This window comes from Scomber scombrus, chromosome 14 (assembly GCF_963691925.1).
Source record: "Scomber scombrus chromosome 14, fScoSco1.1, whole genome shotgun sequence".
NCBI classification, from domain to species: domain Eukaryota; kingdom Metazoa; phylum Chordata; class Actinopteri; order Scombriformes; family Scombridae; genus Scomber; species Scomber scombrus.
The window spans coordinates 25,577,438-25,719,330 of record NC_084983.1 but is presented as its reverse complement, the minus strand read 5'-3'; the positions used below and the strand labels follow the sequence as shown (position 1 = coordinate 25,719,330).

General features: G+C 41.0%; 10 protein-coding genes and 1 non-coding gene across 13 annotated transcripts; 4 read left to right on the top strand and 7 right to left on the bottom strand.

The window, feature by feature from the left end:
* The first annotated feature begins 6,638 nt into the window (after positions 1-6,638).
* Positions 6,639-16,853, top strand: LOC133994284 (LIM domain kinase 1-like). Its single transcript, XM_062433533.1, has 15 exons — positions 6,639-6,983; positions 9,782-9,920; positions 10,731-10,840; positions 11,033-11,206; positions 11,345-11,450; positions 11,547-11,818; positions 11,904-12,093; positions 12,951-13,037; positions 13,278-13,409; positions 13,491-13,550; positions 13,652-13,717; positions 14,181-14,367; positions 14,535-14,590; positions 14,785-14,942; positions 15,475-16,853. The coding sequence occupies exons 1-15, from the start codon at positions 6,940-6,942 to the stop codon at positions 16,070-16,072; spliced, it is 2,379 nt and encodes a 792-aa protein (XP_062289517.1). The 5' UTR covers positions 6,639-6,939; the 3' UTR covers positions 16,073-16,853.
* Positions 16,854-22,656: 5,803 nt separating this feature from the next.
* On the top strand, positions 22,657-28,073 carry septin4a (septin 4a). Of its 2 annotated transcripts, none has more exons than XM_062433853.1 (12): positions 22,657-22,787; positions 23,908-24,297; positions 24,633-24,729; positions 25,542-25,628; positions 25,829-25,952; positions 26,050-26,184; positions 26,286-26,403; positions 26,581-26,682; positions 26,782-26,878; positions 27,113-27,275; positions 27,442-27,544; positions 27,635-28,073. In XM_062433853.1, the coding sequence occupies exons 2-12, from the start codon at positions 23,959-23,961 to the stop codon at positions 27,704-27,706; spliced, it is 1,437 nt and encodes a 478-aa protein (XP_062289837.1). In that variant the 5' UTR covers positions 22,657-22,787; positions 23,908-23,958; the 3' UTR covers positions 27,707-28,073. The 2 variants fall into 2 exon arrangements, with proteins under 2 accessions (XP_062289837.1, XP_062289838.1); XM_062433854.1 differs by having other exon boundaries at positions 22,667-22,787; positions 23,929-24,297.
* Positions 28,074-28,126: 53 nt separating this feature from the next.
* mntb (MAX network transcriptional repressor b) lies at positions 28,127-43,384 on the bottom strand. The gene is made up of 6 exons (XM_062433852.1): positions 43,093-43,384; positions 39,290-39,920; positions 39,154-39,195; positions 38,707-38,818; positions 32,800-32,992; positions 28,127-32,649 (listed from the first exon to the last, which is right to left on the bottom strand). Exons 1-6 carry the CDS (start codon positions 43,163-43,165, stop codon positions 31,832-31,834), a joined length of 1,869 nt encoding a protein of 622 aa, XP_062289836.1. The 5' UTR covers positions 43,166-43,384; the 3' UTR covers positions 28,127-31,831.
* A 5,670-nt stretch (positions 43,385-49,054) lies between these two features.
* LOC133994548 (lissencephaly-1 homolog B) lies at positions 49,055-64,926 on the bottom strand. 2 transcript variants are annotated; one of them, XM_062433850.1, is made up of 11 exons: positions 64,751-64,926; positions 56,499-56,809; positions 55,131-55,215; positions 54,967-55,041; positions 54,559-54,765; positions 53,107-53,275; positions 52,685-52,787; positions 51,514-51,742; positions 50,854-50,955; positions 50,601-50,757; positions 49,055-50,401 (listed from the first exon to the last, which is right to left on the bottom strand). In XM_062433850.1, the coding sequence occupies exons 2-11, from the start codon at positions 56,528-56,530 to the stop codon at positions 50,328-50,330; spliced, it is 1,233 nt and encodes a 410-aa protein (XP_062289834.1). In that variant the 5' UTR covers positions 56,531-56,809; positions 64,751-64,926; the 3' UTR covers positions 49,055-50,327. The 2 variants fall into 2 exon arrangements, with proteins under 2 accessions (XP_062289834.1, XP_062289835.1); XM_062433851.1 differs by lacking the exon at positions 64,751-64,926 and adding an exon at positions 58,132-58,583.
* A 2,384-nt stretch (positions 64,927-67,310) lies between these two features.
* Positions 67,311-79,748, bottom strand: LOC133993553 (clustered mitochondria protein homolog). Its single transcript, XM_062432544.1, has 28 exons — positions 78,458-79,748; positions 78,151-78,314; positions 77,887-78,058; positions 77,169-77,309; positions 76,943-77,073; positions 76,688-76,842; positions 76,368-76,493; positions 76,033-76,180; positions 75,797-75,889; positions 75,327-75,545; positions 74,953-75,128; positions 74,522-74,833; positions 74,281-74,429; positions 73,241-73,342; positions 73,057-73,157; positions 72,816-72,968; positions 72,082-72,144; positions 71,735-71,982; positions 71,553-71,637; positions 70,757-70,910; positions 69,889-70,028; positions 69,611-69,691; positions 69,397-69,522; positions 68,721-68,842; positions 68,489-68,582; positions 68,271-68,405; positions 67,575-67,648; positions 67,311-67,458 (listed from the first exon to the last, which is right to left on the bottom strand). The coding sequence occupies exons 1-28, from the start codon at positions 79,746-79,748 to the stop codon at positions 67,311-67,313; spliced, it is 5,103 nt and encodes a 1,700-aa protein (XP_062288528.1).
* A 3,231-nt stretch (positions 79,749-82,979) lies between these two features.
* On the bottom strand, positions 82,980-85,717 carry LOC133994606 (coiled-coil domain-containing 92B-like). Its single transcript, XM_062433938.1, has 3 exons — positions 85,588-85,717; positions 85,417-85,464; positions 82,980-83,710 (listed from the first exon to the last, which is right to left on the bottom strand). Exons 1-3 carry the CDS (start codon positions 85,715-85,717, stop codon positions 82,980-82,982), a joined length of 909 nt encoding a protein of 302 aa, XP_062289922.1.
* Positions 85,718-89,405: 3,688 nt separating this feature from the next.
* Positions 89,406-94,946, bottom strand: LOC133994283 (F-box only protein 40-like). The gene is made up of 9 exons (XM_062433532.1): positions 94,926-94,946; positions 93,953-93,989; positions 93,238-93,805; positions 92,442-92,938; positions 91,583-91,771; positions 90,812-91,053; positions 90,503-90,634; positions 89,877-90,204; positions 89,406-89,758 (listed from the first exon to the last, which is right to left on the bottom strand). The coding sequence occupies exons 2-9, from the start codon at positions 93,953-93,955 to the stop codon at positions 89,549-89,551; spliced, it is 2,169 nt and encodes a 722-aa protein (XP_062289516.1). The 5' UTR covers positions 93,956-93,989; positions 94,926-94,946; the 3' UTR covers positions 89,406-89,548.
* On the top strand, positions 94,263-102,129 carry LOC133993552 (F-box only protein 40-like). Its single transcript, XM_062432543.1, has 6 exons — positions 94,263-94,268; positions 95,935-97,149; positions 97,660-97,946; positions 98,371-98,502; positions 100,641-100,974; positions 101,844-102,129. The coding sequence occupies exons 1-6, from the start codon at positions 94,263-94,265 to the stop codon at positions 102,060-102,062; spliced, it is 2,193 nt and encodes a 730-aa protein (XP_062288527.1). The 3' UTR covers positions 102,063-102,129.
* A 1,137-nt stretch (positions 102,130-103,266) lies between these two features.
* Positions 103,267-108,096, bottom strand: LOC133993551 (TLC domain-containing protein 2-like). The gene is made up of 5 exons (XM_062432542.1): positions 107,918-108,096; positions 107,740-107,822; positions 107,193-107,275; positions 104,070-104,275; positions 103,267-103,468 (listed from the first exon to the last, which is right to left on the bottom strand). Exons 1-5 carry the CDS (start codon positions 108,094-108,096, stop codon positions 103,267-103,269), a joined length of 753 nt encoding a protein of 250 aa, XP_062288526.1.
* A 3,780-nt stretch (positions 108,097-111,876) lies between these two features.
* On the top strand, positions 111,877-121,076 carry LOC133994207 (apoptosis-inducing factor 3-like). The gene is made up of 17 exons (XM_062433429.1): positions 111,877-112,008; positions 112,287-112,374; positions 112,453-112,497; positions 113,841-113,922; positions 114,164-114,276; positions 114,389-114,475; positions 114,619-114,710; positions 116,243-116,373; positions 116,951-117,066; positions 117,236-117,307; positions 117,387-117,450; positions 117,707-117,783; positions 117,927-118,044; positions 118,315-118,413; positions 119,417-119,492; positions 119,609-119,713; positions 121,043-121,076. Exons 1-17 carry the CDS (start codon positions 111,878-111,880, stop codon positions 121,074-121,076), a joined length of 1,530 nt encoding a protein of 509 aa, XP_062289413.1. The 5' UTR covers position 111,877.
* Positions 121,077-127,731: 6,655 nt separating this feature from the next.
* Positions 127,732-127,803, bottom strand: trnaw-cca (transfer RNA tryptophan (anticodon CCA)). The gene has a single exon. It is a non-coding gene; the product is annotated as a tRNA-Trp (tRNA).
* Between the last annotated feature and the right edge of the window lie 14,090 nt (positions 127,804-141,893).

The window sequence follows — 141,893 nt, the reverse complement described above, 5'->3', positions numbered from 1 at the left end:
ATATGGGCCTGGTACAGGAACCGGAGGCTTCGGACCAGGTGGGGCTGGGACAGGTACAGGAGGCTTTGGACCAGGTGGTGCTGGAACAGGAACAGGAGGCTTCGGACCAGGTGGTGTTGGCACCGGAACAGGAGGCTTCGGACCAGGTGGGGCTGGGACAGGAACAGGAGGCTTTGGACCAGGTGGTGCTGGAACAGGTACTGGACCTGGCAGATATGGGCCTGGTGGTGCTGGTACAGGAACCGGAGGCTTCGGACCAGGTGGTGCTGGAACAGGAACAGGAGGCTTCGGACCAGGTGGTGCTGGAACAGGAACAGGCGGCTTTGGACCAGGTGGCGCCGGGACAGGAACAGGCAGTTTTGGACCAGGGGGCCAAGGATTAGGAAAAAGAAAACCTAAATCTGGTAAGTAATGATAATGTGTGACATGATGAAGACACCGGTTTGATTTCATTATATTTTGTGATATATGACTTACTTGTGACCTTAGACTTAACTGTGTATCTTCTTCCCAGGTTATGGAGGCACTGGATACGGATCAGGTGAGGTTACAGTTAGGACTGGTGATGGACAGTGTTTATACATTTATGTGATGTATAGCTGTGGTTAAATATTTAAATCTATTTTCCAGCAGGGAGATTAGGAGGAGGTGCAGGAGCTGGTCCTGGTGGAGTTGGAGCTGGACCTGGTGGTTTTGGCCCAGGAGGTGCTGGACCCGGTGGTTATGGCCCAGGAGGTGCTGGACCTGGTGGTTATGGCCCAGGTGGTGCTGGACCCGGTGGTTATGGCCCAGGTGGTGCTGGACCCGGTGGTTATGGCCCAGGAGGTGCTGGAACTGGACCCGGTGGTTATGGCCCAGGAGGTGCTGGAACTGGACCCGGTGGTTATGGCCCAGGAGGTGCTGGAACTGGACCCGGTGGTTATGGCCCAGGAGGTGCTGGAACTGGACCAGGGGGATTTAGACCAGGTGGGGCTGGTGGATATGGACCTGGTGGTCAAGCAAGGAAACCTCCTAAATCTGGTTATGGCTCTTCGCTGGGTGGAACTGGCTATGGCCCAGGTAAAAGTCTCTAATGATGTAATATTTCAATTAAAGGTTCTGATAATTACTGATACAGGTCAATCTTCACCGGATACAGTACTACCCATACAGAAGAATGTTTAAGAAAATGTGGCTGTTAACATGCTATTGCTTGCATAGCAGATCACCAAATTAGTGTGGTGATATTGGGTGATATTGGGTGATATTGGGGTCGGGTGATATTGAGAAAAAAAAATCTAGTACACAATCATCTATTTTTTGTGGCATTCTTGCCTTTATTAGACAGTGAAGAGATGGACAGGAAACAAAGGGGAAATATGGGTATGACATGCAACAAAGTTTTAAAATGGGCAACACTAAATGTCCGAGTTGCTGACTAGATCCATGATAGATTATATCACTCACAGCAGCAGGCTACACTTCAAAGGAACAAGAAGTGAGTCACAAGGTTTGGAAAGTAAAGTTTTGGCCCATGACAGCAACTCCTTTTATATGTTTGTTGTGTGGTCATATAGTCTTTGTGTAAAACTGTATATGCAGATAAATCTCCCTTTATACACTGAATTTAATCCATTAAAAAAAATTAACAGTGTGGAATAGTTACTAAGAATTGTATGTTTTGTAGATAATGTTATTATTTAGCCAATAGAGGGCAACAAGTCATTATCTATCCCAGGAATTCTGTTGGCCTCTAGAAGGATTTGACATTTCATATTTTTATTAACAACACAATAAAAGTAGATTAACATTTCAATACTATACCTTTATGACAAACAAGATTATAAGACCAAGTAAAATAAACTGTAGACCAGTCCAATGTTGTTTGTTTTTCTGTTTACTCTGCAATAATATTATTAACATACTGGGAAACGTATCTATTATGTTACTAATGTTCTAGATGGGTGTATGCATAATACACACCCTGTGGAAACAAATTGTCCCTTTGAGAACAATAAAGTATATTTCTTAATGCATAGACTAATCTAATATACCTAAACCCCACCTATTGTATATCCATCAGGCGGTGGAGCAGGAGGGCTTCCTGGTGCAGGAACAGGAGGAGTAATTGGAGGTGGCCAAGGTGAGTTATTTGTTTGTAAAAGAAAATATTAACTACAAAACATATGAATACAGATACATAAAAATATGAAGAAACATCAAATGAGTGTAATGAGATTTTAACTTGATAGCAGCTGAACTAGCAACACATGTTTTACTGTATAATAGATGTGATGGTTATTTTCTATGGTTTCTAAATTTCTTAAATCATTTCTAAACACCTGTTCAGGTAGTGCAGCAGGAAGAGCAGGAGGGGCAGGAGGTCCTGCAGGAACAGGCCAGGGAGTAGGAGGAGGATTTGGAGGCTTACCAGGTCAGTTTAACTTGATTGCTGAAAAGAGTATACAGAACACAGAAGTTACGCACTGTGAAGTTACAATAATTAATTAATTGTAATGTGTCCATTGTTCCAGCAGGGGGTGCTGGCCCTGGGTATGGCGGTGTAGCTGGAGGAGGCTATCCAGGTATTAGAGAAACTCTGTCACACTACATTAGCTCTGTTTCTGACATTCAGCATGCTCTTTGTAATAATAAGATACATTGAAAATAAAGACAGACCTTGTGGACTCCCTAAAAGGGATCAACACATGCACAAAAGAGGGAAACTGCTCCTTTTTTCTTGTTTCTGAGTATTAGGCCTTGGATGGTGAATATTTGTTTTGGCATGTTTTCATTCATTTCATTGCTGAGATAAAACCAAGGATACATGAGACCATTGTAAAGATTACCAATGTTTATTATGACTTTGTGTTTCCTGTTTTTGTTCTGTAGGCTACGCTGGAGCTGGGCAAAAATGTAAGAAAACTCACTGTGTCCTCTGGGATATACATGCTCCAATTAGTTTTGGTCTCTTAACACGCATATGTCCAGCATTTACACAGATTTGCTATATACACACAGTACATGCTGACACATAATGATCACAATTCTCTCTTTGTTTCTTTGAAAGTAAATAAAACGTTTAAATAACCTTAAATATATCCTGTTATAATCTTGTCAATTAAGAGTATGACTTTTTTTTAAATTTGTTTTTAGAAATCAAAGTCATAAACTGTATGTATTTTAATCTTTGGCTCTGGGTATTATTATAGACCTTGAACATATCTGCAGAATAACAATCGTTTCTTGTCTTACAGCCAAGGCACAGAAGGCAGCCAAATATGCAGCCATGCAGGCCTTACTGGGAGCTGGAGGCTACAGAGGTAAAATCATACACATACACACAATGTTACTTTACACTAAGTCGTATCTACCATGTGTGTATACGCTATAAAACATCATTCTGACATTTAGGGAAATATTGTCATGTCTGGTAAAAAAATAAATAAAAATCTTCAGAATTAATAATCATTTGACTGTTGAAAGAGTTGCAAAAAAAAACTACGTGTTGACTTAAATTAAGACACCCAGTTAGCACATTACACTTCCCCGTTTGCACTGCATGATGATTATAAAACTCCACAGAGTTCTGTAGGGGAAAAAAGGTTTCCACAGAACTGGTATACGTACATAGTTTTACAGCCACAATACAGGAACTATGTGACAAATGAAAAACTGACCATTTAAAACTGAGATAATGTTTCCAGGAAAGCATCATCATTTCTTAGAAGTGTTGAGTATGCCTTAATGACTATGGAGTTTTTGACTCAGTTTGATGTTTTAAGTTTTGCAACCTCTTCTAAAGTCAATGAACTTTACTCAACTCAACAGTCCCGTCTGTTAACTCAGATTTCAACGGCAGTGAGGAACCATGTTTTAGAGTTGAACTATTAAACAGGTTTTATTATGCATTTCTTTACCCACACAAATGTATGTCATATGTCACGTGAAGACTAATTTAATCTTTTGTGGTATTTAGGCGCAGGCTGTCAGGGTAAATACTGTGGCCGCAGGAGGAAGTGAAAGACGACTGACAGGAAGTGACCTCATTAAAACAACAGTGGTGCTATTGCATGATCCCAGATTGTACATGTCCTAAATGTCTTCCCTGCCATAGAAGCTAAAGCTTCAACACATCCCTCATGTTTCACTTTCATTTGATGACATTTTGTGTAAGGGTCTCTATCAACAATTCTGATGGTTCTCAACCTGTTAGGTGGTCATGATTCCTTAAAACAAAGCAGCACCTTTGATGCTAGCCGAGCAGTGAAGTTTGTCCTCATGATGTTTATTTGATTAATCTAGCTGTTATACGTGGACCAAAGAATGAAACTATTGTTTTTCTCATGAGGATCCTGACTACCAGGCTGAGGACCACTGAAATGAAGGATTGAGATTATTTTTAAATTGTGAGGCCAAGCAGTAATAAAATACAGTTTTTGTTTGTTGTTGTTGTTGCGTTGAACATAATGTATGTTCCTGTGCGTGTATCACCACGAATCCTCTGGGTGAAGACTAATACCAAGGACTCCCTCAGGGCAGCTCCTTCAGACCTGTCTGCATGCTGACACGCATTAATCCGGGTAGACTGGATTTTTCATCGGTCTACAGAGTGTAATATTTGCACCAGGTTGTTTTATTAATTCACTGTTTTTAGCTTTAACTTCAAAAGTGCAAACGCTTGGATCATTTGTCCAGCAATGTGTACAGACAAAGAAACAGACAACTGATATTTTGGGGAACTGTGAAAAAAGGGACTTTAAAGGTTGTTTTTTTTAATGGTGTGGTTGTCTTACTCATCATTATTTAATCCCTTAAAAGCAGTCTGTGTTCATTTTTACTGTACTCAGGCCTCAGCAAAATATCTGTGGAGGCTGAAGCTTCTCAGCTGTCAACACTTCGATATTAAACGCACCAACTTATAATTTCATAACACTAATTGGTGTCAGTGTAAAATGTTGGTTAAAATACATATTTCTTATTATTAGAATAATGTATTTGTTATGATAATATACTGCGGTTTAGATTTGGCTTTTAATTATCTGCTGAGGAACACATTCACACTACTGGTGATGATTATAGTGCGTACAAACGCAACTGAGGAGCCTTGATTACTGTGTTTCTGTTTTTTGATGTACCTCCTTTAACACTGGTGGAAAATTGTTCACGTTTACTAGTCTTTTTAAATTATGCTGACAAAAGGCAGAAAAAGCAAAATGTGTTATTTAGTCTCATTTTATGAATGCAAGTGCGTTAATACAGTATGAAATATTTGAGAACATTTGTGTGCGTGTTTTACCAGTTTTTAAACTTCTGTACTACTAGGATAAATATAAGTGCTTTGTTTTCTACATTGTCCTTGAATGTGTGTTGAATCACAATGTAGTATGTGATATTATTTGGATAAAAAAAAAGTGTAACTGAATCTCATCTTGCATTTGAGCTTGCATCTGTGTCCTATCATGTAGCTCATCGTGTTTTTAACATCTGTGTTTTGTGTATGTGGCCTATGAAGAAAATGATGCACTTTTGTACACTTTCTGACAATACTTTCTAATAAAAGAAATGACCAGTGACACATCTTTCTGGGACAATTATTGTTATTTTAAAGCAGCTACACTATTGTACAAGCACAAAATGTAAAACTTGATGACGGGGTTTTAGCCCAAATTGAGGAAGCTGCACATTCTGAGGCAAATGTGTGAAGTTCAATGTTGTTGGCTCAACCACAAGCCTCAGCCTTCAAAAAGGAAACAGCAAACTACTGCCTGGGCAGACCAAAAAAGTGCAGCAGTCAAACGTAATGCTCAAGATGACTCATATTCAAACTAAAAAAATACCAATCAAGTACACCGCACATTTCTTTCTCAACAATATACTATAGATAAATATAGATAGATAGTTAATAACAAAGAAAAGGAAAAAGAAAAGTCAAAGAAGTAAACTAAACCAAAGATATATAACAAGTAAAAAACTGATCTTCACTGCGATACACAGCAGACAAATTATTTAGTTTTATAATTTTGGCCGTTTGGTGATACAGACGCACCTGTTTCTGTCTCTCAGTTTGCACGACCTGCACAATCTAAAAATGTATCTGCTGACACGGCATACCGGTACTATAAATTATAGCTTGATGAATTTAGTTGGTGGACTAGTCGTAGAAAATGTACCCTGACAGAAAAAATAACATATACTTTTACAGAAATCTACAATGGTATCAGCTGCTATGAAGTCTTAAACAAACAGAAACAGAGCCACTCTCGTATGGATAATCCGAGTGCATCTAAACTTCATACTAAACAGTATCAAAGGTTTTCTTTTTTCTAATGCTGAGATGTTTCCCACCCAATCTCTCTCTCTGTTTGTTGTGTGTGATGAATAGAGCGCTTTACTGCAGGATCAGGACAGTGCGGTAATTGGGGCATTCATAAAGAGATTATGACTGTGCTGATGAGAACAGAGCTTATTTCAAAACACTCAGACTCGTTGATTCGCTCTCTAACACTCAATAAAAACAACAACACAGATGTCTTAACGTATGGATAACACCCCAAACAAACCCACTTCCTGAACTTTGCGGCATTGGGTGTCAACCTCTCAGGTCTTGGTGCAGAGAAGTGTAACTGTATCTTCTAGAGGTCTACATACTAGAAGTAACAGGAGCGGGAGGGTGGAGCAGAACTTCTATACTGGGATAGGTCTGTTTCTCAGCAGCCAGCAGAGGGACTTGCCAGCTGGTGTCATTGGGTCAGTGTTTTTTCTCACACAGCAACTCTGCACAGGAAGCGTCTGGGCGCATGAAGAGAAAGAGAGGGAGATAAAGAGAAAAGAAAATACAACTTCTGCTACCGGTCACTGCAGAATACGTGATGTACACATGAGGCCAGTCGGCTCCTTTCTTAACTGGGTGGATTGTTTCAGAGTGACAGTTGTCTATCAGTGAACTGAGAAAGAAAAATGTCACGACGGGACCAGAGGTTTCGGAGAGGAATGAAAGGACGGTAAGAGCTAATGTGTTTTTTATGTTTGATTGCTGGGATGTGTGGGTGCAAGTGAGAGCGAGGGAAATGAGAGAAAAGAGGGGAAAGGAGGGACAGATGTATGAAAGAGTGATTGGAAAGTGAGGGAAACGGAATTTAAACACCATAGCACAGCATTTGCAATACTTCCTCATCTGCCATAACAAACAGAATTCCGATCAAGTCATGCTTGAACAGTCTCTCTACTTTCACATCATCTTTTTATGGATGAGTAGTTATTGAAACAACAATAACAAAGTAATGGCCTGGCCAGTTATCAGTCTACAGTACGATCATTACTATTATTTTAGTTTTATTTAAATTACATTTGTCTAAATCCATCCTCAGGTCTGCATTAAAACACACATACAGAATAATCTACAGACTTAAACAACATATATATCACACCATTAGGAAACTAATCTCTTTTACACCGACACAATGATAAAGTTACATCAGAAACAAATGTCTTCTGTCCAGCAGGAAGACACAGACACAACAAGGAGGAAACCGTGGCCACATAAAACATCAGATTCTTCACATTTGACCTAAAGGATGTCCCGACGTCATAACGTGTTTGTTTAATGTACATCAGGTGATAGTGTGTCTGTCCGCAGATCTTCAGACAGAGAGGTTTATGAATGACTCAAGCTAAGATGCAGCTTAAGTCAGATGAGGTGGATACTTTCAGGTGGAGAAATAGAAAGAAAATGAAAAGTAGAGAGGATAAATTGTCTGGATGTAGGGAAGGTCTGGGGCTGATTCCAGGGTTATTTCACCAGATGTTTAACGGGGATCACAGCTGTGAAGCTCAAAGGTTCCACATCCGTCGCCAGCAGCACAATAACAAAGAGAGGAGGTCAGAAATAAACCTGCAGCTGTCTGACGGTTTTATTCCTTTATTATTTCCTCAGCAATGAATGAGAGGCAGCTCTATTAGATTTGTTACAGTGCACTGGGGACTACACTACATCCCCAGCAGACCATAGCAGTATCTGTTAGGACTGTTTCTGACTTTATTTACTTCATTCAAATCCTACTGAATATGAGCTGCATTGAACTTGAAATTCATTATCACAGCTATGGTATCTGTTAGCCCTCAATTTTGTCAATTTTATTCAATTTTGACCTGAGGACAACAGGCATTAACTCAAAAATGAGGTTGGCTAAAATGGTCTAATGCAAAATTGAGTGATAAAATGTATATCTTACGCTTTATAATCAGTCAAACCAGACTGGGTCAATTCTGACCTGGGAGGACAAAAGTTGCACGGTCGATGGGAAGACAACAAGAGGGTTAAGTAATAATCTATTTCATAGCTGTATATGATCACATTGTTCTTCTTTCAACATATTTTAAAAGTGGAGAGAAAAATGATCCTATTCCCATTTCATAAAAGTATTCACATTCTCAACCAAATATTAGGTATCTGTTCCCCATTATAAAATTCCACAGGAAATGGTGTGTTATTCATTACGAATGGCAGCAACAACAGTTTCTACAAAATTAAAAGAAGAAAGAGAGGAACAACTGTGTATACCAGACACTGAACCAATCTTTGGCAAACTCAACACAAACCACCACAGCACCACATGACCACTTAGTGAGATCATAAAAAACAAGGATCTTGCTTATCACCACTTTTAAGTTGCTAAACATGATCAAAACTACAAATAATGCAATAATGATCAAGAATAACTTCAATAAGGTAATAAAATAATGATTCATATCACAGTGAATTACTAGCTGACATTAAGTGGAGGGTTGGGTCTTAAGTCTCCTTTTCCCCTAAATGACTTCATTCTCAATAATGACTCTGTTCATTCCCTATTGTAAGAGCAGCGTGGCATTTACAACTCAGGCTGGGAGAGAGGAAACATGGAGCTGTACTCTGTCCAGGAAGTGACCGCCCACTCCAATTGTAGTGTTGGGGGGAGATAAGGAAGCAGGTTTTTACTGTACAGAGGTATTCTTTTTTTATATCCAGATTAAGCATTGATGGCACTGAAAGTTTCTGTTTGCAGGACTGAAAGTGAACATGCACTGCATTTAAGGAACAAAGTTTGGTTTGGTTTTTTAAGTGGAAACTGTCGAAATATTTGCACTTTTAGATCTGTTTTGCAATCTTGGAGTGGGTGTGCCTGTGGCAAAAAAACATTAAGTTAGAGTGTTTTTAGGAGGACATATGACTGACCAGTGACCCTCCATGAGTAGTCCTTTTGTAAGAGGCAATACTAATTTGTCCCCCGGCTGACAAAGACTGAGTGTAGCATGGACAGTGAGGACAATGTGCTCTCTTCCACAGTGACATCAGTAATTCAGGATCTAATGAATCATCTCAACAGCGGCTATGACGATAACTAAGTTTCCTCCAGGCGTGTGCTGGAGAAAACACCAGAAACCTCGATTTGTGTGGCTAATGAAAGCATCGAATTGTCATCATTTAACGTGAGCAGGTTCAACAGATCAAGAGAGGAAAGGAGCAGGGTATCACTGACACTGAATGTTTAAAAATAGGCTAAACTGAAGACAATAATTTATGGTCCCACTGACCTGGACGTGTTCTACCTGATCCTCTGTGTGACGATCTAGCAGGTCAACTTTCCACTAAAGTCTCATATGTTCCATCACTGATGAGGCTCATGTTACTTGCTGCTCAAACACGCATGTGAAGTATCTACTGTCGTACAGCTGAATCTGCATTTTCTCTTGTTTCTTGAGTTGTCTCATTGTTTCAACATCCTACATCTCTCTGTCCCCTGTCTCCCCTTGTCTTTAGGTGTTGTGAATGTAGCTGCACCCTTACTCACTGGTACTATGAAAAAGAGGAACAGTTCTACTGTAAGAAGCACTACTGGGCTCGGTATGGAGAGCAGTGCCACGGCTGCAAGGAGACCATCACAAATGGACTCATAATGGTAACACAATAATCACTGAAAATAAGAAAACAAATACTATACTAAAAAAATTATGACTAGCAATGAAAGAGATTCATTGTGTGTCATTTCTGCCTCCTCTAAGGAAATACTGCAACTTAATAAAACAATTAAACTGTTCTTCACTATCTGTGCAGGCTGTAAACTTCATTGTAGATGCACTGTACACACAGGTTACAAAAGATGAAAAGTCTCATTTCCTGATCAGTTTTTCCCTCCCTGGTCTTATTTTGTAATGTTGACTAATATTATTTTGATTAGTCACAGGAGCAGAGTTAAAGACCCAACAAACAGTCCTGAGCTCAGTAGATAATCCTCTTTTCTGTATTTCTGCTCACTCACTCCAAAACCAGTAACAAATGGATTCATAGTAGGTGGGTAAGTGCAAAAACAGCTTATTGAATAATTTCACAAGCCCTATACAAAGTTCCCATACAAATATCAAATATGTACATTATATAGTGCAGCCATAATCTCTATCGGATCAAACACTGTGACAAGAAATACCAACTCTCACCATTCATACATTCAAAGCCTTCCTGTCTCTTGCTTTCCCCCCCAATATGAAAGTAAACGCTTTTTGTCCTTCCAGCTCTCAAATCAGAGGATATCCTCTGAAAACATCCTGACACTACAGGATCTTGGTGCCGGAATGAACAGAAAAAACTCTTTTAATTCACAACTGCTTTTGACCTTCAAGTCAAACCCCACCAAATGTCATCTTATAAAAAACAATATTATTCCTGCAGCCTCTGCATTGTGTTATATCACACTGTCTCCCTGTATAAACAGGTTGCTGGAGAGCAAAGGTACCACCCTGAATGCTTCAGTTGTATGCAGTGTAAAAGGCTCATTGGAGATGGAGACACCTACATGCTCATCGAACGCTCCAAACTGTATTGGTGAGTTTAACGCTGACAGCGGAGGAACAAATGAAACATCCACACACACAGAACTGCAAATGAGATGATATAAAATAGAAGCTGAAAAAACCCCACAGAAAACAGAAAGTTATTGTTGGTATATACACATTTTGATTTTGACGTGTGTTCTGTGTCTGATGCTTGTGTCTTTGGATTTTGTTTTTCCTGCAGTGGTTCCTGTTTCCCTAAGGGTCTGGTATCAGCTGTGAGGTCGACTACTCGGCTCACTAAAACACCCCACATGGTGGCGCTGGTGTCTTTCCCTCCTCTAGAAGGCAGCCAACGAGGCCTGACTGTAACCACTGACCTTAGCCAAGAGAAAGGCTCTCTCGTCACTGTGACAGAGTGAGTTCAACTAACTGTAAATCTTACATTTAATTAGTTGCTGAACTTCAACTAAAAACAAAAGCAGCTTCCCCACCCTCCTTTTCTGTCTTACCCCACGCTTCCCCCACCTATTCATTGATTGTCACTCTCCCTCAGGTTAGACTCAGCGGTCCTCAGCCCTGACCTGCTGTCCTATATGCATATTGGGGACCACGTACTGGAGGTCAACGGCATCCCAGTCCGCAACATTTCCCCAGACGAGGTAGATCTCAACCCCACCACTGATTCAACAACAATATCATCATTGAATGAGAAGTAGTCACGATCCCAAAACATGATTTAACATCCTTTTTTCTAGATAAACTGTGTGATCATGGACACAAACAGACCACTGCACCTGACAATTGAACACATCCCACTTTCTTCTGACAACCATCCTCACTCTGCCAGTGTCCAGGATGACATCAGCTGTCCTGACCCTTGCGTCCGCGACAAACTTACTTCAACACACAAACTGCCAAGTCTGGAGGAAGAACCAAGTCCAGGAGAGGAGACAGATGAACCAATCAGGATGAGTATCTCACCATCTCGTAACCAAGGAGCCATGGGAATGCGATCCAGAATCATCCTGTAAGTGCAGACTCTTGGCTTACTTTGATATATTACTCCACAGTCTCTCTCTGTCTAAGTCTAAGTTTCCTTTCTTTTGTCTCAGGCGCAGTTGTAGTATAGATAAGTGTCCCTTATCCCCCCGAGCACTGTCAGTTTTATCTCAGAAGAGAGACATGATTCGCTCAGAGTCTCTACGTGTGGACCCTGGAGAACGGACCCATCGCATCTTCAGACCCTCAGACCTTATCCATGGAGAAGTGCTTGGCAGGGGCTGCTTTGGACAGGCTGTAAAGGTACCACAATTACTTGTTTTCCATCAGTTTGTCCCTGGGCAATTTCCTGAAAGCATTTGAAATGAATGTAAACTTAAGTCAGGCTCAGACTAAAATTTTAAAATCCTATTATTAAACAGGGTTGATGCAACCCTGTTTAATAATAGGATGCACCTAAAAAGAAACTTCACAGATGTTCTTCTCTGATCTCAAACATGTACACAAGATCTAAAAATAATGGCTCATCACACGCTACAGAATATTATTAAGATCATCATGCCATATTGAGTAAAGCACCACCTCTTGCGATCTGGGGGCGATGCAGATGTAAACAAAATGGAGACATGGTGCGAAACAATTTACTTTAGTAAAGCTCTTCTTTTTGTCCATACGGTTATATTACATCATGGAAGACATGTTATATATTCTTGTTCTGGCCATCTATTGACAAGCCATCTTAGCTGTCCAATGCACCCGTAGTATGCCTGTTGTTGTTTCTTCTCAGTCGTCATTTCAAAATTTTTCTTTTCTCTCTCATTGGCTGTTGTGGTCACATTCAGAAAGTATTGACGTAATTATCCAGATTTTAAATCCTAAATATCACACATTTGTGTGGCCCTGATGAGTCTGCGAGAAGCTCTGGAGGTTGAAGATTGGATTTGTAAACCTCTAAAATTACCAGATTATCTGTGCCAAACATCAGTACCAACCAAGGTCCCAGACCAGATCTCTCTCACGATTGTCAGGAATGGTGAATCGGGAAAAACTGGACTGAAACTCCTTTAGTCTGGCTCACACTAAAGGAGTTTTGGTCAATATTTGTCAATATTTGTAAGGTTGATTTTGACCAGCATTGTGATCATCCTGTTGCTGTCAAGGTAACACATCAGGAGACTGGGGAGGTGATGGTGATGAAGGAGTTGATAAGTTTTGATGAAGAGACACAGCAGACTTTCTTAAAGGAGGTAAGTGGTCATCAGAGCACAAAAAGCCACATGATTGAAGAAACTTCAAAGTTCAACGAGTCAGCTTGACACAACATACCCATATTTACCAACTCCGCTGGTGTAAAATTGATGGAGTTCCCATTTAAAGCAGATGGGTTTTCTTCACTATTAAAACCCACTTTAGGTTATACACTGAAAGAAGAAGGGGGGACTTTATGATGATGTGATTATAACCATATTTCCACTAACTTTACACAGGTAAAGGTGATGCGCTGTCTGGATCATCCCAATGTTCTCAAGTTCATTGGGCTATTTTATAAGGACAAACGAATAAACTTCGTCTCTGAATACATCCAGGGGGGAACTCTCCGAGAGACCATCGTGAAAATGGTAAGATAGGTTTATACTATTACAGCTGGTACTGTCTAAATACTGAGACACAGCATGTTGGTCACAATCTTGTTGTTGCAGGACAAGGATGTCCCCTGGAGCATAAGAGTGAGTTATGCCAAAGACATTGCGTCTGGAATGGTGAGTCTTCCCTGTCAATATTATAAAAATAAAAGATTACGTCCACAATACTTAATCTGGTACTAACTTTCCCTAATGTACATAACATCTCTTGTTCTAAGGCATATCTGCACTCCATGAATGTTATCCACCGAGATTTAAACTCATACAACTGCCTGGTCAAAGAGGTAAGTAAGTGGTTCATACACAAGTCAGGAAACATTAGATCTCTTCATGGCACATCAAAAATGATAAAAATGACAATGTTACGTTTTAAATATCTTAGTTTCTAAATTTAATCTCTTAACAAATCTTTTATCTATTTCTTTTTTCCTTTTAACTCGCAACGACCCATGTAGAACACATTAAGCCAGTTATCTAGACTAAAAATTCAATCATCATATCGACTGTTCAAACAGTATAATTTCAACTTAATGTTAGCATTGCCTTATTGAATACATAATTTCTTTCAATTGATTAGGTTTATGGGAAATGTGATGTGTAGTTTTGAGAAAAACAAATGCAACACAGAGCACATATAAAACCTCATGGTGTGTTAGTTCCTCATATCAAGTACTAAAAAATAGAGCAGTGTTACTCCTTATTTGACGTTTTTAGTATATCTTTGTCTCTCTGTCTCACTTTGTTTAGAACCAGTCTGTGGTTGTGGCAGATTTTGGGCTTGCCCGGTTGGTGGTGGAGGAGAGGAATAAGAGCAAAACAACCTCTTTAGAACGGCCAGCAAAGGGGACACTGTCAGAGCTCCGGAGGCCTGACCGGAGGAAGCGGTACACCGTCGTAGGAAACCCCTACTGGATGGCCCCTGAGATGATCCATGGTGAGTGCAAGGGTCCACTCCAGGCTAATAGTTATAAGTAACTAATCCTAGTCACTTGTGTAAAAGAACTGCTGTGACTCTTAGGCCTAACAGGAAACCATATATGACTACACACGACACATTATCTGTGTTGTTTAATCTACTAATCTTTCCTGTACACCTCTCAGGGAAAAGCTATGATGAACGGGTGGACGTCTTTTCGTTTGGTATCATGATATGTGAGGTAAGAACGTCTTGGCAGAGCAAAATACTCCTAAAAAAAAAATTAAGCAGTTGATTTCAAAAGAATTCACAATATGTGACGATGACTGAACAGTCTTAGTTAAAATGTTAAATCTCAAAGAAATTTATATTCATATTTTTGTCATTAATGAAACATCTTTTCAATGTTAAAGCTGAATGCATCAATCTCCTCAGATCATAGGTCAAGTGAGTGCCGACCCTGACTACCTCCCCCGGACAAATGACTTTGGTCTAAATGTACCTGAGTTCCTGCAGCAGTACCACCCTCCACAGTGCCCTCAGGCCTTCCTGCCACTGGCTGTGCGCTGCTGTGACATGGACTCTGAAAAACGGTATGAATGCATAAATCCAAGATTACTGTAAATTAAAATTTCTATAAGGCAAAATATGAGATATATGTAAATATTGCTCAGGTCCTTCTGTTTTCAATATGTTTCAAACAAAAGCCCACCACTACTTAATAAAATATGATTCATTAAAGGCAAAGGGTCAGTGGTGTGTATAACTTGGGGCAAGTTAGTCCATTGTGACTCCAGTGTTGTCAGCTCCACCCAATGATGACAAAGCAATATGGCACAATAATAATGTTGTAATAAAGGAAATTTCTAAACAAAATATTAGGTCATATGGTCATTTTCTGCTTTATACACAGTGCAGAAAGTAAACTGCTGGTATGAGCGCACACACTCTTCCAGCGCTCTTAGGCTGCATCCTCCCAAAACAGTCAATTGTGTACTAAGCAAAACAAACTGAAACTATACAGTGCAGAATAGCCAACTAAATATATTGTTTTACACCGATGCATTTCAGCATGTAGAGTCTACAAACCTCTAATCACTACTCTTTGTCTTTAACTCTTTACAGTCCATCCTTTTCAAAGCTTGAGGAGTGGCTGGAGAACCTGCTGATGCACCTTGACATTGGCCTGCATATGCTCTCCGAGTTAGAGCAGCTCCACAGGGATTTCTGGCAGAACCACAACCACCAAAACCACTCTCACAATCAGGACGAGACCCTTAAGTCCCATGAACAAACCCACTCTTCAAAGCTACCCAGACAGAGCCCGGACACCACACAATCTTCAGACAATGGAAATAACCACAAAGAGCCTAATCAGCTTACTCAGAGTGAAGACCAAAATAGCACACCTAGCAGTCATTATGACGGAGAGCAACACATGCATAACCATCATGACACGAGGACTGAGAATGGTAACTCCTGCTTGAGCAAAGACTGTAAGGACCACTCACAAGAAGAGAGCCAGAGGTGCTGCAGGTCTACAAGCAGAGACTTGGGCAAGGAAAGGTCTGAAACATATGAACACAACCTCTCAGGACAGCCAAACGTTCAACATGAGCCCTCACAACCACTGCAGGTCAACAACTCACTGCTAGACTTGTGTAACACACCCAGAAAGACAGTAATGTGGGACAACTCTACAGAGGACAGCTCCTTTCTCTGACTGATGAATCTAGTGGCCAACACCAGAAAAGTCTACAAAGTCCAGTTTTGAGGGATATGCCTTTTCAAACATATGGGAGAAAGCTGGAATAATCATGAAGATGTAGTCTATGTAGAGGACTAATGTATGGAAAACATGTAGAATCATAAACCTACCAAAAGAAATTGAAATGGTATAATTTACATGAGAAACATTACATTGTCTAGCATATGACATTTGCCTCACATTGCTCTGCCAGCCAGTAGACTATTTATGTTTTTAACTAGACCCCAACCAATACTGAATTTTAGATGTATCAATATTTGAGAGTTTAAAGATGCAGTAATGGTATATTGGTCAGCATTAATTTTACAAAAGCACTTAATAAACATTTTTGATGAGGATTTCTTAAATTCTTCAAAACTCCTGTGCCCTCTGGTGGACGTTCTATGTAATGACAGCACTGTTTCTCAATAACCCCAAACATATCTTTGACTTTTTAAATTACTTCAGTTTTTTATTAAATTATCAGCTAATGTGTGTGGATATTGGTATAGCTGTGATAAGTTAAAATTGGCTGGCCAATGTACAGGTTGGGTTCTAGTTTCAACTTTCCCCAGAAGCTGTGAAACACAATATGGCACTTTATAGGTCTACTTTAAGCTACACTGTATGGGTCAATTATTTATTAAAATGCCAAATGCATTTTCTGTTAAACATTTTCAGGATAATATCCAACAGACTGAGCTGTGAATATAAAACTGCAACTGTAGTTAACTTAATAAAGAGAAACATAATTTCATGTGAATGCATTTAACAACAAATGACTCAATATTTGCCTGACTAATCACAGAAACTATGAACCAGGTACTGCACACTCACCTCATGTAGGCTACTGTGATCAAGTGGTGGATCCCGGTCAAGCCAGCCGCCGCTTAGATATCGATGTGCGTTTTTTCCTGTTGTTACGGTAAAGGCGCTATGGGTACTTGGAGCAGAAAAAAAGTCGCAAATCAGCACTACATCTGTAGCCTACTTCTACTATTATCAAATACTACTAATTAGCACTTAAACAAAACATATTTTTTAATGATACAAGTGATTAATTCAGAGTGCAGTAAGTGTTTTCAGAGCGCTTTACCAGTGATTCACAATCAGATCCACCCTGGTTGCTTATTGAGAGTGGCCCCAATTAAACTCCATTCCACATTTTCACTGCTACCTTACACCCGTAGACTGTATATAAAATGGACGTAACATCCGTGACGTCAGCAAATAGTTTCGGATCTGGGAGGCGCCATCTTGAAAATTTCCGGTGCATGCCAGGTAAAAAGAAAACACGGATTCTACTTATATGGGCATCAGGAGGAGCATGAGGCACCCTCCTGAACCTGTGAGCCAATCAACCTGTCAATCACGACGTAGCCACGCCCTAATGCATACCCTGCTTTATCGTCAAATATAAAATCAGGGAGGCCAACATTTCACAAATGAACATCAAACTGCATTGAAGAAGGCTTTAAACTAGCGATTGACACCATAAACACATTTTGAAATCGTTTACTGAGGTTAGAAATCAAGTAAGAAGTTGGTGAATTCTCCATTGACTTGTATAGAGAAGAAGTCCTTTTGACACCAAAACGGTCGCCCCCTGGTGGCCTTTTGATATAATGCAGTTTTAAATTACTTCCGCGTTGGCATCATTTCAGAGGACTGGAACTCCCCGCCTGCTTACACCCAGGCAGCTCCTCACATAAAGCATGCACACACCATGTAAGAGCAGGATATCAGACACAAACTGACGCCCATTCAGTGCTATAAGACGCCAAAAACAGTTTATAGCGCCAACTGACTATGCAATAGTGTTAAAGAGTGTTTCCCCTGCTGGCCCAGGCCGCGACTTCCCGGTCGGCCCATATACTTTACATTGTGATGGCGTCACGGATTTTTAACTCGGTTTTCCTGGTTCGAGCAGCATTTTACGCACAACACCTCCATGGATCAAAACGTTTAACAGAAAGAATCACAATAGACTTTGTCCTGCTGTTCGAGGTGTCCTGTCCAACACATACACAGGAGCTTGTTGATGCTCAGACGCCAGGTAGCTGAGTTAAGGTGGGTCACACACTGTCACAACAAATGCTTAGGACATTTTCACTGAAGTTAGAGCTTGGTATTTAACAAAATGTTCCTATTTTGTTCACCTGTTGCTCATAGTTCCGACGCTGACTGAGCAGCCTCGCTGTTCTCCTAGCTCAGTGTTGGTTGCCATGGAGCTTTCTGATAGCGGACTAGTAACTGCACATTCTAGAATCATAATGTGCTTGTTCATTCTAGAATAATAATGTAGCTTGTTCATTCTAGAATAATAATGTAGCTTGTTCATTCTAGAATCATAATGTATTGTTCATTCTAGAATCATAATGTAGCTTGTTCTTTCTAGAATCATAATGTAGCTTGTTCGTTCTATATTCTAGAACAAACAGTGATTCTAGTGTATTCGTTCTAGAATCACAAGGCGGTAGGTCTTTTGTTAGACATCACCAAATTCCTGCCCAAACAGTCCAGATTTTGACTTTGAACCGTGTGAAGTGTCACAATGACTGTTGTGCTAACATAATTTGTGGTATAAAAGTACAATTATTATTATTTAGACCACAACCAGAGAGTCTGGGAAGGATCGACCTCTCTGTTGGACTGACAGTAGCTGTAGCCGCTGTCTGTGCTGGACTTCTTGGAGGCATTACAGGTAAATAGCTGAACTTTGGAGACCTCAGCACCTCTCCACACTTAGGGCTGTATCTTCAACTGTTTTTTCGGGACAGTAACAGGTGATAAGTTACTGTACAGGAACAATAAAGTTGTTGAATTTTGGCAAAAACTAACATTTGATTCCAATATGTCAACAACCTGCAGCAAAGAAAAACAGTAACTTTAGACCAGAGTCTGTCCTTAAATGTTTGTTTAGACCCTGGCAGACATTTTGAAGATGAAACCCGCTACTGGAAAATGGCTGCATTTAAATGTTTCTAACAATCTCCCATTAAATGACATGTGACATTGATAAGCACCAGCATATAGCTTACATATCACAATATTTTTGACCAAATACCTCAATGTCGATATTGTGTCAGGGATATGGGATGATTAAGCGTGTAAAGGCAAGTAATATAAAAGCTTCCAGTGTTTCCCACAGAATTTTGAGAGACTATGGTGGTTGGACCAAAATGCTAAATTTATATAACAGGCTATAATATCTACGTTGCAAAATTAATTTATGCTTATATCTATAGCCTCTCATTCGTGCAGGGATAGCTTACATGTCATTTTATCTGTACTTCCCCCATTTAAATTGCATAGCCAGATCCAAAGATTTTAGAGCGTATAGTGCTCTAGAATATTTGCTCTCGGGCGTATTGATACATTTTGATTCACAATGAATTGTGTGTTGTTTGTGACGCGAGCAGTCACCAGGCTATGGCAAACATAGAACAATCGTTGCTTAGCTTTATAGTCTTTTTCTTCAACGCTGTTTTATTTAGTGACATTTAAAGACCAGTTTCTTTGGTAACTTAAGATTTATCTAATACGCTACTGCAACATCCAGCCTTGGACCATTTTATCCACTTTTTAAATTTTTTGGAAGATTTATATATATTATATATGTTATATTTTTGGTACACTATCATTACTAATAAAACCAGTATACTACTGTTACTTCTAGCTACTAAGCCATTAAGACCACTTCTGTGGCTACTATGACGGGTCTTGTAGTTGCTTACCGACAGCTCACAGATTCAATTCAGTTGCTATTTTTATGAATTTACACATTCCACAGAGAATAAAAGCATGGAATTATTCAGCAGCAGCTGGAGAGCAAAAGCAGCCCTAAACAGCCTGCCGAAGAACCTCTTCATCCTTTTCACTGGCTTCCTCTGACTTTTTCTAGGGCTGGTAGCTGACTCCATCAGAGTCCATGACTGTGCTTTCATCAGGACCAGCTTCATGTATGTCGGTCTCTGTGGAAGTGTCTGAGACTCCGTTGTTTGAGGATACAGCAACTGGACCTTCATCAGCTGAATCAGCTTCATACGGGTCAGTCTCAGGAGGTACTGTGGGTGCTACATCATTAAAGGCAGAGCAGGCTGGAGCGTCACCAACTGCAGCAGCATTGGATTCATCTGTCTGATGTTGTGACTGGACCTTGGTCAACTGAAACGGCATCATTCAGATCCATCAGTAGAGATGCAGTGGATGTTTCCTCAGTGGAGGCAGATGTGACTGCTGCTTCATCATCTGTACCAGCTGCAGCATCACAGTCATCTGTGTAGTGAAGTGTACTTGAAACTTCATCAGCTGCAGATGTGGGGAATGGACCTTGGTCAGCTGAATCAGTGTCACGCAGGTCAGTCAGTACAGGTGCAGTAGATAGTTTCTCTGTGGAGGCAGATGTGCCGGCTGCTTCATCAAGTGCGTCAGAGTCTCCATCTCTTGCAGTAAGGACGGCAACTGTGTCCACTGTTGCTGGCTCTTGACAACTCATCATAGCAGGTGAAGTCGTTTCAGTGGAAGAAGCATGACAACAAAGAAATTAATGAATGGATCCTTCAACCAAATTAACAATCAATCATCTAGTAAAGTTTGTAACTGATGTCACATTTCATCTACAAACTGTATTAACTCTACCACACGCTCACTCACTCAGAGCTGGTGTCATCATCGTTAGCCCCTTGGCTCATGTTTATGAAGTGGTGACTGAGAGCCTCACTTGGGGCTATTCTCTTTTCAGGATGCACACATGTCATCTGCTTCAGCAGATCAACAAATGCTGTCTTTTCCTTCATATTTTTGGCCAAAGTCAATGGTCATTCAGATTAATCCGATTCTTTACTTCCAGAGTGTTGCTCTTAATTCAATGTCACAGTAAAGTGAGGAGCACTTACCATCATGAGGTCATCCAGGGTGCTGAACCTGGGGCTCCCTCTGTGGTTTTGGGTCGGGAAACCAGTAATAGCTTTGTGCTCATCAGCAGTCTAAATCAACAGAGAATATACAGTATGTGAAGTACTTTTTCGTAGTTTCTTCTAAATCAGGGGAACAATATCCAACATGCTTTAAGTGCAGCAAGTTTTCATACCTTTAGCCTCCATGCTGCCTTTGTGGAGTCTTGCTTCTGGCTGAAATAGAGAAGTGTGTGCTGTAATCCAGGATCTGGTCCTCTGGCTGACCCAGCATCTCCACCATAGTTTTCTTCTGGTGAAATAAACATCAGCTAACAAGATGCACCATATTTCTGTTTATGTTTGGACATGGATCTGCATACATAAGGTGTATTATATTACACACCAGATAATAGTGGCAGCGCTGAGAGAATAGCTGGCAAGGTACAGGGTGGCCAGAACTACACCCACAGACCACATGTCTGCAGCCTCTGTGATCGGAAGACCCAGAATAACTTCTGGTGACCTGAGGGAGGAAGGATAGAAGCACATTTTAGATGCTACAAACAATTCCTGCATAGCTTGACATGTTGTGGTGTTACAACTCAATGAGAAAATATTAAAATAATGCAAAGTATGTAAAGTGTTGTAGTTCAGTTACATTCAATTACAGACAACTTCAACATGGATCTGTAACTTACCTGTATGCAATAGGCTGCAGGATGACGCCATGCTTGACTTCAGCAGCTGTGATGGCTGAACTGAAGTCTAAGCTTCAAGCTTTGTCTCTTTGTGGTTCACCATCAGGATATTCTGTGGTGTGATCTTTGTGTTAATCACGCCAACAGTTCCCAATGCTCCAAGTGCAGAGGCCATCTGCAGGGACAGAAGAAGAAATAAAGATGCCACAGTTGAAAATCTGCGTGTTGTTGTCGTAATGCTGGCATGCTGCTTCCATCACTTTAATCACAAAGCCCTTTCCTATGAGTTTTCCAAGTTTGAATTTTACTGTATGTTTTCTAGATTCTAGATTTCTAAACACTCCCAGAGAAGAGACACAATTTGTGATTATGGGCATAACAGACATCATGAATTTTTAATTGCAAATATAAATACATTTGGTCATAATAATTAGCAAATAATTAAATTTAAACTATGAGCAGAGATTCATGTCATATTTAGTGAATATAAACAATACATTTTTCTAAAGTGAGGGTAGATATTATCGGCAATAAATCGTGATAATTTATTCCACTGTTGTGTGTATGTGTGCAAAAGCGAAATTAATGTACCAGCGTTACTTTGAGCTCCTTACAAAAAGTATAACTTACATCTTTCTGGAGTTTCTACATATAATAATTAGCTGGTTAAAACCTGTGAAGCATTTTAAAGGATATCTCTTTGACTTTCTTTGTCAAAATAAAAAACCTTGTGCGACAATAGCTAAACTCTTTCCAAACAATTATCAACAAGTATGGACCAATAAACTTGCAACACTCTCCTCCTCTCTCTTCCACGTCAGAGCAGCAAGTCTGAGTTCACTGCATCCAGAGCTCAGTCGAATGCACTGATCCACACACACACACACACACATACACACACACACACACATACATGCGCACGCACATACACTGTATGCCTCATCACGTTTTATTAGTTCTCATATCATTTGGTGTTTCTGCATCACTAACATTGTAGTTAATCCTTTTTCTGCCTCTGATCTGGGGTTTAAGAAGCCTGCTGCCGCTTCATGGAGCACATGTCCTCTCCGGTCAGGTTCCACGGCAATAGAAAAGGTATGTTTACACACGGAGAAACCTGCATTTTTACACAACTCTGTTACTTGACTGATTTATTGATATTTTAGATAGTCTCTACAGCATAGATTGCTCAGCCATTGGAGCAACTACCATAACAGGTTATAATATTCCTACAGAAGTTAATATTTGTGAAAGGTGCTTGTATTCGTTACATCCTCTGTGGCGTATTTTACTGTATTTTCTATCACCTCACTACTGTTAGACCCATTCTAGTGTGTGAGTTGTGTGTGACCTATACATGTTGAAGTTTATGTAATACTGCGGTAGTACACCGTACCCTTTTTTTTCAAGAAATTGAATTTATAGTGTTGCTTTTATCAATTTTTTAAACTAATTCTACTATATGCTATCATCTCTGCCCAAAAAAGCTGCAACTTTGTCAGAAAAGGAGGTAGGACAAGTTTGTAGAATAGTCTTAAATGATTGTGTTTGTAGCTTGTGTGTTAATGTATGTGTGTGTGTGTGTATGTTTGAGTTAAATCTCTAACCCCCACTCTGTCAGAGCATTAGAAGCTGGGTTAAGCCCGCTGCAAAGCTCTGTGGGTAATGAGAGCTGACAGGTAGAGGGACGCCAGATGAATCTTGATCAGGCCAGCCGCAGTGTGGGTTGTGTTTTCATCTGCTGTTGACCAGGTCAACAGGAGGATGTGAGCACAGTGTGAGACCAGAGAAATGTACATCTATTGTTAGAGACATGTGGAGGCTTGTATGTCCTAGCTGCTCAGGCTGTAGCCAGTAGCGTCACTTCAGGGGGAAATTACTCAAAAGTAGCACTAGCCAAATGCTGGTAAAATATCCAAGTGGCTTATAAATATGCTTCACTCACTAGCCAAAAAAAACAATGGTAATCTATTGGCTGGTAAAATTTGAACATTCAGCAGCCATTTGACTGGTGTTCAAAAAAGTTCATCTTGAAATCTGTCTGTGAGGTGACCAAGGTAGGCGGGGACAAAAGAAAGACTCATATAACCCTGGCAAATATTTTCATTTACTAGCTTTGTGTACATGAGCTTCAAGCACTTTAATCTAATTACATTTTGGAGACTATTAATAGTCCATATAAAGCCATGTATAGCTCTACTTCCTCCTGTTCCAGTTGTCCACTCTGTCCATTCAGGATGAGGAGGACACACAGTTTCCCTATGCCATGAGAGACCTGCCTCCCACCTCACAGCCTGGCGAACATCAACACACAACAGGCCACCAGGTGCCAGACTATGGTGAGGCAGAGCGGACTGGGTCAGCAACCAACGGGAGACTCCCCAGCCTTCCTGGGACTCCCAGGCTGCCCCGTCCCATACCCTGCAACCCCACAGGCTCTATGACGGCCCCCCACAGACCATTTCACATGGGACCGGACTCAGTGTTTCAGCCGTTGCCTGTGAGGAGGCAGCTTATGTCTCAGAGCTCTGTGGACTGTCCGCTCAGCCCGGCCTCCCGTCCACGCAGCCCATGGGGACGCTTTGACCCCTACGACTCTCCAGAGGTGTGTTTTTTTTTGCCACCTGTGTGTGTGTGTGTACATCTATGTGTTATTGTCTGTTTTTGTAATGTAGTTCATTAAGAGTGTTTTGAGATTGAAAAGACGGTTGTAGATATTCTATAAGGAGAATAAAAATATAATTTCAAGAAGGAAAACAATTAAAAAAGATATCCATGAGCTTAATTGAACGACCAGTGTAAATCAACCGATCAGTCATAATAATATTATTTCATAGCTTTGTATTGAAATCTCCCAGTATTTACTGATATTTGAACAAATCATTTGATTCTCAACATGCTAGCATACTTAAATGTTATGCTTGTGTATTCTTTCTGCAGGATCAGGACAAGGAATATGTGGGTTTTGCTACATTACCCAATCAGGTTCACAGAAAAACAGTGAAGAAAGGTTTCACATTTACACTTATGGTGGCAGGTGAGTTGTTCTTTATGTGTGCTAACTGTAATATCTTCTCAGGCTTGAATGAAGCTGTCATAATGGTTGGATATATAAAAACTTCCCTCCTAAAAGGGAGATGTTACACAACAATCACGTCATATACAAACATTGAGAAAAGTTTCAGCGAACCTAATTTGGTCAATATATTCATCAATGCCTATAAGACTAAAGACAACATACAGCTTGTATCACAAGGTGTTCTCCACTGTTCAAGTCGACCAGAAATAGGAGAGCGAGTCGGGGCCTGGAGATATCTGAGGATGACTGAAACGATATGTGGGACAGCCAGGCTCGAACAACCAACTCAAGATCCTATCGACAGTTCTGCTGAAGAGTATTTTGTGACTCATTTATACAGCAGGGCTTTCAAGGATTATTGTAGGAGGCAGTGTGGTTGAATAAATGGAATACCATTTTCATATATTTTGAGCTTGCCCTTTAATTCATTCATATTGGCAACACATTGCTAAAGAAATAAGGATAGAATAGTTGATAGCTCTTTTGTCACATTATACCTGAGCAAAACCCTGGACACACCCATGGCCCCAATGAATATCTCAATAAAGTACTTTTGGATGTGAGCACGAAAGTCCCACAGATGAAAATCAATAAAAAAAGAAAGTTTCAACCAATAACATCAGAGTGGATTTCGATAGACTGACACAGAAATGTCGTCATCTGTGCAGATTAATGCCATTACTGCTCTATGACTGAATAGGATTGAATGGGATATTTGACCCATGCTGTTTCAGGTATCAGGGTTATAGCATCTCTCTTTCTCTGTGCAGGAGAGTCTGGCCTTGGTAAATCCACACTGATCAACAGTCTGTTTCTCACAGACCTATATAAAGACCGAAAGGTTCCTAATGCAGAAGGTGAGATCACTTCTGTTCTATTTGTACTGTTGTAGCTGGAAGCAGACTATGGAGAGGTCTGGTCTCTCTGTAGAAATCAGTTACATGAGCTTTCATTTCAATCCTCGATGCCGCTGCTACTTTCTGACCTTAAAGTGTGTGAATGTGTTTTCTTGTACGTATCTATTCTGTGCACACTGTTCATTTGTATGTGTCTGCAGAACGGATCAACCAGACGATAGACATCATCAAACACGACATTGGCATTGAAGAGAAAGGAATCAAATTGAGGCTCACCATCATAGACACGCCAGGGTTCGGAGATGCTGTCAACAACACAGAAAGGTGAGGTCATCAACATGCGACTGCAGTGTAGTTTTACTCCACACACATGTTCAAAGCATCATGATCACACTCCTGTGTTTTTATGTGTATGCATCAGCTGGAAGCCAATAGAAGACTACGTCGACCAGCAGTTTGAACAGTACTTCAGAGATGAGAGTGGGTTGAACAGAAGAAACATTCAGGATAACAGAGTCCACTGCTGCCTGTACTTCATCTCTCCATACGGCCACGGGTACGATGAAGCTAAACTAATAAAACAGTGCGGCAATGGTCACACCTAAAGTGGTTCAAGTATCATATTTTTGTACATGCATGTGCGTTTTCTCCCGTCAGTCTTCGACCTCTGGATGTGGAGTGTATGAAGGCCTTGCATGAAAAAGTCAACATAGTTCCTGTTTTGGCAAAAGCTGATAGTCTGACACACGCAGAGGTCTGCAGGAAGAAGATGAAGGTATGAGATGGTAGTTTTGGACTTTGAATGGCACCTCAGACTCTCCATCTATGGATTCTTCAGAGTTAGTTTAAGGACCTATGGATCTCTGTAAAGAAAGTTTCATGTTTTCACTTAATCTCTCTTTGTGACTTTCTCTCAAACATATTATCGTGTCAATATGTTCATGTTCTTCAGATCCAAGAGGATATCAAGGAGTTCGGGATCAACATCTACCAGTTTCCTGACTGTGATTCCGATGAGGACGAAGACTATAAGAAACAGGACCAGATACTAAAGGTTCTTCAGTTGACTCGCCAGTTTCATCTGTCATGGCTGAAATGTGTCATCTCATCCAATTTAGGACTGACAGTTTATTGTTGTTGCTTTTCTCTGCAGGACAGCATCCCGTTCGCAGTAATTGGGAGTAACGTTCAGGTGGAGAGAGAAGGTCGCAAGTTCAGGGGTCGTGTCTACCCCTGGGGAGTGGTAGAAGGTATTACACACAAACACACTCTCAGTCCAAGTTTTAGGTAGCTAATACTTTGAATTCAGCAATTTTGGCAGATATTTGTGGTACATTTATTTATAAATAATCCAAATAAGTTTACGACTATACTCTATACATTTTGTCTCAGTTTCACACATCGCTGTTGCTCTTTTCCATAACAACCAAAAACAAAAAAAAATCCACGTGTGACCCAGTAGCTTGTTGTCGTTACATGTCCAGTGGAGAACCCCGCTCACTCCGACTTCCTGCTGCTGAGGAACATGCTGGTGAGGACCCACATGCAGGATCTGAAGGACGTGACGCGGGAGACACACTACGAAAACTACAGAGCCCATTGCATCCAGAACATGACACGCATGGTGGTGCAGGAGCGGAAACGCAGGTGAGTCAGGATGCAAACAAGGAATGATTGATTAGTTGGTTGAAGTCATTCTTTTTTGTCATTTAGTTCCTTATTTGTTAGCACAGTTGCAGCATGTACACACTGATGTCACATGTTCAGTTTGTTTTCTTGTTCGTGTGCCTGTATTTATGATTCTGGGTTTTAGTTTGCGTGAGAAGCACCGCGAGGAGAGCGAGACCGATATTCCTTTACCGCTGGCCGTCGTCGACACCGAGAAGGAACGACTCATCTTCGAGAAAGACGAACAGGTGCGTCTCTGCTTCTCCGAGGTCATCCATTCATTCATTGAATCAGTTACAGAGGTATTTTTGCTTTACTTCATTTCTTCCTCTCTGCAGCTGAAGAGGATGCAGGAGGTGCTGGAGAGGATTCAGGAGCAGATGCAGAACAGCCAGAGAGAAGGCTGCTGATTGTCCCCTAATTCCCTGAGAGAGGAGATAAAACAGGAACACCTGATGCTCAGAGGAGATGGAGGATCGCTCACTGCCTCTGAACACTGAACCACAACCGCTTAACTGTTTGATTGATTATTGTGCTGCAGGAGGGATCCTAGATGAGAATCCATGTTTAATGGTGTTTGCCATCTAGAGGCAGTAGTAGTGACGTCGACCGTTGGGGTTTTAAATCTGTAAAATACATTTTTCATTACTTGTGAGTCAAGTTTTGTGTTTTTGTCCTTTTTTTTGTATTTTTCATCTTTTGTTCTGACATTAATTTGTTGTTTTGTAAGAATGATAAAGTCTAAAAACATCAATAAAAAAAAGCTTTCAAACTGCATCCAAACATACGTCAATCCATTAAACACAGGAGGAGTAAGATGTGTTGTAAATGTAATAAGATTTATTATTTCATCAGCATAATTCTTCATCATTAATATTTTTATCTATTATCATTGTTATCTTAAACAGTGGACAGTTAGATCTAAAAGGCAGCCCAAAGTGTACAGGCGATATATAACTTAAAACTTTCTCCATAGGGAAAACATGTTTTATATATTCATATATAATATCAATGTAGCATGAGGTCCAAGAGCCTGCCCACGTTATACAGTATTGTACATGGTCCCAAAAAGAAACATAAAAACAAAAACCTTGAAACAAAAGAACCTAAACAGCAATCTACATGCAAAACAACCAAAAAGAAACAAGCATTTAAAATTTGTAGATACATACACTCATATGCCAAAACGTGCATACGATCACAGATTTACAAAACTTTCATACGTACATACAAATATTACAAAAACTCAATTTGAATATTAGACATTATTATGTTATCGAGAAAAGAGCAAAATCTTTTTTTTTCTTGTTTTTTTTTTCACTTTTTCCACCCCATGTCTCAGTCCGTCTGGGAAAATGGAAAAAACTTAACATAAAAGAAAAAGAAAAACAAACAATGACAGTAAATCTTTTGTCTCTTCCATTCGCTCCATGCGTACGTGTTCTGCCAAAGTTGTCACAGTGTTCAGGAAAACTGAGTGTAGGCACACACGATAGCACCCAAACAGACTCATACCATAAATCACCTCTGTGTAAAAAAGTAGCTTGCATACACACACACACACACACACACAAACACACGGGCGCGCACACACTCGATCATGCACAGGGCAAACTGCATAACCAAAAAACAGAGCCATGCTACGGGTACAGTAGGATTAACTATAGTACAGAATATAAAACATATTGAATACAGTCACATATACAGACATGACGTACAGAAAACAGCAGAGGACGCGGGGAGCAGATTCACACAACACTGAGTACATACACTGATGGGAGTCCACAGACTTTATAGTCGTGTGACATGTATAGGCTGGCAAGAAGGCTGTGGAGCCATGATAAACACACAATAACATACACACACACACACACAGACATACAGAGAAAAAAAGACGCACACACACACACAAAGAGAAGTGGGTGTCACAACACATTTTCCATTTTTGAAATGTAAATATAAATTCATTTTGTGGTCTGGAAGAGAGGATTTTTGCTTCATTGTCACAACGAACAAATCAACAATCAAATGCTAAGAGATGGTAGGTTTAAACTAATGATTGACCAGGCTATTAAACCATTGTTGTGCTGGATCCAAACTTTTTTAAAGATCTTTAACTGAGAAAACAATAGTTTGACAAATACAAATCTTAAGTCACGGTCAACTTGCTGGCTTTTAAATAAGAGTTTTCAAACACTTCTTATGAGATTCTTCAGAGGTTAGAGTTTCTCAAATCACTTAAGTTCCACATTTCTTAAATTAGGACTTTTTTTTTTTTTTTGTCAAACTACTATTTCAGGTCAAGAATGAACTTTTACACTCAATTTCCGAATGTTAAAAAGCACAGGAAGTTTGTGTTGTGCCCCCAAGTGTTGTGTGTGAGTAACATCAGTATGAGGTCTGGGATGAGGCAGCAGAGGGAGCTGTTGCATTAGAGTGAAGAGGATGAAAACTTGTATTGCCCCTACGGTGAGTTAGTAAAGGTAACGTCACATATAGAGGAAACCTGCCACTGAATGTTTTGAGAGAACTTACTAATGGGTATAAAAGCCAATGAAATGCACAAGAAAACAGCGGTTTAGGAATGACCCAACAATTAACCGCAAAGTCTTGTGAGGAATTCGCTGAAGTCAAATTACAAATCTGTAGGTGTGTGAATAATTTAGGAGTTTTCACAGTGAAACCAGCTTGTGGGATCTCGCCCATAACTCAGTGCTGTGAGTGCAGAGCAAGAATCAAATTAATCCTAGACAGTAAAAGAAGAGCCTTAAACAGAGCTGACACTACTGCTGAGCCAACATTGCACTGTGGGACAGATTATAATTTTAAAACTGGAGTCCAACCCTTAACTTTTATGGAACTGTTTTCAGGCTTTTCTTACTGCTGTACTTGAACTTGTTGCTCTTCTCTTAAATTAATAATCTGTGGTTCCTCTACGAGGAAATCCAATGTGTGTCAAATGACCGACAGGCAAAGTCCAAGTTGTCTGTATAGATGTGACATCAGATGCTGCAGTATGTTCGGAAAATCAAGTAATCATTAAACCACCAAAGTGATTACGTGTTTAGGGCTGCAAGTAGGTTTCGTCCCAATTCTTCCTCTTAAACCCTGCCGCTCATTTCCAGAGTCGCTCTGTGTTTGAAACAGAAACAGAAAACCACAAGAGGCAGAGGATAAATGACTCCAGTAACTCCAGTATTGAACGGGACACCTGAGACTTGCACACATCATCAGGAGCTGACGGCACATATAAAAGACGACACGTCTGTAATTTGGTCTCGTTTAACTGTAGATCGGACCCTGTTTTAATCTTGTGCTGCCATCTACTGTTCATTCATTTTCTTAATCTACTTGCAAGGTGTACTGGGTAAGCTGTTGGTGAGTGCAGTGGTGAGTAATTGTTTGGAGAAAGATGGAAAGAGGGCTAAACAGTCACTTAAAGGACCAGTGTGTAGAGTTCAGGGGCATCTACAGGTAATATACCCCTCCCCTATCCCTTCCCTTCACTTACAAGCGTGTTGGGGAACCTACAGTGGCCACAAAAAACATGAAAAGCCCTCTCTAGTTTGGTTAGTCCATTCTGGGCTATTGTAGAAACATGGCGGAGCAACATGGCGGCCTCTGTGGAAGAGGACCCGCTTCCTGTGTAGCTATGAAAGACTCATTCTAAAGGTAACGAAAGCACAACGATTCTTAGCTTACTTTACACTAATGAAAACATACTTGAATATCATTTTCCATTTTCTGTCAATACATCTTTCAAAATCTTACACACTGGTCCTTTAATGGAGCAACGTGGGAAAAATGGGAAAAGCAGTTTTGTGGATCTTAAAATGTTCCCGACAACAAGAAGTGCAGAACTGTGTCGGGAAGCCATGATGGTATTTTTCTGACTATGATGTCATCAAAGTGTAACTGATATGAGAGACTAAATCGCATCTGTGACATTATTCCACCACATGACATCATGATTATGTGAATACAAAACGGGCATCACCACGGCAACAGCCTAATGACAAACAATACTCTCTCCCTCTCTCTCTGTCTCGTGCGCTTTCCCTCAATGAGTGAGTGAATAGTTAAGGTAAATCCTTGATGCCTGAGTGTGAACTGAGCTTATTATGTTAGTGCTTCTGGTTGTACGGGTACAGGAAGGAAGGAAGAAAGAGAGGAAGGAAGGAAGGAAGGAAGGAAGGAAGGAAGGAAGGAAGGAAGGAAGGAAGGAAGAGAGGAAGGAAAAACAGAGTTCCTGTTTTTGCAGCGGGGGACGAATGTCACAGTCTTATTTTCACAAACAATGGCCTGATCCTCTGACTCTGCTAAAGTGTTATTGTTCAGAAACAGGTTAACGAACAGAGCTGCGACCTACATATCCCTGGAGATATTGATCACACGTATCTTTCAGAGCTTTTGATTATTGATAGGAGTGTGAAAACTGATCCAGACGTTTTCCTGGGCGGGCGCTGGATATTTTTCTTCTTCTCCTGTCTGCCATTTGTCAGTCCATCCCACCTACGTTTCTGTTTTTCATTCTTTCAGGCCAGTTTGAGTGTGCTGACGGGGAAGGTTGGGACTGTAACCATGGTGACGGGGTTAAGGACGGCAGCCTGCCCAACCAGTTGGGGATGGGGGGCCAGGACTGCTGTGGGCTTCCCTAGCGAAGAGCTCCCCTGGCTCACCATGCCTGCGCCGTTCATCTGGGCTCCATTAGTGTTAGCTTGAGGATTGGCCTGGACGTGGGGGTGGTGGGGGAAGGTGTGGGTGATGTGGCCCATCATGGTCGGCTGGGAGACTGAGACAGACACTCCCTGGGGGTAGAGGGGGAGGTGGGATGGCAGGGGCGTTGCCAGGTGAGCCACCGGGTGGACGGTTATGTGTCCGATGGGCTGGGCGGTAATCGACTGGTGATTGACGGTGGCAGCCGAAGCCACCGCGATTTGTTGAGGGGTGGAGGAGATGGGGCCCGGTGACGGGGCGATGTGTGTTAGGTGCTTGTGGTTGGCTGCTGGCAGGGCGTGGTTGACAGCCTGGATGACTGAAGGGTGGGAGACAGTGGCATGAGCGATGACGGTGGGCTGCACCTGCACAGTCGGGGTCTGAATGGCATGAGCTGGCGGCCCCGGGGGCAGACCTGGGGCTAGTGCTGGGGCGATGGGTTGAGGGAGAGGAAGAGCACAGGGGGAGGGCGTGGCCAGGACTCCAGCGAGAGGCATGGTGGCGTGTTGTATCGACAGAGGAGAGGTGATTAGCTGCTGGGTTTGTAAGATGGTGGTTGCTGGTTTGGGGAGGGACGTGGGAGCAGGAGGAGCGGGGACGTCCTCGTCAATGTCCTGCTCAAAGTTGTCTTCACCCTCTGTAGGTCAAAAAGGAAACAGTCATCATGATAAGATCCAAGAAACAATACCATCTGTAAGTTAAAATGGATCAACCACTATTTTCTCCCCCACATTGTATTTCTTATAATTAGTTAAGTATGCGAGTAAGAGGTTAAAGTGCTGTGTACCTGAGGCAGTTGACGTGGAGGCCTGGTCATCCTCTGGCTGGATGGTCTGTCGGAGGACTCTGTCGATCTCCATGACGTCCATGCACTGGCTGAGCTCGTTCTTCAGCTCGGCCAGCCGCTGCTGCGTGGCGATCTTCTCTCTGGCCAAACGCTCCATCTCGTGCTCAAACTCCTTCTCCTTACGCTTTAGAGTCTTTAGGGTGACAAACACAACACAGCAGATAAGAATAGACAATCATGGTAGAATTTAGAGCTGACACAATTCATTGATTAGTCGATTGTCTAAGTACTTTTTTCACTGATTTCAGCTTCTCAGACTTAACCATTTGATGCTTTTGTGTGTCATATATGATAATTAACTGAATATTGTGGAGCTTTTGGACATGAGGTTGAATAAAACAACATTCTTCATTATGTTAAGTTAGGTTTTGGGAAAATGTGAAGGCCATTTTTCACTTCTTCTGATATTTTTACTAACAGAATTAACGACAGTATGAGGTTAACACGTATACTGTTAATTCTCAAACATACAAATACAATATAAGTGGGTTTCAACACTAACAGCCATGTCATACATAACCACTGTGTTGCTCTGAGTTTCTCTGTTGAACACAAAAACAGCCACTTGATTAATTCTGGCTGATTGGATTTGTTAAGCTGCCGTTAAATAAGCTCAACACTTCCTGCAGCAGTTTTCAGTAAAAGCCTTTGAGGAAGGTGAAGAGGTGGCGCCTCCTGAAATCCTGGAAATGTTTTGATATAAAACAGATGGAGGAAGTGTTGGAGGTTGTGTTAAGAGCAGTGACGGCTAATTAACATGGCAAACAGGGTCAGATCATAAAAACACAGAAACTTATAAAAACAGAGGAAACGGACGTAAAGGCCGTGCTCTGTCTGGTGAATAAAGACTCCACCTTAGAGTTTATAATACACACTGACCGGCTAAAGAATAATCTTTACAGTTTTCTACAGTTTTAAGAACTGGCACGGCAACAGAAAAAGGAAATGTGATCAACTGCTTCCTCTGTGCAGTTTTGGCCACAATTCTCCCGGGTTGCATAATCTTGGAAATTCTCCTCACTATCCCAGTTTCATACACCAGCATGGATGCATGCATGCCAATGAAAGCATGTTCAAGTGCTTTGCTCTGCATTATCTACTTAGGCTCCTCCTGTTTCCTGAGTATCACGCTTGTTTTTCAAAAAGAACGAGGTCAGAGCGGGAGTAAATGTCCTGCCGTCTCCTGTTTCCACCAATCACACGAGTTCAACATCATCCAAACAACTGTGACGTCACTGGATTACCACAGACTGAACATGACAGTCAGGTCTGACTGAATGGAAGTATAAAGGCCCATCGCAGCACTGTCATGCCGCTGTCTGCAGATTTACAAATGAAATGGAGGAAATAAAAAAAAACAGCAGGAGACACAAAATGAAATAAAACTTGAATGAAAGATTTAGAAAGACAGAGCAAAGCTTTCCCGGCCCCACCACTCCGTCTCTGTGACCCAGTTTCTGTGTGGGTCAGCTGACGCATGAACACCAAACAGTACGACAGGCTAAGGACATTAACGCAGATTACTAAGGGAGGAATAGGGGAGGTGGACGGAGGGGGAGCAAGGGGGAGGGGGGTGCACAGGGGGAAAATGTGTTAGTTAAAGAACAGAGGCTGGAGAGGCTGGAGAGGCTGGAGAGGCGGGGGAGGAGGGAGCAAAGGGATTGTGCTGGTAAGAAGCAGAAGCAGCGTTTGCTCTGTGCAGCTAGTTAATGTCATAAAATTACTATAAACTAAACATCCAGCTGACTTGTTGAATAGTTGATATAAATTCTGGCAGAAAACAGAGTCTCCTGACCTACTGGTGCAACAAACAGAGGGAGAAAAGGAGGATGGGCGAAAAAAAGTAGAGAAAATGAAAGCTGTTTACTCTATGCGGGCATGTGACGGCTGCACACGCAAGCCCACTTTCCTCACCGCACCCGGCCAAACTCACAGCTGTCTTTGCAACTACCAGCTAGACCAAAACCAGACCCGGTGACCAGCTCAGCATCTCTCATCCGACACATGAATCGTTTCATGCAGCCTTTTTCCACTTTTAAGAAGTGATGAGTGAATAAGAGCAGTTTTACAGACTTTACAGCTCAAGACGTTGTGTTATTTCCAAAAATGAGGTCTTAATGGTCTGAACATTTGACACCAGAGTGAAAGTATAATGCTGGTTTTGTGTTAACAGACAAAACACTTCTGACACACTAAAGACTTTTAAATTGTGGTTGTCTGCAGAGGGACAACGACAGCTTCTATGCACATGTGCATCCATGAACATCATTTCAAGGTCCTCCCATACAAACCTAGACACCATTAGTCCTGCAGCGAATCACCAAGGAAACAGCTGCCACCCATAGCCGTTTCCCTGGCAACCTCATCCGCCAGGATTTGGCTGCTTGAACAGCAGTTTGTAAAAGAACATAAGGAGCTCTCTAATTGGGTGAAGTGTTGGGGCAATTACATATAAGGAGTGATGTGACTGGACGTTTTCCAGTCAGGTGCTTTAGCTCACTCACAGCCCCCTCCTCCCGCTCCTCCCGCTCCTCCCCCTCCCTCCTCTACACTTGCATCCCACACTCCCCCATCCATCACTCCCTTAACACCCCTCTCCCCGTTTACACCCCCTTGTCTCTTTTATCCTTCCTCTTTCAACACGTTCTCCCAAATTAAAAAAAAGGTGAAAATGACTCAAGTGTGATGATATTTGGCTGAACAGGTGTCTTTGCCTTAATCACAGACGTGTCTGTGTGGACGTGTGGTCTTAAGATAGTTGATACGAAGACGAGGCCAAAAAAAATTTCAACAGGAGCAAATGGAAGCGCCTGAAGTCACATCACTGCTCCATCATTCACAACCATTGACAGATAGACCAATACAGGCTGAATTTGATTAGTTTACATCACACACATGCATGCACACACACACACAGAATAACATGGACGATGGACTGGCTACAGCGCCCTGGCCACCTGCTGCCTGTTGCCATGGTTACCAAGTGTTCTAAAGGCTTTAGACAGCGGGGCGACACGGGGCGAGACAGACAGAGACGAAGAGAAGAAAAGATTGAGGCAGACAGAGGTTGTAAGACAAAGACAATCTGAGATACAGCTGTTACAGATCTGCACAAATGTGTTTGTTATAAAGCTGCTGCACATGCTCAGAGAGCACGCTCCGTTAGTGCACCCTGTACCTGTCACTGTCTCTCTCTGCAACCTAGATGTGCAGAGCGGACGAGCAGCGGTGACGTCACCAGGCTTGCGCTAGCCATGTGCTCAAATCTCACATGGCTCAGAGAGAGAGAGAGCGGGAGAGAGCGGGAGAGAGGCAGATTTACAGGTTTACATGAGGAGAGGTGGCGAGAGAGAGGGGGGAAAAAACAGGGGGTGAGACACTCACTCGTCTACAATAAAACCTACGATTTTATTATAGATTAGAGGAGAATGTTCTCTCTCTCTCTCTCTCTCTCTCTCTCTCTCTCTCTCTCTCTCTCTCTCCCTCTCTCTCTCCCTCTCCTTCTCCCTCTCCCCTCTCTCTCTCCCTCTCTCTCTCCCTCTCTCTCTCTCTCTCCCTCTCTCTCCCTCTCTCTCTCCCTCTCTCTCTCTCCCTCTCTCTCCCTCCCTCTCTCTCTCTCTCTCTCTCCCTCTCTCTCTCCCTCTCTCTCTCCCCCTCTCTCTCTCTCTCTCTCTCTCTATCTCTCTCTCTGCTGCAGCCGGACCAGAATACAGCTGCACGTGTGCTGACAAAAAATAGAAAAAGAGATCATATTTCTCCCATTTTAGCTTTGCTGCATTGGCTCCCTGTAAAAACCAGAATTGACACTAAAATCCTAAAATCCTTCACCTCACTCACAAAGCCCTAAATGGTCAGACAGCATCATATCTTAAAGAGCTCATAGTATTACCCCACTAGAACACTGCGCTCCCAGAACAAACGGTTACTTGTGGTTCGCAGAGTCTCCAAAACTAGAACAGGAGGCGTTCAGCTATCAGACTCAGCCTGCGGAACCATCTCCCAGTTTGGGTCCGGGGGGGCAGACACCCTCTCTGTGTTTAAGAATAGGGGGAAAACTTTCCTTTTTGACAAAGCTTTTAGTTAGAGTCGGCCCAGGCTTGCCTTGGACCAGCTCCTAGTTGTGCTGCTCTAGGCCGAGAGTGCTGGGCACTTCCCATGATGCACTGAGCTCCTCTCTCCTCCTCTACCTCCCCATCTGTACCATTAAGGCATGTTCCTTGTGCTTTCTTGTGTCTCAGGTGTCTGTGGAGCTGTGTCTGTGGACCACCTGCTGCCTGCCTCGTCCTGCTTGACTCCCACTGTTACTACTTATTATAAGTCATATTTCTGTTATTCTCTCTCTCTCTCTCTCTCTCTCTCTCTCTCTCTCTCTCTCTCTCTCTCTCTCTCTCTCTCTCTCTCTCTCTCTCTCTCTCTCTCTCTCTCTCTCTCTCTCTCTCGCTCTCTCGCTCTCTCTCTCTCTCTCTCTCTCTCTCTCTCTCTCTCATGTAGCTGTTCTATCAGTTTATGGTGGGACAGAGCTTGATTGTAGTGTAACTGCAGTAACTGGGGGGAGACATTAATTATATTGCTCATAGGAGGCTTTATCAATTAATGTTTAGTGTGTAGGCCTATAAGAATGAATTACATATGTAACTACATAAATGGAGAGGAATATTGATGAGAATGTGAGAATACAAGTCACCCCCCCTCCTTTCCGAGTCAATGCATCAGTCTGAAGTGCTGACTGTGAAAATCCTGAGTGGGGAACAGACAGAAGTGTGTACTGCAGGCTGTGTGACGACCAGGGCGGCATTTGTTTTGTCTCAGAAGATGAGAAAAATAGTGAAAATGCCTGTAATTAAGAGTCCAAAATCCCCAAAATATTCAATTTAAAATCATATACAACACTAACATTTGACATTTTTGATTAATAAATGATCGATCAGTACAGTGCATTACTTGTATTAAAAACTGGGCTGTGCGGTCTGCCTTTCCTCAAAAGCAGCTTGGCTCAGCCTCTTATTAAAACTATCATCTCCTGTCAAAGACCTCAAAGGCCTCAAATCCCTCTGTGCTGCACTCCCTGAAGAATGGCCCGAGACCTTGCAGCAAGTCTTGTTTTGAATAAGTTCTCCTATCTCACGGCTTGATTTATCTCCCAATTGCTTATTTCACTGAACTCAAACTCATGGAGTCGTTACTCTGCAAAAAAAAAAAAAAAAAGGAACTAGTGAATCTAACTCCAGGCTGTATTTCATCTCTGCTACAGTGCAGAAATCTTCCCTCGTCTACTTCTGTAGACTGAAAACTTCATGCTATGCTGTCCCCTCCCCCACAACCCTCAGCTCCATGGTTCCATATGCAATATCAGTTTCCTACTCTGCTTTAATATGCTACAAGTCTTCCTAAACTAAAGTGTTTTAGTTCTTGGGATAACCAGTTATTTTTCCTTTTCATACTGCATGACGCTAAATGACTAGAGGACGGTGTTACACAACATCACTTCCACAGGATAAGAATCTGAAATGCTTCAAATATAAACTAACACTGAAGAAAAGTAGCCTTTTGCCACTCTCCGCTTTCTTATGAGCTGATTTGGTGAATACTGTATCATTGTCACAAGACACATCCAACACAAAACAGTTTAATGCCCAACAAAACCAGCATTGTGTATCTGCTACACCGGGCCAAAGCCTGCACTGTTCCCAGAGCAGAACCAATCAGTTCAAAACCAGAGAAACAACAATAAGATGAAGAACAAGAAGCAGCCAGTCGACCTTAAATGTAGAGTTAGACCTCACAGATTTCTACAGACTGACAGTGTCACTGTGGTGGGAAAGCTGAGGAACTGTATTGCAACTCTACCTGTATGTAACGCAAGGCGCTGCGGAGAACGCTGAGGTTGGAGGTTTTCTTCTCGTCAACATTTGGAACGTTCTTCTTCAGCGTCTCAAAACACTCTTTGAGGTGCGCTCGCCTGAAGAGTCAGAAACGAGAAAGTCACACTTTGTTGTATGGTTGTCATTACCTAACCGCCTTGGAAAACATTCCTCATTTATTAGTAGAAGTAAACCATGCTGTTGTTATTTAAAGAAACCTCATAACTATGATTTTGCACGCTTGTGAAGGATTTCATGGTTCTCTATAGGCTGAGGAAATGCCATGACCTTTGAGCTTATAAAACTCTTTCATAAAAACACAAAAATGTGTGTGTGGCTGGTCAAGCTAAAGAAACAACAAGCCTGTTTTCTTTAATTCCTGCCCGTTAGCACCAACTGCAAAAATGGAGAAGTTTATATGATAATGACTGACCTGTTCTTCTCCAGTTTGTTATGCACCTCTCTGGTCCCCGCTCTGCAAACACACAACATTAATGATAAACACAAAGAATAAAACACATTTGAACTCTAAAATCAAATTTAACACACACACATAAACATAAACTCACCCTCCAGGTCTTCTCTTTCCCTCCAACCCCCTCAGGTCCTCCATCGTCACTCCGTTAGGCCGCTGCTGAGATGTGGGTGGAGCTTGAGAAATCAGTGCATGTTGAGAGCCAGAGCCATTAGTGCTGATGGAGGTCGGGTACTGAATCTGAACCTGAGGCTGTGGTTGGTTAGGCTTTACACCAACCAGCTGCGGAGTTGTCTCTAACTTCATCTGGGGGGCGCACAACAGGTGGCGCGAGGCTGGCTGCTGCTGCTGCTGCTGAGGCTGCTGCTGCTGAGGCTGTTGCTGTTGCTGTTGCTGTTGCTGCGGAGGGGAGGAGGCGTTTTTGACTGGCGGGGAGCCACAGTGTGTTGTCGCTGCCGCCGCGATCGGCGTTGGGAGCGGAAGGGCTGGGACCGAGGGTGTGGCAGTAACAACTGGGACCATTGGAATGACGGCAATGGGGACCTGAGGGGGCGGGAGAGAGGGCAGCGGAGGGGCAGGAGGGTGGTGCGGCTGTTGACGGTGAGCATCATCACCCCAAGCGACATGGTTGGCTCTGACTGTCAGGGACGAAGAGGCAACAAGCTCCACACGTCTGGACTCTGCCTCCCTGTTGATGAGCTCCTTCTCTTTGCGCTGCTCTTCCTCTGCAGAGAACAAGATGCACAAAAGAAGTTAGAAGTACAGAAGAGAAGGGCGGATGTAACCCGGAGGTGTGATGGGTAAACAGTAGACAACCTGAACCTCAGTTCACATGTAAGAAAACGTCATGATTGAGTATTTCCAGTGGTTAAATTTGCTATTCATGTCCTTAAATGCACGATATGACAACAGTAATACATGACTATGAAGGGTTACTTTCAGAATGCCCATACAGTTTATAAAACATTAATTACTTATAATTTATAATCCAACATCCAAAAAATGATGCAGGTCTTGTTCATCTTTTGTCACTTTGTGTAGTTTATATCTCTGAACACGACAAGGAATGATGTCATCAGGGAATCGGACAGTAGGGAGGGGGGAAATAACCACAGAAATTGTGTCTGTATCTGCTTCCTGACTGGAGAGACCCCCCCTCCGTCTGCACTGTGATTGGACCGTTCCAGCACTGAGCGTGCTTCTACCCCTGGGCTATATCAGCACCGTCTGACCAACAGGAGCTGCCGATTGTCAAGGAGCTACTCACACTGGATGAACCAGAGCTGGCGCCATGACAACATATAAAATAAGTGTTGCAAGTACACTGCAAATGAAAACTAAATGTAAAAATAAATGTAAATTTTTTTTTTTAAATTCACACTGTAAGAGGAGCGTTCCCACGCTGTGCTTGTGATGAGTATGCAGAGGCGCACACACACACACACACACACAACCACATATACACACACTTACATACACATGACACAAGTGAGTAGTTACTGCACAGGCAGACTTAAAGCAATGCGGAAAGCCCTCCGTTACCATAGAAACAGCAACATTAGAAACAGAAGATCCCAGGGATTCCTCAAAGCTGCATGACGCCAACACACATCGCAGCCATCATGACCATTATAGAACAAAACAGAAACACACTACTTGCCAACATGCCCGGCTACGTGTGAAGTAACACTTTGGTCTCCTCTCCAGATGAGACAGCATCGGCCTGGTGACGCAATTTCCTTTCAGCTAGGGCAATAGTTCACCTCTGAGAAGGTCTGCGTGGTTACATACTTTCATCATCACACACATACAAAACTACTGTATGTATCTGAGATCTGACACTGTTAGTTGTGCTGCATTGGAGTTACGATGTTATTGCTCCATTATTGATGCACTCACATCTCTTTTAAGTCCCGCTCTGCAGTGAAAGACAGACAAGTGCATTGTGCTTGGTGTTAAAGGACAGGTTCACCTTTTTTTCAAGTCTGATTTAAAACAAGAGTCAGGTATCCAAATTAACACCCAAACAGGTTTTTCTTGACATAATAGCACCTCCTATTCATACTGGCCATCAGACAATTCCTTCATAAACTTATAAATGACTGTGTGGACACGCTGTGGATTTTGGCCAACATCACAGGAGGAATAATTACAGAGAGGAAAACATCTTTCATGGTGCTCATATGGACACCTGATGCTTGTTTTAAGACAGAGAAAATTGTGAATGTGTCCTTTAAATTGACCTGGATGATCAAGATCTTAGGTCATAGTGCTGTGTATAACATTTCCTTTTTACAATTATAAGCAGTTAGTTGTCCTGTTAACAAGGTTAGTGAAACACAGCTCATTGCTTCAGATGTCTGTTGGATTATTTCATACAAACATTTAATGAATTACCATTAAGGCCTGACTGATAATGGAGTTTAGGGGCCGATACCAATGTATCTGTGGGTGTCCAAAAGTGTCCTTTTAAGAAGCATTACAATGTTTTTTTGTTGCCATTTTAGTCAGGAATTTCTTCTTTTTCCATTTCTTTTTTAAAAGGAAAATTTCAGACTAATAACAACAGTGAAAATAAATATGTGACAAATAGAGACGATACAAACTGGAGTCCACTGAGAGTATTTTTGGCCCTCTGGTGCATCCCTGACTGGTTTTCCAGCTTTGGGACTACAATCCAAACACTCACCATGCTCCAGATTGCCAACTGCACGCAAACGTAAATTACATAACTTTTGCATTGAGTCTGGATTTGGGGGGGGTGGGGACGAGCAAGGCGAGGTTGCCCTACTTCCCCCCCTCTACTCCCTCCTTTCTCCCTCTCTGACCCGCCACTGTCAGTAGGCTGAAGGGGAGGGGCGGGGTGTGTGTGTGCGTGCGTGCGTGTGTGTGTGTCTGAGAGAGAGAAAGAGAGAGAGAGAGAGAGCGAGCAAGGGTGTGCACGTGGTCGTTGTGGGCGGATCCTGGCACGCGGTAGGGCGAGTATGCGGGGGAGGAAGAGGGGGGGTAAGGGGGTTGATTTGTCTGACACGTCATCAGAGGGGAAAAACACAAAAAGCAGCCCCCCCCCTCCAATTGTCTTTCATATTGTTTAGAGATCATTACATTTGATTGACAACTAATCGGTTTCCAATAAATAAGACATGTTATAATGTCGCGCGTGCTGGTATACACACCGAGATCGAGGCGAGCGCGTGAGGTCCCGCCCCGGTGTGTGTCATGAGATAGCTGAGCGATGTCAGGGTATTATGTAAAGAGCAGCCGCTGCTCGCCACCGCCCTGCCGGTGCTCGACGGCTAAAAACTGGGGCAAATCGATCCTGGAGGAGGAGGAGGATGAAAGGAAGGTCTTTTATAACCCAGAGTAAAATAACATTATTAAAATAAGAGTTTTTAAAACATGCATTTGAGCTTTTAGATGCATCTGCTGCAACAACAGAGTGAACTCTCGACTTCATGACAAAAGACACAGAGCATAAATGGACAGGGGCTCCTCTGCTATCTCTTTGACACACACACACACATATTCAGAAACACGCACACACACATGCACGCGCGCCTACGGTGAGTCACTTGAGTGTTGAAATTGTCACACACACACACAGACAAACACCGAGAGCGCGCAAAGTAGTTCAACTTTGCCCGTTTCCGCATTAAAGAGAAGACAAATATGTGCACTAATCAGCCACTCGGAGTCAGTGGATGGTTTGCAGAGTTTAATCTGTTTTTTGGCATCAATCCAGGATGACAAACCTGAAAACTACACATGCTTCCGTCCACTATAGGCGGGTCGGTTGTAAACGCGAGCCAAAGCCAAGTAAGATAGTGACGGGATACGGTTCAATAAAAGCAGCGCCGTGGTCCGGATCAGGCTGCAGCGGTCTGATGTTGAACTCACCACGTGTGATCTGTTGTTGCTGGGCTTGCCATTCCAGATATCTGGCCGCCTCCAAAAGTGTATCGATGCTCATTGCGTGAAAACCCTCACGGCAGGCGACCCGGTGGCCCGGGACGGAAGGAGGAAAAAAAGACCGAGCTGGGGGTAGGTAGAGTCCCGGTAGGAAGCGCGCCGTGTGCAAGAGCCCGCACGCCAGAGCTTTTCTTCCCCTTGCGTTTCTCCTGTAAGAAGAGGGGTGATTTTTAATCCGAGCGATCGGAAAGTAGATCCTCGCATACGTAAAAAAAAAATAAAAAAATAAAAAAAATAGGATTGCAACAAGATGGCGATGAGAGCACGGGAATACACACACAACAAGGCGAGTCGTGTTCTCGTTAAGTCCCGCCCCTCCCGGAGTTCTGCCCCGCCCTGTTACTACGGCCTCTCACAAGCACCGGAGACCGCATCACAGCATGCTACTCCGCGCTGTCACCCCTCGCAACACAACATTTAACTTCCTTTCACGTTACATATATCGTTATCATCGTCACATGAGTTTATAAGCTCCTGGGGGAACACGAGCTGCCGGGGTACCCGCGTTATCTCCGTGCGAGTCGACACGGCGGAGTCCCGTCCGCGCGTGCCGTCGTCCGTGTTTTCCTTCCCGCAGCGCATGAACACCGAGCTGGCGCCCGGTGAGCCAATCAGCGCTCAGAACAACAAGGCATGGTGCTGGTCCACATGGGCACCCGCCCGGCCCGAGCCAGCCTCATTAGCATGGTGAGAGCGTGACTGGCCACCCTGCTGTCTCCGGATCACAGCTGTCAATCACGCGGAGAGGGGCGGGACTTACTGCTGCATGTGGGTGAGAAGAGGCAGCTGAAATGTGCACTATTATTATTATTATTTATTTTTTTAAATTAATATTGTTGTTATTGTTCAGCAGGCTGAGATAAAGGCACGAATCGTAAACATTCATACTAAATGATTAGTTTTAATAATTTAATTTTAATAGGAATTTGTCACACAGGGTTGGGAAAGTTACTCTGGAAATGTAATAGTTTAAAGATTACTAGTTACCCTATTTAAAATATACTTAAGTAATGTAACTGTTTCAATTACTTTATCAACGTAATGTAACTTATTACATTTGATTACTTTTTTTTATTACTATTCTAATTTTATAAGGAATGTTTTCAACTGTTGGGGTAAGTGAACCCATTAACCTCTCAGGTGTTTTTCATGGATATTGACGATGATGATTTATAAGGGAGATCATTTCTTATAAAGCAAGATTTATCTCTCGAAAGTATTAATTAGTTTATGTAGATTTTGGAGTATAAAATAAATATATTGTATAAACCACCATTTAAGCCCATGTGTGCTCCAAATAAGCCCACATCATGATTTATTTACAAAATATAAAAAAAATATAGATTTCAAAGAATTAAAAACAGCAACATATGTATTCAGTATCATGTTAAATATTTTTTTTTAAATGATGAAAAAACCATTACAATTTTCTTTATGAAATTATGCAGAAAAAATGTGTTTTGGTAACTATCTACTACTACTATCATATACTATAACTATCATGTAATATAGGATTCAGTCATTTAAGGTGTACATATCCTAAATGTTTTTTTTAATAAAGCTTGACTGGATTTCTGTTTAATAGAAATAAACCAGCAAGAAGAGAAATTGATTTATCACATTTTATTTGCTAATCAAAGAATATTTATACTATTAAGCGGCAGCCAACAGGTTCTTAAGAATATGGCTCATTAATTTATTTACTTAAAAATCTACTATAGGACCCCCTAGCCTCTGTAGTATCTCAAGGGTCTTGGGGGTCCTATATACACAGAAATACATAATTATAAAAAAACAAAACAAGCATTACATTACAAACGCACACCTCAAATACACAGATATAGTCACCTCGCCCAACCTCTCCCAACCACACCCCCAGCCCTCAGCTGTTGCACAAGAAAAACTGGAAACAATGACTTAAATCATAAATCAATGACATCAGCATACAGAGCAATTAAACCGTCTGTCAAACATTTAAAACAGGTTGTTTAAAGATGAGGAAATAAAGATGTCCTGAAGCAATGGAAGAAGTAAAAGATCTCGGATGAAACTTTTTGTTGACCTGTGTCCGACTTCTCAAAAAAAATGTTGTTTGAATGTCTTCAAGATGGTAAAAAATATATGTATAACAAGTTTTCTTGTATTATTTTATACCAGCATCCCTTTAATTTAAATGCATTTCCCTTTTTTCTTTTTAATTTCTACCAGACCAGTTACCTGCAGCTCTTTCCTCATCTTTCCGTATATAGTAGTGTGCATTCATGTTGTGGTCTACTTCTGATGTTGGAGGTAAGCTGTGACTCTGCTGGCTGTGTAACATCAGTGGGGTTTTATGCACTAGCCTATATCTCCCTCAGGGGGCAAAAAAAATCTTATTTTCATGTTATGATTCATGGTTTATGTTACAGATGTGTGTTTTCCTATATACCGCACACAGATGCATGTATGTAGTGTGCGTGTGGCAGCATGGTAACAGTCATTGATTGGATACTTCTCAGTCGTATATCCTCAACCCCATCATCGGGGTCTAAATGTTTCAGCCAATCAAAACAGCAGCTCAGAGGTACATAAGAGCTGCCTTTGCCACACCATGCACCCTGCCAGCACATACAAACCTACTAACACCATTACTAGCTAGACTGTAGAGCCTCAAATTGGTTTTCCAGGTTTGCCCAAAACAACCCAAGAGGATAAGGAATGCACACGAGTGAGGGTGTTATGTGCGTGCACGTGTGCGTGACGGGGTAAGAGTCATTTTGCAACAGGCTGAAGCAACATGACAGCATGTATGAGAGAAAATGAATCGGGCAGAAAGGGAGGAGGAGGGGAACTGGGAGGAGAGAGCTGCTGCACATTTTAAGCACATGAGCAGCATGAAAAAAAAAACTATAAGGATGCATATACAGAGGAAAGAGAGGAGGAGGAGGAGGAAGAAGAAGAGGGGGTGGCTTGGAAAGACAGAGAGGGTGGGAGGGATGTAAGGCAGGGACGGCCTGACCCAGTTAGAAGTGCTGCATCACTCGTGGATCTACAGAGCAGTGACAAAGAGGAAGCGATGGGATACGAGACACTTAAAACAGAGAAAGTGTTTAGATAAATAAATGTATGGAGCAGAGTGTTTGCCATCACAGACATAAGGGGGGAAACAAAGCTTAATTGTTTAGCTTTGATTCAACTTCAGGACTTGTTGCCTGAATTAAGAAACACATGCTACATGTATGTGATGGAGAAGGACGGCCTCCCAATAAAACAAGTGTTCATTCTAATATTTTTTCCACAAGAAATACGGAAGATCAAACATGTATTTTTACACTTAAAACATATTTCCATAACCCCAACCTAACGCTTGGATAAAACCTCCCAAACATCCATATTTAATCTGAATATGAGGAAAAATTCAGACATTTAAAAGACTGATTAAATGCAGTAAATTATCACTACTGTCCTTTTTTCTTTAGGTGTGTGCAGAGAATGAAAAGAAGCCTTTGGATATTTAGACATTATCAGATCTAAAGACATCACTAAACTTCAATTCTGAACATTAAGTAAGACAGAATAGTTATTTTTTACATTGCCCACTATTCCTGTTACAACCTGTTACCATCTACTCCTGTTGTCTTTATCTTGCGACCTTTGTGAAGAATAAAAACAAAAACAAATTCAAGTTTCCTCTCAGCTTCCTCTTCTTGAGTTTGGTGTATTTCAGGTTTATTATCTTTTCCATAGCATCCATGCGACCACTCACTCACACACACACACATGTTCACAGTGCAATAAAGTGGCTGTTTGCCTCCTTATAGGGACATGGACCTCTCAACACATCCTACCACTAGAGAGCGCCACATCCTGTGACAACCCTTCCTCCCCAGCATCCTCCACCTCCTCCTCTTCCTCAGGCTTTTGAAGGGATTAGAACGCTGGTCACGTAAACTATACTGGGAATCACGTAAGCTATAGTGGGATGACACACAAACCTATATATTAAAACAGACCCCGCGGCTGTCTGTGCCTCATCTGCACTTAAAACTACTAGTATGTGTCGGCACATGTTTGTAAAGAAACAACCGGCCTGCTGTATGAAATTGATCAAATCGTGTCTGAGAGAATCAATACTGCTGCATCTGACAAGGACGAGCCTGCATACACTGACCTTGAAACCTCTCAACACTTCTCATGCCAGCTTATCTGAATCAATGCTGGCTCCTGCTTTCTCCTGCAGCTCCTTTCACTTTCTCTCGCTCTCGGTCATAAATTTGTATTAACAGTTTTGTCAAGGTGAGAGAGAAGTGGGTGACCTAGAAGCAATATAAATGAGAAAGTGAGGCTCTTCCTTCCCTGTTTTGATGTCTTTAGCGTGCTTGAGGGGGGGGGGGAAGAGTGCGCATGGCATGAGGCGGTGGTGGCTGCCAGATGTAGGCCAATGTTTCTACTCCAGTGCCTCTGTTGAGAAACAGGAGTTTGACTGAGACAGGTTTATTATCCTTTCATTAAGTCACATGGAGCCACTTCTCACTTACATCCAGTTCAGCAGTTTCACTTCCGCTCACATCTTAGCGTTGCCATGACCCTTGTGCTGCAACCGCTTTCCTTTCTAACTTCTGCATTCATCCTTGCCCTTTACTCCGCCACCCCCTCCCCCCCAGGGTTTCCCCACCCTACTCAAAAGACCTGCAGGACAGAGCAAGGTGTGGCGCTTCCACACACTTTGCCGTCCTGGCAACTGTTGCCAGGATACCGCAGCGCACAGAGGAAAAGAGTAATTGCTGTGTGGGTGAGCGAGCAGGTGTGTGTGCGCGAGTGCAGAAGTAGGCTGGGGTACCGTACATAATTGATAAGGGGGCCTGAACTGTCCCTGCTGCCTCCTGATGGGTTCGCCTCTCCACTCTGAGCTCACAGTGTAAGTAATTGGACTGTACCTGAGGAATAAATGTCAAGAGTTATTAAACTCCACATCACACTTAACATATTTTATATTTATTACCACACTCTCTCCCACCTGATCATTCATTTAAAAAAGCAACTACGCATGGATTGATCTGTTCTTCCTCTATCTGCATCAACAGCAGCAATGACTCAGCCTCTGACCCCTCCTCAGTTGGATGTTGCCAAAGGATACTAGCGTGCTTCAGCGTAGCACCAAACCAACATCTGTGCTGCTGAGCATCACAGTTATACATAAATAATATTTCCTGTCTAGAGTAGCAGTTTCCCAAATTTTGTCTGGTGACCCCATTTCCTCTCTAAATGTATTACTCTGATGTTTTAAAAAGTTATAAGACGCAAATAAACACTTCTTTTTGAGGGCTGCAGTTGGAGCTTCTTGTAAGATCAGAAGCCATGCCGACAAAATCGGTGGTATAAGATAGTCACTATGTCCCAAAATTATGTTTATTTGCTTTAACTTTTTTAACCAAATTGTACTTTCCTAATGCCTGAATTTAGAATTATTAACTTGTTTTTTTTACAGCATTAAACAGTTAATGTAATGTAATGCTGCTCGGCATTCTCAAATCCCTCCTGTTTTGTCAATAAAATGCTGCACTAATTGTGTCTCAAATCAATTTCAAGCAAAGTAAATCTCATCAGGGTCAAATTTAAATGTTGATTAGTTTTAAAAAATTCTATCTCAACACAAACCAGTATTCTTCAAAATATGGATATTCAGAGGTAGGAAAATGTGAAGCACCAGCAGTTATGCCACTGTGATTGCAGCTGCCTTTGCCAACATACATATATTTATTATATTAATATATTATTAGATGTGGGACGGTCTGGAAGGTGTGCTGCAGGATCAAACCTCACCAACTCCAACATTTGCAGTAGTAAATCCTGTCTGACTCATCTCATCTCCTGTCCTCAAAAGAAAGCACAACAAACAGATGACTTATATTTACAGAATTTTATTTAATTATGTTGCAAACAATGACATCCAGATATATTGATACACAACTTTTTACTGTGCGTGTATGTGCATTTGTGAGTGTATGTGTATGTGTGTGTAAAGAGAGCAGTGAGACCACAGAAAGCAGAATGAAAATCCCGTGTGAGGGAGCCCTCAATGGGTTAACAAGGCAGAGATAGCGAGCAAAGAGGGCACTGGGCGATTCTCTGGGGTGACATACACACACAAACCTCATTAACGGGTGAGCAGACTTTTTCCTCTGTAAAACACACCTTTGCTTTAGGGGGCGTGTGCCTGTGCTCTCAGCAGCTTAGGGATCATTAAGGTCCTGTGAGTGTCTACTAGAAAGCAAGTTTTGTTAAAAGAGATGAAGTAGTATGAATGAACACAGTGGGTGAGAAGCTTTGCCTCCCCCTCTCTCCTCTGACCAGAGCAGAGACGGCGGAGAGAGATTCTCCTGTCGTAATATACAGACACACACACACACACACACGATGTATACACACATGTACACGCGCACTCACCCACAGAACCTTGTGTGATTCAACTCAGGAGCTGCATCCTGCTTTGTTTTTTGTTTTGTTTTTTTTCTTTTCTTCTTAGACTTGTTATCATCTTCTCCTGAACACTTTCCACTCGTTCTCTTTCTTTTACACTTACATTTCTCACACTCTCGCTATCACCATCCTCGCAGTGACAGACCACAACAATGGAGGCATGGAGTAAAACAAAACTAAACAAAACCTAAACCCCTTCAATGAGGGGCGCCATTGGTTTTCGTGCACTGTCACCGGAATCCACCTGCGGCAGCACACAGGAATATTTACCCTTTGACCCAACAGGAAGTCATAACAACAGTATGCAAATTCGGCAAATTTAACAGTATACAATTTTTTTTTTTGTTTGATTCACCATGCAAGGAATACTTCTTATCTTTTGAGTGTGTTTATGTGTCAGAGATTGCGTGACATTTATTAAGCGTACCCTACATCCAGAATAATTTACATAAAAGGACAATAGTCATCTTAATAGGGCTGGACCGATGTAGGGGAGGTGGGGAGAGAAGAGGGGAGACGGAGGGGAGGGGGAAGGGCAAGGGGAGAAGGTAAAGCGCCATGGTCAACTATGGTTTGGAGTGCGAGAGTTGAGGGGCTGGGCTTAGTGTTGGGACAGAGGGGGGAGGGCTGGGGTAAGTTGGGGATATAGGGCTGCTTTTGGAGTTGGGAGGGAAGCAGGACAGGGCGAGAGACGGGAGGTGGTCTCAGCGGCACTCCCAGACTTTGACTGTCTGATCGACACTGCCTGTCACCACATAGGGAGCAGTCTTGTGGAAATCTGCAAGAGAGATAAACACTTGTTTAGGTGCTGCATTGATGATAAGCTTGATGATTTAAACAAATTCACAATGATGTGAAATAGCAAAACTCTGAATCTGAAGGGGAGCATTTCAGCGCGGATTTAGGTTCAGTAGAAGTTACATTTAAATGTTTGAGGAGCAGAAGATGATAAATTAATTTAATTTTAAAATTCTTACCAAGAGAGGTAACAAAGTGTTCATGGGCACACAGGGTCTTCATGCAGCGCTTGTTCTTGTAGTCCCAGATCCTAAGAGTTTTATCATCAGCACAGCTCACTATGAATCTTCCTCCAGGATGCACCAATATACCACGCACCCAGTTGTCGTGTCCCACCTGAAGAAACAAGATGATTATTCACCGCCCCCCTCACTTGTAAGCAGCAACACAGGCCATCACAGAAACCTTCATTTTTCACATCCCACTACGCACCAGAGTCATAAGGCAGATGCCAATGCTGACGTCCCACATCTTAATTGTTTTATCTCTGGATCCAGACAGAAGGAAGGGGCCAGGCTTTCCACTCTTCTTGCTCTGCAGAACAAGAGATACAGGAGACATGTACACTGAATGTTTTGAAGACAACAATGGCAGTGGTGTGAGGTAACAGTTCATATTTTATTAGGATAAATAATAAAAAATATGTGTTGTTTCAATGTTCCAATGTTGCCACTTCAGTCCCATCACCCCCTCAAATCACTACTGACTGACAGACACTGAACATTAAAGTCCCTCTGATAGGATCGGGGAGGATATAAAAGAAGATGCAGATATGTAAATGACAGTGAATTAAAGTGAGGTGGGTTATTCTTCACACACACAGCTGACAGGCAGGCTTATCTAATCTTTTGTGATAAATAGAAATACAAGAACAGTGCCTGTCGGAACAAAAGCTTCACTTAGATCCCTGAAACATTTCCTCTTGTTTCCTCCTAAGATTATTGAGTGTGTTCATAATATTTAGACAGTCATTCATGTGGTGCACGTAGTCTGCCTTTGCTATAAACAATTGTGGGAAACCGTGCATCTGAACCAAACACACACTAACATCCTCTGTAGGTGAACGTCAGATCCTGCAGCAGGTGTACGTACCTCTGAGCCTGTGGCCTCCAGGATGGTGGGGTGGGCACTGTCAGGGGCCCAGGCGATACATTCTACCACATGTTCATGCTCCCGCAACTCAGCTTTGCACTCCTTTGAAGAGACCACCCAGACACGCACTGTCTGGTCATTGGAGCAACTAGCGATCAACGAGCCGTCCTGGTTGGGACGCACCATCCTTACCCACTCCCTGTGGCCTGCAAAGGTTTTCACACAGTACCTACACATGGAAATATTGTACAAAGTTAAACTATTGATATGAAGCTTTTAGCATAAATTCACTGTAATGTAAAGTGATATAATGTTACTGCAGATATAATTAAAGCCATGTGAAGGAAGAATTACAATATGGGAACATGAACAATGTACAAAAGTAAATTCCTGTTTCAAAATAAATGGTCCCCAAAGAGAGAAGTAAAACTTAATGAGTCTAAATCCCTGTACAGAGCGCCCGAAAGGTCATGATGGGATTTTTTTTGTTTGATTTTCTTGTTTTTTTTGTGTATTGGGCGACCCCTCAGCTTTAAATCTGTATCACTGACTTATGAGAGATAACTAGTGGAGGATAGTTAACCTTTTTCTCTACAGTGTGTTTTGACCGACTGCTGCGGCGACCATGCTTCGACTGTTGCTGAAATTGTGGCTGTGGCTTTACTTGTTATGATAACCGAGGCTGTCATCTGTCATATTCAACAGAAGGATCAGACTCAAATCTCGAGCTTCGTGATGCTTTCAAAGCTACTGTTAACAGAAGCAGTAAGGAGAAGCTGCAGCCACATCTATGACACCATAGAATTAACCACAAGTGCAGCTGCAGCCCCAGCATTAAAAAGATCTACGGCTTCAACCATAGTTCAGCCAGACAGAGCAGCTGTGGTTACCAGCGGCTTGCAGAGCCTACTGTAAGACGTCAGCCTTTTCATGAAGATCAAAGAGCAATAAAGGCACAGTTTTAAGAGTGACATCATCTCTCCTTCCTGTAATGTCTCACTGTGCTATAACTCAAGAACTGGCCCAACACATGAATCAGAGAGAATGCAAAACTGCAAGATAACGCAAAAGTAGTTAATAAAAAACACATTCCCACCATCACCTGTCAGGGGTGCTGCACCTATGAGAGAACATCATACTGAGAGTCAAAACAGGGTTCCCCCTCACTTACCCAGTGGCCACCTCCCACATCTTGATGGTCTTGTCTCTGGAGGCAGACACTATGTGGTCACCATTTGGCATGATGGCTACAGATGACACATTGTGATCGTGGCCTGGACGATACAGTCGAGAGTTTAGTTATGTTACTGGTCTGAATCCATATTAATACTTAAACCACAAAGACAGATGTTTCCAAAAACTTTAGGGCTCATAAAATAACTTGAACCCTTCATTACAAAAAAGTTTTATATTCAGTTTCTTGAATAAACTGAATATAAACCTTCATACACACTTTTACATCAAACACAACACCACATCAAACATTTTAGTGAAGAAGTTAAAATCCTACTTCTAAATCAGATTGTATATGATAAGTGTCCTGTGTTACTGTATTAACTACAACACACTGTTGCTCCTGTGTTAATCTCTTACCATGCATTGTTCGGATGCACTCAAACCCCTGAAAGTCCCAAAGTTTGATGCTCATGTCAGCTGAACATGAAGCCAGAAGCTTCCCCGTCTGGTCAAAGGAGATGTCCTGCACAGAGTCTGTGTGGCCCTTTAGGGTTCGTTCAAAGTCCCCTGCCTCATAGTCCCACACCTAAAATCAGACAGACAGCTGCCGTCAACGAGTCACCTCAATCTGTAACTACTAATCCAACACAGCTCTATCCCTACATATAACTCAAACAACAATGTCAAAATTAGTCAATTTTAATTATGTCTCGTGGTCTGAGAGCAAAAAATGTTATATGACATGATGTCGAGGTACGTGAGGCCAGGGATGGGTCGAGTTTTAGTCGCTGTAATATCAACACAAATGTGTGTTTATCATTCAGAAGGCAGAACGAGCTGCGGGTTACATTAAGTGTTTTCACATTATTCTCACATTAATTTTCAGAAACTGTGCACACAGACATGCAGGTTAACAGGTTTAAACAAACAAAGCTGTTTCATTTGTTGTTCAAAGTAAAACAAATAAACAATCTGCTGACATTGTTTACTTGTTAATGAATAAAAAGGCTAAAAAGTAAAGAGGAGGGATGGTTAGAAGAGAAACAGATCTGCATATTTCCGGAGGTGCAGTGCTCTGGGAGTGTTGCCTCTGACAACAAGAGCATCAGCCGATCTCCACGTAGATGAGCAGTGACAAAGCAGAAAAAAGAGACTGAGTGGGGAAGGAAGGGAAGCAGAGAGAGAGGGAGGGAGGAAGGGAGGGAGGAGGATGATTAAGGGAGGAGGCAGAGGGGGGAAAGTGTGTTGAAGCAGAAGAACAGAGGATAAAAAGAGAGAACAGCCTCAGATCTGCAGTACAGCTTTGATCTGGAGGGTCAGAGCTGCAGAGGCTATGTTGTGGTGTGCTGCAACACTCACTGATTTCACTTCTAAATGCTGCTGCATGCAGCCAATGCTGTGCTTTAATATTCCTGCTAGACACACATTTTCAAAGGAATGCTCAGTTTAAAAAAGACATTCATAAGTGGTCGATAATTTAAAAAATAGGATTGTAATCCAGTATTACAGTAGCTCAATTAGATTTTCTTTAACTTTGGAAAAGTAGATGCACTAAATGTAACACAATCTAATGCAACAGCCCGCCAATAAAGTCCAATGTTGGTTGAAGCTGTCAGAAAAGAACTGATTTATCTCTGCAGACTGTCTGTAGTGGTTTGATCTCAGTTGTATTGCATTATTTTGAATTGTGTCTGTTATATTAAGTCAACTCCCACAGACATAAGGAGGTTCAACAGTCTCAATAAAAACTTCATGATAAGATTCATGAAGTTAGGATTTAAGCTCATGACTACTGTGTTGCAGTATCTACATCAGATGTATTTTTAAAACCTGGATTGGGTGTATAAACCTATTCATTAACACACACACCTTAATGGTAGCATCCTCGGAGGCTGTGACCATGACAGAGAAGACGGGGTGGAATATGACGCGTGTGACTGGAGCACGGTGCCCGCTCAGGGCATATCTCTCTGGGGGCCGGGGGATCCATTCTTTGGGGTCTCTCTTCTGACCCACAGGTCCTCCATGTGTCATCTCCTCCTTCGCTTCATTCAACTTTGACTCCAACTCCATCACCTGAAGAGAGGCGAGTACAGTTTAGAGACCAGCTGATCAGCAAATATTTATCCCAACAAGAAAGTTGAGTAACTATTTTATATTATAATGCTGTTTATATGTTGGTTTACATCAGGAAAACAATGCCTTACTCACATAAAATGCACTAATGCATATATCAAACATCTCAGGCAATAATAAAATACATCAGACACCCCTCACCTTCTTCTGTAATCTGATGACTGAGGTCCATTTCTTTTCCAAAAGCCCAGCATACTTTTTATCTACCTCTTCATTCTAAGGAAGGAGACAAAAAGGAGAACTTAAGAAAAATAATCCACATTTCTCTAGTTAAAAGTTAAATGTACAGTTTTTTGTCTCCTTACCATATCTATCTCTGCCTCTTTCTTGAAGGTGGAATAGGCCTCCTCGTATCCATTGGAACGGAGATAGTCAGCTATAGCCCGGTTTCTGAGGAAAAAGTAGAATAAAATAGAGTTTTGAAAGGTTTCGGGTGTCAAATAGTAACCAATTCACCACACAGACGCTTACATATCCCAACTGCCACCTAGCAACAGTCCATTTTCATTTGATTATGTCCAAAATGAAATTACATGTCCAAGTGAGGCTACCATTTATTAAATATTAGCTCCACCTTAACAGAAAAGCTGGTTCCTCCTTAAAAAAAAAAAGAGAGGAGACCACACCCTAACAGATGGGAGCACTGGGACTCAAGTTTCTCCTTTCCACTTTAAATGTAAGCAAATCTGAATAAGTACCAAAAGAAATTATCATGCTTCAGTGAAGAAAACAAAACACGAGGACCAAATCACTGGGAAACTGTGTTTTTGTGCTGCTATGGAAACCGGAGACTCGCCACAGAAGAAACACTGAGCGGGGACGGGCTAACCACAAGCACATGGAAACAGTCTTAAACACACATTATAGACTTTGCGCACAAACACAGATGTACGCAGACACGGGGTTATATAAATGAGTGGAACAGCTCCTTTATGAGATGAAGGGTGAATATTTCATGAGTAACGGTGCTAAAATTAGGCTGCTGCTTCAGGCCTCTTTTCAACGGCTGATAATTGTAACCCTGATACCGCAGTCTGTTGTGGACTTTGATCATTTAGCCACCGCTGGAAGAGGGATTTCCACGTAATATCCCAATCAAATATATATATATATATTTTTTTTTTTAAACTCGATTTTCTTGACTGGAGAAGATTCACATCACAATAATAATGAGAGAAAATGCTTGCTGTTTTACGCTGTCTGGTATGTATTGAAGTGGGCGTGCATACCGTGTGATCGGCCAAGCAGATACTCCTGCACTGAGCCGCTCACATTAACCAGTAATCATTTTGTTAAGTTCCTCCTTCCCCACCCCCCTCACTTCTTTGCCCCTGTCATGTGGGTTATGAAATATTCACTGACCAGCGATCGAGTGAAGCACCTTAAAGCTCGTATCTTTTCACATTTATGACGATTACGCGCGCATGTTAAGGAATGCACTTCCTCACAAGATCTGCATTAACGTCGTCCGGATGACTGAGCCCCAACAGTTTTTTATCAAACGTATGACGTACGTCTAGACGAACTTCTAGGCATTGCTAAAAAGCATTCATGCTCTTTAATGCAAGTAAACCATTTGCATGAGCAGAGCATGCGTGTTCCTCAACATGTCAGTGCTTGTTTTGCATGTGTAACGAGCCTTCACACCCACATATTTACATCCAGGCACTCACAGTTCATCTCTTTGTCTCTGAGACAGCACCATGGTGGCTGCTGTTGTCTCCCTCTCGGGGAGTTGAGGGTGAGGTGATGATCTGAAGGGGGGAGTCTGGCTGGGACGTGTGTGGAGGGGAGCTGTACGATCCCTCGGCGGCGGTTTTCCTTCAGAGATACTCGAGGTCGGGGAGGGGGGGTGGTGGCGAGAAGAGTGCCACGCAGAGGGAGGTGGGATGGAGATACTGCTGTCAATCAACTGGCAGGACAAAGGCTCCGCAGTAAATCACAATGGCCCAAATCTCTCTCACTGATCAGTCGTGTCCATCACCTGATGAAGAGAGAGAACAGGGGGTGAGAAACAGGAAGGCTGATTGTCAGCGAGACAAAATAAATGAAGGACTGAAAGAAACATTTGTTCAATCGGTTGACCGACACCCGTATTAACAAAACTATGTTAAAAAGTTATCTATTGCTACTCTAGAGTTTTCACATCTTCTCTTCTAAGTCTGCGTGCTTAATTGATACAAAAATCATCCTAAAAGTATCATTAAATACGTTTGAGTGAATGAAGCTGACAGAAAAGAAAGTGCAACACAGTTTGCAGGTAAGTAGGTAAAAGAAAAGCCCTCCTAAGGTCTCATTTTCATCGTCCTCTTCATTCATGCATCTGCAGCCACAGATTTGATTTAATTGACGTATTACAAACAAATATTTACTGTGCAACTCGGACTGAACAAGCAGCTATTGACCTTCTGCCCGTTTGATCTGCATTTTTTTGGATGTTGCATAAGCGAAAGTTCATTTTCAGGTTAGCTGCAAATTCTGCTGATTTTACACACAACTTTGTCCTCAATTATCTCATCAGGCCGCATAATTTTTCTGAACTTCATTAACTGAGCTGACTTGGACTCTGGGGTTTATGGTTTTGATCTGGATTTCGGGACAACGTGACCGTCCTGACAGAAGAGCGCAGATCAGCAGACGACACTGGAAAAATCAAACCCAACGTTCAGTGCTTGTGAGGCTAATAGGAGTTTATTCACTTTCTGAGCTTCAACACTGCCGGCACCTGGGGCCACAATAGCACTAAGCTGCTTAACGGTCGGACCAGACAACCTCGAGTCTCTCTCTGTTTGTGTGTGTGTGTGTGTGTGTGTGTGTGTGTGTGTGTGTGTGTGTGTGTTTCCAAGTGATAGAGACCACAGGTCCTCCATACAGCTGACACAGTGCAATGTTAAGAAGGGACTGGATGGTCGCTAACAGGATTAACCGCAGACATGGAGCGAGAACCTTAACAGCGGGCGGCTCTCGTCTACCTCATTGTCTGCTGCTGTCGCTCTGTGTCTGTTTCACCGTCGGCCACTGCTGCTTCTAAACAAACTGGCTTCAGGAAAAATTTATATTTGAAATGATGCTCGGGTGAAAAACGGTGAAAAGTGTCTTAATTTTCTCATCTAAAAAATGTTTATTTTTAACAGATGAGCCTTTCCTTTCAGCAGGGCCATCCTGAAAGTGTCCTGGAAGGAACTTCACAATCTTTCCTGCCTTGCAAACATGATAAGTGCTTCGAGCTGAGAACACAGAGGCCCTGATTTTAACTTCACTCTCAGCGCATAGTTCAAAAATAGCTGTTTGACCAAGCAGACCAACCTCCAAACAGTTACGTAACCGAGACAGTCTCTGCAGCGTCTGTACCTGCCTGAGAGTCCCGAGCTTCACCCGCTGACTGTGTCTGACAGAAATGATGAAAAAATAAATCACACAAGCCCGATTTCAGTGAGTTAAAAAGTATTTAAGAGTGCTGCGTGAATCCTTCATTTACTGCACATAAATAGTAATCCAGGCTGTGAGCGACTCGGTGAATCATAAATCCAGGTGAAGAGTTCAAAGTCTCGTCTCTGTGTTGCTCTTATCAAAAGGAAAACTATGCACAAGAGCGTTGATTAAAACTTGCGACCGTCTGACCCCTCGATCCATTTGTCCAAAGATGTAACGGTTAGATAATGATTTATGTATTTATATTTTATATTAATTTGTTAACATCAACAGGAAGCTGGTGAAAATCAGTCTGCAGTGTTATGACACAATATATGATTTATTGTAAATAGCTTTCATTAAACTTGATCTTTTATTTCATTTGAACTTCTGTTGTCTTTTTAATTTATTTTAACCTAGTTTTTTTTTTATCTTAAATAAACTTTTTATCTTATTTTTAGTTTTTTTTTAGTCTTATTTATTTTACTTTATTTAAATTTTCTAAACATTTTCATCATTCTTATTTTTTTGTTTTTGATCCTTCATCGTTTTTTTATTCCTTTTCTTTATATTGTTCTTTCTTACTATCATTAGAACCATTCATGTGTGTAAACCAGCTGTGGTCCGTTCACGGTGAAATATAAACACACATTGAACAAAACATGATAAACAAAAAGTATTTTCACACTTTAAGAAGCTCTGCAGTTTGATCACACTGAGAAACAAAGAAACTAAGTTAAAAACATGCTGAGTCGACTTTAGTGAGACTTTTCCCTCACTTTATTAAAACCATGGCTTTCTAAAACCTGCTACGGGGTAAAAACCTGATCACAAAGACCTGATCCGGCCGTATGATTGAGACTCGGTGGCAGTGAGAGTGAAACCTGAGCTGAAAACGGCCTGCCGCTGATCTCTACTGCATTCATGAGATAAGACTAAGTGTCAGTGAGCGAGATAACATCCGACCCCGTCCTGCTCTTCATGGCGACTGTGCAACTAAAGAACATCTGTATGAACATCTGTGTGAAGTGTGACGGGGTTAAATTTATGGGACTGTGAGGCACGACCTGCTGAAATGATCCTCACATGAAGTCATCGCTCTTGTATGTATAAAGGCGTTCAGTCCAGGACACACTTAGACCCAACGTCCACGAGCAAAAAGAAACTAAAGATCCAGACCGGCTTCAGACGGCAGCGAGGAATATGAAACAGGTTCACTTCAGACCGACGGACACATTTTTTTTTCTAACTCTGTGAAATTTTAACATTTTTTTTAGGTGGAGCCTTAAAAAAAATCCATTCAGGTTTTCTGCCTCCTGCTACAACGTATAATATCTGTTCTTTTTAATTTACTGTGTAATTTTTGGTTTGTGCAAACTAAACTAAACTAAGGCTAAACCAAACTAAACTAAACCAAAATAAACTGAACCAAACTAAACCAAATCAAACTAAACTAAACCAAGCTAAACCAAACTAAACTAAACCAAAATAAACTGAACTAAACTAAACCAAGCTAAACCAAATCATACCAAACCAAATCAAACCAAACCAAAATAAACTAAACTAAACCAAGGCTAAACCAAACCAAACCAAACTAAACCAAATCAAACCAAACTAAACCAAACCAAACCAAAATAAACTGAACTAAACTAAACCAAGCTAAACCAAGTCAAGCTAAACCAAATCAAACTAAACCAAATCAAACTAAACCAAACCAAACCAAAATAAACTGAAGTAAACTAAACCAAATCAAACTGTTCTGGGTGGACAGATGTTAAGCAGCAGCGTAACATTCGGACTCTAACCTATGATCAGTTGGTAGGATTGTTGTACCGCGTTACTACGGATGAGTTTCGCTTACGTGAGAAGTTCAGCTGCTCTCTGGTAGTGCGGGTTTTTGTAGTTTGACGGTGACCGACAGAAACCAGGACTTAAACTGTGATCCAGAACAACATTTTAATCTGGATCGGGACCTTCAAGTCACTCCTGAAGCTCTCAGCTGTTAACTGAATGAGTCTGACACGTTTAATTAACACTTCATATCTTACGCTGCTCGTCTCATTTTCAGGTTGTGAACATTTGTGAAATTAAAAAAGTCAGTTTCTTCATCTCAGCCGACATCTTTAAAAAATATTGTTTTTCAAAATAATGATCTCAGGTCAAATTATGAGCTGCATGTTAATCAAAAAACAATCGATGTCTGGATTAAAGACTCGATCTCATTTTCATGCACCAGCCATTCTGCTGTGTTTGTATTATCGCAGGGAGGTCCATTGCATCAAAACAAATGCACCTCATTTTCCTCCTTAACCCGCGTCAACAGATAATGAGTGAGCGCTGGTCCTCGTGAGAAGTGGGCAGGACGTCAATGAGATGCAGCTTAGTGAAAATGCAGTGAAAGAAAGAAACAAAGAAACAAAGAAGAAAAAAAAAAAAACACTGAAGATCAACAAAAATGTGTCAAGTCACATAAAAATGGAACCAGACTCAGATGTTTGACGTCATCAATAATGATAAAACCACCTGAAACATCGTAATAAGACCAGGACTAAATGACCACTCAAACATCCACCTTAACCCTCACATATGGGTCATATTCTGCACCCCCACAGTACGTTCTGGGTCAGTTTTGACCCAGTCTAAGAACCCCCTCATAAAAAGGTTCCATCCCAAACCACAGAACCACAAATCTGTTTCTGGCTGATCAATAAAAGTGGGATTAAACCTTGATCAATGTTTCAGAGAGCAGAGACAGTGCATTTCTTTAGGTTTTACACCAACTGTTTTGGGATTTTTTTCATGTCCTATTTTACCTGAGACGTGAAAATATAACAAAGCAATAATTATTTAACCCTTACATACTCAGGGGAGGCAACTTTTACATTTGAGGGCTGTAAAAACACCCTATACCCTTTTTTTTTAGCTGGACTTTTCCTAATGTGACCCACAGAATACAACATTTTTGTGCAGCTGATACATATTTTATATATGCAAATGTAAAAATGTGACATGGATTTATTAAAAAAAAATTAAAAATCTGCATTAAAGCATGTTGTTGTATTAATCATTGTCTATAAAATGTTCTCCTGAACCATAAAATAGTGATTGTGAATGTCTTTTTTTCCAAAAGATTAATCAAACTGATGTGTGGTGTAGAGACTATTTATGAGTCAGAATATGAACAGTATGTACGGGTTAAAGACTAAAGAGTTACTTTCTGCTTGAAGTGAGCCACAGATTCATCTCCGATCACCACGATGACAGAAAGGATTAGCTATTCGAGGTCTTCCCCCGATTGTTACCTTACCTGCACCAACGTGACCAAATGAGAACAAATTATTATTGTTTGAAGGCTGCCGCAGATTTACGATCGAGCTGAACTACGAGCCCAATGGTTTTCATCAGTAAGAACTTTATTATTATTATTACAGCACTCTTAAGAGAAGACACGTCATTTATTATTCAGGGATTAATAAAGTTTCGTAATATAAAAAAAGGGGAAAAAAACAACCATTTAACGCCGAACAAGCGCCTCCTCCCATTCCTCTTCTCAAGAACTATAAAATATTTAGCACAGCGGCCGGCTCCTCTGGGTTTTAAACTGTGAAATGTAAAAAGGTGAACAGATGACTGGACTGAGCCTCGATATCAGACTGTGACGTCTTTCTTTCTCGGAGCGCTGCTATTGCTTCTGGAGACAAACAGCATGAACAGCTGTGAGGTGACGGAGACTCCCCTGCCTTTCTTCCCCAAAATGAACATAAATCAATCCTGGTGTGAATACAGCTAAAACTATTTTTAAAAAAGCACTTATGAATGTAATGATGTTGTTTTTATGTACTAAAAAGAAACGTTGAACCCAAAACTGGACCTGAAGACAGTTTTATTAAACCTACAGGGCTCTCCTCAGGATTTTTTAACACTATTATAGATATACTTTATTCCAGACTCAGGGTCCATGAAAAGAACACACACAATACAAAAAAAGTTTTAAACTGAACACCATGTTGTTATCGGTAAAATAAAATAAAATAAACATTTAGTGTAATATCATTTGGGGGTAAGACACTAAGTCTACAACTACTTAAAAGATAATTCTCACTTTATGCATCAATTCATGTTTAAATTAAATCAATAAATCTATAAAATGTTAAAGTCTCCATCAGTTTCCCAAAAGCTCAAGGTGACAGCTTCACATCATCTCCCTCTTCAAGTGGCTCGTTTTGTCCACATACAATTAAACAGCCTAAAGATTAAAGTTATTTAATGTGTGATATCATCCAAAACAGAAAGAGGCAGCCAGCGCTCACATCTGAGAAGCTGAACCAGAAGACAGTCATCACTGTCGCTCAATAACTGAATTTAACAACAAATCTGCTGCTGATTAATTAACTCAAACTGTTTCAGTGTTTAAGGAGACGTCCATTAAATGACTGACTGGTCACTGATAGTTTAAATAATTTCAGCCCCGGGCGGGTCCACCTTCGTTATATCATGATTACAGCATGAGCCAGAGCCCTGACGTTTATGAATGGATCGAGTCCCGAGTCAAAAAACGCACCTCATCGAATTAAAACCAAATGTCAAATTAAATTTCTAGTGTGCTTAACTGTTGTTTGCAATTTTCAAGGTTTATTTTTTCCCCCCCTTTCACTGAATTGAGAGGGGATAACCAACCGAAATCTACCCAAAAACCAAAACGGAAATGATACAAGCCACAGGCACTAATTAAAACTTCACATCAAGCTGTCAGTCATCACGCTGTGCTTGTTTCAAGCTGCCAAGCATTGCCCCTCCTTATGGATGACCTTCAGGCCAAACAAGTCCCTACTGGCACAAACCAGGCAATGGTTGATTACAAATAAAAAAATATTTATCTCATTTAACTCAGCAGCCTTCAGCTCTTAACCAGCTTTACCTAATCAAAGATACCTCTCCTTGACAGGATTTACTGCAATGAATCAGTTTATTGCCCCACAATAAACACACTCAGTTAAAAAGTTATTCTCACTTTATCTGAAACATACTACAGGCGTTATTAGCCCCAACTGTTAAGATTCAAACATGACAAGACGGTGACTGAATATGAAAGTTGTTGCTTTGAAATTACACAACACGAATACACTATATTTTTATATATACACACATTTTCTATCAAGAATTGTACTTTAATATGTGCAGCTCCTCTCATACAGCCTAAAAAAGAAGTGTGGGGGGTGTTAGTGGATGCAGGTAGAAAAGTAGCAGATGTAAAAGCTGGACTGCACCATCAACAATAGCACCTCATTGTATGTGACAACATGTTATAGAAAAAAACTTTGAGTATTTTTGTGCATCTTTTATAGCCTGAAAGGTTCACATCTTATATACACAGGCCTTCGCATTTAACGCTTTGCAATAGCAGCAAATGGACAGTAACTAGTAAAAATAGGCTCAAACGGACAGATCTGTACCCATCAAATGAAATATTATCGGTATTTCGTACTCATCCTTTTTATAAGTCTCCACCTTGAATGAGATTCCTCATAGGGGGAGAGCTTAAACTAAGAATGAAAAAAACACCCTGCAAATTAGCTTACGATTTTTTAAAATTTTTTTAAATGTATGTCTTGGAGAACAGGTATGAGTTCAAAATCAGTCCCGGGTGACGTCTTTCCGAGCTGCGATGGCCACAAGGGCAAAGTTGCAGCAATGGCTCAGCAACGCCCTTTCCAGCTAATGTTAGCCTAGCTACCGGAGACGTTAACCGGAGCTGTCAGTGTGAGCAGACCGGATTTATAGCAACATAACACACACACACAGGGCGTTGGTCTAAGCCACATAACAGCTAAACGACATGGGTTCTTATTATGAAAAATCCCCGTTTAAATGCATATAAAATGTAAGTTCGTATATGCATGTTAAATTTGATTATAGGGCCATTAGCTGTTATTCCCCACTGTAAGAAAAACACAGTATTATTTAATTTAACTGCACGAATTAAGTAGTTTCCGCAACATACAGAAGGGGTCACCAAGTCGAATTTATTTGCGTTTGATTAATGCGTTTTTCTAGCAACGTCAAAATATGTGCACCGGCTGAGGGGAAAATATGGCAGCCTGCTGACAGCACCTAGGTTAGCTTAGCCGGCTAGCTCGTCCCTATACAGCACTTCCATAAATAAACGTAATGCTAAGCTAACGTTAGCAAAATGTTCAGCAAGGCTTCACAACAAGTGTCTGTATACGAGTCACACGTTGGCCGAGTAGCAACAACATGGTTTTTAAGATGACAAGCGCACTCAGTATAGTTGAAATAATGTAATAGTGTGTGTATTTTGACGTTCAGTCTCTACATCGGTGCTTTTATGAAAGCCAACTTTGCCACCTTAGCTTAGCTTAGCTCTCGGCCTCTCCGCCATTTTGAGATCGGGACGGGAGAGCGTAGACACTGCAGGCGAATCGTCGTCAGAAATAACAAGTCTTTCTAAGTGACAAAACAAACATACAGACGCGTTTAAATACTGCTAACTCACCCTCTGACAAATGCCAATTCTCATATCCCTTCGGCTGGTCGAAGCATGCGATGGGAAACTCTTAGTTTGGTGTGGTGTTGTGACTTTTCACATCACCGGCAGGCGGTCAGATTTCTCCTCTTTGGTACCACCGAGCGCGTTCACCCGGCCGCAGCTAACGGTCGCTACTGGATATCGGCAGCGCGCACGTTGAGGTGAGCGGCGGCGCGCCTTGGGCACATCTCACGTTCTTTGAAATTAAAGGGAAAACAAGTAACCCGGACTGCAGAGCGCAGACCTTGATGTGGGCGGAGTCAAACATTTACATTTGACGTCACCCAAATCGATCTGCAGTCAAGGTAACGCTTACCAGACACAACATGATACTCTTTCAAAGTAAGTCTTCCGGTTAAACGCATCTGTGGTCAAGTTAACGCTTACTAGACACAATATACTAATAATGGAAAACTATTATAACCGTTATGGAAAATTAAATTCTATAAATACCGTAAAATGTATATCAATACACAGGTTACGGACGGGAAGGAAACCATGGCAACAACTAACTTAAGTTCGGCCATCAGTCTTTCTAACAACACCAAATATACTCAGACCTCCGTTGTGTTTTATTTTAATAAAATAGCAATGTTAAAATAAAATATTCACATATTTAAGAGAAGTCGGGGTACTGGGTAAATGGGTTTTATTTCAACAGTTATTATGACACTAAAATATATCAACAACGGACAAAATGACTGCAGTTCTAGTGTTAAAACTACTTGTTAATTCATGTGCAGCCAATTCACATTTTTTCAACTCTACATTTACAATGTGATCGATATGTTTTAAGTCATCACTTCCATGGTTTATAGCTGCTCATCACATAACTGCTTCGCTGCTTAACAAGTATGAATGAATGAACTTATAACCGGGGACCCTTCAGTCAGGGGCTTCTCCATGCTAAAGGACAGGATGTGAACTATGAAGTCGAAGCGCGCTCTGCTGGACAAACTACGTAATGACACCATGTCTACACGTGCACTTTGATCCAGTCTGAAATCTGAAGTCTTCAAATTAGAAACTACAATTGAGTCATGTGTATTAACATTTAACAAAGTGAATATAACTTGTTACTATTCATTTCTGGAGATTTACTTCATTATAATAACAACAACCTTAATGTTTGTGCATTTTCAAAAATATGCTGTTTTATCAATTGATTTAAACATAAATCTTAATAGATATATGTCTAAGATGATATTGTATTTAAAAATAAAGGATATTAGTATTAAGCCATGGTTCCCTGAATTACAGTTAGTTGTTATATGTTACAGAATTTTATTTTGTTTAAGCATTTTACCAAAGAACCTCAGAGTATACAAGTTACTTTATAGTTTCTAGCTATACAAATTCTATAATTAAAGATACATTTCAAGTAAGAGCTGAACAAAGAAAAAGAGTTCAAAGGAAATGGAAAGAAAATGTGAGTACCAGATTATGTGCCTGCGCGCCCAATTCCCCTTATTGTCTACTTTAAGTTATTTTCAAGCAGAGATGTCTGAGTTTTTGTATTATACTTTATTAAATCAACTTTTAAAATAATAACAATATTGATAATGAATTGTTATATATGCAATTTTTATTGTTATATGTACAGTCAAGTTTTTATTTGAACAATTTTAATTGTAAACATGTTTCTCATGGAGATAACCAGCAGCAGGACAGATTAAAGTGATGATGTCACCTCTAGAGTTTTAATTATGCAGCTTGTTTGTGGATGCTGAATAATGAAACAACTCACAGTAAACTATAGCAGAGCCCAAAATGATTTTTCACCTACTAAATGGGTACATTCTTCAGATAAACCACTGTAAGCCATACATCGAAATAGCAGTTATGTGGGATAACATAAAATTCACTTATTTGGTGTCAGAGGATCAACTCCAAAAAATGTCACTTGATATCAGTTCAAAGTGTGATGCTCTTATTTCCATCTTGGAGACAAACAGACTTGTTCTTGTACAGTTAAGACATTCAATGCTAAGATACTTATTGTTGCTCTACAATCTCCTGGATTTTTAATGACAACAACTTCAATTAAACAGATTCCTGGTACACATCCAAAACGGTTATTATCTTAATATTTGGGCACAGAGAAATCATCCAACATGTTCTGAGAATGGATCACGACACAAGTGTGAAACCCAGTGGACACATTATGGATTGCAAGTAACACACCATTTAAAATTTTAAGAAATTGTGACTTTTAGTAACACTGTTGCTATATTGTTTTTCTCAGTAGAAGTATGACTAAGCATACTGTGCTTGTCCGTTCATCTAGCAGTATCATCTTCATCACTCGGGTTTATGCATTTATTTGACAAAAGGAGGAAAGTTGTACATGGATCCCAGCAAAGCTACAGCCTGTAGAATTCATGCATGTCCTTGATCTCAACAAGAGCTTAACAACTATAGACTATATAGCTTTTATCCAAAGTAGGTTATCTGGAGTCCCAGTTGGCCCAGAGTTGTTCTCGCTGTTCTCCGCAGTCGTTTTCAAACATCTGACTGAATTCTATTGTCACTGTGCATCCAAGTCCATAGTCAGGTGTTGTCTGTTGTCTGAAGTTATTACATCGTTTTGCTTGAATAACTGATTTTCCAGCTCTTTCACTTGAACCTTTTCCTTCCCCTTCAACTGAATCCTCAGGTCTGCGATTTCTTTTTCACTAGAGAGAGAAAGACATAAGACTACATGTCAAAATCACTGCTTCATGAAACAATATTAAAGATTTGAAGATGTTTATTAATAATATCACCATTCATTGAGTATTTTAGTATTCACCTGAGAGGAATGAGGATTATCCCACAGGTCAGGTTGAGCTGCTGAAGGATTTTAGGAAGGCTTGGTATGGAAAACTGGACAAACACAGATGAGATAAAGAATCACACAACCAGAAATGTATATTTTTGTACATTCTTGTTTGTTTGCATGTGTGTGTCCTCCGTCTAGCCTGCAGCCACTCTCTACCTTTACCCCTCCTTGTGTGTCTGTGTTTCTCTAATTATAGGAGTGAAAACTGGTGTGTGGGAATCAGGCAACTAACTGTCAATTATCATGACTAGTCCTGCATAAATACTGGGTTCAGCCTCCATATAGCCTATCTTTGGTCTGGTTACTCTTCTGTAAGTATTCAGCATTCACCTAATCTCTGTTTCCCTGTGCCTGCAACTAAGCCTGACTCAAGCCCCGGTCTCCAGTCCTCTTGCATTATCTGTCTCCCTTCCCTGTTCAGCCCGGCTCTGCTTTCTGTAGTCTGCTCTGCCCGGCTCGCTTTATCATTTCCTGCCCTGCTTGGCCCCAAACCTCTGACCCAGGTTTCTTGCTCCTCACCCAAGCCCTCGCCCTAGTCTCCCAGCTTCCAACCCAGCAATAATCTGCCCTACAAACTTAATTCGCTGCCTCCTGTCTGTGTGTGCTGCACTTGGGTACACAAATCTAGCCGTAACAGTGTGCTTGCATTTATAAAACTGTACAAACCTTTGGAGGTGGAATACAGGCACTGGGTGTGTTACTGTAGATACTGTTGATGGCTTTCTGAAGGATCACAGCTTGCTGAGTGAGGCTCTTCAGGTACTCTGAGCTTTCCTTCGTACTGTCATGGTTCTCGCCAACCTGCATGTGTGCAACAATGAAGGCTCTCAGTTAAAACAAAGCATTGCATAAACCATCAGCAAACACTGCATTTTAAAGCTCACCTGGCTCTTATATATTGAGTAAGCTTCTTTCTCGTGTTGCAGAGCCGATCGAAACTCTCCTTTACTCTCGTACACGGTGGCGAGCAGATGATGACTGTACAGAAGATAGACATGGAGAGGTAACAATGACCATAAGGAAGATAAAGGAAGGTAGAAATTCATGCATATGAAGGTGACAGCAAGTGTAACCTGTTTCTGAATATAAGAATACATGACCAGACAGCTGTCTTACCTGTGTGCATTCTTCAGGGATGTGGCACCGTGGTATTTTGACGTTAAAATGAAGGCATTTTGTAGGAACTTCAGGGAAACCTCATACTCCATCAGTCCATGAAGTACTAGACCCAGCATACTCTGATGTAAAAGAGAGCAACAGGGACTTAAACACATGATATCCTGCACACAGAAATCTACCTTGAATTTTGACAATTGAAGGGTAGCTGCTGATATTACAGTGGGTTACTAATGGTTTGGCAAGGCCTCATGTTGTACCAATGCCTATTTGCATTTCCCAGTACTAGTTTTATTCAAGTTTAGGTACCATGATGCAACATTTTCATCATCTTAAAATACTACAGGTGTAAAGGTCCTATGTTTTGAAATGAGTTGATACAGAAGCCTGTTGGTTAAACACATACTATTGTTCTGAATTCAGTGTAAGTATTCTGTATTCTGAATTTGTTCAATAAAAACATTTGACCTGCTTTGCTAAGAAGAAAATTCTCATTTGTTCTTTCCCTCAGGATCCACTTACCTCAAATTACCATCAATCTGTGACTTAAATAATTGATGTAAACTACTTTTAATGACTAGCATTAATAAGATCTAAATAGATGTTGTGGATAATAAAGTAAAAAGAAAAAAAAACCTCCAGCAGAGAAACCACATGCAGGTGAGGTCTCACTTACATCCAGCACAGCGACCTGTGGATGATCTTCTCCGCTCACAAGCAGGGCGAGGTACCGAGCACGATACAGCAGCTGCAGGGAGGTTGACGGCCGACCTCCAGCAAAGCAGTACAGGGCCAAGAAAGTCTGAATCACAGAAAAGGAGAATAACTTCACACAAATGAAATATTACATCAGCAAAGATAACTAAAAAGGTCACAGTGAAGAAACTCACATAGTCTTGTATAGTCTGTGGGTGGTCTATTCCTTGTACTCTCTCACTACTCATGACAGCCTTTTCCTGGTGGCTCAGGGCCTGTGACACGTGGATAAATGAGAGAGACATTAATTTATGAAAGCACACAAATACATTTTTTGTCTGTTTTCTTTCCTAATATTCAGATTGAATGGCTGGTACCAAGCAGCCATTCAATCCATTAAAATCTTCAAACTTGAGATGTGTGGGGATGATGTCAAATAACCTTATAAAATTGAATTGTAATGCTTATTTACATCTGCGTAATCTCCCAAGATGTAGCTGAGCCGTCCCAGCAGACGCAGGCACATGCACACATCCTCATGAAGGACCCCACACACGCTGCTGAACAGAGTCAGGGCCTGGCTAATTAATTCATAGCCCTCTTTGAGAAGCCCTAAAAGCAAACATAAAACAAACTGATGAGTACAAAATCTGTTGCTGAAATGATGCACACCTTAAATGATTTCACCCATTAACAAGTGGAAATCTGTAGAAATCAGTGTTTGAGGTATAAGTTCTGTTGTTGTCGTGCACCAAGATAGAAGATAACGATCCACAGAGGAAGTTGCAGAGCCACTGTAGACAAATCTTCACCTCCAAATTGAATTCAACCAGGATCAGTATTGATTAAAGGTTGGCTAATGTGTGGATGGTGGCCCTAATTATTTGTGTGTAAGCACTGAGTGTGTGGCAGAATGGAAAGTTAATGTAATCCTATGGTGCACAAGAAGGAGTCCATTTGAATGACCTGTGTAAGTAGAAAGTGTCTGAATGCTTGTGATCACTCTCCTTTCGAAATGGAAACAGTGCTAGCACATACCTATGTCTATTTATGTTTTCAGTTTCCTAGCAACAGTTTTAATCAGAGCTTAAGCCACTTGGATGTCAAGCATATTGTTAACTTGACTTCCCGTGCTGAAAATATAATCAGGTGGTTCTACTGTGTATTGATGCCTGCAGAAAAAACATTTTTCTCACATCATCACAGCTGCAGTGCACCAGAAGAACAGTTTATTTCCTGTGTAGGTGCTCCTCTTAATGTTTACTTTTACTTTAAACACCCAGGTTAAGCCAACACGCAGCCTTAAATGTGAACATACAGTATGCAGTTGCGTCTCTCACCCTGCTGCACTGCCACCTGTGCATTTTGTACAAGGAGCGTGGCATCCGTTGCTGTAGGTTGGAGATGTTTGACCACAGGAAACATGTTGACGACGTCTTCCTCACTAAACGCCGGCCTGTGTCGAGACTCAAACGCGTACTCCCTCAACTGCACCTAAAATACAGACAAAAAGAAGGAGGGGTATAAGTAGAGTGAAAGGGAGACTTTGAAATGTACGTCAAAGCTGCACCAGATATATTTGATCTCTGGCAAAAAGTCAATGCTGGATATTAATTTAACTTTTACATGTTTGAAGGATTCCAGCACCTAAAAACTCCAGCAGTATAATGTCAGTCCTCATACTAAACTTATAGATTCAGACCTCATTGAGCATTAAACTTAAGCATTTTTTTTCCCCCTGTGAACTTAACAACACAGGTGCGGGTGGCTTCAGAAGATGACCTCACATCTAAATCTTCCCATGTTTGCTGGACGGGGTGAAATAATGTAGAAAAAAAACAAACGTTTGCAGCAGATTCAATCATAAGTCACCCCATAACTTGCTGTATTTATGTAATTTTGTATTTATGTCTCCAGTCCTAATTCCTCCCTTTTTTTGACATATATTTCCTGACATTGTGGTCAAATGAATTTGTGTCTCAGATAAGGGGGATGACAAACTTTTATCAATTGCAGCTTCAGATTTTTACTGATAAAACTGCTAAAATGTTCATCTAGTGCAGCTTTAACATAGACAGGGTTGATTTCATTTCATAGGTAAATGTGTTACAGAGGCAAGAATGATAGATGTCTGACCTGGATCCCAGTCTTGAGGGCCATCTCTCTCAGTAGGGAGATCCTCTGAAAGCTGTACTTCCCTATAACCTCATCCATACTATCACTGAACACAAAGAGAACTCATTCAGCTCATTGACATGAAAAATCCTTTTGCAAATACCCACCCACAAACACACACATGCACAAACACAAACACACACCCATCGATGGTGTAGTGATAATAATGTCCAGCCTCAGTCTTGATCTTTCCCCACAGCTCACTGGGGGTCATTTTAGCCCACACACTGTCTGTCAACATGGCGACTCGACTCCCGTGGCTACGCCGTCGTCGGCTCCTGCGACGAGTGAGCAGCTCGTCTGAGCTCGAGTCGGGGAAACAGGCGGTGGAGCTCAGGAGGCAGTTTAAGAAGTGGCTGACAGCCGCGGAGAAAGCAGCAGGCGCCACATCCTGAGTGAAAAACAGGAAAATTAGTGCCAGATTGTAAAATGTTATATTCTAACATGTTATTTATGGATCTTATTTGTGGATGTTATTTGAGTACCCCACCTGCAGATAGGTCCTGAAGATGTGTTTGGCACTTCGGATGATGACTTCACCAATAGAAATCCTCTGTGAAGAAACATTTGTTCTGTTACAAAAGACGCTGATTAGAGATATCTTTGGCCGTGACCAAGAAAAGTAGTAAAACCTTTGTTCTTGACACTGATATAATAGATACGTGTTTATGATAAAAATGGAGGCTAAAGTAGCTGCTTACCTTTCATTTCTAAACACTACATCATGTTCAGTTTACAGGAGAGGTTAATATCTAACTGGTCAGTTTCTTTTGGTAAACACATCTGTGGAGCTCTTGGTAATTACCATCTTTTATCTCTTTCACCTTTTTCCTACACTAACCACCACTGTAACTGGGTTTTCTGTGATCTAGTAGAATAATTACTTTCCAACAGTTGGAAAGGTCTAGGACTGTATCACTGTGAAGCAGGTGTAATTATTTTCGGCTTTGAAATGTAATCCAGTTCATCTCATTAAGCCTACACCATTGTCAGGGCACATCTGTTATAAATTGCCAGACTGATAAATTATACACTGAGTTACAATTTACATATATACATACACCACAGTGAATACTATTTCCTGCTTACAATCAGCAAAGAGTGTTGAAGGTCTTAAAGAATTTATTTGTTATGAATCCCTGCAACTAAACACAAGGAAGCGATGTAAAGGAAAGCTTATCAATTTTAACTGCAAGAGGATTGAAGAAATGATGATTCAGGTACCTGTATGTGTTTGAGTCTGTCTCCTTCCTCCATCCTGTCCATCTCCATCAACAGTGTTGCCAGGTAACGTACATTCACACCCCGCTGGTGCAGCACTGAGGTCAGGGTCGCGCCATCCATCGGCACCACCATGTGGTCGAGACAGTCCCTCACCTACCACACACACACACACACACACACACACATACATTTCATCACCATGCACATGAAAGGTCTGAACATTACTGCACTTAAGACTCACCACAGCTGGAATCTGAGTAGAAAGTAGAAAAGCAGCCGCATCCCATAAGAGCTGTGTCTGCCTCTGCACCTCCTCAGCACACTCAGAGGGGAAACAAACACCTACAGCAAAGACAAACAGTTCAATCTATAGTTTTATATACATGACGCTTTGTGAGGACACACACATCTAATTTATACTTTACCTGGAGAGCAAACATCAGGGTTGAAGCGAATGTCAAAGCAAGTGTCGCTCACTGATCCGACAGCTTTACAAGCTTTAATGATCACATTTCTCCTGTGAAATTCTATGAAAGGAAAAAGTTAAAAACAACAATGAATCATTCATTAAAATAGCACAGTATCACAATCCTCACCATTAGTTTACAATCAATATTTGTATATTTTGATGTTTCAGTAATAATCCTTTTGAGTTAGCAGAATTTTGTAATCATGATTCTCCATTTGGGAAAACAATCTAACTACACGGTCCACCCATGTTGGCATGACAACCGAGTTTACTAAGTTCACAGCGACTAAATGGACCTTCTCCACGTCAAGAACAAACTTTCAACCTACATACATTTAAACCAACATGAATGAGGTCTTTGAAGTGCACCGAAAAAACTGAAAATTTGAACATCCCTAATTCTTGAGCAAAATACATCCACTGATGAGGATCATGTGATATGATCAAAAGCTCCAGAGCAGCTATTAAATGGACCTTGAAGTGACATCTTTTTTTCAACATCAAGAATAAACTTTCCACCTTACAGTTCTACATATTTCAATAGATTTATATCTCTAAGTATATCCTTTATTCAGTTAATGTTGTAGCTTCTCACTCTATGTCTCTCAGTCTATTCAGTCCTGGTTTACAAATACATGAGAGCTGCAACGATTAGTCAATTCATTGATTCGAATCCAATTCATTAAATTAATTGCCAAAGATTTTGATAATCGCTTAATAGTTTGGAGTCCAAATTCTCTGATTCCAGCTTCTCAAATGTGGTTTCTTTAGTCTTCTGTGGCAGTAAAAAGACAGTTTTTGGGTTATGGACTGTTAGTTGGGACACAACAAGATATCTTGGGTTTTGGGAAACAGTGATGGACATTTTCCATCATTTTCTGATATTTTATGGACCAACAGCTAAAGAATCAAGAACATAATCAACAGATTGATCAACAATGAAAAACATCTCAAATATATTTGATAATTTCTGTTTATTTAGCTGGTCCTATTCACCCATGTCAGCTCCTGCTGCAGCTGTATCTCCAGCTCTCGGTTCATCGACTGGTTCATCGCTCTGCCCTGCATCCTTATCCTGAATCATCTCAGGACGTTCCTCCAGCTGTTTGAGCCCCTCAGACACCATCTTGACATAAACTTCATACCTGCAACGGGAAGCATAAAGAGTCAGGAGTGCGAAACTTATTTCCAAAGCTCAGTTCACACATCAAAGGGTTCTCCATGTCCTCTGTCTAACCTGTGTTGGACGAAGGCCTCGATCAGCTCCGGTCTCAGGCTGGCCAGGCTGTGAGGATGACGCTGTGGGTAACCAAAGCTCTGACATTCCTTTGGCACCTCCTCTCTCCTCTCCTCCGTCTCTGAGAACTGGAAATTAAGGTCTGGGGGAAAGGTCCGGAGAAGGTCCATAATGTAGGGTCTACCGTCATTACCCATGATGCCTTTGGTCTCGATGCCAGAGCAAAGCTCCACTGAGCTGTCATTGTGGTCGAGCACCTGGTGACGTTGGATTCTCAGTGGTTTACTGGTTTTATCCAGAAGCTCCAGAAACCTGCAACAAAACACACTTCTGCTTTAACACACGTCAGTGTTGCCGTAAGATTATATGTTTGAACTTTTACTTGATCAACATCTAAATTCCTACAGTGAAATGTGAGTGTGTGAGTGTACCTGGGGTGTGTAAACACAGTTTTTCCATAGTCATTAGAGCCGTAGACGACATTCTGCTCCTGATTTTTCTCCAGTATGCCAGGAACGATCGTCTGAGCGATGACACGGATACCACGATAATCCACCACAGCTGTCCCAAGTAAGTGTAGCCCTTCTATGTCGACAGATGTGTATGCCTGTAGTTAATAAATATTTGTAACTAGATTGCAAGAACATACAAGTATCCCTGCTAATTGAACTTTTGATTTCTGACTGTGTGGCACAGGATTAGATTAAAAATTGAGGGTAAAATAATCTATCCATGAAACTGCCACCACTTGCAGAGGTGTTACTCTCTGGGTTTGTGAGTCAGGACTCATCGCATAACTACCTACCTGTGCTCCTCTGAGGTCACAGATGCCAGCAGCATGAGCTGCAGTGTTGCCCCCTAGTGGCCGGTAGTGCTCAGAAATGTCAAACCCGAGGCTGAAGAAGAGGTTGTTCCAGATGAACATCTGCATATGAGGTGCCTCCGCTGGGTTTAACGGCATGACGTTACCGTCGATAACTGCTATGGCACCTCGTGTCACAGCAGCAACAAAGTCACTGTTGGTCTGGATGGAGGAATGAATATCTTAGTTAACGCAGTTTCCCATGTCAGAAAAGAGAAGCACAATCTAATTGCGCAGCAGCAAAAGAAAAGAATGAGCACAAAACCGAGGAAGTATAAGACAAGGGAGGTTTAGTTCATCTTTTTCATTCTGTACTGCTGGATACAGCTTCAGGTATTCAAACTGATGCTCTTACAGTCAGTCTGCTTCTCTTTCCACTAATCAGAAGGATTAGAAAGAAGATGTGGTCTTACCTTGAATAAGATCCTCTCTCTGTGCAGACGCTCCTCAAGAGAGCTTCTGGGGAGTTCCTTGCATCCCTGCAGCTCCTCATTCCACTCTCGGTTCTGTGCTCATAACACATACAAGTAAATGTCAGCATCAGTAACCCTCAGATGCACCATGAATCCTCAGCACACAGCAAACATTCTGCACTTCACTGAAATGTTACATTTGTCTGCATTTGCAATATGAGTTTTGTGTCTGCAACCTGCCCGGCTGTGTGCTCGTCCTGGCCCATGCGACTGGTGTGTGTCTCCTCTGCTCTGACACAGTCAAGGGTGTGGTCTCCATGAGGGGCAATCCAGTTGAACACCTGGAAAGGGGCTGCGATTCGCTCATAAGGATGCTGCTGGACTCTGGTTCACAGCAAGAGACAGAAAATAGCGTGTAAGGATTTGTTTTAAATGGAATGAAGCTGTCGGATCAGTTTTATTTCTAGTATTGTCAGTCCTCGTGTAAATTCTAGAAAATGTTACTGATATTGCCATATTCTCACTTTTCAACTAAGTGTTACTGTACATTAGGTCCATAAGGTTTTGTCACCTTTTCTTCTGCAGGGCACTGAAGTTTTTCCTGAAGGCAGGGCTGACCTGACTCAACAGTTCAACAAGAGAGTGGCAAAGGATTTTGGGAACTGCAGGTTTAGGATTGAAGTTGAAGCTAGTGGACCTGGATCAGTCAGAGGGAAACACACATTGTACATAATCATTATAAGAATGACTTCTCTTCCTGGGCCTCTTGGTTTACTGCTGTCTGAGTCTTCTTGTGAAATTTAAAGAGGCAGAAATACAATATATTTGAGGCAATTGTTCAATGTTCATGGCTTAGACTACTCACAAATGGCTGAACAGTTTAATACTCACTGGTTGAGGTAGAAGCCACGTGTTGAGGATGTAATGTTGAGTTCTTTGTCTTCCATAGTCAGGACATTGAGGTACATTAAGTCCCCATGCATCTTCCTGTTTCCAGGAGGAGGGTTCCAGCTACTCATAGTCAGGACCCTCAGGCACTGTAACGGCTACCCAACACAGAAAAGCAGTCCAGATCCGTGAATTAATACATATTTAATAGATGTTTTACGTAACCATATTTTAAGATAGAAAAAGCTGGTCTCTCACCTTCCAGTCACCTCTGACTGGCTGCAGCGGAGTAAGCAGTCGATCTTTGTATCCAGGGAGGATGTATTCTGGAGGGCTGCAGTCAACAGACTCCTTTTCAGCAGCTCGCCTCTTCCCCACACTTTCACTATCTGAATGGATTAATACGGAGGTGAAAGGGTCGAACAATGCACAGACAAGTGAGGAGGATGGGAGGAGGACGTGACCAGGTATGAGAGAACATTACCTTTTTCTCCTCGGGTGTAGAAGGTGAGGTAAGACAGAGAGCTGCCGTTCACTCCGTTGTACGCATCTGTGGGGTCAAGACTCCTCAGAAGGTCACGGACATGTCTGAGATGAAGACGAGCATCACGCACAGAGTAAGAATCTGTAACAAGATCAGAAAACATGCATGCATATAAAGTGTTTAATTCAATCTTACAGAAGTACAAGGTGAATGGGAAACTTTCTTGTTGCTGTGATGCATTTCATGAAACAAATCAGCAATGAAGGAAAAATAGAAAGTAACTTCTGTACCTAAGTGCTTTACTTGAATATTTTCTTTTTCTGCTAATTTATACTTCTACTCCACTGCATTTCAGAGAGAAATATTATTATGCTTTTTACTTCACTACATTCATTTGACAGAAGAAATATGATCAAATATTTTGTGAAAAAGCCGATTGGAGAGGGACTGGAAACTAGTTCCACCTTGACCAGTTAGAGCTATAAAATTCTACTTTTTCTAAGCCCTGAGGCATCAGTATTAACTATCTGATAATGTAATATATAATAATATAACACACACACAGGCTTTACTTTTGATATGTATATTGTGCTTGTAATGTTTCTGTACTTTAAACTAGGATCTTAATGCATCTTACACTGCAAATCAGTGCATGTCTGGACAATATAAAACAAAACGGTGCAGTAAAGAAAGTAAAAAAAAAGGAAGAGGCAGTTACCCTCCACCACTTTGATCAGCCCTCCTTCCTGGATGCCCTGAATGGAGCGTAACTCTGTGAGGCTTTCGAGGACGGCGCCTCCCAGCTGGAGGGAGAAGCATGTGCGGTGGCAGGTTAGCTCATGATCCATCAGTACCTGCTGCAGCTCCGCCACCAGCATCTGGCCTGACACCTAAGAGGAGAACAGAGGCAGGGAGTTGGACTGGTGTGATGAAGACATGAAGATACAGTGAAGTATCTATAATAATCATAATACAGCAGGACCTGAAGCTCAAAACTTTCTGTTCCAGGAGGTTGGATCCTGACAGTGAAGCCCGTCTCTTGGAGCTCAACTATGTCACGGATGCTAAGTTGCTTCATTTGATCAACATCAGACTGCTCCAGGCCTTCATTTTCAGGGCTTTCTTCAGTTTGTCTCGGAGGCGCTGCTGACAACAGTGCAGAAGATTCAAATTAAGAGTGAATAATGATGAAAGTATGATGATCTATTGTACAAGCTGTAGCTGAAAGCCTCAAAGACACCTTTGAATATGACAGAACACACACGAAAACATACTTGACAAACACACACCTTTGACATGTGGTGCTGCCAGAAACAGCCTGTCAACTAATAACAATGTCACATTCTTCATCTCAGCCTCTTCCTTCTCCACCTGTGGCAGAGCTGTATCCAACTCCAAAACATGCTGCAGACCAGGCGCGTCATGGTCCTCTTCCCTCTTTTTAGGGTGTAAGTTTTTCTCAGTTTCAATCTGATCTGCTGACATATTGTTATGGTCCTTTTCATTGACATTCTGATGGGACACCACAGTCTCTTGTTCCATCCGTTCATTATTCTGAATACGTTGTCGTGTCAGGTCTACAGCACGGCCAAGATTCTCCACAATGCCGGTGTTGTTCTCCGCTGCAGCAATGTTCTCATCCATGTTGTTTACATCGTGTTCAGTCAGCATCAATGAGGCATGCTCTGATTCAATGTTTTGTTCTCTTTGCTTGACCTCCTCTTGTGTCTGCAGTGAAGTGCGGTGCTCTATGTAGGCAAAGTCTGTATTTTCCTGGACGGCAACAGTACTCTGCTGCAACTTAAAGACATTCTCTTGTATCGTTTTCTGCTTTTCGTCAGCTTTTCCCTCCTCTGTTACCCCAGTATACACCAATGTGTTTCTCTCCTGTTTCGTATGTTTTTCCACCTTTCCTGGAACTTCCAGCTCTGCAAAAAGTGATTGATTATCTGAGTGTATCTTGTGTGATGTTGTTGCCTCCAGGAGTATATCCACCTGTTTCAGTGCTCCATCATCTTGCCATATATTTCCAACCATCTCTTTTGCAATGCCAGTATTTATTAGTGTATTTACTTCTCTCTTCACGGTCTCATTTCTGGGCACCAGCATTTCTGTTTGCGTCTGAACTTCTGTCTGGAACCCGGTCTGTGTCTGTACCCCCATTCCAATCTGTGTCTCCACTTCAGTTTGTGTCTCAACCTCAGTGTAGTCCCTATTCCTCCCTCTATTTCCTCTCTCTTGTCCTACACCCACCCTCACCCTCTCACCTCCTCCTCCTCCTTCCTCCTCCTCTGACACCAACAGACACACCATCGGCTCCACCAGAGCCACGTCCCCTCCGAGGTTGCTGCTTAAGATGATGTCAGGGAACAGGAAGTGTTCCGGTTCGAGGGCAGGGTTTGTCACACCGGTGGAGACGGTTAGCATATCGTCCTCCAGGTTGTCTGGCAGGGTGGAGGAGTCACATTCACTCCCTTCGCTGGAAAGCAGTGGGGATCGTTCTGCCTCACTGCGGATTGGTACATCATTACACTTAAAGTAGTCTGACAGTGTATGACAGCACTGGATGATGTTTCCCATGGTGCCTCTGTGCACAAGGCAGCAATACAACTGTGTAGGCAGCCTAAGGGAGAAAAGACCACAGTGTTTAAAAAAGTTAAGTGACAATAAGTTATTAATGAGAAAGGACAACTTATTACAACTTGAATTTTATATTGTAGCTATGGTCAATGGTTCCATTGGTTATAATGTATTCACCAAAACAATGCTAGAAATAGATCCAACAGGGCAGCAAACATGAGTGGTAAGCCTGTCAGGCGGCCTGTAAACAAGCCAACAGTTGTGACAAATTAGCTTCTAACTTATTTGGCGGTAAAACGGGAGGTGAGTTGACCTTTAAGGGTATGAATAATCTCTCATTTCACAGAAAACCGTGATCATGCTCAGTTATGGTACTGGAGGTTAAAGTTGAAACAAATACCAAATCCAAATAACTTGAAAAGACACTTGTTTAATCTGTGTTTTTTTTAAAGACGGATTGTGAATAACAAGCATTCTTGTTGCCCCTGTTGGACTAATTTTTAGCAGAGATGAGAGATAAAACCAAATCAAACCCCCTCACCCCTCCAAAAAAAAAGCAAGTTGTACATACCTTCAGAGGTTTAACCTGTCAGCTTGCTGCAGTGATGTAGAAGTGTACTCCAGGGTGGTTTCAGTACACTGTGACATCACTGTTGGGTGTGGTTACAGGTGAAGAGAGGGCTGTAAAACTTACTAAAGTAAAGTTAGTCTTTAACTCTCAAATGCATGATAAGTTTGAACTGAACTGCTGAGTATAACCTGAGAAGAACTATGTCACTGCCACATGTGTCTGTCTGTTTGTGTGGCATGTGGAATGTGAGTAAGCTAAGAGCCTTAGACAACAGCTCATGACAGGAAGATTATGAGCTGTTCCTGCAGTAGTGTCACTTTACAGTGGAGAGGACTAGGATTAAATCTCATCAGATGAACTCTGGAACGATGCTGAATATGTGGAAATCCTGGAACACACATGGAAGGTCAAGCTAAGTACAATTTTAAGTAAAAAATGCCTCTAAGTGATGGTGGTTCACAACTGAAGAATATCCAAAGTAGACACAAGTTTAATGCCTTAGTCCCAGTTTATATAAAATAACACCTTCTTCAGGCTCATGAAAACACAACTGTGTAGCAGAAAACTTCTTCATCTATCTCAAGCAACAGAAGAATATAACAATATCACATTCATATAATCAGTCTTTGGGCCCTACCAGCCAGTGTATAGACAGAGATGTCATCTTCTCCAGGCTCCTCTGCCTCTTCATCCTGCTGAAATCAGAGTCCTGAGTATCCCAGGCTTTCCTCTACAGCAGGAGCCTCCCCTGTTCTTGCTGCAAACCACATTACACAAACTGTGTGTCAGTGCATGTGTGTGTCTGCCCTTCATGGGTGGAGAGGAGCTGTGAGGGAGCCTGTCGGCCTTCTATTCACACACACATGCACACACACACATAGTACCCATCCAAATCCAGAAGAGGGCAACCTCTCTGCCGTTTTATGATGTAATTTCCTGTATTCAGACCGGTCCATGCACTCTCTATCAACCTTGAATGTGAGCACATGCAGGAGGTGTATAAATAGCACCCTGGCACCTCCTCAAAATGTTCCTCCTGTGAGAACTACAACAGGAATGATACAGCACATCGCTTCCCAAACTCAATAGTGCTGTAAACCCCACCAGTGCTCTCTCTCCGCTCTCTTCATACAGTTTTAGGCATGAGCTGGAATGCAACTCACTGGTTGCCATGGCAGCACTGCAGAGATACATTAACATTCTGAGCACAGTCTCCACGACAACTGTGGGAACGTTCTAGAATGGGACATTTGCAAGAGAGAAGTGTGTTCGGTGCCATGACAACCACATCTCCATCTACAACTCCATTTAGTAGTGTCCGTAGTTTACTATCCAGTCGTTTTCTTATATGTTTAAAAAGATATAATTATAAAAAAGGAGGTATTTTATATTTTTTCTTTTCCTTGTGTCATTATTTAACTTTTTAAAATATGTTACATAAAAGAAAAGAGGGGGGAAAAAAGATGTTTAAAAGCCTATTTCCCAGTTCAGGAATATGTGTTCCAGTTTCTTTAATGAATTCACAATGTCTGTTTTTCACCACAGCTAAAGCACTACAGCTTCAGCTCATCTTTGCATTCACCTGCACTGATGTCTGCATTACTTGGAGGTAGCGTTATGGCATGCTGCAAATAAATCCATACTGAGATGCAGATGAAGGACAGTCTGACTGTGAGTCATAACAACCTATCACCATACCTCATCTGAACCCCACCAGTGTTTGTTACTATATGGCAATCATGTATCGATATGCTACAGTGACATACAGTGAAAAAAAAAGAATCTGAACTGGAAGTTGAAAAAAAAAATTCATCTTTCACAGTAACTTCATCAACTCCACATAGTGTATAAATACATGAAAGACACTTAAAAGTCTTACCTTAAGCAATGCCAGTCCCAGTCAAGGTTTGGTTGTACTGCCACCCAGTGCTCAGATTAGACATGAAAGCTTATAGACAACACACTGTTGTCTCGTAGAGTTGATAAAAAATGTTATAATAAAATTAATGATGTGTAAACTCCATTTAGTTGCTGTCATTGCCATTGTTAATCATATTATAACACCTGTGCTTTTCCTGTTATGAAAAGTCAAAACATCTGTAGTGAAAAAAGTCCACCATGCATATTTTAGACATTGAAAACAGACATGACACCAGAAACACTGTTTTGCCATTACTAGGCACATTGCATGAATTTAATAAAGTGCAAATCATACAAAATGTCCCTAAGCCTGCTATAGTGACTTTCTGACCTGGAATACAGCTGGTGCAGTGAAAAAAGCAGGTTGCCACTTTGAACAGTACAGTATCAGTGTTCACAGACCCCGAGGCAAGGCTACTAATTACAGGCAAAAGCTGTGATCAACAGTGTTAAAATTAAAAAGGCATCCATATGAAACAGCATCCCTTTTCAGTTTCCTTTCTTTACATTTTGTAAGTACATGTTGTACCATCAAATGTCACGAATTCAGTCAATGCATCTATGTGTAGTTTTGAAGTTAACATCACACGCTCTTGTGCAACTAAGTCTAAATATCAAACTCACTTCCTGAAATCTACAGACAATCACAAGGTTACATCTCTCTCTCTTCTTAACCTTTGTCTAGAATAACTGCATCAGATGTTGACTGCTGGAAGACAAACTTCCCCTCTCCGCCTCCATCACAGAGCAGTTTCTCCCTCTCCTGCTCCCATGTCCACCCTCCTGTGCACCCTGCTGTCCTCTATATCCTCCCACTCATCCATAGGCCCCTCTCCATCCTGTGTTCTGACTGGCCGGTTCCAGCGAAGGAGACGGTAACTAAGTGGCACCAAGAAGAGGGCGGGGTCAGGCATGGAGCGTGGCCTCTGTGGTGATGTCACTCTTTCCTGTGGGATGCAAGCTCTGACTCTCTCCTCCCTCACGCTGACACGCCTCCTTAGTCTCACGTCTGATTGGCTGGGAGAGGCAGGAGGAGGCGGAGACAGAAGCCAGTCAGAGTTTTCACTTTCGTCGCCTTCGTCGTCTTCATCGTCCTCAATTTCATCTTCCTCCTCCTCTTCCTCTCCTCCTTCTTCCTCCTTTCCGCTGTTTTCCTCCTTCCCCTCTGCAGTGCAGTCTGTGCTCTGGCGTTGTTTGAACAGTTTCAAGCGTGCAGTGTGGAGCTCGTGGCAGAGGGTCGAGGTGGTGACGTTTTGGCGCTGCAGCTCACGACTCAGCAGTGTGATCTTATGGCTGCGGCGTTTCAGCTCCTCCAAGAATTGACGCTCTTCTTCCCTGACGTTCTTTCCAAGTGCCGATGCTCGTGCACGGCCAGCGCGCAGCTCCCCGCGCACAGCAACCATCATGCACTGCTGGTCCTCTAGGAGACGCTGTGCAGCCTCACAACGTGCTGCCAGCTCTGCTTCCTCCTCTGAGACACACACAAACACAGTATTGACTGGAGTATATGCATACACACATAGTTTCTATGGATACCTGTGCCTATAAGAAAATACTGCAGGTCACTGTATTTTGCCTTAGTAGTCTATTTTTGGTTGTTTTATCTATGCTGTCCTGTATCAGGCTGTATCAGTGCTTCTCATATTACATTTCTTACATTTTTCTTTTCACTGTGTGGTTCTGCGTTCAAGCAATTGCTTTATGACTCAGTGCGAACTGTGTGAATGAATAAACAATACAGCTGTTAACTATTCTGTGATTAAAAGCTCATTCTGCAAATTCAAATTTTAATGATTTATTGATATTCACCGGACTAAAGCACCTGACAGACATGGATATAATAATACAGCCAGTCAGAACAAGAATATGCAGTAACGAAGAAATGTGCAATGTTACATGATTACATACTGCTTTCAGTTGCATTATTCTTTGGCTTTTCATGTATGTTGTTACATTTTCATAAACTACAAGAAGGTAAAGATACTCAATAACAAATCTATCTTACCGCAAACACAGAAGACACTGTCACCATGTCTTGTCCTGTACTACAGAGTCTCTTTTCCCAAATTTAAAGGTTTTTGAGACACTTTTAAAACACTTTCATCAGACTAACATTACGTGACTGATATGGGGTTTTTCCCCCCACAAAAAGTCAAATTATCTCATTAAAATCCTTAAAATTACATCTTCTCCCTGATTGAAATATCCATAATCTTTTTGATATGCAAAGTATTATTTCATTAAGTTCAAGTGGTGGATATAAGATGTCTCCTACTTCACTGTAAAGTTCATTTTCAGTGTCTGTGCACTGATGGCTTCAAGTTTCCACGTCACACTTGAGTGAGTTTCATATTCAGGACCCGGTTGGCTCCAAAATTTGTGATGACACAGATCATGCTTGTAGGTCCGACCATAAACTCCCATACAGTCCCTAAAAATCCCTTACACTCAATATAATGTGGAAACAGCCTTCTGGTGTCTAACTCTGCACATACATCTTTCTGCACAGTGAAGCTCAAACATCCAGTTGAAGAACCAGAAGCCAAACACATTTTTGACTGGACAGTGGAAAATTAAAAATCTCACCTCATTCATTTTAATCTTTTATGTAAGGTAACTTTAATGCTAGCGAGGCTGTGGCAGTGAGTGGCCAACTGGGACTGAATTAATATAAAGTATATCAGAAACAGTGAATGATATGATGACATATACAAAGAGACTTTATGTAATGTGGATTGATTAATACCATAAATAAATACAATAAATATTATGTTAAAAGCTCAAATTGAATCTTACTTAATTAAAAAAATGTTCCCCTCCACTTAAAAGTGTGTGTTTTTCTTCTTGTTCCTTCACTCTGATGTTTGAGCGTCACTGTGCAGAACGATGTATGTGCATGTGTATGATTTTAAGGGGCCTACGAGCAGGATTTGTGATATCACAACTAGTTTGGAGTCGATCTTGTCTCCAGTACACAAACACTGAGAATGGACTTTACAGTTAGGTAAGAGACATCTTGTGTCCAACAGTTAAACTTCTGAAATGAAAAATATTTGAATATATATTGATTCTGGATTATTAATGAAAGAGATAGAGGTAGGTGCCATTTTAAGGATCTCTTCAGCATCTCTTACAAATAACTTTCCTGCATGTCGGCAAAGAGTTGTATCATCTCACCTGCTGTGGTTCTGTAAGGAAACCTGGAGTCCAGCTCACAGCTAAGCTCTGCAGAGAAGAGGAGCAGAAGCATGGCGGACAGGAAAGGATAAGATAGTATGACAGACGGTCAAGTGATTAAGAGATAAATGATTAAGACATAGAGAGCAGGAGGTTCACAGGTAGACTGACCATGACAACGCCTTTTCAGGTGTGTGATCTCCAGCTGCAAACCAGTCAGCAGGGCCAGGTGCTCCTGCTTCAGGAAGGTGATGCCTCTCTCCACACTGGCCACCTGCTGCTCCAGCCTCCCTGCATCCATGGCTGAATCTCCTCACAACCTGCACAAAGATATTGGTAGATGGAGCACAGCTGTTTACAATATATCAGTGTCCCAGTTTCAGCCCTGACTTAAACTGTACTTAGATATTAAGTCATTTCTTTGCCAAACAAATTAAATCATTAATACTTATAAAAATGCAGTGATGATGTAGGCTATGTTAGATTTGCACATTAGTAATATTATATTCTTTTACTGTGATATCACACCACTAACACACCATGCATTACTTTCTTCTGCAACATTCAAGAGGTTTGTTAGGTAATCCACTTGTACGCTTATTTGCAGAACGCCTACTCTCTTGTTTCATGTCATTCATTCATTTTTTTCAGCAGATTTCTGCATCGTAGTGCTGAGCGTCTACCTGTAACAGCAACCACCAGTCTGACCGTGGCCTACCGTGCTACTGAAGCGGTATCCTATCCGAAACGTCTCTCATGGATCCTGGTATCGCCCTGGTATCTCTGTCCTTGATTGCAGCAGAAATGGAGCATACAAAAGACGCGTGCACAGCGTCCAGTCTGCAAAACGACACGTTTCTCGCTCTCCGATGCTCTCAGGTGAGCAGTTTCTCTGATGCAGCGCTGGCAAGACGTTTTTCTCACTGTGGATGAATCCTGCTGCAGTCAGAGTCGAGATAACCTCCTCATAACCTTCTGGTGGTACGTGCAGTACGGTGGCACCGCTGTATTCACAACAAAGCAGCCCGGTATGGAGGGTGATTAGTGCCACAGAATAGCAGCAGGAGGAGGGGCTTCACAGTCATAGAATAGCAGCTAGGGCTGTGCTTTATGACCAAAATATGGGTAATTTCTTATCCAGACAATGATACATTCATACAAGTAGACACGATTAGTAAAATAACATAGATAAACATAGTCTCTACTGCATTTTGCTGTAATTTATAGTAGTTTTAGTTTCTTATCTTCTCTCCTCTGCTGTGTTTCATTGCAGGCAGAGCTCAACGCAGCAGAGGAGAGACAGGCAGTGGTTGACAGTTGACATAACTACAGTAGTTACATTACTGTAAGTGCAATGAAAGCCTCATGAGAAAAAAGTCAATAAGAGTAATTTATTCAGGTAATCTACACAGACGATGGACAGACTCGAAATGATGAATAATATTGTTGTAAAAAGAGTGAGATTTGGGACACAATGAAATAAATGTTCTTCTATCGTCACATAGTGTATATCCTCATCAGTGTTGGGGTCGTTACTCAAACAATGTAATGTATAAGATTACTTTACTTAATTACTTCCCTGTGGAAAGTAATCAATTACTCGTTACATTACTTTTGCGTTACTCGTTAGCAATGCCATGGATGTCATGTAAAAAATAATATATTAACAAATAAAATAATATGAGTCTTGGCCATCATAACACCATGTTGTCAAAATAATATAGGCTACAGACAACCTGTTTCTCCTCGGAGTCAGCACAAGACTGGCCAGGCTGAAGCGCCTCCCCACGGGCGCACTAGATAGTGTTTCCATCCCATAACTGGTCCAGATAACTTTGTTTCTGAAAGATGGAGATTCCTCTGTGAAAACCAGGCGGGGAGCTCCGGTCCTCTGAAATGAGGCCAACGCGGAAGTAACTTAAAACTGCATTCTATCAAAAGGCCACCAGGGGGCGACCGTTTTGGTGTCAAAAGGACTTTCGTCTCTATACAAGTCAATGGAGAATTCACCAACTTCTCACTTGATTTCTAACCTCAGTAAACGTTTTCAAAATGTGTTTATGGACTCAATCGCTAGTTTAAAGCCTTCTTCAATGCAGTATGATGTTCATTTGTGAAATTTTGGCCCCCCTGATTTTATATTTGACGATAAAGCAGGGTATGCATTAGGGCGTGGCTACGTCGTGATTGACAGGTTGATTGGTTCACAGGTTCAGGAGGGCGCCTCATGCTCCTCCTGATGCCCATATAAGTAGAATCCGTGTTTTTTTTTACCTGGCATGCACCGGAAATTTTCAAGATGGCGCTGCTCAGATCCGAAACTATTCGCTTCCAAGCAGCAGTCCACAAACCAATGGGTGACGTCACAGATGTTACATCCATTTTATATATTTTATCTGTGGTGAAAACCAGCTTTGGCTGCTTGGTTGGGGTTGGCAAACACTCAGCTTGAGCATCACTGTGGGACTATGAGTGTTTCTATATTAGCTTTGTGTCAGCATCAGAGGTCAGGCAATTGTTGCGAAAGCTTGCATGAAAAGCACCTTTGATCTTTTTTTATCCGCCCAATTTATACATAATAATTGAAGAATTTATATAACGCAAGTAACAACATATTTCTTTGTTTAGTAACTAATGTGATTACTGAATGAATAAACTGTAACGTGTTACATTACTGCGTTACAGATAAATATAATGTGATTACAGTAACACCCAACACTGGTCTTTAACAAATATAGGAGTAATTACAGAATGCACAAGAATATTGATTAATCATGAAGTTAAGGGGATATTTCTTCCCTCTAACCGTATAATCTATGGATTGTCAGTCAGTTGCCAGCTCTATTTGTTTCTGGCCAAAAAACACAGACTCCAGTAGTCAAAGTGTGCCAAAACATCACTTTAAGTTGTTAACAGTTTGATGCATGTTCTCTTATTGCGCTTTTCCACTACACAGTTCCAGCACGACTCGCCTCGCCTCGGTTCTTTTTGCGTTTCCACTAGGGAAAGTACCTGGTACCTGGTACTTTTTTTAGTACCTGCTCTGGTGAGGTTCCAAGCGAGCCAAGCCGGTACTAAAATGTGACGTCGACACACTGCTGGCCACTGATTGGTCAGAAGAGTTGTTGCTGGAAGAGTCATGAGCCGTCCCACACAAGAATCAAACCCGGCATTTTTAAATACCGGCAGCAGCGTTACAACCATAGTTACAGCTATACGGCTCTCTGCTCTTGCTTTGTGTGTGACAGAAAGCCTCATACAGCAGCAAGTACACCACTGCCTCCATGTCCTCCATTGTTTATGTGTTTTGTGTCGCGTATAAAACAAAGTCACGGCAGTTTCGCGGAGCCGTGCTATGACGACCCCGCCCACGTGGAGTAGGTACTTTTTTGTAATGGAAAAGGTCTGTCCTGGAACCGTACCGAGTCGAGTCGTGCTGGAACTGTGTAGTGGAAAAGCGCCATAATATTGTTTTAAAATGGGAGCCACATTAATCCACTCCGTATATGGGTCAATGTACAGTATATGCAGTATAGTCTGGCCATGATGTTGTATTCATTGTTGTATATATATTCATTTTAACTCAGTTCACTCACCAATTATTTTAGGCTAAGAGTTATTATTTAATAATTTAAATTCCATCAAAATGATTTTAGTCATATAAGAATAGCATCTCTTAAAAGTCTTTAATTGTTCATTTATTTACCACTATAACAACCTGGGTGACTGACAACTCTACACAAACACATCATGACACATTTTCATCTGTCTGCTATTTTTCTCTTCATTAGTGGAACAAGAGATGATTTACAGATGCAGGTGAATAGGTGAAAGTATTAACCTGGCAGTTTATATGCTTCAAAAGCATAATCATAAACTTTTTCCAATGAAGAAATCTTGCGGCAAATTAATAAAAGATAAATACAGAGGCCATTAATTCCATATTTTTGAATATAATATAATATAAGTATGAACAAAAACTGCACCAGTTCAGGTAGTTTTAATGTCTTTTGAAATACTGGTTATAATACATCATCCCTATAATTGAACAATGTAATCTGGGCATCAGTGTAAATAGCACACAAATAAATACTTTTAAAGTATACATACAAGGTAGAATTAAAGGCTTTTTTCATTTTTGCTCTGTGTCTGCTGTGAAATGTTCGACCAGACTTCTCTCCTGGCTGCTCCTGTGTTTCTCAGTCACACTCAGGAGGGGAACAGGCTTGCTGAGTGTATTGGTCTCATAATAAGGACAGACTTTTAGATGGGCAGATATAGGAGGGATATCGTCTATATGCCATGAATCCACTGAAGAAAAGAGGTGACTGAACTCCCACACCTAAAGAGAAACAGGAGTCGGGAGGAGAGAAGAGGAAAAACCAAAGCTAGTAGTGGATTCATGATTAAACAAGACTGAAATGATGGATGGATTGGATTATTTAGTAGATGTCGCTCACCGGTTTGGCTTTCCACTTCGCTCCTCCATGTGAGTAAGTCTTCTTCTCCCAGCGGAGGGTGACCATCCCTTTCTCCTGCAGCAGCGAGGAGCAAACCTCCCTCATGAGCTGGGACACCAAAGCCAGCTGGGATAAGGACATACTGTCCAGGAAACTGGCCATGTGGCACAGCACCTCGTAGGGCAGAAAGCTCAGAGTGTCCTCCCCTCCAACTGCCCGACTTCGTCTCCTCCTCTCGGTGGCGGAGGTGTCAGGTGAGCTCTTGGACGGCTGTAAGTCATTAACTAGTATGTGGGTTGGACGCAAGTTGAAACTCCTCAGCTGCTGACTATAGGAAAGAAAAAACATTTACTTAAGCAGGTCACGTGCAACACTAGTTCAGTATTTTAAGATATTTTAATCTTTGTTAATGAATTTAAATCCAATTTAAATTTTATCAAACAGTGTTTTCTGGGATTTGATGAATTATGTTTCAAACGGAAGGTTGTTATTGTGTAAATCATAGACGCTGTTAAGGTGATATTGTCGTCTGCAGGTAATGCAGAATATTTACTGAAATCATTAAAAGGCAAATAGCAAATACTGTGAACTGAATGTTAATTGTATGAGATGTGAGATGAGCTCACTTGTAGGTGACGGTGGCTTTATGTGTGGAGGGTCTGAACCTCCTCTGGCTGAAGGTGCATCCCAGGTAGGCCAGCGGGCATCTCTGCTCGAACCATCCACTCAGACACATCTGGATGTCACTGTGGACGTTCCTGAATCACAGTTTCAGCATAATGACAAATCTACTTTAACATTAATCCTTTGAGATACTTAAGTGACTTCTAGGTACAGTATACACAAACAGATGATTTCTTATTATTACCTTTGTGATATTAAGACATGCTGGGGTTGGTAAAACATTAACAAACATTAGTCATATTCACAAGCACCTGAAATGTGTGGCGAATTCCCTGCGGTGGAAGGTGTGACCGCAGCGGAAGGTGAAAACACTGCTGGCTCTGTGGTGTCTGCTGTTCACGCTCTCAGTCTGCAGCTGCAGATGAAGCTTCAGCGGTCTGTCCACCATCACGTCACTGAGGGTCGTCTTCCCTTTAAATGGTGCTGAGCGGAATGAGTGTGTTTGTGTTCCCAAGTCAACATACAGCCCGTCTAACCCTTTCGTCTCACTGATCTGCATGAAAACCAGTTAAAGATTTTTTAATGCATTTTTTTGCCCATTTACTGTAAAAAATCATGCATACTTTAAACATTTTAAAGATCATTTCATAGTGTTTTAAACTTTTGAATGTTTTACTACACATTAAGTATAGTGGGAGCTGTGTGTTGCTTGACGCTACATTAGCCACTACTAGCATATTCTCAGTTGCATTCTGGGTAATGTAAGTGCCAGTTTTTAATGAGGAATATATCTGTTTCTTTTTTTTTTTTTAAACCGTCCATTGTGTCAAACAATGTTAAGAAATTTAATGCTAAATTCTTTTGATATTCACACTCACATCATCATAGATTAGTTGTTTATTCTTCAAATATCAGTTTATTCCCATTTAGTTCCTCAGTAACTACTCAGCAGTTTGTGTGTGTTGTCTAAAGTGTTTCTAAAAGTATACACACATACATTTGGCCTCTTCCATCATCCTCACATGGTCATGACTGTAGTTTATATATTTCTGTTTATACTGTCATTAAGATATTTGACTGACCTTGTGACCCACGACCTCTTTCACTGCATATTCCACCAGGGTGGCTTCTGCTTCATCACTGAACCAGTCTTCTTCGCTGACACCGAGGTCTGACGTGTCCACACAGCGAGCCTCATGTTGTCCTATTTGTCCTGCAGGTACGTCGTACTGACGAGCCCGCCGCTTCTTGTAGTGATAGCCGGCAGGGATCTTAAGAAACAAAAGATGAGAATACATTAGATTACATTAGAATCAAAGAAAGTCCATTAAACACAGGTAAATTGCTGTAATGTGGGACACTAAACTCCAGTGGCTGCAGGTCTTCATCAAACAAATGCAGGTCAATAAAACAATAGTTCAATGCAAGCTGTGATGTCATGTGATCAGAATAATCACAAATGTCCAATCATCCTACACCCACTGGAGCTGTAGGTGTCCCACATTATTCAATTCGATAGCTGCATTAGGCAACGATTCCTCTGAACTTCAGCACACAGAAATAACTGAATATGTTGATGTTGTGATAAGCTGTGTATAAGAAACTTTAACTATTTAAGAGTCACAGCCAGACACATGAAGTTGAATGCTGGTGAGAGGATGGAGCACTTCTGAGCTGCAGTAGTGTTCGCTTGTTTATTGGTGGGCAAGTGCAACAGTATGAAAAGTGAAAATGAAAAAAAGCACTATGGAGAGAAACTCAAATCCTGTCTCCATTCTCATCTTCGAACTCCTGACCAGTCACTGTGTGAAGCAGGCCTAAATATCTGATTGTGGGTTCTGTCGGTATGCATCGACTAATGGACCGACAAGCACATTAACGCCTTAAAAAGTTGATAAAAAAGTTCAATTTTACAGTAAACATATGGCGTGAAATCATCACCTTGAAAGAGCGCAGCGTCTGAACTGGGATAGGCTCCAGGCTGCCATAAACAAAATCCTTGTCTCGTGGTGTACAAGCCTCCATTTGCCCAAAGCTGACCAGCATGCGCCCATGATGCACCACATACATGTTGAACTCCTGTGGTGTGAGCTCCTGCCTGAGACGCTCCAGTACCCCTTCATGCCACGGGGCCTGACCGGTCTTACTTGTGTCTGGTGTAGAGCAGTTTTTATCTGCAGAAGCCTGATCTTTCTCTCCTTGCTTTTCATCCTCCTTTGAATCTCTCCCACTCTGGGACTTCCCTTTCTCACAAGGTGTAGTGTTGTCTTCGGGATTTTCTTGATTTGCCTCAGCGACAGAACAACCACCTTTCTCCTTGTTGAACATCTTTTCAAACCGGTTGTACTTCTCTTGGTCGAAACGCATTATACCGAACACCTCATTGCTCCGAGACTCACAAACACTATTCTCTTCAGAAACAGATGTTTGGGAACCAGCTAGAAAGCGTACCGTGGGGAAAAGGAGAAGAAAAATAATGAAAATGACATAAACTATTTGCTGTTTCATGTGTTAAAACATAGACACTCTTTTCATTTCTAAATTTCTAATCCACAAACTCTCCTATTAAAACTCATCTATGTTTGAAAAAATCTGTGTTAAGATCTCCAGATGATATGACTGCTCACTCTAACAGTAACTTACAAAGGACTTTACTTTATTACCAGGTCTCATTTTGTTAAAGGCAGCATCAGTGTTTTAAAAAGTCATTTAGGACAGAAGCAGCCCGATGATTTACCTTCACTGGCGTCTTTGTTTGGGACACCATTAACTAAACCTCCCATTGCTTTCTCCTCTTTCTTCTCTTCCTTTGTTTCCTCCTCCACGTCTTCTGTGTCCATCAGCTCTGGGTAGAGGGCCTTCATTTTCAGACGGGCGTAGAGGTCTGACTGATCGACCAGGGCCATTGCAAGATCCAGGGCCTCCTCCTGTCCCTTATTTTCCTTCAGCACATTCTCCTGCAGGGCCATGTTGCTGTGTGGGTGTGTATCATCAGTCGGCCAGCGGAGCCACTCCATGGAGCAACAAACTACGCTGGCTGGACACACCTGGAGGTGAGCTGCCCGTGAGGAGCGAGCCAGGTGATACGGGCAGCCGTATTCAGCATTGAGGCAGGGCACCCTGACATTGGGGCAGAGCAGCAGGTGATCCTCCTCTTTGCACAGGTGGTAGACAGCTCCACAGAGCAGGCGGCAGGGGGCGACCGCACAGCACACAGAGACCTCCACCCGAGCCCTGCAGCGCCGGCTGTAGCAGGAGTCACAGTGGGCATGCTGTCGCACCCTGGGGGCTCGAGAACGATGACTCTGATTGGATGAGAAAGAAATAGAGAGGAGACAACTAAAATGAATGAATGAGGAGAGAGATGGAGATATATAACACTAAACAGCACATTGAGGCTGTATAATGCTTCATCTTTGACTTAACACCAAAATGGAAAGTTTGTGACTCACCATATGTACAGGACTTTGTATCAGAAAGTTTGTAATCCTGCAAGAAAAATACAGAATAAGGTAAACATTGATTCTTTAATCTGTTAGCCACAAATAATGAGCCACATTCCCAACCCTAATTCCTAAAAACAAAACAATGTTGTGATCCATTGTGCATCTATCTTCAGATTACAGCTAGGTCAACTATGGAGGGATTTTTGTCCCTGCTTGATCTGAATGACTTTTAGAGGCTGGAAGTGGTAAAATGATTCTTTCAAGATTTTTTTCAGCATTCATTTTCCTTTTAGTTTTCCTCCACAGCTTCTTCCACATGGCGGTGAAGAGACTGCTGCACGAACCATGAACATACTGCAATTTTACCTGCACTTTAACTTGTTATTGTTCTTGTTTTTACTTGATTTTTTATACATATTTTTAGATACATTGTTATTTATTTTAATACATATATATTTATTTATATTTATACTGATTGTAGCTGCTACAAGGATTGCTGCCAAACGAAATTTCATTGTATCTTGTGTGCAGTGACAATAAAGCTTCTTTATCTTTATCTTTATCTTTAATTTCATGACCCTTTAGATTCATCTTGTGGCCTCACAGCTTCAGAATCAGTGACCACACAACAAACCTACCGCACAAAATGACAGTTACATGTGACACGTCCCAGATGCAAATATCTTTAACATTCATGCACTGCAGAATAACTCTTACTTGGCTCCAAAGCAATCGGACAGAAATGTATTAATTTTTTTGAGGAACTCATATTCAAAGTTGATTGTAAACTATGGAGCAACAATGCAGAGTTGATCGGTTATGTGTCTGTGGCACCGTCAGTCAGCTTAAATCAAGTCAGACCAGTACAAAAAATCAACTGAAATACTAAAAACAACCTCACCAGTTCAATTATTTGTGTCTGTTTGAATTCAATAGACAATTTTAACACATTCACAGTGGGATCAAACCAGGGTCTTACCAAAGTGCCACAGCAAGCGTGTTGTTTCTTCTCTTCCGTCTTATAACGTTGCTTTTAGTCCCTGAACTTTTGAAGGCAAGTTAAAATTAGCCAAGCAGCACCAAGCAGGTTCAGCAGGAGGAATAACTCCCCCCCTCAGTCTGCAGTAACGGATTCAAGCAACAGCAACCAAACTTTATTAAGTACTTTCTATCTCTTTGTCATGCATCTGATTACATGACAAACTGTTTTTAGTACACAATAAATCCTCAGAGTAAAATTCTGTTGAAATAACCGCAACAAAATACATACTAACAGTGATCTCTCCACTAGATGACACTGTTTGGACATTAGATAAGACTCATTTTGCTCCCTGTATGTTGAAATCAATTGTCAGCGGCTCCACAAGCTGACTGAAAGAGGAAAATGAGAGAGATTTCCTGTCTCTAAATGACTGAGAAGGCTGGTAACTTAAACCGTGTTTCTGACCCCCCGTGTGTAACATTTCATACCAGTACTCAGCTCTATTTATATCACACACATAGCACAGACACTTGGTCTTTAAATCACAAGACACAGCACAAGGAACCTGTTTCTCTCCTTTCAAGCTCATACAGCGGTAGGCTACAGTCTGTAATTCATTGTTTCTGTTGACTCTATTGCCACAGGACTCTGCTGTTGGTGTATTGCCACTCTGTATTTACATGCAGTGTTTTTGGTTAAGTCTGTAGATGTGTTTCTTAAAACGGTTGGTCTGTGTGACTTTGAGATTTATAGATCCTTTCTATTACAGGACAGACTGATTTTACAGCTGGAAAACCAAAACTGGATTCAGAGGATCTGAAGGATGGTATGATTGTATTGTGCAACTGTAACATCAAATTATCCATATACTGTAAACAATATACTACAAATACTAAAGTACTAAATGTGTATTAATACTCCAAAAACGTGCTGATTTAGTAACTTTTCTTGACTCTGAAACTCAGCCTTTTCCTTTAATTTCCATTTACTCCTTTGACCCAATCAGAGTCATCGTTCTCGACCCCCCAGGGTGAGACAGCATGTCCACTGTGACTCCTGCTACAGCCGGCGCTGCAGGGCTCGGGTGGAGGTCTCTGTGTGCTGTGCGGTCGCCCCCTGCCGCCTGCTCTGTGGAGCTGTCTACCACCTATGCAAAGAGGAGGATCACCTGCTGCTCTGCCCCAATGTCAGGGTGCCCTGCCTCAATGCTGAATACGGCTGCCCTGTCCACCTGACCCGCTCCTCACAGGCAGCTCATCTCCAGGTGTGTCCAGCCAGCGTGGTTTGTTGCTCCATGGAGTGGAACCGATGGCCAGCCGATGATGCCCATTCTTATCCAAACACAGAGCTGCGTGAAAACCTGCTTAGGGAAAGAGAGCAGGGGGAATGTCTGGACCTAGCCATGGCTCTGAAAGACCAGGACCATCTATTTCACTCCATGAAGATGAAGAAACTGTTTCCTGAGTTGATCCAGACTCGGAGGGAGGAAGTGAAAGAGGAAAACAGGAAGGAGAAGGAGAAGAGGAATGAAAGGCAGAAGCAGAGAAAGGCTGCCTTGGAGAAGGAGGAAGCAGAGAAGGCTGCTGCAAGGGAAGCTAGTATTGCTACCTGGGGACCATTAGGCATTATTCCTTATAGAAAGGATGAGGATGGGGATGAGGATGAGGATGAGGATGAAGATGAGGATGAGGATGGGAATAACTTTGAGGTTGAACATGAGCGAGAGCTAACCCAGGAGGAGAGAGAGACTCTTGCCTGGCACACTCAGGTGGATGATGAGCTATTAGAAAACTATAACGCCTGGGAGCGCATGTTCAGTATGGAGAAGGGCGGCTGCAGGGAGGCCACAGGGTCAGCTGTGAAAGGCAGAGGCCAGGGACAGGCTGAAGGGAGGGGCCTGGACACTGTGACGGAGGAAGATATTGAGACAGCAGATAGCTGTGCGGGTGCCAAAGCATCAAACACCTGCAAACATGTGAGCAGCGCATCAGCCGCCACCAGTCTCACCAGCAATCTGAAGAGGAAGAAAAAGAAATTTGTGTACGGGCATGTGGAGCCGATGAAGATCATCAATGTGCGTACTTTTAAAATCCCACACACCTTCACCTCCAAGCACGTCCGCATCCGCAACCCTGGTTTCTACAAGAGAGAGAAAAAGGCTGTGGACACCAGTGACCTCGGGGTGGGGCTCGACAAGATGCCAGTTTGGGAGGAAGTTCAGGTGAGATGAAGAAATTCATCCTGCCATTAAAGTTATTTTGGTAAAAAAAAAACTATATATTTTTTAGATTTCTTATCAACTTATTAACAGTTCTGGGTTTTCTTGTTTCAAATGTGCAGAAATGAACAATCGATGAATCAATTAAACAAGAAAGATAATATATTTTTAAAATAAATGTATTACTTAAGCCAATATTCTGTTTACAATACCATAAACGAGAGACTTAAACATGCAAATATTCTCATTTTGTTCAAACAAGAAAATCAATAGATCTAGGAATTGTGATGAGCATTTTTTGACATTTTACATATTTTTATTATAATTATTCAAATAAAACAACAACATTTTCGTTTGTGTTAAGAAAAAAGGCTAAATTACTTGCTCAGGTGGTTCCAGTATCATCTTGGTTGTTTAATATCTTCATGACTCCATGTCCACTGTGAACAATCACTAATAACATTGAACACAAACTCAGTAATTAACACATGATGTGTTTGATTTGCTCCTCAGGCCTCTCTGCTGTGCTCCCTGGAGAAGGAGCAGAGGGGTCACCTGATTGCAGAGAGCATCTGCACAGACGGTCTGTTAATAGATGAAGGCACTCAGACCTACAACTTCATGTCTGCTCCTTTCCCGAAAAACACCTCGCTGGCTGACCTGACTGCTCAAAAACCGCTGGAGCTACACCTCCAGCTGCAGGTGGAGAGCGTCACAAGCAGACACCACAAGGCCAGCTCCGCCTTCACCTTCCTCTGTGAACACACCTTCCAGCGCAGAGAATATGGCAAACATTATAAGTGGGGTTTCTTTTTTCAGTTAGATTCAACTCTTTATAACTATATTGCTGTATTTTTTTACATTTCGTACACATTGATTTTATACAAATTAAAATTTAGTCACCAAAATTATACTTTCAAGATTTAAGTCAATCATGGGTCCTATGAAATGTTCAAGTATAAATAATCTTCATTTTAAGATCATACCAGATCAGGATAGCTTTATCATCGGGTTTTATTTTTTAAGCGGGAATTTATTGACCATCTAAATTGTCCTAATGCACTAAACTCCACCCATCTGGCATAGCAAGTAGATTTTTAAAAAATGCTACCAATTAAAACTACATCACTCAAGTCAATATGTTATGATCTGCTTGATGTTTGAACGATTAGATTGGGAAAAACAAGCCAAGTTTCTGATTTATCCGTATACTCTGTTATGTAGGAACATCCACAGTGACATCCAGATGTGTGTGAATGGATGGTTCGAGCAGAGATGCCCGCTGGCTTATCTGGGCTGCACCTACAGCCAGAGGAGGTTCAGACCTTCCACACATGAAGCCACCGTCACCTACAAGTGAGATAAAACTCATAGCTCATCTTTAATTATTTTGTGCTTATGCATATAGATTGATGCACAACGTACCAAATTGCTTTTAGTTCTTGCTCCTTTAACTGGATCTATTTCATGAGAGAGCAAGATAATACGGGTGGGATATAGGAAAACATGAAAGAGTAAATGAGTGGAGCTTCAGCTGGGAGAAAGGGAAATTTGACAGATAATCAGAGGGCAGAAATAATCTCTGATGATATTAATTTTCATATCTCATTAAAGCCCCTATGTGAGAAATCTGAAAATCTTTGGCGCCCCTCTGTGGTCAGCAGCCTCGGGTCAGCCTGCAAAGATCTGGGGCTGCTGGCCGTTTAAGTGGTCGGTCACTGTAACCAACATGATCACTATAAGCAGTTTCCACTGTCTTTCATACAAACTTATGAAAAACTTTAAGACATTAATAAGATGTTATAACCACATGGAAATTTTACATGTTAGCAAACAGTTGTGTATTTAAGATTCAACAGATATGGAAAAACATTTGCATTCATTTTGAGTTGTGTTTCTGGACACCTGATGAATCTCCAAAACTGACTCTCCTGTCCTTCTTTTGCTCTGCATCAACCCCTGAAGGAAACATTTGGCTCTATAGCTGCTAAATGTTGCAGCGAGTCAGTAACAATTCCTGATCACCTTACAGGTGCTCATGTGATTATTTGGGATAATTAAAAAAAATAAAATAATTTGATTATGGCAGCTTAAATGTTCTGTATCACTTTAGAGGTGTATCCCAGAGGTGTCCAAACTAGTCTGTAAAGGGCCATGTGGCTGCAGATTTTCATTCCAACCAAGCAGGATCACACCAGGCGGGGATTCCCGGTCCTCTGAAATGATGCCAACGCGGAAGTAACTTAAAACTGCATTCTATCAAAAGGCCACCAGGGGGCGACCGTTTTGGTGTCAAAAGGACTTCCGTCTCTATACAAGTCAATGGAGAATTCACCAACTTCTCACTTGATTTCTAACCTCAGTAAACGTTTTCGAAATGTGTTTATGGTCTCAATCGCTAGTTTAAAGCCTTCTTCAATGCAGTATGATGTTCATTTGGGAAATTTTGGACTGCCTGATTTTATATTTGACGATAAAGCAGGGTATGCATTAGGGCGTGGCTACGTCGTGATTGACAGGTTGATTGGTTCACAGGTTCAGGAGGGCGCCTCATGCTCCTCCTGATGCCCATATAAGTAGAATCCCTGTTTTTATTTTACCCGGCATGCACCGCAAATTTTCAAGATGGCGCTGCCCAGATCCGAAACTATTTGCTTCCAAGCAGCAGTCCACAAACCAATGGGAGACTTCACGGATGTTACGTCCATTTTATATACAGTCTATTGATCACACCAGGCGGACTCATTCAATCAAATGGTAAATGGTAAATGGCCTGTACTTATATAGCGCCTTTCTAGTCTTTTCGACCACTCAAAGCGCTTTACAATACATTTCATTCACCCCTTTCACACACATTCATACACTGATGGCAGGAGCTACCACGCAGGGTGCCAACCTGCACATCAGGGGAAGCTAATCATTCATACACATTCATACACCGTTGGCACAGCAACGGGAGCAATTTGGGGTTAAGTGTCTTGCCCAAGGACACATCGACATGTGGACTGGAGGAGCCGGGAATCGAACCGCCAATCTTCCAATTGGTGGATGACCGCTCTACCTCCTGAGCCACAGCCGCCCGTATCAACTGATCTCAGTCTTCAGATAGTTGATTGGTTGAATCGTGTGGTCTTGATTGGTTGGAATAAAAACTTGCTGGTACATGGCCCTTTATTGAATAGTATAAACGTGCCTGGTGTATTCAGTAATCTTCATGATAATTGTCCTCTTGTAAACAAAACAGGGACTCTGTGCTGTATTACAGAGCTTTCACAAGTGAAAACAGGTGGCAAGTGAGGGAGTGTCCAGAAACCATTTTTCTAATGGTTAAAGCGTGGGCCTGACGTTAAGATTTAAAAGCCAATAAGTCGCAGCACCAGACAGAGTAGCCTCATCATTGATTCCCTGATTTTGATCAACAAGCCCATTAATCTCCTGCAGATAAATTACAGTAATGCCACTTTAAAGACTACAGTTTCAACTTTTACTTTCAGCGAGGACCTGGGCTGCTTTAGGCTGCATCCCAGCACCACGGTTTCTGTGGGTAATGACTCACCGCCATCCAGGAGCTCAGTGGACCCCTCCACCACCGAGAGGAGGAGACGAAGTCGGGCGGGAGGAGAGGACGCTTTGAGCTCGCTGCCCTACGAGGTGCTGTGCCACATGGCCAGTTTCCTCGACAGTCTGTCCCTGTCCCAGCTGGCTTTGGTGTCCCAGCTCATGAGGCAGGTGTGCTCCTCGTTGCTGCAGGAGAGAGGGATGGTCACCCTACGCTGGGAGAAGAAGACTTACTCACATGGAGGAACCAAGTGGAAGGTGAAGGAGAGGGTAAGCTAAGAACCACTGTATCTGTCATGAGGAAAGTGGGTCGTATACAATAGGTGAGATTAATGTATTTGAGTTTTCATCAACAACATCTGGAAGCTGCAATGATTTAGTTTTTTCGGCACACATTATTAAAGTATGTCATGTACATTAAAGCTGCAGTTGGTAACTTTGAGGAGAGAGAGGACTTAGCATCAAATTTGAAGAAGTACAACTTTCAGATGTCTCCCCCTCCCTCTCTGCTGCACTCCTGCCCTGCCTCCAAAGTCCCGGTTCTTTTTGTCCGGTCGTGTTGGATTCTTGCAATTTGCCAATTTGCAGTAGGAGCAGTAGGTGGGGCTAAATGAGCTAAAAGTTTTTTTTTTTTTGTTTTTTTTTTTTTACAGATTACTAGTTTCATGTAATGCTGTCTTTACATAGTGACAGTCTTAGCAAATATGACAAAAAGTTACTTTTATAAGACTTACCAACTGCAGCTTTAAAGAGAAAGTGATAATTAATATCAGAAGGTAAAAGTTAATGTGATAATACAATATACTTTAAGATAAGACAGAATCAGGACTGAATACATTTACCCAGTTTTGGTCAATCTAGCACTAATACAATATGAAAACAAGCTAAAAAACTGTCACAAATGTACAAAACAACGTGCATATCAACACAAACCATAACTTAAAAAATGTATATAGAGCTTTAGTTTATGTAAATAACCCAACAGATAACAAATAAAAAGTAACACTAAAACTGGGTCAAAATCCCTCATCTGGCTTTCTGGCTATCATTAACCCAGTATTGTGTTATTGTGTTGCTCCTTCGTGATTTTTAGTGTGAACAGTATTCAGTCATGTCTTTTTCTCTCTCTGTGACTTCAGGTCTGGCAGTTCAGCACTTTGTTCTCTCCTGTGGACACTTGGTGCTTCCAAGATGTGCCGTCCATGTCGGAGCACCTGAAGACGTGTCCCTACTACGAGAGAGAATCCAGAACAGAGCGGATTCACCTGCCGCATTTTAAAGAGGAAGTCAAAACCAACACAAGCTGCAAAGGTCCCACTCTGGTTTCCTTGTTTCAGCAGAGGAGGATCATGATGTAGTGTGCAATACTGACCTGCCCTAATCTGTTACTATAAAACAGTTACGCCTGTGATGGGTGTCAGGCTTTGTTGCCCCTCCGTCTCTCTTTCTTTGTATTCAGTGTCACTACTGGGAATGTGGTGATGTGTGAATGTTTTTTAAAATGATACAAATGTGTAAATAATTGACCAGTTGTACATAATAATGTCCCTTTGATGAACAGCTTATTCCTACTTTAGCTTCAGTTTATTTAAAGTGCACATCGCACAAAGGGTCACAGACACACACACACACACACACACACACACACACACACACACACACAGACACACACACAGACACACACACATGCACGCACAGACACACACACATACACACACGCACAGACACACACACACACAGACACACACACATGCACAGACACACACACGCAGACACACACACATGCACGCACAGACACACACACGCACAAAGGGTCACAGACTCTCACACACACACAGACACACAGACACACACACAGACACAAACACACAGGTAGTAATGTTAATAATATATATAATAATAATAATAATAATAATATAGCAGCAGGATTGATGTGAGGAATTTAAGAATATGATTATATAACCTGAACAGGATTCGGGGTCACTACTTGTTAAGAGGGAGAGAAAATATATGTTTCAGCTTAGATTTGAGACTCCGCAGTGGTAGTTTAATAAATGATGTTGTTAAATTTAGGAGCAGTTAAGTAACCAGAAAAGCCTTATACATAAAGGAAGGAGGATTTGGAAATCAGCTCTCGCTTGAATTAGTAGTTAATGCAAAGACATCGGGACAGCTGTTGATCCAACTCCTGTGATCCTGTGAGGACTCTTTATTTCACAAAACAGTGAAGTAATGTAATTCAACTGACAAGATAATAATAAATGGCCAGTGTTGAATAAAAAAAATGAGAAAACAAAAACACAGATATCATTATTATGTAGTACACAGCTTATAGAGGGTAGGCCCTTATATTGGAGCTCAAAGCTGCTTTTGTGTGATTATTTTTTAAGTCCAACTTGATGCCCTTAAAATGTCCGTCAACTTTTGCATAGTTTTTGCCTCACAATCACAAAAGATGAGTACATTGAGAGATTAAGGTCCTGATGTTCAACCACACCATGAGGTAGAAAACAGAATCAATGAAGTCATTTATCACCAGTAGAAACACATCACTGCCTCCGTCTAGTGGTCCCTGCTGGTGTTGTGTGCGTTACTGAGGATGTCTGCTCTGATCAGCCTGTAGAGAAGCCCTGTGTTCATGATGGAGAGGAGACCCAGACCTGCCGTCCCCATCAGCAGGAAGTAGCGAGGCGTAATACGATCACTGTGATCTGCCAGCCAGCGGCTCATCCAACCCAGTGTAAAGACACGAAACACCAAAAACCTGCAAAAAAGAAAGAAAATCAACCACTCTGCCAATATAAAACACAATATATATCAGGCAACTTTCCAGTCTTTATGCTAAGCTAAGCTAATCATCCACCTGGCTCCAGCTTCATAGTGAACAGACAGATGTGAGAGTGAATGTAATCAGGGATGCAACTAACAATTATTATTTTTAGGGAGGAACCAGTCCAACTTTTTCTGTCCTAATCCAGAAACCGATGTCTGGGCTTTGGGTCTCGGCTGATACCAAGTACCGTTCCGACACCAGTGTTTAATTGATAAGGTGAGTGCCTCACTGTGTGGAAGAAACTGGGATCATTGTTTTATGTGTAAGGCAACATCAGGCTTCATCTAAACATTGCTTTCCTAACTTCATAAAACATAATGTAACAAATAAATACATTCAGTATATTTGCTGAATTGTTATTTATTAAAACAATGGTATCCAATACCAGATCAGCCCATAATCACTGAGACCAACAAATTAGCCGTTTGGTCTGTAAAATGGCGAAAAATGAAATTATGAAATAGTATAACAGGAACTTCATGTGTGTTTTTACTGTGACTTTTCTCCCTCAGAGAATAACTAGGCCACCTACGTTCCCAGGTTGAGCCAGCTGGTCATGCGGTAGGTCACAGAGGGCCGAGGGGCTGTAATTTCAGTCCCTGGCCTGTTCCTCTTTCCCGACAGGAGGAGGAGCTGTCTGATATGAAGGAAAACAGAGTTGATCTCAACCAGCAGAGACACCACAGCGAAGCCCAAATAGCGACGGGATGTCACGGCCAAACTGAAGCACGAGAGCACCTGAGAGAAGAGTTCGAATGGAGGAATCAAAAGTTTGTACAGAAACAAGCAGCACAACATCATCCTCATACCTTGTTGTTCTTATTTTAGTTCTTATTTTAGTATTTAGTTTTTTTCTTATTTAGTATATTGTATTTTGTATTTAATGTTTTAGTATATTGTTCTTTGATGTCTTTGTGTATTAAGCTGCTGGACCCTAAATTTCCCCAAGGGGATCAATAAAGTTTACATCTATCTATCTATCTATCTATCTATCTATCTATCTATCTATCTATCTATCTATCTATCTATCTATCTATCTATCTATCTATCTATCTATCTATCTTGTAGATATATGCTATGAATTGCAAAGCTAAAATATCAGATAATGGGAATTATTAGTTTATTGTTTGTTTCATTTCATAATGTGGTACAATGTATGATAGTTTGAAAACATTATGTGTGTATCATGTCAGAGGAAGGAATGCACAGCAGGAGATGGGTGGAAAAAGTACAGGGGCAGTGTTACACGGAGGTGCGATTGAAGGGGGTGACTGTATTAGCATAGCCCTAAGTTTCGTCCAGGATCAGCTGACTTTGAACCTTTTGTTAAGACAATGCAGAACGAACCCTTAAAGACCCCCCGCGGGACGTATGGTGATTCTGTAAGGACATCACACCTGTGTGGGGATTGCACAGGGAGAGGAGACAGCCTGGAAGCCAAAATGAAGGATGGAGCCAGACAGACAAGGAGACGACGCCTCGCACATTCAATTTGCATTGTTTTTGTATTTAGGAGGGTCAGGGAGAGACAGAGACGTCAGAAATTTACGAACGCTGACAGAAACGCTGTTGAATGTTAGGGAGAGTAAATTGACCCGGAGCTCTGTATATGCTTTATACAATTACTGTTAAATAAATAGCGTGTTGAGACCGAATATTCTTCTCCTATTATTTCATCAAAACGAACACGTGGACTGAGCTCACACATAGAGAAAGATTTAGCAAGTAGTATAGCTCAGATTCCAACACTATCTATCTACATCTATCTATCTATCTATCTATCTATCTATCTATCTATCTATCTATCTATCTATCTATCTATCTATCTATCTATCTATCTATCTATCTATCTATCTATCTACAACATCATTCACACTCTCACTTTAACAAATGCGTACATGCATGCACAAATGTCTGCAATCAATAATTAATCTATGATATAATTAGATATAGATATGATGGCTGAGGATACACTGTAGGGTATTTTGCACAAACTGACAACAAAAACAGTCAAACTCCCACACCACACCTGAAACAAGCAAGCCTTGAACTGTGATGAAGTGTCCTCCATGTAGAGATAAAAGTTTTACTCCCTCTGCTGTTAAATCAGCTAAGCTACATGAAAGCATGTCTGATATTTTACGATGTTGTGACCCTGAAGTCACACTGAGGCAGTGATGTGTTGCCCTGCTGGAAGTGAGTCAGGTCACAATCTCTGTAACATATTGAGTTCAACAAAGAAACACCAGCTGTTTGTTAAGTGAACCTTTGAACTTTGATCTTCATAATGGACAACACAAGATAATGTCAGCCAGAGAATTGCCAAAGTGAGACATTTTGGAGCATATTTTTAAACTTGCAGACTAAAATCTATTATCTGCTGCAACACATGATTCATACTTGTTTTGTTTTGGCTTTTCTTTGTTTTACATAAAGTGTTTAGAGTGAAAAGATCCCTCAAAAAAGTGTCAAAACAAACAGGGATGCTTGTATTTTCCACTTTTTACAGGATTAGTTTACAGTTTGGGATTAAGATTTGTTCCCTAAAGATCAACAGCATTTCTTTTTACGTACAAGCAAGCATGCACAGCACATTGCAACTTAAAAAAACACATAGATATATAACTACGGGTGCCAAGAACAACTGTGCAATGTTTTTTTAATGTCGTTATCTCAAGATTGAAGAAGAAGTTAATTTATCTTGTTATCTCAAGAAAACAAAAGGCTGATTTCTCGAGATAACGAGGTGATTTATCATGACATTAATCACAGATGGAGCTCATTCTCATTTCTCATTCTCATCCTCTCTCTATGTCTCCCTCTAATGGATAACTCAACTATTTAGATAAAGCACAAGAAGCCTTCAGGTGACTTTTAAGGGTTCATATTTGTCATGTTGGTTCTTATTCCCTCTTTCCACCATTTTTCTTTCTCTAATAAAATGAAAATGCTTCAAATCTATTGCTTGGTACTCCTCCTACATCCAGTCGTATTATGACCAGGAGTTAATCAACCTGCTTATTTGGCCGTGACACAGATGTCATTATAAAGTTGCTGTTGATAAGAATGGTTACTCTTTGACATTTTCTGCTTAAATTGGTTGTGAAGACACGGGTTGATTATCTTATTATCTCAAGATAACAAAGCATGTTTTCTTGAGCTAATGAAACAATTTGTGATCTTGAGGTGCAAGCATGGCCATTCTTGGCTTGCATACATACAGTAATACAAGCAAATAAAGAAAACATCTTCATCCCTTTGACAATACGGACCTCGCTTATAGACAAAAAACTGCAAACTGATAAAACACAATTTGACAGCACATATGTATAAAAGACATATGCAGGAAAATAGAGAATAGATAAGCGAAACAGAAGTCTCCAGCAGACACTAAAAACTGATGAACGTGCTGCTAATAATGAATGTATAGAATAATACATTCTTTTGAGTTATTTTATTTTAAAACATCTTTATGCTGCACGTGTTGCATAATTTGTGAATGTATTTCTCAATGTCATTGTGTTTTTTTATTGAAATGCAAAACTCAATTTTTCCTAAAGACTCTCTCTTCGTTGGCTCGTGTTTGATCTGTTTGCATGTTGCATAGTATCAAGCTCAAGTGTAGTGTGGATGCAAAAAGCGTAAAGTTTATTACCACAGAGTGGTGGAGGAGCACCTCCCAAGACCGCTTAAATGATTGGTTCAAGATCAGATCCAAGCAGTCATGGATGAAATAACCTGGAGGAGAAAGGAAATGAGTGAGCATGCATTTACACATATACACATGAATATTTGCACATGCATACATGATGAAATGTAAGATATCATCATTTTTAAAGCTTATGAGAGAAAAAGGGCCACCAGGAAGAAAATATATTTCACTGGTTTTATTAAAGCTGCTCAATCCCTTTATTATAAGTTTTGTTTAGGAAAATTTCCACACATTAAACATTGTTTTTAATCAGTATATAATTTGGTGTGGTCAGCACTTTCATATTAAATCCAGCAGCATAAATTTAATGACTAGGAAAAACCTCTTAGATCAAATCTGTAAAGAACTTATCTAAGTAGCTGTGGTCTGTTTCCTTTTTAAATAAGATGACATTAAAATGTATTGACTGTGGCAGCATAAAGAAATCTGTCTGCTGATCTCATGTCATTCTGAGCGTAAATGTGATGTTTTTTATGTGTGTTGATGTCACCTGAAGACACTGCTACAAGGCTGTTGGAGAGTATGGAGTGAGAGGAGATCAGGTCCTCAACCATCTTGGGTTCGAGGTAAAAACTGCATGGTGAGAGGGAGAACACACGGAGAGTTAAGATGATATGAAGTGAAAATAAAAAGACAGAACCAACAATTATTACTGTGTCTTTACGCACCATAAAACAGCCCATGCTCCTGTCAGCGAGCTGTGAGCTAAAGAAGTGCTGATATTCCTCCACCTCCAGGCTTTCTGGCGTGCCGGCTCCGGTGTGGGCAGGGATCTGATGATTGTGTTTAGTAGTTTGAAAGAGCACGCGGATCCTCCAATGACCAGAAGTGTTGACCTTAAATCCATGACTAGCTTCTACCACAGAGGCTGGTGACTAGAGTTCACTTGAAATCCTGTGTGCTCCTGTGTTCAGCGCACATTTCCGTCTAAAATATTCTTTAAGAGAGAAAAAAAAGGAACTATCCTTAACATGTTGTATAATGTCTGCAACCCCTGCCCTTTAACACACATACACCGCCACTCACATGTGGTCATAAACTGATGGCTGATAACAGGTAAAGGGGTCATGGCCACATGTTGACATAACCTAATATAATATAAAAAACAGTAAAAAACAACTAGAAAAATGTGTGCAGTCGTAAATGGTGAATAAACTGCACTTATAACCTTTCTAGTCTGACCACTCAAAGCACTTTATGAGCCATACTGACCCTTTCACACACACACACACACACACACACACACACACACACACACACACACACACACATCCCACTCCACACCCTGAGCCACAGCCACCCTGTTTTAAAGACCATTTGCTGCCAAATTAAGTCAACTCTGTATTCTTATTCAGAGGACCGTTAGACCGTTAGCTTCAGAGGACCGTATAATATAAACATTATCCACAGAAGACAAAAGCAATATGATTGATAATGATGACTAAACTAACAAAAATGAAATAAAAAAAAACTATGGAAACAAAAAGAAAAGGAAAAAGTCTTAAAACTAAGATGTCTACAGCATCAGCATGTTTATATCATTATGTAAAGTATGTTATCAGGAGCGTGCGGTGGTGTTTCAGTCAGAGCCAGCAACAAAATCCAACTTTACTAAGTAAAGTAAAGTTTACTTCACAAAGAGAGAGAGAGATATTAGCCCAACAGCAGCGCCAACTTCGTCTAGAGAAAGTACAACAACAACAAAAAACTAGCACTCACCGATGACTTGTAGATTAAAACCATTCTGCGATCCTTCATGATGAAAAAGGCACCCGAAACAGGTCCGCAATCATATCTTTATCTACCGATCTTGCCGTTAAATCAACCGCCATCACATTTCCAGAATAACAGACAGTACGTCATGACGTACATGCCCATGGGCCAATCAGCAGAGCTCATTTGAATGACGACGCCCAGACCAGCACTAGGGCGTTCTGTCAAAAACACATCAACATTTGATTGGCTGATGATACGTCACTCAACGTTACGCACCCAATAGCAGCGTCCAGCTCGATCAGAGGCTAGCAATGCAACTACTGCTGGCCCTAGCAGAGGAAAGGAGCTGTGATGCGTTTACAGGACATAGGAGATTTATATAACCATTCGTTTTCTGAATAAAGTTGCATACTGAACAAGTAATTGACTCCAGATACATTTCAGAATGACCTTTTAATTATGGAAAAAACTGAAAAAATACATACTAACCCTAACCCTATCAGTGCTAGCCTTGCTGCCCCTGACTGCACACCACTGTATGTTATATCATCTTAGTTTAGTGTGTTAGCATGTTAACATTTGCTGATTGACACAAATCATAAAGTACAACTGAGAATGATGAGAATGTCTTTCGTTCTGCTTGTATTTTTACCCAAGTGTGGGACAAATCAAAATTTTGAGCTGATGATGTTGAAAAGATGAAAAGTTTTAAATATAATAATTACCATGTTTACAATTTAATCCTGAAAAGGACTTGAATGGTTGCCACACATTTCATGACAACACATCCAATAGTTGTTGGCGTGTAGACATTTTTCTTTTTCTTCTTGTTTGGCTGACATACTAGAAAGTCTCTATGAAAATTGCATTAAATCATTGCTAATTATTTGGAGGCGTAGCAACTCCACACTGTCTATTTCCCCTGTAGTTAGCCTGATTACATCATCTTTTTGGAGTAGCAACAGCTTAATATAAATTACATTTTTCATGTCAGCTCCTTTTGAGAAAATTTACTTAAACTATGACACATGTGAATAAAGCTGAATGAATGAAGTTTTTTTTATAACTTAAAAAATGAATCATTTTGGGTTTTTAGCTGAATCTTTTACCTTCTTGAGTTTTAAAGCCTTGTGGGAAAGTGGTGAATCTTGAAGCTTGAAACAATATTCACTAAATGACTGATAATGCCTCCTTTGTCGCCTGCTGTCCATTCAGTGTCAGCGGCTGCTGCCTCGTCAGCCTTTCTCTATAGCTACTGCCGCTGTAAAACACAAAAGACCATCGCCTTTCTCTGGAACAACGGGGCTGAACATGAGCAGAGACATTACGCAAACTGTTCACCAACAGGACTCCCAAAAGTAACTTTTTTTCATTTGGTGATTGGTTGTTATATCAAATCCAAATCTTCAACTTTTCACAGCCTTCCAGGATCAAGGTATGAGGGTTGGGGATGAAGCTGTTGCCGTGGAAACGGACTCTTATCCCATCATCCAGTTGAGGAGAAGTGTGAGCACGGACAGCAGATCATCTGACTAGCATTTCATGTTTCTGGAGGAGATCAGTGTATCTTTGTGCTATTGGTGAATCAGAGACATGTCCGGGACCAAAACATGTGAGTAATCAATTTAAACCTTTATTGTCTGAATTACAGATCAGACAGACAGTTATTGGAGTTTTTGTTAAGCTGCCACATGTCTGAAATGTAAGTGTGTGTGTGTGTGTGTGTGTGTGTGTGTGTGTGTGTGTGTGTGTGTGTGTGTGTGTGTGTGTGTGTGTGTGTGTGTGTGTGTGTGTGTGTGTGTCCCCAGCCTGTCTTGAGCCTCCAGACTCTGATCCAGAGGACCCAACAGGGAGCTGACAGAGGTCGTGTGTCTGGAGTCAGACCTGCAGGATGGACAGTAAGAAGGGGACGGGGGGTTGGGTGCAGGATGGGGGCGGGCGGGGGGGGGGGGGGGGGGGGGGCCGGGGGGGGGTGGGGGGGGGGGGGGGTTAGGGTTAGGGTTACACAACCTTTCAACCCAAACCTGTTTTTATCTATAAATGATGATATACACTCCTGCAATCTGCAAACCTTTGTACCTCTGATAAACCAACAAATAAGAGAGACGAAGTTCTTGGTTCACAATGTGGAAACCTAAAAACTCTTTTACATCATTACTAATTGATATTTAAAGAAATCAGCAGTTTTGTGAGGCTGTATTTATAAATAGTGATGATTTGAGCTAAATGCTAACATCAGCATGCACTTATGTTAGTGGTTTAGTAGGCATAACGGCTGATTGGAGTGATTAGTTCTGCAGGTGATCCCTGCGTCATCTTGCATTGCTGCGTGGTTCATGTGTCATTATTATGTGTGTTTTCTGTGCTTGGGTAGTAAGCAGTATTTCCTAATTGCTTATGATCAAAAAGAATAGAAATGGCTTTTTTCCCTTGATTGACATAAAGTCAGTAAAAACAACATGTGCATATGATGATAGTAGTTTATATTTGGGGGCTGATTTATGAATGTGATTGACAGGATTAGGGTTACATCATTTTCAACTCCTCACTTTTAAAGCTTGAGTGCATGACTTTTATTTCCCTCTTCTGGCAGTGAGAGTAATTACAAAAACACTTTTGACGCATGTTTACATTGTAGGCTCTGCTGCAGCCCACTCACTGTTCAGAATCATTTGATCCATTCAGTCCAATAATATTTGGAAAGTCTAGAAAGGCTGCATGACAAATTTTTTGTATATCTTACCCAATCACACTGCCACAGAGCATTAAAGCTTCAACACCTCCAGTATAAAACTGTATAAACCTTATAAAATGAATGATGGACATAAGGTTGAGCTTACTAAAACAAAGTATTAGTATTTACAATGTATTGCTGTGCTTTCATGCGCATGTGTGTCTGTGTGTATCTCAGGATGTTGGAGGTTGAAGTGGGACATCACAGCGTGCTGGTGACACGCAGCGATGGCAAATACAGTGCCATCGGTAACCAGTGTACACACTATGGCGCCCCACTCAGCAAAGGTAAACTGATGAATGAGTTTGTGTACATTGAGAGGGACGTACACACACACACAACACTCACAACAAACACACCTCCAGTCCGTTTATTCACACTTTCATCAGTCGGAGCTCTTTGTTGTGATTCATAGAGATACAACAGCTTCATGGAAATACCTCATTTTTTAATCATGTTCTGCAGTTTAATAGTTTTTCTTAAATCAGTATGTGAATGGTGATGATGATGATGATAATGTTGATGATGATGATGATGATGATGATGACTGATGTGTGTGTGTTCAGGGTTTATTTCAGGCACTAGAGGCGCTGCCCGTGGCACGGTGCCTGTTTTAACGTCCAAACAGGAGATCTGGAGGAGTTTCCCGGCATGGACTGTTTACCTTGTCACAAGGTACAAACCAGACAGAGGGCCAGACATTTCTCTTCTGACATCTGCTGTCAATTTAATTTGTCTTTTTCTCTTTTGAAGGTCAGAATTCAAAACAGCAAAGTGTATGTGACCGTAAGCAAAAAGGTACGTTTGTTCACCTTTTTGGTTTGTTTCTTCTCCTCAAAGTCACGCTGCTTCCTGTCTTATCATAAATGTACTCTGTGTCAGTCACACAGCAAATGAGTTTGTATCTGATTGAAATATTGTGTGCTTATATTGAATATTTTGGGAGGTTTGTAGCTCTTTCACGTAAAACCTTTCGGATGGATTTTTGTCTTTAGAAGAACTAAAAAATAATGTAACATAACATAAAACAATGTGTGCATAAACCGATGTGAAGGTTTGATTTGATTGATATCTAATACTTCAATTGCAGACGCTTTTATCCAAAGAAAATGATAAGTGAGGAAAGACAATCAAGTGTTAGAGGACAGTGACTCAAGAAGAGCCGTGGTACAAATTCTCACTTAGCTGACCAGGTGCAAGATTGATATGAAAGAGAGTTAGAAGAAATACCATGAACAACAAGAAAGTAGTGCAATAATCAATGAAGTGCTAACAGGTTTAAAGGGGGTCAAAGGTTAAGGTGTTCACAGAGGAGCGGACCATGTGGAGCGGAGTCAGTTTGAAGAGCCTGTCCCCCCCTCACAGAGATGGACTGAGCTATGCCAGGATTTAAATGTAGTCATCAAACTCTGAGGTTGTGTCTGAAATCACTTCCTATTTACTATATAGTGCCCTCACAATATTTACAGGCCAGTATTTTATTTAAGAGTCTACTCTGAGAGTTAAAGTCCAGATGAAACAGCATTTGAAGAGTGTTTAAGAGGATTTTGATTTGAACATTTAAAAGTGGTCGTATCATAATAATGAAGATTTATTGATGGATGTCATGATATGAGTTGGAACTTGTTGTCTCATTTAGTTTTACAGGAGAAATACACGATTGATTTTAATATAAGAATACAAATAAATAGATTTTTTTGGATGTGATCTAAAAGGGTTAAAAAGGCATTTTTCATTTCATCTTAACTTTAAATGAATTCTCTCTGTTGTGCCCTCACAATTTCCAACAATAGAACAAAAAAGTAGTGGTGCGCACTACTTGCAGCTGACAATCTCACATACTGTAACAGTCGTGCAACAGTGACAATGCTTAATAAGCATCAGAAAGTTTACAAAAGAAGCAGTGAAATGAATGAGAGAGACATTTCAGACGCAGCCAAGGTACTACAAAATCTTTTTCATGAGGACATTTAAAACACCAAAGTAGGAAACTACACTTGAACAGAGCAGTGCTGTTATTTGGGATTAATTACAGATGCCAAACGTCACATCCTTAATATTTTTGACTATTTTTATCTTTATATAATTGGTAAATCTTCCTATTGAGGAGATGATGATGGTGTGTTTTATACCTTTTTCAGAATGTGGGTCATGAGAAAAGAATAAAGAATATGGCGGCTGCAATGCCAGGAGTCACTCACACTGTTCTGCTGGTGGGAGGAGGTGAGAGTGAACTACTCCATGTTGTGTGTGTGTGTGTGTATGTGTGTTGTCATTACTGCATATCTGTACTTACAAGTATTGGTTCTTTTTTATGTTTACGAGCCTTGTCCTTTTTTTGAAGCGTCACATTATCACTTTATTCAATGTTCATTTATATGCTTGACAGTTTTAATGTGAAGTGCAATGGTCTTGGTTGTGTTATCAGTGAGTGTGATGGTGTGTTCACTCTCTGCAAGCACAGGGGCTGCGTCATTGATCTGTGCTGAGACTCTGCGGCAGCAAAACTTTGGCGGCAGGATCATCATGGTCAGCAGAGACGAGCTTTTACCTTATGACAAAACCCGACTCAGCAAGGTGCTGTGGAGAAAATTACATGAGCTGAACACCAAAACGATGGTCATGAATATGCATGCATGTGTCTCACATTGACTGACCTAAACACAAACACCCTGAATCCATTTTACAGGTAATGAATGTGGAGAGCGACAGTATTGTGCTGAGGAGGATGGAGTTTTACCATCAGTACGACATTGAGGTGTGGCTCAGGAAAGAAGTGAGTTCTTTATCTTACACACTTGATTTTAAATACTGTCCAGTGAAAGTAAAGGACAGGACAGATGAGAACCTGAGTGTGGATAGATTCAGTTTTAACAGGCTCTGACTGTGAAACTGACTGGACTCTCGCTGTCTTGACAGGCGCTGGCCGTGGACACAGACAAGAAAACTGTCACATTTAATGACGGTTCAGTCCAGAGTTACAATCAACTCCTCATCTCGACAGGCTGCAGGTACAGATGACACAAACATTGAATATGTGTGTGCAAACGTTTCGTTTGAAACCTGAAGTGTAAATGTGCACAGCAACAATTAACCAGAATATATGTGATTAATAGAATAGAATAGAATATCCTTTATTGTCATTGTACAACAGGTGTCACAACGAGATTGGTACGGGGTCTCTTCCCGTGGTGCAAAATAGTCAAAATAAAAAACAAAAAATAAAAAATAGTGCAAAATAAAGTCAGAATAAAAATAAAGAAGTCTAAATAAATTTAACTATTATACATAAGAACAATGAACTACTTCAAAAGTTATTTACACACACACACAAACACACATACACAGTCGCAGTCTATTGCACATATTGCACTAATGCCTATGTAACCAGAGGTAGGTGTTGAATACAGTACTGTATAAAAGGTGCTGACTAGAGGTGCTGGGGGTGGGGGTGGGGATGGGTGGTTAACTGTATAGGAGCCTGATAGCCCAGTAGAGGTGCTGGGGGTGGGGGTGGGTGGTTAACTGTTCAGGAGCCTGATAGCCCAGTAGAGGTGCTGGGGTGGGGGTGGGGGTGGGTGGTTAACTGTATAGGAGCCTGATAGCCCAGTAGAGGTGCTAGGGGTGGGGGTGCGGGTGGGTGGTTAACTGTATAGGAGCCTGATAGCCCAGTAGAGGTGCTAGGGGTGGGGGTGCGGGTGGGTGGTTAACTGTATAGGAGCCTGATAGCCCAGTAGAGGTGCTAGGGGTGGTGGTGGGGGTGGGTGGTTAACTGTATAGGAGCCTGATAGCCCAGTAGAGGTGCTAGGGGTGGTGGTGGGGGTGGGTGGTTAACTGTATAGGAGCCTGATAGCCCAGTAGAGGTGCTGGGGGTGGGGGTGCGGGTGGGTGGTTAACTGTTCAGGAGCCTGATGGCCCAGGGATAGAAAGTGTTTTTGAGCCGCAAACATAAAGTATACTGGATACACTTGACACAGCGTCATCCTTATGGAAGTGGTGAATATATAAAGCAAAAGACAACATGTTATAACTTTACGATACACTTCCTGATTAAAAATCTCTACTAAGTAAAACCTGAATCTCTGCATCATGTGGTGTTTTTGTGTTTCTTGGGTCATCTTTATGGATCAAACACCTCTTTTTCTCAATCATGTCTGTCATCTTCTTTTTTTTCCTTTGTAATTTTAGTTTGAAATCCAATGTATTAGAGGCCCACAGATTCAAAAGTTTGGTATTAAGTTCCCAAAATCTTCCATTTGTCATATTCAGAAGTTTGTTGGTCATCCTGGGAATGCTCTAACACCAAATTTAGGATTTTTTTGTGTATTAAAAAAATGCTGCAGAGTAAATTTAAATATCTAATTCATGATCAACAAAATGAACAGAGGCACCTATACAATGTTAGTAGGCTTTAAAATTTAAAACACATTGATGTTGTGACTGTACACTAACTTTGTATGGTGGGCGCTGTTGGAGCCGCACATTTCACTGCATTACTTATGAACAGTAGTAACCCTAACCCTAACCCTGGTCTGTCCTTTAGAGCCAAAGGTCTGGACGTTCCAGGCATGAAGCTGAACAACGTCAAGATGCTGGAGACACCAGAGGACGCTCGGCAAATCCACGCAGCCTGTCTCGGCTGCAATGTCGTCCTCGTGGGAACGTCTTTTGTTGGTACAATGTTTACAGTTTGTTCAATTTAAGCACCTGCTTTATATTTGTCTGCACTGTAGATGTGCAGGGTCACCATCAGATATTACTGTAATGGTTTATTTCACTCTGAAATAGAGATAACGTGTTTTGTGAAATAAAAACATAGAGAAAAATAATTTTTCAGAGGTTTTCATTCATCAGTTTTATTTCTTTTAGCTCCAAAAAATAAAGTAAAAAGTTGTCAGATCAGTCAAAAATACAACGGAATACATAAGAGAATAAAATATTAAAAAGAAAGTAAATGAAATATAAAGCTTTATACTGTCCCTTTACTCTTCAGCCAGATGATAAAAAACAAGATTTCTTTTTCCTTTACCAGTTACAGTTATATGATGAAATAAATGTTTATTTTCCTCATTTAACATTTTACATTTCTCCAAAGCTTACATACAATTATATTTGTTTTTACACCATTGAACTAAAAACATTTTTTATTGATAAGTTCTGTTATATTTTTGACATGTCTGATAACCTTTTAATAATATTCTCTACTGTACTTGTTGATAATCTGTTCTCCAACTTTGCTGACTTTTTTCAGGCATGGAGGTTGCATCTTATTTAATAGACAAAGCTGCCAGCGTCACAGTAATCGGCAGCAGTGAGCTGCCGTACCAGAACACACTCGGCCCTGAAATTGGCAGAGTCACTATGATGGTGAGAGAGAGAGAGAGAGAGAGAGAGAGAGAGAGAGAGAGAGAGAGAGAGAGAGAGAGAGAGAGAGAGAGAGAGAGAGAGAGAGAGAGAGAGAGAGTATATACCTCCACATGTTCCAATACCTCCTCCAATCTCTTCAGTTCAGTTACTTGTCTGTCATTTCCTGCAGATGCTGTCGGAGAAAAATATACGATTCTTCATGAACGATAACGTGATAGAGGTCAAAGGTGTGGATGGCAAGGTAACGTTCACATCTGAGTATTTATTAACATTTTTATATTTTATGTCTGAATATACAGTAGTGTCCTCTCTTCTTCCAGGTAAAGGAGGTTGTGCTTAAAAGTGGAAAAGTGATCCCAGCTGATGTTTTGATAATTGGTATTGGTAAGTGACAGCCATGTTCATACATTTATACACGTTTCTATGAATACATGCTCATCCCCATATTACTTTTTAACATCATTAATTATGATCAAGGTTTATAGTAAATTAAATATTTGTTTGAAGTTTGTTAATTCTAATTAATAAGTTTGATTTTCTTTGATAGTTGTATAAACATCCACTATGACAGAGATGTGGAAAAACAACTCAGCAGTGCTCCTAAGAAATCTGCTTTTGTCATGTTTGTCTCGCCCTCCAGGCATCCTTCCCAACTCAGAGTTCCTTCGGGGCAGCAAAATACAGATGGACTCAAAAAACTTTGTTACAGTCGACAAGGTCAGCGAGCAACCTGCTGTTCAGCTTCTTATCTAGATCTCATTCTCAACGTGTATCATGGCCCATCACCTTCATTTCTTCTTAATAAATCCGTATTCTTTACTGTTGATCATCAGCTGTTTGCCTTTGTCTTTCTCCTTCAGCACATGCGCACCAATGTCCCCGATGTGTACTGCGGCGGTGACCTGGCCACCTTCCCCCTGGCGATGGCCAAAAACCGGATGGTAAACATCGGACACTGGCAGATGGCGCAAGCACATGGTAATGTAGTAACAATGTAAATGTAGAAACAAACTAAAAGCAATACGACTCAAAAGTATTCAACTATGTCTATGATATCTGTCTGTGATATTCTCTGTAATTAAGCAAAATAGAAGACACAGGCTACTACTGAAATAGTAAATACTAGTCTGAATCTATACTAAACCCTCATTATCTTATTCTATTATCTCTTATCTGTGCAATATATGTTTTTAATATAATATCTTGCTTAGTTGTATTTTCATTTGAACTGTTTTTATTGTTGTTTAGGGAGGATAGCAGCCCTCAACATGTTGGATAAACGAACTGAACTCAATTCAGTTCCTTTCTACTGGACCGTCCTACTGGGTAAAACCATGCGATATGCAGGTGGGCACCTCCCAATACACACACACACACACACACACACACACACACACACACACACGCACACACGCACACACACACACACACACACACACACACACATACATAAATATTTGTTTGTGTAACTTTGTAACTGATGATAATGCTGAGCTCAGCCACACTGAGAGGGCTTCATAGTCACATGACTGAGTTTGTCACAACACTGTTTAGTCACAAACCGTGGCCCCACTTGGTTTTTAGCTATTTCTTTTATTTGATCATGTAACGTTACTATTTTCTTTGATGTACAGTCAGTAAGTCTGTACAAGTCTTCACAAAAAGTGTGTTACAAGTCAATATACATGAATTATTGGTAGATGTAGATAATAGATCTATAGATAATAATATGAATGCAGTCATTTACCTTTGAACTTATTAACAGTAACCCTTTAATAATAGAGCAAAAATATAAAATGCTCTTCCAACCAGGGATGGATTGTGAGACAATGGGCCCCTAGACACAGAAATGCAGTATAAAGGGGTCTCCCACTACCTGACAGAGAGTCACCATCCACGCCACAGACAGAGCCGCATCACTTGCAAATGTTTTACATCTTTGTTAGCGACATTTTGCCAGTTCAGCATAACTCCAAAGTGATGCTACTGGTAGAAAAGACAAATAAGTATCATTAGAGTACACAATATTAAAGGAAACTATGCAAGGCAACTTTTGATACAGATTATATTACTCTGGAAGCCATTATGTTGGACTCAGAAGCCAAAAACATGCTCAGGACATCCCTACGTTTAACAGAGCTCTTTCAACTTTCAACAAGAAATGTTATTTCAAACAGATTCTTTGGCTTGGGGCCCCCTGACCCCTTTGGTGGCCGAGGCGCCCAAAACTCTGTATCCTGCTGCTCAGTAACTTACTGAATTTACGCTGAATCCCTCAATGATATATTTTTGATTTCAGGGCTCATCAACCAATGAATTTAACGCATGTTTGTGCTGTTGTTTTACGCAGGCTATGGGGAGGGATACACTGAAATTGTAATGAAAGGAAAGGTTGAGGAGAGGAAGTTCCTGGCAATGTACATCAAGTAAGTCAAGAAAAACAAGCAAAGAATAATAAACATATTATTGTCAATGTTACATTAGATAAAACCCTAAAATATGTATGTTTTTATATGTTTATGTAATCGTTTTTTCCCAATAGGAACGATGAGGTCATAGCAGCAGTCAGCCTAAACTTCGACCCTGCGGTGTCTGCCATTGCTGAGAGGTTCACATCAGGAAAAGTCATCACAAAGAAAGAAGCTCAGTATGTAACATCTCTACATTTTCATGCCACTTTGTTTCTTTACTTCTATGTGTGCCTTGTTTTATCACTTTAACCCATAGACTGTATATAAGAAATGGACGTAACATCCGTGACGTTACCCATTGGTTTGTGGACTGCTGCTCGGAGGCCAATAGTTTCAGATCTGAGCAGCGCCATCTTGAACATTTCCGGTGCATGCTGGGAAAAATGAAAACACAGATTCTACTTATATGGGCATCAGGAGGAGCATGAGGCGCCCTCCTGAACCTGTGAACCAATCAACCTGTCAATCACGACGTAGCCACGCCCTAATGCATACCCTGCTTTATCGTCAAATATAAAATCAGGGAGGCCAACATTTCACAAATAAACATCATACTGCATTGAAGAAGGCTTTAAACTAGCGATTGAGACCATAAACACATTTTGAAAATGTTTACTGAAGTTAGAAATCAAGTGAGAAGTTGGTGAATTCTCCATTGACTTGTATAGAGACGGATGTCCTTTTGACACCAAAACGGTCGCCCCCTGGTGGCCTTTTGATAGAATGCAGTTTTAAGTTACTTCCGCATTGGCCTCATTTCAGAGGACCCAAACTCCCCGCCTGCTTTAGCCTCATATTAACAAAGTAATTCACTCACTCTACTTATGAGGGTTGGGTAGAAGTAAGGACAGGTACTTACATGTAACCAGAAACGATATGTTTGCAGAGTAAACAAAAGGACATCTTATAATGTTTGTGACCATCTGCAGCTTGTACTCTTACAACGAAGCTTAATAAGATGACTGATTGGAACGACATCGCTCAGTATCATCATTTGTAGAGAAGTGATGAAACATCATTTTGGGTTGCTTGAAAACAATCTCAGCATTCTTCCTGCAGCGGCTGCGTCACTGTGTGTTTCCCCTTTAAAGCTTCTACATATGTAAGCAATAATACATGACGAGGTGTCCTAAATACTATATTAAAAAAAACAGACACAGTGGAGGAGTCACGGCAAGTTTTTGGGATTATGTTCTATTTAATTTTAATGTTCGTATATATATTGGGAACATTTCAAAATTGGTTAATCTGCCAACACAATCTTTGTTTTAGGCGTCTTTTATTAAGATTTTAATGGACACCTGCCAGCCAGCTGGTGTTTCTCAGAGGACCATATTTCCCATAAAACCTGTTGCTTCTCCGTCTCAGGGTCACTCCATGTGTATTTTTTCTTTTTTACTTTACTGACCAACAAATGTAAAAACAGGCCGACATATAAAAAAAAATGAATCAAAAGATGTGAATCCATATAAAACTGTAGTATCTTTTCTTCCTATTTCTGACAGATCACATGACCTGAGCTGGCTGCAGCTGTCTTAATCTACACTTTCCTCCATTCATCTGCTCATTACAGCATCATCATCATCATCATCATCATCATCATCATCATCATTAACAACATCATCATCATCATCTGTGTGATGCTGTATGAGCCAGATTGTGCTTCAACTGTCTCTTCATCAACGCCGCTCTCACCGAGGACGAAGTGTTGGGAGACAAAATGTTTGATCCAGTAGAGACAGACTTCACTGATAGTGTCAGAAATGTGTTTCACTGTTCAGTGTTCCGATGCAGGTTGTGTGGATTCAAACTGTTCGTCATACAGTCAGTGTTCATGTGAGGACGACTCCAACATGCAAACAACAGATACCTCAGACGCACGCAGCTTTTTGGGACATTTAGCTTCTTTTAAAATCTTAATATTTTTTATTATCTCATTAGATTTTATTCACATTTTGTTTTAACTTTCTGTCTCCGGGGGTATTTCAGTAACAGTCCAGAGATGTCACCTCTAAAAATGCCTCAGTTTGTTCTCTGCTGTTAATATTTAAAAGGTGGTCTAAGCTGCCTTTTACTTGAATGGGGCCACTGGAAAAACACAAGTGACCTTAATGCCCACTGCGGCTGTGTATGTGGGCTGGTCAGTGAGTGGGAGGGGGGGATTAAGGGAACAGAAGGGGCGCGTACAGCTCTTTGAAGCAGAGATGCTGAAATAGGCAACGGTGACAAAACACACCAACAGGGAACAAAAGGCCTTCGACAGACAGCACACACAGGCAGTGCAACCAAACCTTCACAAAAGAAATGCTGCGTTTTTCTCTCTTTCCCTCCATCTCTGCTGGTTTATCACTGTTTTTTTTAACTTCACACCTCTCTTTCCACCTCGCCGTGTACTTTTAGCTTCACTCTCAGTGCCCTTTCCTGTCCGCAGTATGCCTCAGTTTACTGTATCCACGGGTCAGCTGGTGCAGTCTCCTCGAGACCAACGCCAGTTACAATATTTTAGGGTTGCAGGTGTCAAATGCTTATATTTTGTACAAATGTTGTATGTAAAAGACTTGGACTTTTTTGCCAAACATGATGAGACAATTCTTTTTTCTTCCTTGCAATGGTCAAGTCTAATATAATAATTATATAATAATCTGTATTTAAATCTAATTCACACTCAATAGGAGTTAATTGGAGTTGGGCTATTGATACAATCTTCTATTATCCTAAATGCAATTTCATATTAACAATATTGATCTGTATTGTAATGGAATACATGTTCTGTATTGAGAAATTGTTAATTGATAGAATAACCAGACAAGGATCTCTTTTTTGGTGAATTGAACAAATTAAATACCTGAAAAAATTCATACACTGATTAATTTTTAAAGATATTAAAAAACAAAATTGCCAAAAAAAAATCCATCCCGCTCATTTATTTGCAGCATTACCCCAACATTTGAAAAAGGGGCCTAACATGGTGTAAAAAGTGTGACAAAACTCATGTTAATCAAATTAAAGTTAAATGTTATTAAGCATAGACATGACACCTTTAAAATAATTTCCATCTCTCTGCTCGTCTTACCAGAAAAAGGCAGAACTGACTTTCCTTTAATCTCACGTCTCTCAGAGAGAACTAACAAGGCCAGTTGTAAAACATATTCATCACCCAAATTTACTATTAAATCATTTATCATTAATCCTTGATGCAAAAAAAAAAAAAAAGCTTTTAGGATTCAGCTAAACAATGCATTTTGATTGAATTTATTGTTGCATTGTATTTAGTGAATATGTTGCAAGGCTGAAAATCAGATGCCAAGGAAGAACTAATGGAGATGTTCTTGTTATTTCAACTCGTTTGTCTCGTGTTTCATTTGTTCATGCATAAAAAAAATCTCAGGCACAACTATTCTGTCTCTTTTTTTCTTTGCATTCATTGACTCATCAATTTTGGAGCAGCTGATTCACTCGGGAGAACGCACGACTTTTCTGCCATCTGTCGTTGAGCAGAGGTAGTGTTTCCAAGATTTATGTCAGCGTGGACAGAAACAAGAAAATCACAAATGATCTGTCTCTCTACATTTGATTCAATCACTACAAAAAACATTTGTTTCCTCACTAACTTGGTTTTACATAAAATGTTAAATTGTCACGTTTATGTTTCATTTAAACCATAAAGACCAGAGACTGGAACAGCAGCACTGATATCAGGAAGAAACTAAATGAACACACCAGTGCTGCCTGTCATTCAGTAATGAGATACGCAGGAAATAAATAGAAAGAAAGAAAAGTGACAGAGCTTCCTGGATGAATTCAGGACTTTGCAAATGTGCTCATTGGTCCATCAGGTCAGCCACAGTCAAACAGTTTGAGTTTTTAAACGTGATGACATTAAGGAGACGCACAATGTTACAATTAAACTTTTATATTTTAATGAAACAACTGAACACCTGCTCTGAAAAAGAAGAAGAAGAACATTGCTAACCTGTATTTAACATTTTTTATATTATAGTAATAGTGGGTGAAAAAAAAAAGGTCATGTGACCCCTCCTCTACCTCACGGACATGTGAACAGGCAGATGTGAGGAGGGTGCAGTGGTGTCTCGATTGGGTTTCAGTCCTGAGAGATTCACTTTGGGTCTTTTCTGGAGGCGTAACATGATTTAGAGGCACAAGATAAACTCTTCAAATCCTCTATTAAGTTTTTAACAGAAGGAGGTCCTGACAGTCAAGGCTCTGTGGATGTGTGATCTGTATCTGACGGAGTGAGACTGTCCGTCCGTCTGTCTGTGTGGTGCTTTTATTGAATTTTATTGAGCAACATGTTAGATTTTTCTCAGTCTAACATCATCGGTGCCCTCACAGTGGCATCATCTGCTTCTAACTGAACTAACAGCGTAATAATTACACTTTAAATGAAAAAAGATTTCCTGATTTTCCTCTTTTATTCAATCTGTGCTCAGATGCACTGATGACTCAGACTTCTGCTGGTCAGAAGCTTTTTTCTCTTCATCCTTCGCAGGAAAAGTCTGTCTCAGTGTGTCCACGGTTTCTTTCAACAGAGCCTCTCTGTGTGCGATGTAACGCTGCCGCCTGTTGGCCCGGTACAGCTCCAGCCTCTTCTCCTCAGCCTGGGGGTCCTCCAGCACTCCCTCCCACCTCAGGCTTTCCCTGGCCTGGGCGCTGAGCTCTGACACATACCCCTGCGTTGGAGCTGCGGTTTTATTCACCACTGTCAGCAGACCCGATGAATCCTTTGGGTGTTTCTTGTTCCTGCGGCCGCTGCCAGAGAGACAGTCTCCGTCCTTCTTATTGGCGGCTCTGAGCGTGGACAGCTGGCCTCGGGGCTGACCGAGGTCTGTCTGATGTTTCTCTGCGTAGAGCCAACATAAACATGCACACTAACAAAATGTAGGGTTTAGATTACTAACAAGTCCCTCTGGAGTTGGAGGGATAATGGCTTGGTTTACAGTAATGAGCTGTAATGGTCCGGTGAGCGAGGTCGACACCGGGGGCCTGATCTGTAATGAGCTGCTCAGCCTCGCAGGGAATCCCAGACCAGGAACACATGACCCCCTTTTACTTGTGCTTACGTTGTGTGCAGAAACCAGATTCATTTAAGGTTTGAATGATTGTTTTTCAGTTTATATGTGAATACTTTCTGAGCTCCACCAGGAGGACTGTACGTATTTCATGGTCTGCTTGTCAAGGATCTGCTTTTAATAGAGATCGTGGCACAGTAATCTAATTTCCTTTAAAGAAGCCCAAGGTCCCAAATCTATTTCTTAACCCTCTATTTTTATAAGTAATGCAGGATTTCATTCGAGATTCAAAGTTCTTTCTTTAAGTCAACACGTCACAGGCATTAAAAAAAAAAAAAAAGCTCTTAAGTGACTGGAAGAGTGAAAAATACTCACATGATGAAGACTTTTGTGTGTGTAGGAGGCCACATAAACCAGTAAATGTGCTGTTTTAATAGCTTAGTGGCCATAAGTCTATAACACATCAGTAATGAATGAAAACAGCAGGCATTCATTTCTCTGTAGTCCAGTCAAAAGTGAAAAATCATGTTGCTATTCTTGTTCTTAGACAAAAAGAGCAGTTCCTTACTTCATCCTTCACCCTTTCGAACATTGAATGGTTACTATTTTGTTCTTTATCTAAACAAATGTAATTTCTATTTTGTTATATTTCGCTGCCTATTTATTTTATTTTGTTATTTTAACATGTTCTCATAAATAAACTAAACTTTTACAAGCTCTCAACTATAAAAATCATTCATTCTGAATTATGGGACCTTTTTTGGTGTTAATTATTGTTGATATTTTGATAATATCTTGGGTATTTTGAAGTTCAATCAAATTATTTATGAGTTATGTATTGTATAAACCTTAATCTGCACACTAACTACTGTCATTACAATATATCCTGAAGAATATAAATGATAAGTTCAGTTGGGGCTGCAATTAATGATTCATTTTCATTGCTGATTGATGTGTCAATTGTTTGAGTAATCTATCATCTTTTAGTCAACTTTTTCATTTAAAATTGTAAAAAACAAAAAACAAAACTGTCATACTGATAAGTTACTTCATCAATTTGTTGAACAGTTTTCTCTCAATTGACTAACTGGATGTATAGTGTCAGTATCTCAAAATGTGACTCATATATTTTACTAAGGTAAGGTAAAATGTACCTCTAAATAAAAGAGGGAAAACTGACTGAAGATGGTTTGATCATCTTCTGTATACATACTGGTTGGTATGTGAGTAAGTTTATTTATTCAAGTACTTTTAATACAACTTTAGGCTTATTTGAGTATATGATTTCATAGTACTTCATTACATTTCCAATGAATATATTCTTCTTTGTAGTGATTAAAATATGTAAACCTGCACTGAGCTATAAATTATAATACATGGTTAAAGAATAAACAACCCAACAGTAAATAAAGTACTTAAACTGAGCTCCACCTCAACCAAACAGATAAATACCACTAACAAAGATTGAATCAGTAATAACACAATTATAATATAAAGTAACACCCTCCTACATAATGAGTTGTTATTTCAGATAGTTTGTTGATAATATTTAGGTACATTTACAGGACTTTTAAGGATTATTTTTTACATTGTGGTGTTGCTATACTTATTAACATGCTGCTTTTTTTATTCTACTTCCAAGTATATTTACCTGTATCTTGTGGATGAATGTTGGAAGTGGTGATTTTCTTTTTTTTCTTCTTTTTCTTCTTTTTCTTGTCTGTGTTCCTGGAGGTCTGGAGCAGCTTACAGTTGTTGTCTTCTGGCATGTTAACAGGTTGTGTCTTTACACACACACACTGGGGGCTGATGAGAAGATCTGTGCAGGTTAAACAAGCTAAAAATGTGAATGAGTGTTAACCCTGAACACAGACACACATGTAAGTCTTCGTTTAGTCACCAGAAGTTGGGCTCTACGGCGAGAATCGACAGCTGTTGTTGCTCTTCAGTCCCGAGAAAAACTATTTGTCTAATTCAAATAAATAAGTTTATAAGCCTACATCGCACAAAGGGGCAGATAAAAGTGTAAAAAAGCTGGATGCTTCATGTCCTCTCTCGGATATTTGTTCCGGGATCAGAATCACGCTTTGCCCGCCGCGTTGCCAGGTAACGCGTCTCCATGGCAACAGGACACACCTCCTCATTAAGAGCTTTAATACACTTTTTTCAACGAAAAGTACCGTCAAAAACATTATTTTCTTATCACGTTTAAATCACTATAATAAAACTGCATTTCTGTATCTGTATGATGACCTGGTGAACTCTTGATTTTCTTTATTAGGCTATTCGTCGCTGTGTGTGTGTGTGTGTGTGTGTGTGTGTGTGTGTGTGTGTGTGTGTGTGTGTGTGTGTGTGTGTGTGTGTGTGTGTGTGTGTGTGTGTTGTCTGTGTGTGTGTGTGTGTGTGTGCTTTCATGAGCTCATGATAGACATTGTAGGTTATTCTACATTGGTATTTTTACTTATATTCGTATTGCTTTTTATTCATATCTGCTTTTTGCACACACACACACACACACATATATATATATATATATATATACATATATATATATATATATATATATATATTTTTTTTTTTTTTTTTTTTTTTTTTTTTTTTAAATCATGTCAATATTCAAACATACAGTCACACCCATGACTGAATAATTTTAAACTCCTACTGTTATGTTTGTTGCTTGTCTACTGTTACCATCTGGACCACACTAAAATAACAATACTTTTGTACATTACACATTACATTTTACATTTTATTTCATTTACTATTGCTATTTTGCTATTTCACTATGTATAGCCTATTCTTTATATTTATATTTTGCTATCTTAGTATGTATAGTTACCGTATTTAGTATAGCCTATTCTTTATATTTTGCTATTTTAGTATGTATAGTTACCGTATTTAGTATATCGTAGTATATGTTTTGCCATTATGTGTCCGTACAATGTAATTTCCCAGCTTGGGATCAATAAAGTACATCTATCTATCTATCTATCTATCTATCTATCTATCTATCTATCTATCTATCTATCTATCTACATCTGAATACCCTGTAGCCAATAACACCTGGGTGCTTAGCATCAGCACAGTTGCCTGGATTGAACACATAAGACAAATATTTGATAAGGTCTAGGTGTCCATTGTGCTTCTGGCCAAATGAAAGGTTTTGACCCCGACGTGATTTGAACACGCAACCTTCTGATCTGGAGTCAGACGCGCTACCGTTGCGCCACGAGGTCTGACGTAGATAGTGTCCACAATTTGACATGTAGTTGTCCACTTAGGCTATTGCGTTAAAAATCGGATGTATTAAAAATTACCACATTTTACATGATAGATAGATAGATAGATAGATAGATAGATAGATAGATAGATAGATAGATAGATAGATAGATAGATAGATAGATAGATAGATAGATAGATAGATAGATAGATAGATAGATGTAAACTTTATTGATCCCCTTGGGGAAATTTAGGGTCCAGCAGCTTAATACACAAAGACATCAAAGAACAATATACTAAAACATTAAATACAAAATACTACACAAAATACTAAATACTAAATAAGAAGAAAAACTAAATACTAAATACTAAAAACTAAAATACTAAAATAAGAACAACAAGGTCTGAGGATGAGGCTGTGTGATAAAGTGCAGAAATAAAATAAAATAAAAGTAAAAATAAAAATAAACCTAAAAATATAGTGCAATATACAATATTTTTAGGTTTATTTTTAGGTTTATTTTTAGGTTTGTTTTTATTTTTATTTAATTTTATTTTACATTATTAAATATTTAGGATATACTGTATTTATTGTATAACACAAGCATTTTAAAAAGTGTTTTTTTTTTTATGTAGTTTTCCCAATGATCAAAACTCAACTCTCCTGTGGTTTGATAGTCTCCCTCATCACTGACTCAGACTGCTGTTGTTTAATTTAGTAAATTCATATGGGATTCGTTATATTTGTTACTGCTGGATTTATATCATCTTTATTATTAAGACTGATTTATGGACATTATTTATTTTATTTTATTCACTAATTTCATTGTATTCATGTTGTAATTATTCTTTTATTCTATCATACACATATAGCTACCACACTTTCATCAGTTTAATTTTTCTTAGTTTTTTAATCTATTTTATCTCGTTTTTATTTCACTTTATTTTATTATTATAGTTTTTATATCTATTTTTAATTTATTACATGTTCATATGTTTTATTTCTCATGTGGTTTAGTCCCAACTCGTTTTGCTGTCTACATTTGTTCTGTTGTACTATTGTCAGTCATCGGTGAAGCACTTTGAGTTGCACTGTATGAAAGGTGACATATAAATAAAATTTGACTGATTGATTTATTGATTTAGGCTACATCATGTTAGACATTTTCCCCTCCAGCAGCTCTGATACCAGCTGTCCAGACAGGAATCTAACTCTAAAATGCACTCTTTTCCTCATGATCCCCATTAAATGCTTTTATTGTTTATACTTAAAGTTTTCATATCATATTGTCCTCATCTCGTTGTTGGAGACATGTGACACTGGATAATTTAATCTTGACTGTCATCACATGGAAATAAACATCTCAGCAGGAGCGAGCACACATGATCATCAGATAAAACCAGAGCAGAGTGAAACCTGTTGGTCTAAACTATTTTAAGCTCTCAGATAAATTTAGACAATGGACCTTCAGTTATTGATGAGAGTCAGTTGGACAGACATAGTCGACCTTGAACTGAAGCCAGAATAATAACCAACAAGGAAGAGATAATTATCAGTGACCATGTAAAAGATAATAAATACAGAATGTATGTTCTGTTTATCCTTCAATATCTCTCATGAAATGTACCTCTGAGTTCATTTTTGTCTGCAAAGTTTTAAACTGAATTTAAACTTGCAATGACTGATTTTGACCACTTGGGGGCAGTGTAAACAAGATGTGAACACAACACTGACACATTATCACTTTCTAAGCTGATAAAGAGCAACATTAGCTTTCATTTGTAGTGTGTTTCTAGTCATCATATGAATTTAAGTCCAATATTCACTCTCTTTTTAACTATTTTGGTGTCTGCAGGGAAATATCTGGCATTTTGGAGATTCTACTCCTCACTTACAAGATCCTTCACAACCTGGCACCATCATATCTCTCGGAACTGATTCACATCTACACACCTTCCCGAACTCTCCGATCCTCCTCTGCCAACCAGCTCTTTGCCCCATCTGCCAACTTAACTACCATCATGGGGTCAAGAGCCTTCAGCCGATCTGCCCCCCCGCCTTTGGAACTCTCTCCCACCAGACATTCGCACTTCTGACTCTGTTTCCACCTTTAAATCCCGCCTGAAAACGCACCTATTCAGAGTGGCATACTCTGTCTCACACTAACTATGCAATCACGTTCTTGTTTATTTATTGTACTGATGCACTTTATAGTCACATTCATATTTATTCTTTATCTTTGCACTAAATGTTACCTGATTTATATTATTTGATGTACTGTTGTCGTGTTTTATGAGCCTTGTAAGGTGTCCTTGAGTGCTTTGAAAGGCGCCTTTAAATAAAATGAATTATTATTATTATTATTATTTCTTCACTAGCTAGTAGCTAACCTTTTCTGCCTGTTTCCACTGGATATATACCAACGTTTAAAACCTTAACCTGATACCAAATTTCATGGCAATCCTTGAAACAGTTTTTTTAAGACATTTCACTCAAAAATGACGAATACAAACCTCAGTGTAGCACAAGAGGAAAAGTCAGAGGATCACCAAAGTCATGAGGATTCATCCTCTGGGAAACATGAATGTCTCTACCAAATTTCATGTCAATCCATCTCATTAGTTATTTCAGTCTCGAGCAAAGTGCAAACAGACATTGCATCCATAGAGCAGCGATAAAGGCCCATTTCAAAGCAATACACAACTCTCATTTAAGAATGTGCTGCTTTATCTTGTTTTTTTAATGGTTTATTCTCTGGAATTTGACGTATCTGTATCAGCAGTATAAGTATTTTTATTTCTGTTTTAAAAGAAAAAAGGAACTGTTCAGGAATTGAATGCTGTTTGTGATTACGTCCTTTTAAACATCGCTGCATGGAGAATTCACGCCACCTCAGACAACATCCTCAGTGCCCAGCGTGGTATTTCCCAGGGAGTTTCCATCCTATTCCTGTCCCACAGAGTCCAGACCCCCACTGGTTTCTCAGGACTGTAAACACAAAAATCAAAAGCATGTATACAGAGAAACAAACACACACACTAACACATGCTGAATGTGTTAAGTTAATACATTTGGCTCTTTAAAAGCACAATCCTCTGTAAAGTTTACCACACTACAACCTTTCTAATCATTACTAAATTTGGCTCTTGGATGCTATGTGCTGTCTGCTCTTATTAAATCATACACCCACCAGTTGCTAAGAATAGACTCAATCTTTAAGCTCAAACAAGTCTGTCCTGCTTCTGTATTTCTAACACACATCTGAGCTCTTCCAGAAAGAGTGTTATAACTACAGGAAGAAAGGGAATAAATTAAAAAGCTGAGTCATGAGGACACGTAATATGTATCTACGCAGGAGTGACAAAGATCAGGTGTTGTCTTCTTTAAGTTGGTTGTCAGGAAACCACAAAAGCTAAATCACATTTGAATTGTTTGCACAGTCTGACTAAATTACTTCAGCCTATTTAAGTTTTTACACACCCTCAAACCCACACAGCTCACTATTTCCTCCACTACATCATGTGATCGGGAGTGTTTTTATGTGCTGTTGAACCATATCCCCCATGGCTCACGCCTTGTTCCTGCAAGACACAGTCAGAAGGGGGAAGAAGTGACTCGCATGCTTCTCCATCTGGTGTGGACATTGTTACACAAACAGATCTGGAGTTGCAGTAAGTGCGCTGGCATCTGCTCGCACAGCCGTTTACAACAACAGCTTTTGCAACTGTGCCAAATCAGATTTTGTTTGGAGGGTACTTGTACATAAAAGCCCTGGAAATTTCTCAATCCAGTCAGTCACAAGGGTAAATGTTATACAAAATGAGGTTTTAACCTCTGGTACACCCTCTCTAGGCAGTTTGAAGAGATCTGATGTGGTGAAGCAGGTTATTCTGTGTTAAATATGTTGAGTAACTGCTCCAGAGAACAGCTTGTTCTTTGGACTGAATCATTATGTGTGGAGTTAGTAAATGTTTTAAAAGTTAACCAACCACAAACTATTTGGAAGGTGAAATCACACAGTAACAATAGACTGTACACAGCAAATATGTACACAGCAGGCTATGTGAAACATCTGATGACGTTTTTTAAAGGCACTTATATCAAACAACAGTTAGAGTGACATCATGAATTGTCTTTCCGACATTTTCAGTACTGCTCCTACATGCTGAAGCCTCGTAGTCATGGCTGAATCAGGAGCCAATAAAGGTTACAGCCTGTGGTGGAGGAAGTACTCTTTAGTAATCTTTTACTAAAGTAAAATAAAGTATTAATTAAGAATTGTAAAAATACTCAATTATAAGTAGATGTTCTGAAGGAAAAATCCTACTTAAGCAAAAGTGTTAGCAGCAAGATGTAATTAAAGTAGTGGTTTGGTGCCTCTGGCTGATATATTATTACATATGACATTAGATGATTAACACTGAATCATCAGTAAACAGCACATTATTGTTGTAGCTGCTGGAGGTGGAGATAGTTTCAACTATTTTATACACAGACAGCTAGTTTAGTCCAGTGGTTCCCAAGCTAGGGCTCAGGCCCCTCCAAAGGGTCAGCAGATATATCTGAGGGGTCGTGAGATGATTAATGGGAAAGGAAAGAAGAAAAAACAAAGTTCTGATACACAGATCTGTTTTCAGTTTTTTGACTTTTTCTGTAATCTTTGATTTTGGTTGAAATATTTGATCATCTGAACATTTATTCAAATGAAACCATGTGACCCTGACTACACACTGCTTTTTGGTTTCATCTTTAATAATGTGTTTTAAGAGCTTGTTATATTATCAATTGTGTCAAATCTTCATCTGAAAAGTAACTAAAGCTGTCAAATAAATGTAGTGGAGTAAAAAGTACAATATGTTTCCCTTTGAAATGTAGCTGAGTGGAAGTATAAAGTAGCGGAAAATGGAAATACTCAAGTAAAGTTCAAGTATCTCAACTGGTTACAGGTTCTCAGCGAGCAATGCGCAACTTTGGAGTGATTAACATTTCCAAAAGCATCATATCGTCATGGTAGGAGGTCACTGGAGGCTCATGAAAGTGGAGGAATTCACAAAGAATTCAGGATTTAAAGTATTTCCCAACAAGGTAGAAAACAGACTGGACAAAGTCATTTTACAATCATTCTCAACATTTGATGGCTCACGGTACTTTCACTCAAGTATGCTGTGGTTATGTGTGTACGAGGGCTCATAAAACATGCAAGGGGAAGTAGAAGACTCGAGGATGAGACAGCGGATTTGGTCTCGTGTGGATTTGCTGCGTGTGCTCGCTGCGTCAGGTGACAGTGAGGAAGCAGCTTCTCAAACTGCAGCAACCTTAAAGCTGCAGAGTGACAAGCCCAGGTTCACAGGAAAGAGAGAAAAAGAGAACGAGGGAGAGAGAGAGAGAGAGAGAGAGAGAGAGAGAGAGAGAGAGAGAGAGGGACAGAAATAAAGGAGTCTGGCATGTGTGTCAATGCTGAGAGGGGAACTAGTTCATCTCGACCTGCTAATGTCTCTGCAGGCTCTCTGATTGCATTAAAACACGTTCACCACAACTTTCTCGTTATTAGTTGCAGGTTCAAAATGAAACTCTCGATGTAAGCAGACTCAGTTCATCATTTTTATTTTCCCAGAGTCTTTCAACGCAATTGAGACAGAAATGGAGAGTTGGATTTGAGCTGCATATGTAATGTATCACGTGGATGTAGCATTGCTGACATCATTCAGGCTTCTGAACACGATGGATTAACCTGCTATAGGCCCCAATTAAACCCCGCTCCTCCCCCTCTCTGAGCAGTGTGTACGCACGGTAATCCTAAACTGGAATATTACATGGCCTGAGACTTGCTTTGATCTAACACTTTAATTTAGGGAATATGCAACATATAAGTGCAAAACTATAATAATGGAAGTCTTTAAGAGAGGTCCTCAATATGATCTAATGAGGCAGGATGCAGGTTTAAGGCCATGTCATGTCCCCATACTCCTAAATGACAATCCAGTTCATCAAATTACCACAAAGCAACTGCACACAGTGAACCTGGGGTCAGAGGGCCTCAGTTCAGTTTGATGCTTTGCCCAGAAGTTAATCAGTTTTGTTTCTGAAGTGATGTTTGATGCCTAGATTTGCAAACCCAAACTAGATTTGAGCTGAGAGAAAGAGAAAGCCTGGATGAATGTGGAGCTGTGGATAATAAGTCAGTCAGACATAAACTATGCTTCCCCTTTAAGCTTTAATGTCTGCTTGATGGATTCTCAAAATCACCACGGGGACACATATTACAAGAGATAGATTAGAACTGTAACCACAAATGCTTGCAGGGGGAGGGGAAGGGGGCATTAAACATGCTGAAATGAAAGTACAGTTGTGCTAATGATGGTCTTTTTTTTGGGGGGAGCAGGCATGTAGAAACCATTTCCAGTAATGCACCTCTGCAGTGGCATCAACAGCTGCTGCTCGGGTTTATACTGCTTTAATGAGCCAAGTGGCCAAAAAGTCTGTAGCTCAAGTCAGTCACAGCTACTGAAGTAAAGGGCTGTGATTTTAGCTCCTTTTAAAGCAGGATGAACCTTTTTGACCTTTACAGCAGGTAAACAGATACGGAGCTGAGCTACAGCTACAGCTAAAGGCCCCATTTGCTGCCTCTTAGCTCAACTCGATTATTGGACCTCATGTATTTTTAAATTTGGAAAGACGTGTGTGTTTTACAACTTGTGGTTTCTCTGTGTGTATCAGTTAGTTTGCATTTTCTTGAAGAATTTGATACTCATCATTATAAATAAGTAATGACCTTTGCAGTACATTTACAATCAAACTTGCTAATATAGACAGATCTAGCCTAATGATTGATGTCTCACCTCGCATACTGTTATTGTCTGACACTTCTGAGACATCCTGACACCAACTTTTTTTTTTTTTTTTTTTTTTTACAAATGCACGAAATCAAACTTCGTCTGAGTTTGTCTCTGTTAATTATTATAAACAGGTCAATCTGCTGCCTCATTGAAGCGCTGCATACGTCAGATCCGTGCAGCCTCTGACGTGCACTTCTCGTTCCTGCCCACGTCATTACGCTGCAGCTGATCGGAGTGGGAAGCCGGCTGACTTGGGTGTGTGTGTGTGTGTGAGAGAGAGAGAGAGAGAGAGAGAGAGAGAGAGAGAGGAGAGAGAGAGAGAGAGAGAGAGAGAGAGAGAGAGAGAGACGAGAGAGAGAGAGATGAGAGAGAGAGAGAGAGAGAGAGAGAGGAGGCAGAGAGAGAAGAGAGATCGAGAGAGAGAGAGGAGAGTTGTGTAAAAAGGGGCTGAAGTCTGTGCTGCGTTCTCCACAGCTGCTGCTGCTGCGTGGAAAAGTAGGCTCACAACCAGATATAATGCTGACAAACCGTGTTATATCGTTGATTGCAAGACAAGTAGAAAGACCACGGACACACCCTGGTGGAGGTCCCGGACTCCACGGAGCAGTGGGCGAGGCAGTCTGAACTCCGCCGGACCGTTCAGATGCGTCGGCGGCGCAGGAGCGACCCGGCCGGTGGTCAAAGGTGGGGCGCATTACAGTGTGTGTGTGTGTGTGTGTGTGTGTGTGTTTCTGCTGGCTAAATGCTTGTTCCTGTCAGCCTGATTTAGCCTGTGGCGGCTTCATGACCCAGTTTGCGTTAAAACGGCAACTGGAAAACCGTCCTTAACACGACTTTAACCAAGTAAAAATCACCTCTCCAGGTCTGATTTCTGTTTTTTAGCGGTAGGTTTTTTGCGCAATTTAGCGTCGTCAGACTCTGGAGAGTATATATTTGATGTTAAAGGACTTCTGGCTGAAGGCCTACATGTGTCATGTAGATATCGTCCAGGCCTACTGACACAGGGGAGCACCCTACAAATGTGACATTTGGCCACCTCACTGCAACCCCCCAGCTAGTCAACATTTGGATGATTGACATAGTGAAACAGTGGGCAAATGCATTGTTAAAGTACAGTATTGGAGTATTTGGACATGCAGGTTTTTTTTTTTTACAAAGATTTTAGTATAATTGCAGCTAAAAAAGTGCATGAAATCTGCTAAAAGGTGTTAATTATGTCTAACTAATACAGGAAGGAACATAAAAACAGCAAATATACACACAGCTTGTTATAAGTGCTGAAATATTTCATGATTTGTTTAGATTGAATTTCTAAATCTATTAGGCTATGCTTCAGGGCTGTCACATTGTAAGCGTAGAAAACCAGGCCTCTTAAGAATTCACATAGTCATTTATAAGCAGTTAACTGTCAAATGTGGGATTTACGAGCTGTAGAAGTTGTAAATTGAAGTCTGAATATAACCCAAACTTGTCAAAAAGTGTCAGCATTCAAAGCCTCTTAAAATTTGCTGAGTTCATAACTGGCCGGGGACGAGGCCTGCTCTGTTGTAGGGCATAGGTGAAAATCAGGAAGATAACTGTGGCCGAGTCATTTCTCAGGAATGCAGTGACACTAGCAGTCATCTGGCAGAGAGGAATTGTCTCCAAATGAAAAGTTTATCAACACACAGTATAATTGTGGATGTTTGAGAGCACCAGTAACACATTCTTAAAGCAGGTGACGTAACAGAAGTAATTAGGCCTCCCTGTCCAAGTCTCCTCAACTCACACGTTCAATCCTGTACAGTCTTCTGTTAAACGTCTACAGCTGAGTGTATAAGTGTTTCTCTTTGATAAATGGTTCGGGGGTGAAGCTTACTGTAGTGTATGTTACATCGATGGAGCCAGTCTTACATAATTGCACAGCCAGAGTTCACTGCGCCAGTAGGAATGCGCAATAGGCTGTGTCACGAGCTGCATTTGTGCCATTGCAAACCCCGAGTGTGACATAAGCCGCCCTGTCAAATCACATGGCATTGACAGGGTGTCAGTTAAAAAGAAGCTCATCTCATCTACATGTGTTGTTTGCCCTGCATCCAGACAGAATAAGCAACCCCAGCTGCTGTTTTATTGCCTACATTTGCAGAAGTGAGGCCATCTTGCTCAACTTGGGCTACACCCTTCATTCCTATTGCGTGTCTTGTCAAGGGAAGATGGGGCAAGAAGGGATGTGTTATGTATGTTCATTTAGAGAAAGATTCCAGTCCTTTCAAGCAAAATGGCACAGACTGCCTCAGGACAGGCTTACAGGCCTGCACGCAGCACATTACCGTCTCCCAGGATGTCATGAATTCAGAAGCTATTCTTCTCAAAGCAGCCTCTGATTTGTGGTGATCTCAGGGGTTAAGTCAGATAGCCTTTTAAAGGTCCAGAAAATGGCGAGCAGCAGAGCATAAGAAGAGGCTCCCCGCACTATGATCAGTGTGTTTCCAAAGCCACCGCCCTTTCCCTGTCTTTGTCCCCATTCCCAGTCTAAAATGATCAGTCTATATTACAGACTACAATCTGGGGCAGTAAACAATCTCCAGCAGGGCCACACCCACGGCAGAGGAATGCACCTGAGTTGATATGTAATAGGCATATAACGTTTAATTATGGTGTGTTTCCATTCGCATTGCTGCAGCAGCAGTATGCTAATGTGCAACTCCGCCGTATGTGATAATTCTGCATGTAGTTTCGCTGCTGTATGATACAGAGTCAGACTGATGAATGAATCTTATCAGCCTCATGGCATTCTCGCACAATAGCATGACCCTTAACATGAAAAGGTCAAATGAGCTTGTATCTTTCTGGCAGCTATCTAGTGGACACCCTCTCCACGCCCCTTTTTTGTTCTTCAAACAGACATGGGCTGTTTCCACCTGTTTACATTCATTCTTTTCCATAATACGCTTTTTTTAAAGCTCTCAGGATTAATAAATTCAAACTCTGCTAACTGCTAACTCAGCTAAGCCCCAACAAGACAATCTCCAAAAAGAGTTAAAATGTCAATAATTCCTCTTTGCATTGGACACGGCTCAGTCACGGCCTCCTGTTTACACACCATCATGTCTATTTCTTTCTGACACGCACATCCTGCTTTTTCCTTTTTCTTATCCTCCCTGCTGTGGCGGAGAATGCACGTCCACAGTGCACAGATAAGCTCAGTCTTTTGTGTGTTACACTGTTGTTCCATGTATAAAAGCCTGTCTCAAGGCCTTCCACAGTGTCATGTGGCTCTGTCTGACTGCCTCGCTCGGATGAGGCCAAGAAAGAAGGCAAGCAAGAAAAGAGACGGAGAGGGGGAGGACCAGGAGGTGCAATAAAAAAAAAAAGAACAAGCAGAGAGGGGTGAGGGTGAACCTGACAGCGAAGAGACGTCCGCCTCGTGCTGCACAGCCCCGGCGCAGACCAGATGTAGACGTGAAGATATGGGAGGGGATGGGTGAAGGATAGAGGGATGGAAAAGAAGGAGTGTGTGAGCCCACAGCAGCCGGATGGAATTTCTAGCATACACAGCTGGAATGTCAGGAATGCAGGACAGTCTGATCTGACCGAGAGAGAGAGGGCGGAGAGGACAAGTCAGGAAAGACAAAAAAAGAAGACGCAATATTCGGGGAAGTGTGGCATGGTTAAGGAGTCGGGGGCTCAACAGTGCCGGTCATTGTGGACATAAAGCTACAGAATCACTGTTTGTGGAGGGAGTAGTCTGTTTATAGAACAAAAAACTAATTCAGCCTCAGTTTGAGGTTGTGGCAGCCGTAGTCAGACTGTCAGTGGTCCTGTGTGTGGCCCGAGGACTTTACTGTACGTCCTCCTTGATTCAGACTAACACAGGCATGAGCGCATGTGCAGGCCTTCGGGGTGGAGGAGGGTGTTGGTTCACTTTATGATACTGAAGTGATGCATGATGGGCTTCTTTTGCTGTAGCAGAACTGTTTTTAGGACCCACAAAACATTGTGTTATTAAGAGTTACATTCAGCTATAAATGTAGATAAACTAAAGCCACTTCCACTCAAAAAATTATCAATTTTTCTTGTTCTTTAAGTTGGATATTTGAGCTTCACTGTGCAGAGTTTATGCAGAGTTTGACACACAAAACTTTCTCTGAGCTCATTGAAAACCAGATTTTAAGGCGTGTACTGGTGGGTAGGATTTGTGACAAGTACTTTTGAGCCGGTCAGGTCCAGAACACAGCTTACACAAGTGTGATGCTGAAACTTGAAGCCTCCAGTTCACAAACTATTTTTTAAATGAAGAATATGTGCATACTCTGGATTTTTAATGAGGGTAGATGTGATTTTAAGGATACTATATTCTTCTTGAAAAAATGATCAGACACAAATTATTATTCAAAGCACAGTATTTTTTCTAATTCTTAGCGTGTCATCGTAATATGTCTGGGGAGTATCTTTAACTTATGTAATAAGTGAGTTAGATATGTTGCTGTGAATCAGTTTTGCCGACAGTTTGGTCCAGTGGTCAATTGTAGTACTGCAATAAAAAATCCTCTGTAGCATCTTCCCATGATAGGCAGACCTGAACAATCACAGCGTAATGTGGCTATAATTATCATACTGTTGGTTTAGCAAAGCTTTAAGTTTTTTCCGGACACTGTTCAGCGAATCCTTCTTCAATTAGAGCATACTGACACTGTAAGAGACACATCTGGAAAACTATTGACAGGACACTTTAAGTGGCACAGAAAATCTTTATTACTCTTTTTATCATACATTTATATTCCATGAATATTTAATGTTTACTGGCCTAGGAAAGCCATTTTTTATGTGTTTAACATCTCCAATCTAAAGTCCACGTGATGACACACTAATACACGTGCAGTGGACAAAACCAGGAAGACGGAAAACTTTTTTTGGCATATGCGCTTGGTGAGCAACTGTCACAAACCAGCTCATAGTGTCTGACACCAGCCAATGAATGTTTTATATTAAACAGGCAAAAATCTTGATTATTTACAATAGGATAAGCACAAGGTGCTGAGGTCAGCGGCATCAGTAAAAAGTGTGCGAGTATTGAATGCAGAAAAAAAGTCAAACAAACCAAAACCTGGAGGTGTAGACTGTATAAGAGAGAGAGAGGTTTGTTTGGCTTAGATAGACCTGGGTAGACGTGCCACCACATTGGGCTTAAAGAGCCTCAGCTCAGACTGCAGACTCCTGAGAAAAGACATGAAAATCCTTCAGGCAGAGAGGGCGGGCCGTAACAACAACTTTCATTGGGATGAATGGGTGCCATTTTGGAGCCCAGTGTACAGTTACGCTTGATTTTTTAGAAAATGTGTGAGACTGATTTGTTTGGCAATCCTGGCACATCACTGGCACATCACTGGCAGATCTCTTTCTTTAAAAAAAGGTAAGAGATTTAATAACTTGTTAAGAAGGAAACTTTTTCAGTGTGTCAGTCACAGCAAGCCAGAACAGGCAGTGAGGGCCTCTGTGTGCTGACTCACCCAATTCAAAGGGAAAAAAAAACACATTTCTGACATTTGTCACGTAGATAAATTTGTCAGGAGGTGGAAGAAAATCATATTAGTGTTTTTCCGTGTACGACCTGTGTACTTTCCAGCTCATCATCACAGTTAAATGTCTGAATGGTTACTGCTCTCAGGATGATCCTTAAATTGAAAAGTTTTGAGAGACAAAATGATTTCTCCCCACGGCAGTGTCTGTAAAACTTTAATAAACGCCCTATTGATTGTGATCCACCCCCCCCCTGCTGACTACAGGGCACTCAAATACCTGAGATTATTCTGGTTCTCCTTACTGCAGGAATGTACAGCATGTGTTACTCATCGTCAACCGGATAAGTAGAGCATGTCCTCAATATCTCGAGATTACTGCAAGATTACATTCTTTGTAGGCAAGAAAAGCACAGACCTGCTTTAGTTTTACGTGTTAGCCTCAAAATGGAAAGTTTTACAGGCAATTATCAGAGAAATGTTGCTTATTTCAGTATCAGTACCTAAAAGTCCAGGTTGACACATTTTGCAGTGTAATTTATCAAAGTTTTCAAAACATAATGAGAGAAAATAAATTAAAAAATTACTTGACTAAAAATCTACAGCCATGCTAGCTGCTTTGAGAGGCGGTACTTCAGCACAGTGGTGCTCTGAGCTAAATGCTAATGCTAAATACTAATGTGCCAACATGTCATGACAGCTCCCTAAAAGTGAAGCCAAATCTCCTGGATCGCTCCCTGTTGGCTGGCTGCAGTATATACACCGATCAGCCATAACATTCAAACCACCTGTCTAATATTGTGTAGGCTCCCTTCATGCCACCAAAACACCTCTGACTCGTCATAGACTCCAAAAGATGCATAGATGCATGGTAAGACTGCTGCCATGAAGGGGTGCAACAATATTTTGATGGTTTATGTCAAAGTAACACCCACATGAATGCCCGGACCCAAGGTTTGTCACAGGGTCATCAGTTGTCCTTCCTTGGACTACATTTGGTAGGTACTGACCACTGCGTACCAGGAAGACCCCACACCACATGCTGTGTTGGAGATTCTCTGACAGTCATCCTGCCATCACAATTTTGCCCCTTGTCAAAGTCCCATTTTTCCTGCTTTCAACTCATCAATTTCAAGAACCGACTATTCACGAGCTCCCTTTAATATCCCACCTCTTGACAGGTACCATTGTAACGAGATAATTAATGTTATTCAATTGGCCCGTCAGTAGTTTTAATGTTTTGGCTGATCGGTGTAGGTCATAAATCCTGCCCCGCCATGTTAGCAGATGGGACTCGAGCCAAACTAAAAAAATTAAAAATACACGTCAAATTTTTCCCAAAGATGATTGCTGTCATAGCTCTTATCACACTGATGTCTTTTCTGATGAGTTTTTAATTAGTTATTTGACAATATTAAAATGGGGTGTGACCTCATGATTGACACGTGACAGCTGCTCTCAAACCGTCCCGCTGCCCGCCATCCTGATGATGTCACTCAAGCAAGATGTCCGCTCCAGGAAAGGAGATATTTTGGCTTCACTTTTGCATCGTGGCAGTTGTGGAGACGCGCCGTCCATATTTATATACAGTCAATGGTTTAGCGTGTAAGCACTAAACCCAAAGTACTACTGAGGCTGAAGTGAGTGTCACAAGTTTTGTAGGTATTTGATCATATTAATATATATATAATTGAAATGTTGGCCTGATGATGGTGCTAAAATCACCAAAATGATTACAGTCCATACATGAATTTCTGCACCAAGTTTCATGA

Excerpts from the sequence above, each read along its gene's own strand:
- LOC133994284 (XM_062433533.1), top strand. The coding sequence starts at position 6,940 with ATGTCACGACGGGACCAGAGGTTTCGGAGAGGAATGAAAGGACG. Across the intron at positions 9,921-10,730 it reads TCACAAATGGACTCATAATG|GTTGCTGGAGAGCAAAGGTA; the intron begins GTAACACAATAA and ends CTGTATAAACAG. Across the intron at positions 10,841-11,032 it reads GAACGCTCCAAACTGTATTG|TGGTTCCTGTTTCCCTAAGG; the intron begins GTGAGTTTAACG and ends TTTTTCCTGCAG.
- septin4a (XM_062433853.1), top strand. The coding sequence starts at position 23,959 with ATGAGAGACCTGCCTCCCACCTCACAGCCTGGCGAACATCAACACACA. Across the intron at positions 26,404-26,580 it reads TCTGCAGGAAGAAGATGAAG|ATCCAAGAGGATATCAAGGA; the intron begins GTATGAGATGGT and ends CATGTTCTTCAG. Across the intron at positions 26,683-26,781 it reads AACAGGACCAGATACTAAAG|GACAGCATCCCGTTCGCAGT; the intron begins GTTCTTCAGTTG and ends TTTTCTCTGCAG.
- mntb (XM_062433852.1), bottom strand. The coding sequence starts at position 43,165 with ATGAGCATCGATACACTTTTGGAGGCGGCCAGATATCTGGAATGGCAA. Across the intron at positions 39,921-43,092 it reads GCAACAACAGATCACACGTG|AGGAAGAGCAGCGCAAAGAG; the intron begins GTGAGTTCAACA and ends TGTTCTCTGCAG. Across the intron at positions 38,819-39,153 it reads AACAAACTGGAGAAGAACAG|GCGAGCGCACCTCAAAGAGT; the intron begins GTCAGTCATTAT and ends CTGACTCTTCAG.
- LOC133994548 (XM_062433850.1), bottom strand. The coding sequence starts at position 56,530 with ATGGTGCTGTCTCAGAGACAAAGAGATGAACT. Across the intron at positions 50,956-51,513 it reads TGGAGGCCACAGGCTCAGAG|AGCAAGAAGAGTGGAAAGCC; the intron begins GTACGTACACCT and ends CTTGTTCTGCAG. Across the intron at positions 50,758-50,853 it reads GCATCTGCCTTATGACTCTG|GTGGGACACGACAACTGGGT; the intron begins GTGCGTAGTGGG and ends TTGTTTCTTCAG.
- LOC133993553 (XM_062432544.1), bottom strand. The coding sequence starts at position 79,748 with ATGGGAAACATCATCCAGTGCTGTCATACACTGTCAGACTACTTTAAG. Across the intron at positions 75,129-75,326 it reads GTGACCTCAGAGGAGCACAG|GCATACACATCTGTCGACAT; the intron begins GTAGGTAGTTAT and ends TATTAACTACAG. Across the intron at positions 73,343-74,280 it reads TGCAGCAGGAGCTGACATGG|AATTTCACAGGAGAAATGTG; the intron begins GTGAATAGGACC and ends TTCCTTTCATAG.
- LOC133994606 (XM_062433938.1), bottom strand. The coding sequence starts at position 85,717 with ATGGATGCAGGGAGGCTGGAGCAGCAGGTGGCCAGTGTGGAGAGAGGC. Across the intron at positions 85,465-85,587 it reads CCTGAAAAGGCGTTGTCATG|AGCTTAGCTGTGAGCTGGAC; the intron begins GTCAGTCTACCT and ends TCTTCTCTGCAG. Across the intron at positions 83,711-85,416 it reads TCCTTACAGAACCACAGCAG|AGGAGGAAGCAGAGCTGGCA; the intron begins GTGAGATGATAC and ends TGTGTGTCTCAG.
- LOC133994283 (XM_062433532.1), bottom strand. Across the intron at positions 91,772-92,441 it reads AGACGCTGCGCTCTTTCAAG|ATCCCTGCCGGCTATCACTA; the intron begins GTGATGATTTCA and ends TTGTTTCTTAAG. Across the intron at positions 90,635-90,811 it reads GAATTCGCCACACATTTCAG|GAACGTCCACAGTGACATCC; the intron begins GTGCTTGTGAAT and ends ACTGTGATTCAG.
- LOC133993552 (XM_062432543.1), top strand. Across the intron at positions 98,503-100,640 it reads GAAGCCACCGTCACCTACAA|CGAGGACCTGGGCTGCTTTA; the intron begins GTGAGATAAAAC and ends TTTTACTTTCAG. Across the intron at positions 100,975-101,843 it reads AGTGGAAGGTGAAGGAGAGG|GTCTGGCAGTTCAGCACTTT; the intron begins GTAAGCTAAGAA and ends CTGTGACTTCAG.
- LOC133993551 (XM_062432542.1), bottom strand. The coding sequence starts at position 108,096 with ATGGATTTAAGGTCAACACTTCTGGTCATTGGAGGATCCGCGTGCTCT. Across the intron at positions 107,823-107,917 it reads GGAGCATGGGCTGTTTTATG|TTTTTACCTCGAACCCAAGA; the intron begins GTGCGTAAAGAC and ends CTCACCATGCAG. Across the intron at positions 104,276-107,192 it reads TGCTCCTCCACCACTCTGTG|GTGCTCTCGTGCTTCAGTTT; the intron begins GTAATAAACTTT and ends CTCTTCTCTCAG.
- LOC133994207 (XM_062433429.1), top strand. The coding sequence starts at position 111,878 with ATGTTGGAGGTTGAAGTGGGACATCACAGCGTGCTGGTGACACGCAGC. Across the intron at positions 114,476-114,618 it reads AGGTGTGGCTCAGGAAAGAA|GCGCTGGCCGTGGACACAGA; the intron begins GTGAGTTCTTTA and ends CTGTCTTGACAG. Across the intron at positions 117,308-117,386 it reads TCAAAGGTGTGGATGGCAAG|GTAAAGGAGGTTGTGCTTAA; the intron begins GTAACGTTCACA and ends CTCTTCTTCCAG.